At 39.5% G+C, this 144179-nt stretch overlaps 2 protein-coding genes and 2 pseudogenes across 2 annotated transcripts; 1 reads left to right on the top strand and 3 right to left on the bottom strand.

Moving 5' to 3' along the window:
- Positions 1 to 13006: 13006 nt before the first annotated feature.
- Positions 13007 to 13394, bottom strand: LOC128869203 (uncharacterized). The gene is made up of 2 exons (XM_054111723.1): positions 13294 to 13394; positions 13007 to 13233 (listed from the first exon to the last, which is right to left on the bottom strand). The coding sequence occupies exons 1-2, from the start codon at positions 13388 to 13390 to the stop codon at positions 13007 to 13009; spliced, it is 324 nt and encodes a 107-aa protein (XP_053967698.1). The 5' UTR covers positions 13391 to 13394.
- Positions 13395 to 31969: 18575 nt separating this feature from the next.
- Positions 31970 to 35385, bottom strand: LOC128870306 (uncharacterized; annotated as a pseudogene).
- Positions 35386 to 51985: 16600 nt separating this feature from the next.
- LOC128870305 (uncharacterized) lies at positions 51986 to 130497 on the top strand. The gene is made up of 3 exons (XM_054112912.1): positions 51986 to 52322; positions 129112 to 129157; positions 129235 to 130497. The coding sequence occupies exons 1-3, from the start codon at positions 52312 to 52314 to the stop codon at positions 130495 to 130497; spliced, it is 1320 nt and encodes a 439-aa protein (XP_053968887.1). The 5' UTR covers positions 51986 to 52311.
- On the bottom strand, positions 101256 to 101355 carry LOC128870525 (U5 spliceosomal RNA; annotated as a pseudogene).
- Positions 130498 to 144179: the final 13682 nt, after the last annotated feature.

Here is a 144179-nt window from a genome sequence, read left to right as displayed (position 1 = left end):
ATGCTACGGCTGCTACTATGCCGGTCTCTTTCGATCAATTCAGCGATTTTATCGCAATTTTCGCCGACAGGCCTTCCGGACCGTGGCGCATCTTCGATCACCTCTGCACCAGAACGAAAACGTTGAAACCATCGTTGTGCGATGGAAATGGAAACTGTATCGGGTCCATAAACTGCACAAATTTTATTGGCAGCATGAGATGCATTTTTGCCTTTATCGTAGTAGTACTGTAAAATATGCCGTATTTTCTCTTTATTTTGCTCCATGTTTGCGACGCTATAACTCACGGACGACTAAAAGCAAACAACAATTAATCAAATACGTGTTAGCACGTGAAATGAGCTTTCCAAAAAACTCTAGCGTGAACCGATGCGACGAATACAACTAGAACTCCGCGCTTGCAAAGACAAGCTTGCAATACCGCAAGACTTTTTTGACAACCTTTATTAGCAGAAAAGGATAGGGAAAAACCGGCATTTTCTGTAAACAATGGGAAGTATGAGTTTTGTAGACTTCCGTTTGGCTTGAAAAATGCCCCAGGAATTTTTCAAAGGGCGATATACGATATTTCAGAGACGAAATCGGGACTTTATGAAGGAAATATGCGGGTTTCAATGGAAAAATCTAAGATTCTGAGAAGGAGAAGTTGAATTTTTAGGTTTTATTGTTTTGAAAGAAGGCATCAAAACATGCCCCGATAAGGTCAATGATATAATACATTATCAAACTCATAGCACTCTTCGCGGTTTGCGATCGTATTTAGGATTATCAGAATACTATAGAAAATTTTTTAAAGATTATACTTCTATAGTAAAACCCCTCACGAAGTATTTAAGAGGAGAAAATGGCCACATAGGGGCTAATCAACCAAAAAATGTAAAAATTAAATTGGATAACGATGCATTGTTATCTTTTGAGGAAGTAAAAAAGATTTTGTCCTCAGAGAACGTGCTTCTCCTGTATCCTGATCATAATCAACCTTTTGATCTGACAACAGATGCATCAGCACATGCTATTGGGGCAGGGTTTCGCAGGGAGGTAGACCAATTATCATTATTTCGAGAACGTTATCATCTGGGGAAGAGAATTATACAACAAATGAAATAGAACTTTTAACAATTGTGGGCTCTTCAAAAACTTCGAAATTATTCGTTTTTCATTTGGTATCACGCATTTGAATATTCTTAGGGATCACCAACCCTATGCCTTAGCTGTTTCGGATAAGAATCCAAATGCAGAGATAAAGCGTTGGAGAGTATTTGTTAAAGAATTTTCACCGTAAGGTTTTTATGCTGTAGAACATATATAAAGATTCTTCGACGTATAGTGGAGGGTCTTTATCGGAAGTAATATAATTCCAGCAGTCTAAACCCAGTTGAACTCATTCCAGAATCAGAGAGAATACCTCAGCAAAAGTTGCGAAATCAATGATAACAAATCAAATCACATTTAAAACATTGCAGGATATTATGGCGTTGGTTGAGGAATGCATTAATCCTGACGTTGTTAACGCTATTCATTGCGATTTACCGACTCGAGGCAAAATTAAAAATAAAATTTTAAGGAAGTTCCCATCAGTAAAATTTCGTTATACTGCGAAAAGGGTAGATGACATTTTTAACGAGGACCACCAGAATGAAATACTTACGATGGAGCCCACTAGAGGCAGCCACTCTCTTCGGGAAAACTTAAAACAAGTCTTAAATGATTACTATTTTCCAAACATGCAGACAAAGTTAAAAGAAATTACATTTACATTTAATTACAAGTCGAAAGCAGGGAGAGTGGTCCCACTACTGAAACCTGGGAACCCCTCCAACCAAGGGGAATCTTATCGTCCGATAACTCTCCTTTCCCCAGTAGTGAAGACACTTGAAGCCCTCATACTCCACTCTTCACGAAACACCTGGCCCCAGCCCCGCATCAGCACGGCTTCCGACGAGTGCATAGCACCACCACTGCACTCACTGCCATAAACGCCCAAATAAACCGCGGGCTTAACCAAAACCGCCCCTGCGAGAGGACTGTCCTAGTAGCGTTGAACCTGAAGAAGACTTTCGACACAGTCAGCCATTCCACGCTACTAGATGATATTTATCAGTCGACACTCCCGCCAGGGCTGAAGAGGTGGTCGGCAAACTATTTGAGCGGTCGTCATTCGTCAGTGATTTTTCGAGATCAAACATCAAAACAGAGGAAGATAAAGCAAGGTGTACCGCAGGGTCGTGTCCTTTCACCCTTGCTGTTCAACTTCTACATCTCGAAGCTCCCCCAACCACCAGCGGGAGTTTCCCTGGTCTCATACGCTGACGACTGTACGATAATGGCGTCGGGCAATGACATCGATGACCTGTATTCCAAAGTGAACAATTACCTCACCAACCTTTCTCGCTTTTTCACTAAATCCAAGGCGATCCTCTTTACCACCTAGACAAAAGAGGTCAAACTGTCCCTTAAGGTAAATGTCGACGACACACTAATTTCGACGGTAAACAACCCCAAAATCTTGGCTGTAACCTTTGACAGTTTGCTCTCCTTCTCAGCGCACACAACCGCAATTGCCACTAAAGTCCAAAACCGCTACAAGGTCCTCAAATCGCTTGCGGGCAGCACTTGGGGCAAAGACAAAGAACTGTTGCTAAGGACATTTATGGCAATTGGTCGGCCGGTTCTAAACTATGCAGCGCCTGTCTGGTTGCCTGGGACTAGTTACACCCAGTGGACAAAGCTTCAGACATGCCAAAATACTGCCATTCGGACAGCGACCGGTTGCCTCCTGATGTCACCGGTTCAACACCTACACAACGAGGTACAAATGCTTCCAGTAATGGAGCATAACAAACTGCTCAGCAAGCAGTTCCTGCTGCAGACACCTGCTTGAGCCTGAGCCGCCACCCAGGCACGTCAGGAGACATCTCTTAGATTACGCTGACGAAATTCAGGACAAAATTGATCGAAATCTACTGGACCTGAGAGTATTTAGACAGTCAATAAACGACATTCACCGGGAGACAGTCACCACCTTCTTAAGCTCCTGTCCTGTGAATGCCGTAATCGGAGTCCAACCACCACCTACAGTAGATGAAGAGCTCCAGCTTCCTCGTGAGACACATGTAACACTGGCACAGTTACGTTCTCGATATTGTAGCAAGTTAAACTCCTACCTATCCAGAATCGACCCCGACATACCAAACATATGTCCGGCATGTGAAGGCACCCCGCACGACACAAACCACCTTTTCACATGCCCCCTAAAACCGACTCATCTAACACCCCTCTCCCTCTGGACCCATCCCGTCGAAACAGCATGTTTCCTGGGCCTACCCCTAGATGAGCTAGACGAAGATGACAGGTGATATACCCGACACTGGCGGGGCTACTATTAATGTTAACAAACAAACAAAACCTCTGTACTCTCTCACCATGGAGAAATGATGAATGTGGATATTATCTATTCCACTGATAGACATAATTTTATAGCTTGTGTAGACAAATTCTCAAAATTTGCCATTGTTATTCCAATTAAATCCAGGCTCATTGTCGACGTCAAACAGGTTTTACTACTTAATTGTTTTAAAAATCCGAAAAATATTAAATTCAATAATGAAAAATCGCTTAATTCCCAGAGGGTAAGGTCCCTTCTTAAGGACCATTTTGACACAGAAATTTTTACAACACTCTTACGAAAATTGTTAGATGCACTGAAATAGAATATGCTATAAATGACACTGACGAAGTAATCCTTGTTGCCACTTCGAAATATAATAGATATATTCACTCTTTAACCGGATGGAAATCGATCGAGTTAATTTCTTTCATGCCCACCATCTTAGAACAGAAATTAAAGCAAAATTAATAAAATCAAGAAAAAAGACATAATATGGATAAAATGACGCAAATTTTCAATCCAGGGAAAAAGTCTATTTGAAGACTCACAAAAGAATAGGAAATAAGTTTTCTAAAGTATTTATAGAAAAAACGGTACAAAGGATATAAGCTCCGACGTTCTAATAGACAATAGGAAGACTCATAAATGCCACCTGAATACAAATTTTTGTTTAGTTTTTTCTTTTCTTTACAGATTTTTAATATTACCGTTAAGTCAGGGATTGGATAGCAAAATAACTGATTTTTCAAAATCCAATTATAGGTATATCAACAACAGACGGAAAAGTTGTAATTTGGAAAAGTCATGACTATATGACGCACTGTACGAACTTATCGATTTCATGCAACGGACACGGAAAACATACTTCACATGTTCCCTCTATCTCATATGAAAAATATTCTCCAAGCGGACATTGACCAGATTATCAGACTAATGGGTACTCTCCAAATTCATTGTTCAAGTTATTTCTGGCAACACTATGCGTGTCATCTGTCATTACTCATCTACTGTTTCTAATTTTTTTTATTCTTCCTGTTTCTGTGACCGCATTAATATCGACTTGTAAATTTCCAAATTAAATTAATCAAATATATCAACTGCAATCTCAATAGGTTATGGGCCCAGTTACCCAAAATAATTCTGCTGATATAATTTCAATTGCGCGTACTGAGTAAAACCGACGAAAAGGCGATTCCAAAAGAAGATTCCAAAAGAAGAAATTATCCAACAGACACGTGGATCGACTATTGATACTGCATCTAAGATGGCTGTGAATTTAGTATCTAGCTCATCCAGAATTGAGCTTTTGTCCAAGGAGAACTTTGACACTTGGAGTATGCAGGTGGAGGCGTTGCTGATTAAAAATGACTTGTGGGAGTATGTCAGTGGTACGTGTGCTATGCCAACAGAGTGTGATGTTGCCGCTAAAGCCTTGTGGTTGAAAAACGATAAAAAGGCTAAGGCAGATTTAGTTCTTTCAATTCAACCATCAGAATTGAAGCAAGTTCGTGGCTGCGACTCTTCGCGGGACGTGTGGCTCAAATTAGAGTCAATTTATGCATCAAAAGGACCGGCGCGCAAAGCAACTCTTTTGAAACAGCTAATGCTACACAAATTAGATGAGGGCGGTAATGTTAAAGAGCATATTGCTACGTTCTTCGATGCAGTTGACAAGTTGGAAAGCATGTGTGTACCAATAAATGGCGATTTATTATCAATTATGCTGCTGTATAGTTTGCCATCGTCGTACGAAAACTTTCGTTGTGCTATTGAGTCAAGAGACGAACTACCCAAGGCTGATATATTGAAGGTAAAAATTATTGAAGAGAGCGAGGCACGTAAACAAGCTTCGGGAAGTGCGGTTATTGCAATGGCCGCTGGGGAGCGTATGCATGCTCATAAGAAATTTACAAAGTGTAAAGATAAGTTCACTCCTAAGCACAACTTTAAATGTTTTAAGTGTGGTGTCTTTGGGCACAAGGCAAGTGCTTGTAAAGCACGAAAAGGTGATAGTGCGAATCGCGGAAAACAACAAGATCAAGAAGTAAACGAATCGTATGCAGCTTGTTATACTGCTGCTGAGCACACTTGGAGAAGTGAGCATAGTTTCAGGTCGAAACATAATTGGATTCTTGACAGTGGATGTACGGCGCATTTATGTGGCGATATTTCAAATTTTTCGTCTATTGACAAATCAACAAAGGTTAAACTGAATCTCGCTAGTCAAGCTTGTGCAGAAGTCAAAGGCAAGGGTAAAGTTAAGCTGGCAGTTGCTGGTTGTGGTGGCGAACAACTCATTGAGTTCAACAATACATTATTTGTGCCGGACTTGCGCACAAACTTGATATCTGTTGCAAAGATCACCAACAAAGGGCATACAGTAACATTTGTCAAGAATGGAGCATATGTTAGTGATGAGAATGGAAAAACAATTTTAGTCGCTGATCGTAAAGGTGATTTGTTCTTTGTACGTGAAGGCAACGAATGCGCGATTGCTGAAGTCAGATGCTCTGAGTTATTTAAATGGCATTGTCGTCTAGGTCATCTTAACTCCAAAGACTTAGTAAGATTAGTTAGTCAGGGGGCACTTCCTAAAATGGATGTTAGCGAGAGTAGAGAACTTTCAAACTGTGAAACTTGTTTGAAGAGCAAAATGACGGCTTTATCGTTTGATAAAAGCCGTGAGCATTGCAAAGAATTGCTAAAGATCGTGCACTCCGACGTCGTTGGCCCTTTGAGGGAAGAATCAATTGGCCGTGCCAGGTACTTCGTCACGTTTATAGATGACAGTTCACGTTGGTGTGAAGTTTATTTCTTACGGCAAAAATCAGACGTTTTCACCGCTTTCAAACTTTATCAAACTTGTATCGAGAGGCAGACAGGACAGAAAATAAAGTGTCTACAATCAGACAATGGTCGTGAGTACTGCAATAACATTTTTGATCAGTATCTTTCAGATAACGGTATTTTGAGGAGACTAAGTATTCCCAATACTCCTGAGCAGAATGGGCTCGCCGAAAGGATGAATCGGACATTATTGGACATGTCTAGGTGTCTTTTATCACAATCTGGCTTAGGGAAGTCATTTTGGGCGGAAGCTGTTGCAACCTCTGCATACATTCGCAACAGGTGCCCATCGAGTAGTATAAATTGGAAAACACCCTACGAAAAGTTAAATGGCGACCAACCACTGCTTAATCACATGAAAGTATTTGGATCAAAAGTAATGGTGCTCGATAAGAATCCAGGTAAAAATAAACTTGCTCCTAGAGCCATAGAAGGTATATTTGTAGGATACCCACGAGACAGAAAGGGTTATCGTATATGGGTCCCCAATACTCATCAAATAATCTATGCTCGAGATGTTAAATTTTTAGAGATGAATCTACCACGGTCACCACATACGGTGGTTGTTGATGAGTTGTTGTTGTCTGACAAAGAAGAAAACGTCGATAATGATGAGCGAGGGATCGTTGAATTTTCTCCTCCGAAGATGCAGGGAGATAATTCAGCAAATACTGAAGGTGATTTTGTGAAAAATGTTGCCCCTGTGAATGATATTAAACAGGTTTGGAAATAGGGCACCTGGAAGACCACGACTCCTCCGCGGGTATAGAGGGCGTCCGCGAAAGTTATTCCATTCTCGAAATTTAGAAGAAGCCTCACAAGATTCCGATCCTCCAGATGTTCAGGCTGACGAACTTAGTGATGACGTATTTACTGGAATAGCCGAAATTGAAACTCGAAGTGCTTTGAAAGGTCCCGATCGTGATGAATGGAAAGATGCTATTGAGAGTGAAGTTATTAGTATTCTTAAAAATGACACCTTTAAGATCGTGAAGACCGGCGATAACAAAAACATTATTGGCTGTCGATTTGTGCTTACTAACAAGTATGGAAACGAAGGAAAAATTGAGCGGCGTAAAGCACGACTTGTAGCTAAGGGTTATAGTCAAAAATACCGTGTGAATTACAATGAGACGTTTGCTCCTGTTGCGAGGTTGGAGACAGTCCGACTGATGTTGGCATTGGCCATTCATTTTAACTTTAAAATTTGGCAATTTGATGTCGTTACAGCTTATCTCAATGGCCCTTTAGATGAAGACGTATTCATGAAGGTTCCAGACATGTTACCTGAGATACTGAAGCGTATTGTGTCAAAACGGAGCGATAATTGTCCTATTAGTATATGTGCTGGAAATATGCTCACAAATTTACATAATGGTGGTAACGCGTGTAAGCTTAATAAGGCTTTATATGGCCTCAAGCAATCTGGTCGCCAGTGGTATATTAAACTTCGAACAAAGCTATCTGAAATGGGATTGGAGCCATTGAAAAATGAACCCTGTTTGTTTTCTGGTATAATCTGTGATGAGTTTTGCTTGTTATTGGTGTACGTCGACGATTTATTAGTTTCAGCGAAAAGTTTGAAATGCATTGAATACGTAAAGGAGCAGCTCTTGCAGGAATTTGAGATCAAAGATATGGGTCAAGCGAAATATTGTTTGGGACTTGAAATAAGTCAATCTGCAGATTATATCACTTTGCGACAAACAGGTTATGTAATGAATTTGTTGAAGCAATATGGTATGGAAGATTGCAATCCTGTAATGACGCCATCCGAAGTGAATGTTAAGTTTCCAGATTCGAAAAAGCTGTCTGAAGTAAATCATTATAGAGAATTAATTGGAAGTTTGATGTATTTGTCAGTGGCAATGAGACCTGACATAGCTAATACTGTATTGCGTTTAGCACAGTATGTAACTAACCCATCTATATGCCACTGGTTGGCTGCGAAGAGAGTTCTGAGATATCTTGCTGGCTCGGCACATAGGGGATTAGTGTTTCGTAAGACGAATGACCCACTGATTGGCTACGCGGATGCTGATTGGGGAGGTTGTACCGTAGATCGTCGTTCATATACGGGCTACGTATTTTTAATTAGCGGCGCTGCGATTACCTGGAAGTCGCAAAAGCAGCGCATGGTCGCACTATCATCAACGGAAGCGGAGTATATTAGCTTGGCAGAAGCAGCGAAAGAAGCAATCTATTTACGAAGTATGTTAACTTTTTGTTTGTTAAATTTTTGTTGATAATAAAGGAGCTCAATGTTTGGCTGGTGATCCTGTTTTTCATGCTCGCACGAAGCACATCGACATTAAACATCATTTCATTCGTGAAACAGTCGCCGCTGGCCATTTGAAGCTACAACACATATCAACGCAAAATATGGTTCCAGATGTTATGACAAAATCACTCTCAAAAGTTAATCACGAAAGATGTCGTACTGGACTTGGTTTAACTACTTAGATGATCCGCATATTGAGAGGGCGTTCAAGTTATTTCTGGCAACACTATGCGTGTCATCTGTCATTACTCATCTACTGTTTCTAATTTTTTTTATTCTTCCTGTTTCTGTGACCGCATTAATATCGACTTGTAAATTTCCAAATTAAATTAATCAAATATATCAACTGCAATCTCAATATTCATCATGCCCGAAGTATAAACGTAATAGGCATGGCACTCAAGTACATTGCCGGAACCTCAGACTTTGACGACTTTAATGAGGTAAAATACAGGGAGAGGACGCTTATTGAATCTAATGAACGAAAATTCTCTATCAACACACAAACACAATTATCATATAAATAAACCAAGTTACTGAGACAGTGAACCGAATTTTAAAAACCACCAAAGAAAGTGCATTAGATGCAGGGAACTTATTTGGATTAGTGTTAGCTAAGAAGAGAGCAGTAATAACGGACTTTGACATTATCATTAACTTATAGTTTTAGGAAAAATAAATATTGTTAACCCAGTCCTTCTTGATTCGAATGAAATTTCAAAAATATTGATCATTAAGTACAGCGTTAACGTTAGCATAAGCTATTTTAATACGTAATTCTAAGGTAAAAATTTTACAAAATGAAGATTTGATTTACTATATCATTACGTTTCCAAAAATTAAGGAAATTTGCAGTTTAGTTAGGATAATTACAGTGGCACATAACGAAACGACAATATTTTTGGAAATAAACGTACATAGTTGCAGACTGTCTATTTCTCATCTTCTTAAATGATCAAACTGTCGAAGTTTGAGAGGCAAACGATTCTTCGGTTACTATAAGTGGTACTTTTCTAACAACCTTCTAAAAAGAAGTCCGCACAAATGCCTTTTTTACGTAAAGTCAATCTTAAAAATCTTGGGTATATCGAAAAATTGCATGAGGCAATTCCAACACAGTCGACTCAATCAATAGTGACATTGCACTATAGGCCAAATGACTACTTTTTCTGTGCAAAATTAATTACAGCTAGGAAATCATGATATTCAAACCAAAACTAGTCAGCGATTCACAAGTAAGAATAAATCTTAAAAAAAAGGAATTTAACCCATTAACGACAATAAATTAAAATGAACCCTTTTGCAACAATTCATGTTAAAGTGACAATTCATTTTTTTTTTTATTATGGAAAACATTTTTAATTATTTAAATCTGATTCATTCTCTAAATTCAAATTAAATATGTCACCTTCACTTCCATTAAGTTTCCGGCACATATCACAATCCATAAAACTTTCCAAAGTATAAACAATTTTACTTATTTAAGCAAAATCAGCAATTTTATTTAAAGCGAAATTATACCAATGTAATTTAGCAAAAAAGAAAAACTGAATTGTGAAAAATTTAAATAAACTAAAAGTCAGTCTGTTTCTCGATCTCGACTTTTTCGGTTTTAATTGTTGTATCGACTTTTTTTAAAATAACTAAACGCAAATTAGTTATAAAATTCGCGCTTAGAAGACATATTTACGTACATATATGGGTGCATAAGAAGTGTGTTCAAAAAGTATGGCGATTTTTTTTTTTTCAAAAATTATTTATTTATTAATTAGCATCTATTTTGTCCCCTTCAAAGTAATCCCCATGAGATATATGCACTTGTGCCAACGTTTTTTCCAATCTTCGAAGCATTTAAAAACATATTTTTTTTATCTCGTTCAACTCCTCCTTCGATGCCGTCTTTATCTCGTCAATCGTCCTTTCATGATCCTCTTCAGTTTCGGAAATAAGAAAAAGTCACAGGGGACCAGATCTGGGGAATAGGGGGGCTGTGCACAGGCAAGGATGTGTGAGCAGGGGCGTTTTCGTGATGCGAGAGCCAATTTTAGTTCTTCCACAAATCCGGGCGTTTCTGGCGGATTGTTTCGCGCAAATTGCGCATAACTTGCGGGTTATATTCCTTATTGACCGTTTTACCCTGTGGCAAGAACTCATGATGAACATCACCCCTGCAACCAAAGAAAACGGTAAGCAAAACTTTTACAGCCTCCATTGAGATGATTGAGCTTTGGTTTCCACATCTAAACCATAAACCCACGATTCGTCACCAGTTATGACCCTCTGGAGCAAATTTGGGTCGTCGCGGACAGAGTCCAACATCTCATTAGGAATGTTCATGCGATGCTGCTTTTGGTCGAAATTGACCAGTTTTGGCACGAATTTTGCGGCGACCCGTCTCATGCTCAAATCATTGAAACAAATCGAATGGAATCTCTAACGGTGATTCGACGATTGGCCAATACCATTTTCTTCACTTCATCAATTTTTTCGTCTGTTGTTGAAGTGCTCTTGCGTCCGGCACGCTTTTCGTCGTTCACATTTTCTCGGCCTTCTGAGAACATTTTGTACCACCGATAGACGTTGCTTTGATCCAAAGTAGCTTCTCCGTATGACACAGTCAACATTCGGAATGCATACGCGCACTTAATTTCGTTTTTCACACAAAATTTGATACAGGTTCTTTGCTCCATCTTTTTGAATAGGTAAAAATCGAAGACGAGCCGAAACACGTGCAAGCAAAGCAGCTGTCAACAATTAACTGAATTTTCAAAATGGCCGAACTCGTCGACATGAGAGAGAGACATGAGTACCAACATATCGCCACAAAAAAATCGAAATTCGAATATGCGTAACCTGCGAAAATTCAAAGTTCGCAATACTTTTTGAACACATCTCATACATATGATACATATTAGTGGTACTCATGTAATGTTGCAAACATATGGCATTTATTGCAAACTTCGCAAGGTGGCAAAGTCGCAAATCAGCTGTTCATTTTTACATGCAATTAGGTTTGCGATATAATGGCAACTTTGCTAGACTATTTTCAGTGGCATTCGTGGCAATTAGTCGCAAATAATTATCAGCTGTTAAGCATAAACGCGCGATTCGCTATTTGTAAGTAGAGTAATATTATTTTGTTAATATTTAAAAATCAATTGGTTTATTTATATATTTATAGAAAAAACGATTACGCATTAATGGCACTTTTCGGTGGAGTGAACAGCAAACCAGAGATTTACTTACGATTGTCTTTGACAATGTGAAGGCTAATCCGGAACAATTTGAGGTAATGCTCTTACATTTTCCATTACTAGCTTGTTTACATTTTACAAACTTATTTTAGAAACCAACTGCTCAAAAATTTTATGATCGCATTGAGCAAAATTCGCCAAATTTATGCACAATTAAATGGGATAATATGCGCACTAAAATGAGACACCTTAAAACAAGTTTTTTGGACGCGGTCAAGTGGAAAAGCCAAACGGGCGCAGGATTGCTTGAGAATGTAGAAGAATACATCAAAAAGACTTGTCTATTTTATGATGACCTACACGCAATTTTTGCACGGCGCATCAATATCCAGCCATCAGCAATCTATCAGTCTTCAAAACCAGTGTTGTCCTTGGAGAATAATGAAGAGGAAGTGTTATTAGAAATTGATTCCGAAACATCTACGAGTTTGCCTGAAAGTCCATTAATGAGTCCATCTGTTTTAATTTCTCCAACATTTCCTGAGGATCTAGTCAGTCCGCCTTGTTCATTGGCATCAGATATTCGCACACAAAACAATACAACGACAACAAAAAGAAATTTGAAGAGAGTTCGAGCCCATTTGCTCTATTATTTGAAATTCAAAAGAAAAAGGTGGACTTAGAAACACAAAAACTGGAATTTGAAAGAGAAAAAGAGGAAAATAAATTTAAATTGCAGAAAATACTACTGGAGAAAGAAGAGAGAGCCGAGATGGAAAAATTAAGATTGGAACACGAAAGATTGAAAAATGTTAATAATTAATAAGCTGCCAAAATGTGTTTGTAATATAAATAAATTAGCACAGCTCAAACTAAAAAGTTTAAAAGCAATTAAAATAATACGAATTTATTTATTGATTGTTTGCATATTCTAACATTTCACAAATTGTTCGTCGCACTGCCTCTCCCTCATTAGTTCGTGCACTAGGTAATGTCTCATTAATATCGTGCTCCGATTCCTCAAGTTGGTAATCGAAATGATCATCTTGTTGAAGTATAAGATTGTGTAACAATGCGCAACAGAGAATCCACTTGTTCACTTTTTTCATGCCATTTGCATCTTTAATTTGAATTCTTAAACTGCCAAACCTTTCCTTCAGCATACCGAAACAGTGTTCAATTCGTATTCTATAACAACTGAATGTTTTGTTAAAAAAAGTCCTTCGACTCGGTGTCAGTTCTCTGGAATTTTCCCTAAATGGCGTTATAACTGTACGAAACAGTTTATAGGCGCTGTCACCTGCAATCCAATCCATTTAAAATAACATCGAACGTTTTCCAAGTCACACGTGTAATCTTCTTGAATCTGCTTTCATCAAGTTCCCATAAAACTTCCTTTAAAAATACCTTACATTTAGGCACGCTATTTTGGATAAATGGTACACTGTATCTGCATTCTACACCTAGGGCCAACACAATTGAAAGTTCCTCCAATATTTCATCTTCTTTGTTTTTTTTCTCTTCTACCAAAAAAATAAAAGTTAGTCATATGAAATAAAATATAATCTAGTTTAAATTCATACCTTCGTCCTCACAAAAGAATTCCAGAATCATCAAATCATTTAGCGCTGTTACTTCTAATAATTTTAGAAGTTTTTGCTTTTCACTTGTTCTCGGCATTTTAATTTTTACTTTTGGCAAATAAAAAACAGTTAACTTATAAAAGTATTGCCAGTGGAACGCTCATTAAACAGTAGTGGCAACTTTGCAACTTTGCGATTATTACTTAGATGCCACATTAAATGAGTACCACTATTATGTCTATACATATATACAGGGTGAAGAATATGAAGTGTTACCAACTTCACACTGCTCATATCTGAGAACATTTTGTGCCACCGATAAACGTTGTTTTGATCCAAAGTAGCTTCTCCGTATGACACAGTCAACATTCGGAATGCATACGCGCACTTAATATCGTTTTTCACACAAAATTTGATACAGGTTCTTTGCTCCATCTTTTTGAATAGGTAAAAATCGAAGACAAGCCGAAACACGTGCAAGCAAAGCAGCTGTCAACAATTAACTGAATATTCAAAATGGCCGAACTCGTCGACATGAGAGAGAGACATGAGTACCAACATATCGCCACAAAAAAATCGAAATTCGAATATGCGTAACCTGCGAAAATTCAAAGTTCGCAATACTTTTTGAACACACCACTTACATATGATACATATTATGTCTATACATATATACAGGTAGAAGGATATGAAGTGTTACCAACTTCACACTGCTCATATCTTTAAAACAGCTCATGACATCAACGTCAAAATTGTTCTAATGACAGTTCAATATATTGTTTATAAGCCATAAAAAGCATTTGCGTCTCAGTTTTGTTGAATTTTTAACACACTTTTATTAGCTCGGGTTGTATGTATGTATGTAACGGAATCTTTGAGCTTAATTTTCACTGGCTTCTAAAAATCTGATCGACTTGAAATTTTGCACACCTATCAAGGACCGATGGCAATGCAATAATTTGATAAAAGTTTCCCATTATCCTTATTAGGATTGCCAGGATTAATATTTTCTTTTTTTACTGTGGGCAAAAAGTAAGGTGAATTTGGTTGTAAAATGAAAAATCTTTATTTATTCTTGTAAATCAGATTCTCAGGCTCCCTCCACGAAATAAGTTCTTCATCCCGATTACTTCTTTATCACGGCCGATAGCTGCATAGCTTTATACTCACAGTCGATAAGAAAGGAATTTAATATAACACGAATATATCGCATCATTTATTCACTGACTGCAATGATAAGAATAATTTTCATTCATAATAAAAAATAGTTAAAAAAAAAAAACTAAAAAATTCGCTTATTTGCTAATCGAACTAAAAAGTAGAAAATAAAAAATAGTTTAAAAAAACTAAAAAACACGCTTTTATTGCTAATCGAAATAAAAAGTAGATAATAAATTTTAATGACAAAGGGACCTATAATGAAGTAATAGCAAATCGAACGATCAGTCATAGTCAACTACCTCAGAACAGAATTATAACAAAAATTAAGATACAAATAGAGTAATTCAAATTAGAGTTAAAAGCGTGGGATGCATTTTGCTTCACTTTCATAACCTTCTGTACATAGGTAGTTGCCAATAGAATGATTGTAATATTTACTATATCAAGCATCCCACGCTTTTAACTCCAATTTGAATTACTCTATTTGTATCTTAATTTTTGTTATAAATCTGTTCTGAGGTAGTTGACTATGACTGATCGTTCGATTTGCTATTACTTCATTATAGGTCCCTTTGTCATTACAATTTATTTTCTACTTTTTAGTTCGATTAGCAATAAAAGCGTGTTTTTTAGTTTTTTTAAACTATTTTTTATTATTTCTGTGATGAAATTCAAACGCAATAGTGTGATTGTGTTATATTTGACTGGAAAATCACAACCAGCCATTTGGCCTCTGGAGACGGTCCAGCATGCTTGACTGAGCTTTGTGTGTGTTAGTGCAGTCGGGTGTCGTCGTGTCACACATAATTGTTGTCGGCTTTTGAATGATGAAAATCAAAAATTTTAGATATTAGCGTCAATCAGCCGACACGCACACATATAAAGTTCTTGTCAAACAATGCTTGACCGTCGCCAGAGGCCAATTGTTCGTGAGCTCAGTCACTTCAAAGTGAATAAAATGTTTGGGTATCTATATACATATATAAAAATTCCGCCGTTTTTCGCGTTGTGATGAACTTTACGGAGAATGGCTCAACCGATTTTAACCAAACTTTGCCACATTGAAGAGACACATGTGTGGAGAAGGTTTGTGTTTTGAAATTTTAAGAATCGGATGCCAGAGTCTCGAGAAATAGGCCAAAACGTGGACTCGGGTAACCCTAGGATGTGTTTGTACAATATGGGTAGCAAATGGAAGCTGTTGATGATTTCTATAGTAAAGGGTATTTTTCATACCGTTCCGTGACTAGGGTCTCGAGATATAATCCAAAACGTGGACCCGGGTAACCCTAGGATGTGTTTGTACAATATGGGTAGCAAATGGGAGCTGCTGATGATTCTATAGTATAGAGTATTTTTGATGCCGCTCCGTGACTAGGGTCTCGAGATATGGGCCAAAACGTGGACCCGGGTAACCTTTGGTTGTGTATGTACAATATGGGTATCAAATGAAAGCTGTTGATAAGTGCTTTAATACGGGGTCCTTTTCATACCTATTGATGAGCGAGTTTTGGAAGAGGACTCTCTTTCTGATCATCGTCCTATCCAATTCCGACTGGGAATTGACACAATATCAATACCTTCCGGTAGGAATCCTCGAAATGTGGACTGGGACAGGTATGGTGAGCTTGTAACAGAGCGATTACCAAACCTGAAAAAACTCAAATCAGCAGAAATTAGAAGGTACTTTAATCAATTGCTTTGAGGAACTGTGCCCACTCAGGCAAAGCAGACAGGGGAAAGCGGTACCTTGGTGGAACCCTGAACTGTCGAAGCTTCGTGTACGGTCCAGGAAACTTCTTAATAAGGCCTTGTAGACCAAAACAGAAGAGGACTGGGCCAATCATCGACTTACACAGAGAGAATTTAAGAAAACAGTAGGGAGGCCAAACTTGAATCCTATAGAAATTTCTGCAGTAACGCCGAAGAAATGAGGGAAACAGTGAGACTAGACCGCTCAGTAAGGCTGGATTCCATTTGAAAACCTGATGGTTCATACACCATTTCCAAATCGGAATGCTCTACTCGAAACCCATTTTCCGGGTAGTAGAACTCTCTCTGAAGTTGAGAGTCGCATGAACAATAACGGTGGAACCTCTAGGTAAAGCTGGTATATTGCTAGTCGGATAGTGACAAGGGAATCGATAAGGTTTTCCTTGTCTTCCTTTGAGAACTTTAAGTCCCCTGGACCTGGCGGAATATATCCAGCAATGCTTAAAAAAGGAGCATACAGGCTGATTGAGGCCCTGAAAAGGATCTTCAAAGCCTGTATCGCATTTGGTTATATACCATCCCAATGGCGACGCGTAAGAGTAGTATTTATTCCAAAACCAGGAAAAGATGACTATTCCCTAGCAAAAAGTTTTAGACCAATCAGTTTGACGTCGTTCATGTTGAAAAGTCTGCAACGAGTGGGGGAGAAACATATTCGAGTGGGCGTATTGCCGAGAAGTCCACTTAGTAGAAATCATCACGCTTACCAGAGTGGAAAATCATGTGAATCAGCCTTACACGATCTTGTTAGTAAGATTGAAGCCGGGCTGGAAGCTGACGAATACACAATGGGCGTGTTCGTGGACATTGAGGGGGCTTTTGATAATGCCACTTTCGGCTCGATATGTTCTTCTGCCGAACGACACGGAGTTAATCAAGCCATTATAAAATGGATATATTCCATGCTCTCTGAGAGGCTGTTAACCACTGGTGGGAGTGGTGACGAACAAATCACAGTCAGGGTCAAACAAGGATGTCCCCAAAGGGGTGTTCTTTCTCCGCTGCTATGGTGCTTCGTCGTAGATTCGATGATTGGTGCATGAGACAAGGTCTTTCCGTTAATCCGAACAAAACAACCATAGTCTTGTTTACGAGAAAACGGAAATTGGATGGACTCAGTCTTCCAACACTGAAAGGTGTGACACTTGGTCTTTCCAACGAAGTTAAATATCTAGGACTAACCTTGGATAAGAAGCTGACTTGGGAGACACACGTTTCACTGAAGGTGAATCGTGCATTGAAGATTTTTCAGCAATGCCGTAGAGCCTTTGGCAAAACCTGGGGTCCTATGGATGTACACAGCACTTATCAGACCAATCATCAGTTACGCTTCTGTGGTCTGGTGGCGACGGTGCATGGTTAAGTCCACAATCCGGGAACTATACAGGCTGCAAAGAAGTGTATGTTTATGCATCACGGGTGCTATGAGTACAACCTCTGGTGATGCCCTAAATGCTTTGCTTGATTTGCTCCCCCTGGATCTTAAGATACAACAGGAAGCAATAAAAGCAATGTGTAGACTCCACAAGTATGGTTTCTGGCACGAAGATGGAACTTCGGGACACAGAGAAATCTTTAAGGTACTGCCGGAGCAGTATCCACTGTTTTTGGCACCTAAAGATGACCTGATACCCACAGTTTCATTTGAAAGGAAATTTGATGTCAGATTTGCGTGAGCAATGGAGCAATCCAAAACGCATGCAGGGAGGTTTGACGGATATTTTCTTTACCGATGGGTCCAAGAATGAAAAAGGGTCTGGAGCCGGATGGTACTTAAACGATAGTAATAAGTATCACTATGCTATGGGGGGATTGGCAACTGTTTTCCAAACAGAAGTTTTTGCCATCCTAAAAGTAGCCGAATGGATAATCGAGAAGAGATGGAGCGGGAAACAGATTGGAGTCTTCAGTGACAGTCAGGCTGCATTGAAGGCCCTGAAGAATGCGAAGCAAACCTCGAAGATTGTTCAAGAATGTAAGAAGAAGCTTAATTCTGTCGCAAGACAAAACAGGCTTGTACTTATATGGGTTCCGGGACACTCCGGTGTTCAAGGAAACGAAATTGTCGACGAATTGGCCAACCGTGGATCAGCGGAGCCCCCACAGGGGCCAGAGCCAATAATCGGAATCAGTCCCGCAGGAATCAAGAATTGGATCAGCGATTATGTATGCAATCTACATAAAGAGCGATGGTCCGGTCTGGAACGCTGCAGAACTGGAAAGTATTTTGTGACAAGTCCGAACAGAAAACTGTCAAACTTTCTACTAAAACTTAGAAGGAAAGACATTCGGTTGATGGTCGGCATCATTACGAGACACAACCCATGGGGTCAGCATATGACCACCATTGGAATCATCGAGGACCCAGTATGCCTGTCATGCTTGGAGGAGGCGGATAGCACCGAGCACTTTCTCTGTGAGTGTCCTGCCTTTGTTAGAGCACGGCTACGAGTATTGGGTTCCGACGTCATGAGAATGAGTAATATTCGTTCTCTAAAACTGGAGGATATTTACAGATTTGCCAAAGAATCTGGAAAATTCTCACAGGACTAACTATCTCTATCTCTGTCTCTATTCTTTCCTATGGTGAAAGTTATGGTGTTTTGATTAGGTACCACTTCAAATGACCGTTTTTGCTGTGCAAACGGGATAAGAAGCTGTTGTTTTGTAATTAGAAATACTTCAAAACAATGGTGCCTGGATGTTATTTTCTTTTAATAAAAAGCACCGTTACAGGCACGCGTCAAAGTCAATCGACGTAATTTTTCGTATAAATTTGTTTGCGGGTCCAGCTGTGTTTGGGGAACTTTTAGTCCGCGTTTCTCGAATGTGTTGAAAATAATTCATTAGTGTAAAATGGAAAATAAAGAGGTGTGTATGTTAGCATAATACAGTATTCAAATCTAGACGCTAACCCAACAAACAAACACAATCGCTGACGTTTTAGCGCGTGCAGCATTGTGCCGAGCATCAAATATCATACTATTGGTCGCGCATTCGCAAAACCTGCGGACGATACGTCTGGCCATAAGACACCCTTACGCAAAGCCAACGTATTGCACCTAAAAGTGCAATTCCCACATTCTGAAATATCCGATCACGTTGAAGTAAACAACATCACCTGTGAGAATGGACAACGAAAGAAAGTGGTCTCGTTAAAGTAAACAACTCCGCCTGTGGGAGCGACAAAAGCAGCAGAGTATCGAACGGCAGCGGCTACATTTAGATATAATGTAAGTAGGGTAGAAATAATTATAAACTTTGGTTTTGTAAATCTTCTTCTTAATTGGCGCGATAACCGCTTACGCGATTTTGGCCGAGCTTAACAAAGCGCGCCAGTCGTTTCTTTCTCGTGCTAACCGGCGCCAATTGGACACACCAAGTGAAGCCAAGTCCTTCTCCACCTGGTCATTCCAACGCAGAGGAGGCCGCCCTCTTCCTCTGCTACCACCAGCTGGTACCGCATCGAATACTTTCAAAGCCGGAGCGTTTGTATCCATTCGGACGACATGACCCAGCCAACGAAACCGCTGGATCTTTATTCGCTGCGCTATGTCTATGTCGTCGTAAAGCTCATACAGCTCATCGTTCCATCGCCTGCGATATTCGCCGTTGCCAACGAGCAAAGGTCCAAAAATCTTACGCAGAATCTTTCTCTCGAACACTCCAAGCGTCGCTTCATCGGATGTTGTCATCGTCCAAGCTTCTGCGCCATACGTTAGGACGGGCATGATGAGAGTCTTGTAGAGTGTTAGTTTTGTTCGTCGAGAGAGGACTTTACTGCTCAGTTGCCTACTTAGTCCAAAGTAGCACTTGTTGGCAAGAGAGATTCTACGTTGGATTTCAAGGCTGACATTGTTATCCGTGTTAATGCTGGTTCCTAAATAAACGAAGTCTTTTACAACCTCGAAATTATAACTGTCAACAGTGACGTGGGTGCCGATACGCGAATGCGCCGACTGTTTGTTTGAAGACAGGAGGTACTTCGTTTTGTCCTCGTTCACCACCAGACCCATTCGCTTTGCCTCTTTATCCAGTTTGGAGAAGGCAGAACTAACAGCGCGGTTGTTAAGGCCGGTGATATCAATATCATCGGCATACGCCAACAATTGTACGCTCTTATAAAATATTGTGCCTGAGCGATTAAGTTCTTCGGCTCGTACGATGCTCTCCAACATCAGGTTAAAGAAGTCACACGACAGCGAGTCACCCTGTCTGAAACCTCGTATGGTATCAAACGGCTCGGAGAGGTCCTTCCCAATTCTGACGGACCTGCTGGTGTTGAGCAACGTCATCTTACATAGCCGTATTAGTTTTGCGGGGATACCAAATTCAGACATAGCGGCATACAGGTAACTCCTTTCCGTACTGTCGAATGCAGCTTTGAAGTCGACGAAAAGATGGTGTGTGTCGATTCTCCTTTCATGGGTCTTTTCCAAGATTTGGCGTATTGTGAATATTTGGTCGATGGTAGACTTTCCAGGTCTGAGGCCACACTGATAAGGTCCAATCAGTTGGTTGACGGTGGGCTTCAGCCTTTCACACAATACGCTCGCTAGAACCTTATAGGCGATATTTAGAAGACTAATCCCGCGGTAATTGGCACAAATTGCAGGATCGCCCTTCTTATGGATTGGGCAGAGCACACTTAAATTCCAATCGGCAGGAATGCTTTCATCCGACCATATTTTGCATAGGAGCTGATGCATGCACCTTACTAGCTCCTCGCCGCCATGTTTGAATAGCTCAGCCGGCAGTACGTCGGCGCCCGCGGCTTTGTTGTTCTTTAGCCGTGATATTGCTATTCTCACCTCGTCATGGTCGGGTAACGGAACGATAATTCCGTCGTCAACGATTGGGGTATCGGGATCTTCACATTCTCTCTGACATGCGCAGTTGTCACTGTTTAACAGGTTCGAGAAGTGTTCCCTCCATAATTTAAGATTGCTCTGTACGTCAGTCACCAGATCGCCGTCTTTGTTCTTACAGGAAAACGCGCCGGTCTTAAAACCTTCTGTAAGCCGCCGAACTTTCTGGTAGAACTTTCGGGCTTTGTTCCTATTGGCCAGCATCTCAAGCTCCTCGCACTCACGTATTTCGGCCTCTCGTTTCTTCTGTCGGATAATACGTCTCTCTTCCTTTTTCAGCTCTCTGTAGCGATCCCACATGGCTCGCGTTGCACCCGATCGCAGCGTGGCTCTATAGGCGGCATCTTTTCTTTCGGCGGCAGCATGACATTCCTCGTCGTACCAATTGTTTTTTCGGGCTCGCCGGAGTCCGATTTCTTCTTCGGCGGCGGTACGTAGAGAACGAGAAATGTTGCTCCATTGCTCGCGCATGCCGGTGTGTTGGGCAGTGTTCTCCGAGAGCAGGAGCGAGAGTCGAGTGGCGAATCTTCTGGCTGTCTGTTGTGATTGCAGCTTTTCGATGTCGAACATTCTTTGCGTAGGTAGATGTACGTTTTTTGCTGCACAGAGACGTGTGCGCAGCTTGGCTGCAACAAGGTAATGATCCGAGTCGATGTTGGCTCCTCGGATCGTACGTACATCTAATACACTAGAAGCGTGCCTTCCATCTATCACAACATGATCGATCTGGTTTCGCGTTTTTCGATCAGGAGACAGCCAGGTAGCTTGGTGTATCTTTTTATGCTGGAATCTGGTGATGCAGACTACCATGTCTCGGGCCCCGGCGAAGTCGATCAGCCTCTGTCTGTTACCGGATGTTTCGTTGTGCAGGCTGAATTTTCCGACTGTGGGACCAAAAATTCCCTCCTTGCCCACCCTGGCGTTGAAGTCGCCAAGCACGATTTTTATGTCGTGGCGGGGGCAGCGCTCATAGGAACGTTCCAAGGGCTCATAGAAAGAATCCCTGGTCGCATCGTCCTTCTCTTCCGTCGGGGCGTGGGCGCAAATTAGCGAGATGTTAAAAAATCGCGCTTTGATGCGGATTATTGCGAGACGCTCGTCCACCGGAGTGAACGACAGTACTTGGCGACAAAGTCTCTCTCCCACAACAAATCCGACACCGAATTTGCGCTCCTTTACATGGCAGCTGTAGTAGACGTCGCAAGGTCCTATGTTTTTCTTACCTTGCCCCGTCCATCACATCTCTTGGATGGCAGTAATGTCAGCCTTTACACTCACGAGGACATCAACCAGCCGGGCAGAGGCACCTTCGCCATTAAGGGACCGGACATTCCAGGTGCATGCCCTCAAATCGTATTCCTTATTTCGTTTGCAGGGGTCGTCATCAGTGTTGGAAGTTCTCATCCGAGGCTTTGTTGCGGTTTTCATTGGGGGGGCTTTTTAAGTGGCGGGTCCCGAACCCAGCGCACAACCAGCTATGCTGGGATGCTTCGCCTTCTCACGTTAGCTCACTCCAGAACGGGTGTTCGGAAGCTAACCAGAGGATACGTGGGCTAATCCCGGACGTTGTGAGCTGCTTGGACCATATGTAGAAGAATCGTCCTGGCCACTCCCAAGTGAATGGCGATCAGTAACTTTCCCCACTTGCGTGGACTTCTACACATGGAACCATCCTAGTTTTGTTAATAGCGACTCAATAAAGGTGCATAGCTCCCCAAAGCTCCCCGTGGCTTTGATGGCCGCAGAAGAGAGCGGCAAAACGGGCTCTGGGGCAAAAAAGTTGTCCGCACAGCCCATCTTAGCTAAGGAGTCAGAGATCTCGTTACCCACGATTCCTACGTGTCCCGGGACCCATGTTAGAATCAGGCTTATTATGTCTGCCGACATAGTTCAGCCTGGATTTACAGGACTCGACTACCCCTGATGTGGTTGGGGGGGCTGTCTAAGGCCATAAGCGCAGCTTGGCTGTCGCTGCAGACACATATAGATCTTCCTCTCCATCGGTTTCCCACAACAAAGTTCATCGCTTCTTGAACCGCATGCAACTCCGCTTGAAACACAGATCATGCATTCCAAGAACAAAGTGCAGTTTTGTCCTGCTGGATTCCACGTAGACCCCAGAGCCGGAGCCATGCTCGGTCCTGACGCCATCCGGGAAAATGAGAAAACAGTGGTTGCCGAGCTCATTTTCTGAGTTTGACCACAACTGAGCCTCTGGCAGCACTATACTGTACCTCTTTTCAAGTACGTATCTCTTTTCTTAATGGAATGGAGAGAATCGTTGGATCGAAGTCCATGCCTTTTCTGTTTTCCAATGCCGGACAGGGACCGTACCAGTTTCCATTGTATTTCAACCTGCAAATGGCCTTGAAGGCCTCTCCTTTGATGAAAGCATCAAGTGGTGGTAAACCACTATGTGAGGCTCTTTTCGGTTCCCGAATAAGCCTCTTCTAGTTCTTCTAAACATCACGGTATCGCTCCAAGTCCTCAGCAAGGTTAGTCTTCAGGGCCCGGTTTAGAAGCTTTCTCGACTCACGCCTCAACATCTGGAGCTCTCGATTCCACCAAGGAACCGGAGTCCCGTTAGGGAGAGGTCGAATTAGACAGGCTGACTCAAAACAATCAGTTAGGGCAGCGTTGAGTTTCTCAACAGCCGCCTCAATGTCCTGTTCTTTTCGAAGTCTTGGTAGCGTCATGTCAAGGTCCCGCAACGCCCCCCTATACTTCTGCCAGTCTGTTTTTCTATGGTTTCTAGAGGGCAATGCCATTTGTGCCTCTTCGCTACACTGAAACTCAATGTACCTGTGGTCTGAGCCGGAAACTTCGGCAAAGACTCTCCAGTTCTTGATTGACCACCCAAGTTTTGAGTTTGTTGGATCTCACCGATCAATCACCTCCTGCCTTCTAGCTTTTACAAACGTTTGCTGTGAACCCTTGTTATGTATGTCTAGGCAAGAGGTCGCGATAAATTCGAATAGTCGAGAGCCCCGTCCATTGCACTTGCTGCTGCCCCAAATTGTATGCCGGGCATTAGCATCGCAACATAGGATAAGGCCAAGACTGCGCCGCTCACAGAACCTCACGAAACCTCGTAAGGAAAATAAGCAGATGCAATCACAAACTTCGACCATCCGCGTTTACCTCTGTAACACACCTCAGCCGCTACAAGGTCTTGGCAACAGAATTGCTCAAGACCCATCACAGTGAGATGGGATGATACTATAAAACCGGTCCTACGTCTACTCGAACTCCTGTCATATAAAACGTGGCCCCTTTCAACGCGCTTAGGCTACAGAGACGGTTCCTAAAGACCCAGGGCCCTTGCACTGTTGTTATGAGTTCTTATTAGCTTACATAACCTTGAAGTGGTTCAAGTTATCTTCCACATTGACTTTCTGCAAACCTTATTTGACCTCTGTTCAATGATGGAATGTTATTTAATGAGTTATTTACAATTTATTTCAAATTGCGATGTTTTGCGTTGTAAGAGTAATTCCACTTTTCTTTAGACATCCTCGGTGTAAAAAAACGATATGTTTGAAATATGGCGAAAAGAACGTTCAAAAAAATGATGCCGTTTTTAATCATTGGAAAAATGAAGGATTTCTGATGAAATGAAGAAGGACTTAATGCAAAAAATACATATCTTCATTGTAAAATTTACGCAAAAATGGAAAACATGCCACAGAATGATAAACGTATTGAAGGATCAAAATCATGTGTGGCTAAATTCGGAGTTAAAGTTGGTGATAAATAGCATTCCCAAAAAAGCAACTAATACCATTGTTGGTCGTCCGTGTATGCCAATAAGCGAACAATCAGAGTTTGGCAAAAGAAAAGAAACCGCAGACCTTTCAACTGACAAAGCTGATACTAATCTTCTTGTTCGTGCAGTAGCAACATCGACTCGCAAGAAAGGGGATACCGAAATTATTTTTGACCCTAATTGTTGGCAAAGTTTTAAACATAATAACTGGAATTAAATCAAACTAGGCTTGCCCCATCTGTGCTGCTACACCTAAGGACTTTATGAATACATATAACTATAAAAATAAAATATTTCGTGCAAAAGAGGGAAACTTAAAATTTGGACTTAGTGCCCTTCATTGCTGGATAGGATTTTTCTCATTATTTTTACATTTAGGCTATAAATGTAAATTGAAGAAGTGGCAGATAAGTTAACTGTTCTAAAAATAAAAAGTGACATACAAATGCGTAAAATCCTATCCAGCAATGACCGAGGATGTCTAAAGAAAAGTGGAATTACTCTTACAACGCAAAACATCGCAATTTGAAATAAATTGTAAATAACTCATTAAATAACATTCCATCATTGAACAGAGGTCAAATAAGGTTTGCAGAAAGTCAATGTGGAAGATAACTTGAACCACTTCAAGGTTATGTAAGCTAATAAGAACTCATAACAACAGTGCAAGGGCCCTGGGTCTTTAGGAACCGTCTCTGTAGCCTAAGCGGGTTGAAAGGGGCCACGTTATTATATGACAGGAGTTCGAGTAGACCTAGGACCGGTTTTATAGTATCATCCCATCTCACTGTGATGGGTCTTGAGCAATTCTGTTGCCAAGACCTTGTAGGGGCTGAGGTGTGTTACAGAGGTAGACGCGGATGGTCGAAGTTTGTGATTGCATCTGCTTATTTTCCTTACGAGGTTTCGAGAGGTTCTGTGAGCGGCGCAGTCTTGGCCTTATCCTATGTTGCGATGCTAATTCCCGCCATACAATTTGGGGCAGCAGCAAGTGCAATGGACGGGGCTCTCGACTATTCGAATTTATCGCGACCTCTTGCCTAGACATACATAACAAGGGTTCACAGCAAACGTTTGTAAAAGCTAGAAGGCAGGAGGTGATTGATCGGTGAGATCAAACAAGCTCAAAACTTGGGTGGTCAATCAAGAACTGGAGAGTCTTTGCCGAAGTTTCCGGCTCAGACCACAGGTACATTGAGTTTCAGTGTAGCGAAGAGGCACAAATGGCATTGCCCTCTAGAAACCATAGAAAAACAGACTGGTAGAAGTATAGGGGGGCGTTGCGGGACCTTGACATCACGCTACCAAGACTTCGAAAAGAACAGGACATTGAGGCGGCTGTTGAGAAACTCAACGCTGCCCTAACTGATTGTTTTGAGTCAGCCTGTCTAATTCGACCTCTCCCTAACGGGACTCCGGTTCCTTGGTGGAATCGAGAGCTCCAGATGTTGAGGCGTGAGTCGAGAAAGCTTCTAAACCGGGCCCTGAAGACTAACCTTGCTGAGGACTTGGAGCGATACCGTGATGTTTAGAAGAACTAGAAGAGGCTAATTCGGGAACCGAAAAGAGCCTCACATAGGAAATTCTTCAGCAGTATTGAATCTTTGAGTGACACGGTGAAATTTGTTAGGATCCTGAAAAGGGACCGAACTGCAAAGCTGGGGTCACTTAGAAAATTAATGGCTCCTTCACGAAGAAGCAAAGTGAGAATGCTTGCTGATGGAATCTCACTTTCCTGGTAATCAGATAAGCATCAGCCGGCAACAGCCGGCAACAGCCCTAATTGATAGAGGCGGTTGTCAGCGCTACTACACCTTCTCGGCATGATTGGTACGTTGCCAGATCTGTGGTGAATGAGGCCGCCATTCGATTTGCCATCAAATCTTTTGGCGGCTACAAGTCGCCCGGACCAGATGGCATATATCCTGCCAAGATAAAGGAAGGCGCAGAGTCCGAGAGAGAAGATCTTCTCTGCATGACAGGCACTGGCTTACATACCATGCTCTTAGAAGATGGTGAGGGTCACCTTCGTCCCAAAGGTTGGAAGAGACGACTACACCAGCCCTTAAAGCTTTTGGCCCATCAGCCTGACTTCTTAAGGCGCATACGTCAGAAGTCGCTGAGGTGAGCCTCTGTCTCAATTTTAGCATGCCTATCAAAGTGGATACTCCTGCTAGTCGGCACTGCGAAACCTTGTTGCTAGGGGGGAGCTGGCCATCGACAGGAGGGACTACGCTATTTTGACAGTATGTATAGCTCTGCTAGTAGGCACGGCGTAGACCGGGTGCTAGTGAATTGGATTCGTTCGATGCTGGCCCAAAGAATCGTCTCGGTACGACCAGAGGAAGATGTGCTGGTGTCATCCTGGGTTAATAGAAATTTCCCCCAAGGCGGTGTGCTGTCTCCATTGCTTTGGTGCATGGTAATCGATCCTTTACTCACCACTTTAAACGATTCGGGAGTCTACGCACAAGCATATGCGGACGATGTTGCCTGTTTGTAACAGGCTCTTCGCTTATGAACATCTGCAGGAAAGTGCAGAAAACTCTGGATCTGATTGACACTTGGTACTGTGCGAATGGGCTATCGGCAAATCCCACCAATACTGGTATTCTCCTCTTCACCAGAAGAAGGAAGCTTGATGGACTAGTTCTGCCTAAGCTAAAAAGAGTCACAAGGTAATTACCCAAGGGTAGTTATCTCGATAGTAAGCTCCTATGGAAATCTCACGTTGAAACAAAGACATCAAAAGCACTGACAGCTTTCTGGCAGTACAAAGGTGTCTTTGGGAAAACGTGAGGTCTTTCTCCTAGCAAGGTCCTATGGATCGACACGGCTATGATAAGACCTATTATCACCTATGCATCAGTGGTCTGGATGAGCATACTCTCTCTCGTGGGAGTCAGGAGGACCTTATCGAGACTACAACGCACTGTGGCCATCTGTTGCACAGGAGCTTTTCCGACTACGTCACGCCCGGCATTAGATACTCTGATTGGTTTACCACCACTTGATGCTTTCATCAAAGGAGAGGCCTTCAAGGCCATTTGCAGGTTGAAATACAATGGAAACTGGTACGGCCCCTCTCCGGCATTGGAAAACAGAGAAGGTATGGACTTCGATCCAACGATTCTCTCCATTCCATTAAGAAAAGAGATACGTACTTGAAAAGAGGTACAGTATAGTGCTGCCAGAGGCTCAGTTGTGGTCAAACTCAGAAAATGAGCTCGGCAACCACTGTTTTCTCATTTTCCCGGATGGCGTCAGGACCGAGCATGGCTCCGGCTCTGGGGTCTACGTGGAATCCAGCAGGACAAAACTGCACTTTGTTCTTGGAATGCATGCATCTGTGTTTCAAGCGGAGTTGTATGCGGTTCAAGAAGCGATGAACTTTGTTGTGGGAAACCGATGGAGAGGAAGATCTATATGTGTCTGCAGCGACAGCCAAGCTGCGCTTATGGCCTTAGACAGCCCCCCAACCACATCAGGGGTAGTCGAGTCCTGTAAATCCAGGCTGAACTATGTCGGCAGACATAATAAGCCTGATTCTAACATGGGTCCCGGGACACGTAGGAATCGTGGGGAACGAGATCTCTGACTCCTTAGCTAAGATGGGCTGTGCGGACAACTTTTTTGCCCCAGAGCCCGTTTTGCCGCTCTCTTCTGCGGCCATCAAAGCCACGGGGAGCTTTGGGGAACTATGCACCTTTATTGAGTTGCTATTAACAAAAGTAAAGTTTATAATTATTTCTACCCTACTTACATTATATCTAAATGTAGCCGCTGCCATTCGATACTCTGCTGCTTTTGTCGTTCCCACAGGCGGAGTTTTTTACTTTAACGAGACCACTTTCTTTCGTTGTCCATTCTCACAGGTGATGTTGTTTACTTCAACGTGATCGGATATTTCAGAATGTGGGAATTGCACTTTTAGGTGCAATACGTTGGCTTTGCGTAAGCTTATCTTATGGCCAGACGTATCGTCCGCAGTTTTTGCGAATGCGAGATCAATAGTATGATATTTGATGCTCGGCACAATGCTGCACGCGCTGCAACGTCAGCGATTGTGTTTGTTTGTTGGGTTAGCGTCTAGATTTGAATACTGTATTATGCTAACATACACACCTCTTTATTTTCCATTTTACACTAATGAATTATTTTCAACACATTCGAGAAACGCGGACTAAAAGTTCCCCAAACACTGCTGGACTCGCAAACAAATTTATACGAAAAATTACGTAGATTGACTTTGACGCGTGCCTGTAACGGTGCTTTTTATTAAGTGAAAATAACATCCAGGCACCATTGTTTTGAAGTATTTCTAATTAAAAAACAACAGCAACAAAAATAAAACGGCAATTTCATTCTTATCACTTTTGCACAACAAAAACGGTCATTTGACTAAACGTGCATTGCTGGCGATAGTAATCACTATTATTGCAATTACCGGCGAATGCTACAACAACAACGTTATGGCAAACTGCACCAACAACGTCAGCGCGAACTACATATTAGTTTTAATGAGCACATATTTTGCTTAAAACCAAATACTAACTCTATATGCCACAAAAAAGTAGATAATTGTATATGATACTTACCATACATGTACGTATGTACATATTTGTATATATCTATAGATGTTAATAAAATCCACTCCAAATATTTCGTGAACAGTCATTTTTTGTTACGCAAGTACCCGCATCTCCATATACAGGGTGAACGATATGAAGTGTTACCTATTCAAAACACCATAGCTTTTTTCTGTGAAATTAGTTTTTATTGATTTCAAAGACAAAATTGCTCAAAAATGATTACAATTTTAACATATATTAACTTTAGCTCGATATGACCACCTTTTGCCTTGACTATAGCCTTCAAACGGTCAAAAAATGAGTTGCATGCTGCACGAATGTGATCTTGAGGTACGTATTTTGGCCCATTCTCGTGTAATCCCTTTTTTCAGCGGATCCATACTGGCATATTTTTTAGTCCTCACCTTGCTTTCCAAAATGGACTAGATGGAATAGTCCATCGGATTTGCGTCTGGCGAATTCGAAGGCCATTGTGTGGACGAAATGAAGTGTGGAACATGATATTTTTACCATTCTTGGTTCACACGAGCTTTATGAGACGGTACCTAGTCCTGTTGGAACGTCCATGGTCTATGACCGAAATGTTTGCGTGTCCACGGCACTAAAGCAGCTTTTAAAGCTGCATTCACTTTGGCACCAGGCTCGATAAAAACGATTGAGAGCGTCCATCAGTGGTCACTGCGGCCCAAACCATTACTTGCGATGGGAAATTGCTTCGTGTGGCCATACGTTGGTTCAAATTCTCGTATGAGCGTTCGGTCAAGTAAACACAATCGTTTTAACTGTTTATGAACTACTCAATTAGGAAATTTTTTTCATCAGAAAACACAATGTTAGGAAATTCGCCACGTTCGTGCAAGCGCAGCAACTCCTTTGCTCTTTCGTACCGAACTTTTTTTTCCTGGGGTGAAAGATCGTGTGCTTTTTGGAACTTGTAAGCCTTTACCTTGAGCTCATTTTTCAATATGCGTCGAATGCTGTCTTGCGATATTTTCAGTTCTTTGGCCATTTTTCTTCCACTTCGACCTGGATTTCGTTCAAGTCGAGCTTCACTTTCCGTACCATTTCTGCCGTTGTTGCGGTTTTTTTTGGTCCACCTCCATAGCGTTTTGCATTGCTACCAGTATCATTGTAACGTTTTATAGTGCACACAAACATTTTATTCACGTTGAGGTGACTGAGCTCACGAACAATGGCTGGTTGTGATTTTCCAGTCAAATATAACGCAATCACACTATTACGTTTGAATTTCATCACAGAAATAAAAATTCAACAAAACTGTGACACAAATGCTTTTGATGGCTTATAAACAATATATTGAAGTGTCATTAAAACAATTTTGACGTTGATGTCATGAGCTGTTTTACAGATATGAGCAGTGTGAAGTTGGTAACACTTCATATTCTTCACCCTGTATATATGTATAGACATAATAGTGGTACTCATTTAATGTGGCATCTATGTAATAATCGCAAAGTTGCAAAGTTGCCACTACTGTTTAATGAGCGTTCCACTGTCAATACTTTTATAAGTTAACTGTTTTTTATTTGCCAAAAGTAAAAATTAAAATGCCGAGAACAAGTGAAAAGCAAAAACTTCTAAAATTATTAGAAGTAACAGCGCTAAATGATTTGATGATTCTGGAATTCTTTTGTGAGGACGAAGGTATGAATTTAAACTAGATTATATTTTATTTCATATGACTAACTTTTATTTTTTTGGTAGAAGAGAAAAAAAACAAAGAAGATGAAATATTGGAGGAACTTTCAATTGTGTTGGCCCTAGGTGTAGAATGCAGATACAGTGTACCATTTATCCAAAATAGCGTGCCTAAATGTAAGGTATTTTTAAAGGAAGTTTTATGGGAACTTGATGAAAGCAGATTCAAGAAGATTACACGTGTGACTTGGAAAACGTTCGATGTTATTTTAAATGGATTGGATTGCAGGTGACAGCGCCTATAAACTGTCTCGGACAGTTATAACGCCATTTAGGGAAAATTCCAGAGAACTGACACCGAGTCGAAGGTTTTTTTTTAACAAAACATTCAGTTGTTATAGAATACGAATTGAACACTGTTTCGGTATGCTGAAGGAAAGGTTTGGCAGTTTAAGAATTCAAATTAAAGATGCAAATGGCATGAAAAAAGTGAACAAGTGGATTCTCTGTTGCGCATTGTTACACAATCTTATACTTCAACAAGATGATCATTTCGATTACCAACTTGAGGAATCGGAGCACGATATTAATGAGACATTACCTAGTGCACGAACTAATGAGGGAGAGGCAGTGCGGCGAACAATTTGTGAAATGTTAGAATATGCAAACAATCAACAAGGCGGAGACATTGCCTAGTGCACGAACTAATGAGGGAGAGGCAGTGCGACGAACAATTTGTGAAATGTTAGAATATGCAAACAATCAATAAATAAATTCGTATTATTTTAATTGCTTTTAAACTTTTTAGTTTGAGCTGTGCTAATTTATTTATATTACAAACACATTTTGGCAGCTTGTTAATTATTTACATTTTTCAATCTTTCGTGTTCCAATCTTAATTTTTCCATCTCGGCTCTCTCTTCTTTCTCCAGTAGTACTTTCTGCAATTTAAATTTATTTTCCTCTTTTTCTCTTTCAAATTCCAGTTTTTGTGTTTCTAAGTCCACCTTTTTCTTTTAAATTTCAAATAATAGAGCAAATGGGCTCGAGCTCTCTTCAAATTTCTTTTTGTTGTCGTTGTATTGTTTTGTGTGCGAATATCTGATGCCAATGAACAAGGCGGACTGACTTGATCCTCAGGAAATGTTGGAGAAATTAAAACAGATGGACTCACTAATGGACTTTCAGGCAAAGTCGTAGATGTTTCGCAATCAATTTCTAATAACACTTCCTCTTCATTATTCTCCAAGGACAACACTGGCTCTGAAGACTGATAGATTGCTGATGGCTGGATATTGATGCGCCGTGAAAAAATTGCATGTAGGTCATCATAAAATAGACAAGTCTTTTTGATGTATTCTTCTACATTCTCAAGCAATCCTGCGCCCGTTTGGCTTTTCCACTTGACCGCGTCCAAAAAACTTGTTTTAAGGTGTCTCATTTTAGTGCGCATATTATCCCATTTGATTGTGCATAAATTTGGCGAATTTTGCTCAATGCGATCATAAAATTTTTGAGCAGTTGGTTTCTAAAATAAGTTTGTAAAATGTAAACAAGCTAGTAATGGAAAATGTAAGAGCATTACCTCAAATTGTTCCGGATTAGCCTTCACATTGTCAAAGACAATCGTAAGTAAATCTCTGGTTTGCTGTTCACTCCACCGAAAAGTGCCATTAATGCGTAATCGTTTTTTCTATAAATATATAAATAAACCAATTGATTTTTAAATATTAACAAAATAATATTACTCTACTTACAAATAGCGAATCGCGCGTTTATGCTTAACAGCTGATAATTATTTGCGACTAATTGCCACGAATGCCACTGAAAATAGTCTAGCAAAGTTGCCATTATATCGCAAACCTAATTGCATGTAAAAATGAACAGCTGATTTGCGACTTTGCCACCTTGCGAAGTTTGCAATAAATGCCATATGTTTGCAACATTACATGAGTACCACTAATATGTATCATATGTATGAGATGTGTTCAAAAAGTATTGCGAACTTTGAATTTTCGCAGGTTACGCATATTCGAATTTCGATTTTTTTGTGGCGATATGTTGGTACTCATGTCTCTCTCTCATGTCGACGAGTTCGGCCATTTTGAATATTCAGTTAACTGTTGACAGCTGCTTTGCTTGCACGTGTTTCGGCTCGTCTTCGATTTTTACCTATTCAAAAAGATGGAGCAAAGAACCTGTATCAAATTTTGTGTGAAAAACGAAATTAAGTGCGCTTATGCATTCCGAATGTTGACTGTGTCATACGGAGAAGCTACTTTGGATCAAAGCAACGTTTATCGGTGGTACAAAATGTTCTCAGAAGGCCGAGAAAATGTGAACGACGAAAAGCGTGCCGGACGCAAGAGCACTTCAACAACAGACGAAAAAATTGATGAAGTGAAGAAAATGGTATTGGCCAATCGTCGAATCACCGTTAGAGATTCCATTCGATTTGTTTCAATGATTTGAGCATGAGACGGGTCGCCGCAAAATTCGTGCCAAAACTGGTCAATTTCGACCAAAAGCAGCATCGCATGAACATTCCTAATGAGATGTTGGACTCTGTCCGCGACGACCCAAATTTGCTCCAGAGGGTCATAACTGGTGACGAATCGTGGGTTTATGGTTTAGATGTGGAAACCAAAGCTCAATCATCTCAATGGAGGCTGTAAAAGTTTTGCTTACCGTTTTCTTTGGTTGCAGGGGTGATGTTCATCATGAGTTCTTGCCACAGGGTAAAACGGTCAATAAGGAATATAACCCGCAAGTTATGCGCAATTTGCGCGAAACAATCCGCCAGAAACGCCCGGATTTGTGGAAGAACTAAAATTGGCTCTCGCATCACGAAAACGCCCCTGCTTACACATCGTTGCCTGTGCACAGCCACCCTATTCCCCAGATGTGGTCCCCTGTGACTTTTTCTTATTTCCGAAACTGAAGAGGATCATGAAAGGACGATTGACGAGATAAAGACGGCATCGAAGGAGGAGCTGAACGAGATAAAAAAAATATGTTTTTAAATGCTTCGAAGATTGGAAAAAACGTTGGCACAAGTGCATATATCTCATGGGGATTACTTTGAAGGGGACAAAATAGATGCTAATTAATAAATAAATTATTTTTGAAAAAAAAAAAATGGCGATACTTTTTGAACACACCTCTTATGCACCCATATATGTACGTAAATATGTCTTCTAAGCGCGAATTTTATAACTAATTTGCGTTTAGTTATTTTAAAAAAAGTCGATACAACAATTAAAACCGAACAAGTCGAGATCGAGAAACAAACTGACTTTTAGTTTATTTAAATTTTTCACAATTCAGTTTTTCTTACTTGCTAAATTACATTGGTATAATTTCGCTTTAAATAAAATTGCTGATTTTGCTTAAATAACTAAAATTGTTTATACTTTGGAAAGTTTTATGGATTGTGATATGTGCCGGAAACTGATATCGGGTTACTGCTTTTGCCGATTTTATTTAAAAATTCCTCGAATTTATCAGGTGCATTGGCTTTGAGGTCAATGTAACTCGCGTGCAGAGGCATACACTAACATTCCAAAAAATAGCCGCTTTTCCTTATAACAAGGTTACATCTTACACATGTTGTACTACTGAAAATTTTGATTTCATTCTGTTTTGTTCTCTCATAGTAGATAAATACTTAATTTATATTATATATACCTTCATGTAAGGGCTAATCCAATTAACAAAAAAATAATATAAAATAAGTATGATAGCTGTGAACCTAGAAACTTACTTTGAAACAAAAGTTTTGCTTTTTAATTGGACAGGCCCGTGCGCAGAAAATTTCCGAGGGGGTGGTTTCAAGTACAGAAATTTTATATGTTTATATTTATGTAATAAATCAACTTTTCGAGGTATCTACTGAAAAAAACTCTTTCAAAATTATTTGCGGATCGATTTTAACATCGCGATGTACATTGAGTGAGGCTAAGCCGTTTAGGCGATCTTCAGACATTGTTGATCTCAAATACGTTTTCAGTCGTCGCAAAGTTGAGAAGGATCGTTCATTCGTCGCTGTTGTCACAGGCAAAACTGCCATCACGCGAAGCATCTGGTTAACATTTGGAAACGCATCTTCATTACAAATATCGAGTGCTTCAAGTGAGTTTTTTATTTCCTTTCCGGCAATGAGCTTCCGCGAAAGTTGTACTTCGTTCACCCAGATTTCACGGGAATCGTCGCGCAAAATTGAACAATATGGTTGGGATAGTTGAGCGCAGGACTCTTCCTCGAAAATTTGCATTTTGTTGGGAAAAAGGCAAGCGAAATTTGATAAAATATTGCGGTGATTTAAGAATCGAGATGGCAATTGTACCAGAAACGATAAATAGAGCATAAATTATTATGTAATGCTTCTGTGATTAAGTACTATGAGATTTATAAAGAAATTTATAAAATGTCACAGTTCCTACTTAAGTAGCAACACTTGCTTTGTGAGTTGTCGTCGGCAAAATTAGAAATAGATTTAATTCGGCGACAATGTCGAAATGCAATTTTGCCACTTGAAGTTGTGCGGTCGTCAAAAAAATCGGCTACAAGCTTTCAATTCGGTTTTTTATGTGTGCGAAAGCGAGAGAAAATGCCGCATTGCTGTTCAGTTATAAGTAATAAGGCAAATTTAAACCGCTTTGCACTTACAAGTGAGTGCACGAACGTAAATGACAATTTGAATACATACACCCACCAAAAAATTCGATCCGCATCTAAGGCTGTAAAGAGTATCAGTACTTTTTGAGCAGGCAGAAATCAAAACTTGTATTGTCCTAAATATAAACGTAATAAATATCAATATTTATTTATTTATTCTTTCATCAATTAAAGTACAACTCAAATAAATTACTAATATTAAAGCTTAAATATATTATATGGAAACAATACGGTCACATTTCAAAAAGTGTACATATCTCCAGATTAAGATTTGACTTGAAAGTCTCTTGTGACTTAGAGAATATGTATACCAAAATTTTTACAAAATGGGTTAGACTGCCTTATACAACGTGTAAGTGTTCATTACGACACAAATTGGTCTTGTAATTAGGTAAATGTAACATATTGTAGAGTCTAAAGTTACGAGTAGGACAATTAAAAAGTAATAGCTCCAGAAAGAAGTGGCATTTGATATGATTTGCGATTATGTCCCTTATAAGCATTACCGATGAAAATTTTCTTCGTATTTCTAATGTTGGCATTGGTCAACTACTTTTATATGCAGGCATACTATGATACAAGGCCAACGAAGGGAATGAATTGCAAATCTAGTGAAACGTATCTGAACCTTCTCAATTCTTAAAGATGTACCCATATAGAATGGATCCTAGTTTTGGAGGTTGGTTGGTTGGTTTAAGTGGTGATTCTTCCAGAATCCAACTAGCGCTTCAGCACCATTTTGTTGCCACATCCCCGTTTACCAGTTATTTACAGCATGACTATATCGAGTCTGGAACCTTATCAGGTTGTTGACATCTAAGCCAGACAGCTGTTCAAGACTCTCGAACAGCGGTTTGCCCAGGGTTAACATTCTGCCCTTCCATAGGGCAGGGCATTCGCAGAGGAAATGGAAGATTGTTTCCTTTTTCTCCGGTTGTTTACAACTGTGACAGTATGTGTTGTGAGGGATGCCCATTTTGACTGCCTGTTCTCCCACAGGCCAAAAGCCAGTTATGAATGCCGTTAGTCGGCAGGCGTCCCGTCGTTTCATGTTTATCAATATTGACGATTGCCTAAGGTTGTAGATGGGCCATAACGATCTGCTAATTTTGCATTTCGTCTGGTCTCTCCATCTACAATCCCCGATTTGGAGGTATTTTAGGGAAATTGCACTCTTGACTGCACTTAATGGTGTGAATACCGATTCTGCAGGAGCGTTATTCATGGCAGATCCCCTTCTTACCAGTTCATCTGCTTTTTCATTACCTTCAATGATCCGATATCCCGGGTCCCAGAATAAGGTAACTTTATGGTTTACGCTCAAGGTAGTAAAGCTAATCCTGCTTTGGTCCACCAAATTAGAGGTTGCTGTAGCCGAATTCAGTGCCTGGATTGCAGCTAGGCTATCCGAAAGAATTACGAGATTGCCCTTGAAAGAGGGATCTCCGATTAGTAGCCTACAGGTTTCCCCAATTGCCAGTACTTCCTCCTGAAAGACACTGCAAGCACTAGGAAGACGCACAGATCTTTCAAGTTTAAGTACACTGAAGAGCAAAACTGTAACAAAATGTAATACTTTCTATTTCAACACATTTTTTTTAGACATGTTTTAACAAATCAAATATTTTTTTTGCATAACTTTATTGGCATGTATGTACTCTCTCTCTCAAACCGGTTTGGTGTCAATGCAACAACAACAACACTAGTAGCAAGCAATAATGCAAATAAAGACAAATGTTACAGTTTTGCACTCAACCCGTTTTTTATTTTTTACAATAAATAAAATAAATATTAATAAGATGTCCAATATCCTTTGGATTTTTTCAGCTCGTGGATACGATTGGGCATACTTCGTGTATACCTCAAGACAAAGTCAGTCGGAATAGCATCCCATACATCGCGTGTTCGCTCCCACAGCTCATTAACTCCACTGGGCGGACTTGAATATTCGGCAAGCTTCGATTTTACATGACTCCATAAATTTTCGATTGGGTTCATGTCCGGTGATTGTGGAGGCCACTTCAAGTTACGAAATTTTTGGCGTTGCATCCAATTTCGTACAACATGTGCGGTGTGCTTAGGGTCATTGTCTTGCTGAAAAATTACTTTTTCAGCAGCAAGACCCATACTTTCCACTACACCCGGCAGATTTTGTTGCAATATGGCCAGGTATTCCTCTTTCCGCATTATACCGTCTATTCGTACTAAAGGACCCACACCATTTTTGGAAATGCAGCCCCACACCATAATGGAGCCACCACCATGTTTTACTGTCTGCTTGATGTGATGTGGCTGGACTGCATTTGGGTCTTTAACCCAATACCAGGCCCGACTATCTGACTGAAATCGATTGATTTTGGTTTCATCAGACCAAATAACCTGCAATCGTTTTGAAATTTTATGAAAAAAGGTCTTTTATAATCCATTTATAAAGACGTACCTGATCCCAATCTTCAACTGTCCAGCTTTGGTGAGCCGCAACAAAATCCCGCCTCAACCGCACATGTCTTTTTGTCAGCATTGGCTTGGTTTTCTTCTCCGCTGCCTTTAGCCCCAGTTTTGACAGGCTGCGCCTGGCTGTCCACTGACTGGCATCAATATCCAGCATCTTTAGTGCTTCTTTGGGAGTGACCGCCTTGCTGCTTGTTACCAAATTTGCCAGATGGCGGGCATCGCGGTCGCTTATCTTCCTTGGCCGGCCTCCTTTGTTACTGGGAACAGCGTCTGGTACATTTTTCCGCAGCCTTTGCACAGCCATGTGGCTCACTTCGAATTTTTTAGCTATTTTTCTTATAGACTCGCCCTTCTTCAGCAAATCAATTATTTGGCGTTGTACTTCCCGATTTAACATTTTGTCTTATTCACGGTCACGTTTATAATAATTAAAAATCCACCAAATATATAATTACGAGAAAAATAACGGAAAATTTGAAAATTAAGAGTGAGTGCAAAACTGTAACATTTGTCTTTATTTGCATTATTGCTTGCTATTAGTGTTGTTGTTGTTGCATTGACACCAAACCGGTTTGAGAGAGAGAGTACATACATGCCAATAAAGTTATGCAAAAAAAATATTTGATTTGTTAAAACATGTCTAAAAAAAATGTGTTGAAATAGAAAGTATTACATTTTGTTACAGTTTTGCTCTTCAGTGTATATGATAATATATACCAGCTCCAACACCACAATTCATTTTACTGCCATCTGTATAGACTGTAGTGTCGAAGTTGTTTAGTTAGAAGCCCTTATTCCATTCTTTCCTGGATGGATAGAGAGTGGCAAAATTCCTACTGAATGCTACCGTCGGTACGATGTAGTCAGTCCTCTTCGAGGTATACTGGGTTTGTCGCAGTAATAGACTGAGTTTTTTCCTTCCAGAGACCTGCTTCATTTAACCTAAATGCACTCATTGTTGCCATTTTCTTGATATGTAGATCTACCAGAATAACGTATGTCAGTGTGTTCAGGGCTTCCCTAGGACCTGGTCTGATTGCACCGTTCTTTACCCGTTCTTCAATGTTTAATTTCCAGCTAAGTTTGGAGTCCAGAGTTACCCCTAAGTACTTTTCACTGCTTGAAAGTGAGAGGGTTTGCCCGTTAATATTTGGTAGAGTAAAAATTGGTACCTTATATCTGGTGGTAAAAAGCATGAGTTATGTTTTACGCGCACATTAAGCCACAGCCTGTAGCCCAAGAGTTAAGCTCGCCTAGAGCCCTTTGAATGATCCCACTGATCATATTGGGACACAGTCCTGATCCCATTAACACCACATCATCAGCGCACGCGACCACCTTTACCCCACCTCCATTAATTTTTATTAAGATTTTACTAATAACACATAACCAGAGAAGTGGAGATAATACTCCCCCCTGTGGAGTGCCCCTGTGGACTCTTTTAGTTATGTTGATATTACCCATATTAGCTCAAATGATCCTGGTTTCTAGTATAGAGATGATCCAATTGCTGATACAATTTTCCAGAAAAGCTGCCATGGGTTACTGGTTGCTTACTCGAGACCCCTCTATTGTTCGGATTACCTCGTGAAACGCTGTCTCCGTCGTTTTGCCTTTAAGGTAAGCATGTCCTGCAATTGATATACTAGAGCTCTCCAGCGAGCTTCTAATGTGTATGTCCAAAAGCCGTTCAAATGTTTTTAAAAGGAAGGACGACAGACTAATTGGCTTAAAGTCCTTCGCTGATTCATGTACCCTTCTGCCTACCTTTGGTATGAAGACGCCTCTAACAGGTTTCCAGCTATTTGGAATATAACATAGGTTTAGACACGCTTTGAAAATTTCCATTAGCCATGGTAAAATATTATCAAGAGTTTCCTGTAACATCTTGGAAAAAATCCCGTCAGGGCCTGGAGATTTAAAAGGTGAAAATGACTTGATTGCACATGCAACCTTTTCTTTTGTGACTATTACATCGGCAAGATGCTGTGGGTCATAGCGGCTCCGCCGGATTGTCCCAACATCGCTATCGTGAGCACTACATCCCGTAAAATGAGTGTTTAAGAGAAGTTCTAGAGACTCTTCTGCCGTAGATGTCCAAGTGCCATCTGGCCTCTTGACCCAAGAAGCCATTGAATGATCTTTGGACAAGATTCGGCTGAGCCTCGCAGAATCTCTTGTACATTCGATCGAAGAACAAAATTCTCTCCAGCTTTCCTTCTTGGCGGCCCTAGTAGCCTTTTGTACTGTCTCTAACTTTCTCTGTACAGTTGCCAATTACCCGTTGAGCAGCTGAGATTAAGATTTGGAGGTTATTCGAGGTTTCATCTAATAAGAGAAAAATACAAATTGATGGAAAATGTTAAATCTGCATGCTAGCAAAGCCATCGTTGATTGCCTCGACACGATGATTTGCCTATCCTTTTCTATTCAAACTTCTCAGTTTACAAAAAAAAAAATTATATATTTAAAATAATTTGTATTTGGGGAAACATATAATTTTTGTTAGCAAGGGAAAAGTTAAAAGTTAGTAAACACTCGGATATTTTTGGTTTTTCAGATGTGGAGTCAGGGTATATATCAAAAGGGTTTAGATGTTTTAAATGCAATCAGATAGGACACCGTGCAAAGCAAAAAATCAGGATGAAGCAAAGAATGAGATTAAAATACCGAATGATCAGTTGTACATGGGGCCCGAGAACTAAGCTATGACTTTTAGAAAAACAGTCACTCGGGTTTTCAAAAAAGTGATGATCAATAATATATCTTTCCCTGCGATATTTGGTCAGTATGATTCGATATCATACATTTGAGGAGCTAAGTAATGTTGAGTTGTCTAGGGAGAATAGAAAGTTCACAGGTATTGGGGAAGGAAAAATAATAACAATAGTTAGTTTTACTAGAGATATTGATATACTGAGGGACCACCTAGAAGTTATGCTGGGGTCGAAAATATAAAAAAGTAGAGCCCAGAATCCGGGCCGAATGCCATGCCAGTATAGCCGAACACAGGCTCAGTGTTTAGTCTAAATATATTGTATTATCTAAAATAGTTATGTATAAACTTCTATAGATCTTCAGCACAAGAGTTACAGTATCGCGTAATTGCACTACAATAGTGTCCTTTTGTCAGAACTATTATAAAGTCTCAGTACATTGTGTACACTGGGCGAATTGAATCAGGTTTGTGGGTTCTCATTGCCTCAGTTATGCTTACGCACACCAGTCGTAGCAATTTACTTAATTTACTTCTCGCAGTTCTTTGTCTATTTTTGGATCACCATGCTAAGGAAGCATACATATGTGACTATTTGTTTTAAAGGATATGACTACTAAGCCATTCTGGGAGATACACCCCATGTTGTGACAGTGATTGAATTGCAAGCTTCGCTAAATTTTTGGTATACTTGGTATATTTTTTATGAAAAGCTTTTCATGGCAGAGATATACTCGGAGGTTTGCGTTGCCTGCCGAGGGGCGACCGCTATTAGAAACAACTTTTTCATTTAGGTGTTTCATGCACGGAGATTCGAACATACGCACTTTAGAATGGTAGTCACACACCAACCATTCGGCTGCGGCGGCCGCATACGTACATACAAATATACATTAAAGCAAACACCGAGAATGACAAAAAGAATAAAAAATAACTGAAATGTGTGATACGCAAATCTTAGCTGTATAGCTACGCAACAATAGCCATGGCAACAGATCGCAACTCGTCTGATGTTCGTGGCCAGCTAATAGGTATTTAATTATTTATGTATTTTGAATTTTGAATTAAGTATTAATACTTGCACAAGCTCGATAAGTTTTCAAGTTGCGTGAGATAGCGTTTCACTTCGAAGAACAATAAACACATAGTGGACACAAAATCGCGAAGGGATTGCTCTAGACTCACCTGAATTATAAAGGAAATGGTGCACCTGTAAAGATGAGAAGCAAATAAATTGTTATAGTTTACTTAGAGTTAATTAAAATTGGTGCTATGGTCAAAAGAAAATTTATAGTCATTTTCTCGACTAAATTATTAAGAACATCAAACAGTTATATGAATTCTCACACAAAATCATAAATAATTAATTTTTATTATTTTATAACGCAATCTGACGTTTCCTTGCTCAGCTTGTAAAACAATAGACAAGTTATATGTTTTATATGAAAGAACTTATTGTGAAACTATGAGCACAAGCACAATATTCAAAATATAATCCCATTGGAGTATTATGTCAAAGAAGTTTGTGGACTTATATATGCATAAGCCCCACGATGGAAATATTGTGGTACCGCTACATTGCCCTCACTGAATTTGATAGAATCGCTGTGTGTTTGATTTTTTATTCCAAAGATTTTTAATAGTTAAAACTTTACCAAATTTCAACGGTGGCGATAATTGACAATTTATTGGAGCGAAGTAGTGCGAACTGGTACTGTATCCTAAGCAGCTAATTCTGCAATAAACTGATTTACTGTAGGGTAGGACCTACACACCCACATACATATACATATGTTCATCAGAGAATAAATATACCACTTTGGATTTTAATGAAATCAAATAGGTTTTAATTAATTTTTGTATGAAGGATGAAAATCACACAAACCGCTTTACAATAGATTTCTAAATGTGTTATAAATATATAAGTCAAAAATAATACATATATGACTCCACCTGGTATGTAAAATAAGGCTAAATAACTTGCATATACACCCAACTCTGTTTTTACACGGTTTACACGTTCTCTAGATATGCGTGCAAAAAAAAATCATGAAAAAAAATACATGCGACTTATGGTAAATTTGGGGATATGGTTTACAACTTTAAAATGTTAATCATGTAAAATGGAAAAAAACTCTAGATATTTCCCAAAAAAAAGTGCAAAAGAAATATTAATGAAATCCATGTTACTTAAGTATTTATAAAACAAAAATAATTCATTTTTATTACAAAAAAATTAAAATTAGTGTACACCGAATATTCAATCCATAATCCAAATCATATAAAAATCCAATTTTAAATTAAGAAAAAAACATAAAGTTTTGGAACTGTTCATCCCTTTTTGATAAGAAACGTTCACGTTTATTACGGACTGGACCAAAAATCCTATTATCAGTAGATACCATACGTTAGATATGGGGTGGACATATCTGCCGAGTTTTCTTTAAATTATTAACGGTTCTGTTGGTTTTTATCGTTGCAAGCATTGGTGCATGTAAAGATCGAATAAAGATTTCTTCACTGAAAATTATTTTTTTATTCAGCAAAGAAATGAATCAAAAACAAATTTTGCGCCACCGTGTACAAGACTTGCTATTTAGCTAGACGCGCCCTAAAGATTACATTGAAATTTTAATGTACAGTTGAACTTGGTTAGGAAATTCCTACTGAATGCTACCGTCGGTACGATGTAGTCAGTCCTCTTCGAGATATACTGGGTTTGTCGCAGTAATAGACTGAGTTTTTTCCTTCCAGAGACCTGCTTCATTTAACCTAAATGCACTCATTGTTGCCATTTTCTTGATATGTAGATCTACCAGAATAACGTATGTCAGTGTGTTCAGGGCTTCCCTAGGACCTGGTCTGATTGCACCGACTGTTATTGCACAGGTTGATCTTTGTATTCTGCCAAGTAATTTGATGTTGTATTCTCTCTCTAGAGCTTTCCAGCAAACCACCGAGCCATACGATTTCTGCTTTCTTTACCCGTTCTTCAATGTTTAATTTCCAGCTAAGTTTGGAGTCCAGAGTTACCCCTAAGTACTTTTCACTGCTTGAAAGTGAGAGGGTTTGCCCGTTAATATTTGGTAGAGTAAAAATTGGTACCTTATATCTGGTGGTAAAAAGCATGAGTTATGTTTTACGCGCACATTAAGCCACAGCCTGTAGCCCAAGAGTTAAGCTCGCCTAGAGCCCTTTGAATGATCCCACTGATCATATTGGGACACAGTCCTGATCCCATTAACACCACATCATCAGCGCACGCGACCACCTTTACCCCACCTCCATTAATTTTTATTAAGATTTTACTAATAACACATAACCAGAGAAGTGGAGATAATACTCCCCCCTGTGGAGTGCCCCTGTGGACTCTTTTAGTTATGTTGATATTACCCATATTAGCTCAAATGATCCTGGTTTCTAGTATAGAGATGATCCAATTGCTGATACAATTTTCCAGAAAAGCTGCCATGGGTTACTGGTTGCTTACTCGAGACCCCTCTATTGTTCGGATTACCTCGAGAAACGCTGTCTCCGTCGTTTTGCCTTTAAGGTAAGCATGTCCTGCAATTGATATACTAGAGCTCTCCAGCGAGCTTCTAATGTGTATGTCCAAAAGCCGTTCAAATGTTTTTAAAAGGAAGGACGACAGACTAATTGGCTTAAAGTCCTTCGCTGATTCATGTACCCTTCTGCCTACCTTTGGTATGAAGACGCCTCTAACAGGTTTCCAGCTATTTGGAATATAACATAGGTTTAGACACGCTTTGAAAATTTCCATTAGCCATGGTAAAATATTATCAAGAGTTTCCTGTAACATCTTGGAAAAAATCCCGTCAGGGCCTGGAGATTTAAAAGGTGAAAATGACTTGATTGCACATGCAACCTTTTCTTTTGTGACTATTACATCGGCAAGATGCTGTGGGTCATAGCGGCTCCGCCGGATTGTCCCAACATCGCTATCGTGAGCACTACATCCCGTAAAATGAGTGTTTAAGAGAAGTTCTAGAGACTCTTCTGCCGTAGATGTCCAAGTGCCATCTGGCCTCTTGACCCAAGAAGCCATTGAATGATCTTTGGACAAGATTCGGCTGAGCCTCGCAGAATCTCTTGTACATTCGATCGAAGAACAAAATTCTCTCCAGCTTTCCTTCTTGGCGGCCCTAGTAGCCTTTTGTACTGTCTCTAACTTTCTCTGTACAGTTGCCAATTACCCGTTGAGCAGCTGAGATTAAGATTTGGAGGTTATTCGAGGTTTCATCTAATAAGAGAAAAATACAAATTGATGGAAAATGTTAAATCTGCATGCTAGCAAAGCCATCGTTGATTGCCTCGACACGATGATTTGCCTATCCTTTTCTATTCAAACTTCTCAGTTTACAAAAAAAAAAATTATATATTTAAAATAATTTGTATTTGGGGAAACATATAATTTTTGTTAGCAAGGGAAAAGTTAAAAGTTAGTAAACACTCGGATATTTTTGGTTTTTCAGATGTGGAGTCAGAGTACATATCAAAAGGGTTTAGATGTTTTAAATGCAATCAGATAGGACACCGTGCAAAGCAAAAAATCAGGATGAAGCAAAGAATGAGATTAAAATACCGAATGATCAGTTGTACATGGGGCCCGAGAACTAAGCTATGACTTTTAGAAAAACAGTCACTCGGGTTTTCAAAAAAGTGATGATCAATAATATATCTTTCCCTGCGATATTTGGTCAGTATGATTCGATATCATACATTTGAGGAGCTAAGTAATATTGAGTTGTCTAGGGAGAATAGAAAGTTCACAGGTATTGGGGAAGGAAAAATAATAACAATAGTTAGTTTTACTAGAGATATTGATATACTGAGGGACAACCTAGAAGTTATGCTGGGGTCGAAAATATAAAAAAGTAGAGCCCAGAATCCGGGCCGAATGCCATGCCAGTATAGCCGAACACAGGCTCAGTGTTTAGTCTAAATATACAATATTATCTAAAATAGTTATGTATAAACTTCTATAGATCTTCAGCAAAAGAGTTACAGTATCGCGTAATTGCACTACAATAGTGTCCTTTTGTCAGAACTATTATAAAGTCTCAGTACATTGTGTACACTGGGCGAATTGAATCAGGTTTGTGGGTTCTCATTGCCTCAATTATGCTAATGCACACCAGTCGTAGCAATTTACTTAATTTGAATTTGAATTGAATTTGAAGAGGTCGAGCCAAGGAGCACCAGAAGATTTGGTGGCTCCTAAAACACTCAGGCTAAAAAGCCCATAGTATTTAAAGCTCTGGAAAGGGGGTAGATAGTCAAGGAGGGAGGGAGAAAAGTATTAGAGAAAGAGATAGGAAAGAATAGAGACAGAGATAGAGATAGTTAGTCCTGTGAGAATTTTCCAGATTCTTTGGCGAATCTGTAAATATCCTCCAGTTTTAGAGAACGAATATTACTCATTCCCATGACATCGGAACCCAATACCCGCAGTCGCGCTCTAGCAAAGGCAGGACACTCACAGAGAAAGTGCTCAGTGCTATCCGCCTCCTCCAAGCAGGACAGGCATACCGGGTCCTCGATGATTCCAATGGTGGTCATATGCTGACCCCATGGGTTGTGTCCTGTAATGATGCCGACCATCAACCGAATGTCTTTCCTTCTAAGTTTTAGTAGAAAGTTTGACAGTTTTCTGTTCGGACTTGTCACAAAATACTTTGCAGTTCTGCAACGTTCTAGACCGGACCATCGCTCTTTATGTAGATTGCCTACATAATCGTTGATCCAATTCTTGATTCCTGCGGGACTGATTCCGATTATTGGCTCTGGCCCCTGTGGGGGCACCGCTGATCCACGGTTGGCCAATTCGTCGACAATTTCGCTTCCTTGAACACCGGAGTGTCCCGGAACCCATATAAGTACAAGCCTGTTCTGTCTTGCGACAGAATTAAGCTTCTTCTCACATTCTTGAGCAATCTTCGAGGTTTGCTTCGCGTTCTCCAGGGCCTTCAATGCAGCCTGACTGTCACTGAAGACTCCAATCTGTTTCCCGCTCCATCTCCTCTCGATTATCCATTCGGCTACTTTTAGGATGGCAAAAACTTCTGTTTGAAAAACAGTTGCCATTCCCCCCATAGCATAGTGATACTTATTACTATCGTTTAAGTACCATCCGGCTCCAGACCCTATTTCAGTCTTGGACCCATCGGTAAAGAAAATACCCGTCAAACCTCCCTGCATGCATTCTGGATTGCTCCATTGCTCACGCAATGGAAATCTGACATCAAATTTCCTTCCGAACGAAACTGTGGGTATCAGGTCATCTTTAGGTGCCAAAAACAGTGGATACTGCTCCGACAGCAACTTAAAGATTTCTCTGTGTCCCGAAGTTCCATCTTCGTGCCAGAAACCATATTTATGGAGTCTACACATTGCTTTTATTGCTTCCTGTTGTATCTTAAGATCCAGGGGGAGCAAATTAAGCGTAGCATTTAGGGCATCACCAGAGGTTGTACTCATGGCACCCGTGATGCATAAACATACACTTCTTTGCAGCCTGTATAGTTCCCGGATTGTGGACTTAACCATGCTCCGTCGCCACCAGACCACAGAAGCGTAAGTGATGATTGGTCTGATAAGTGCCTTGCATATCCATAGGACCACAGCAGGTTTCAGACCCCAAGTTTTCCCAAAGGCTCTACGGCATTGCTGAAAAATCTTCAATGCACGATTCACCTTCAGTGAAACGTGTGTCTCCCAAGTCAGCTTCTTATCCAAGATTACTCCTAGATATTTAACTTCGTTGGAAAGACCAAGTGTCACACCTTTCAGTGTTGGAAGACTGAGTCCATCCAATTTCCGTCTTTCGTAAACAAGACTATGGTTGTTTTGTTCGGATTAACGGAAAGACCTTGTCTCATGCACCAATCATCGATTTTGTCAAGGATCCTCTGCACTTTCGTGCAAAGCCTCCTTAAGGATTTATCCGATGTTAGCGCACAGACGTCGTCCGCATATGCTTGGAGGTGAAGAATGAGTTCCTGCATCTCCACTAATAGAGAGTCTACGACGAAGCACCATAGCAGCGGAGAAAGAACACCCCTTTGGGGACATCCTTGCTTGGCCCTGACTGTGATTTGTTCGTCACCGCTCCCACCAATGGTTAACAGCCTCTCAGAGAGCATGGAATATATCCATTTTATAATGGCTTGATTAACTCCGTGTCGTTCGGCAGAAGAACATATCGAGCCGAAAGTGGCATTATCAAAAGCCCCCTCAATGTCCACGAACACGCCCATTGTGTATTCGTCAGCTTCCAGCCCGGCTTCAATCTTACTAACAAGATCGTGTAAGGCTGATTCACATGATTTTCCACTCTGGTAAGCGTGATGATTTCTACTAAGTGGACTTCTCGGCAATACCCCCACTCGAATATGTTTCTCCACCACTCGTTGCAGACTTTTCAACATGAACGATGTCAAACTGATTGGTCTAAAACTTTTTGCTAGGGAATAGTCATCTTTTCCTGGTTTTGGAATAAATACTACTCTTACGCGTCGCCATTGGGATGGTATATAACCAAATGCAAGACAGGCTGTGAAGATCCTTTTCAGGGCCTCAATCAGCCTGTCTCCTCCTTTTTTAAGCATTACTGGATATATTCCGTCAGGTCCAGGGGACTTAAAGTTCTCAAAGGAAGATAAGGAAAACCTTATCGATTCCCTTGTCACTATCCGACTAGCAATAAACCAGCTGTACCTAGAGGTTCCACCGTTGCCACCGTCATTGTTCATGCCACTCTCAGCTTCAGAGAGAGTTCTACTACCCGGAAAATGGGTTTCGAGTAGAGCATTAAACGTTTCCGATTTGGAAATGGTGTATGAACCATCAGGTTTTCGAATGGAATCCAGCCTTACTGAGCGGTCTAAGTGAAGGACCTTACAAAGTCTCGCTGTTTTCCTCATTTCTTCGACGTTACTGCAGAAATTTCTATAGGATTCAAGTTTGGCTTGCCGTACTTTTTTCTTATATTCTCTCTGTGTAAGTCGATGATTGGCCCAGTCCTCTTCTGTTTTGGTCTTCAAGGCCTTATTAAGAAGTTTCCTGGACCGTACACGTAGCTTCGACATTTCAGGGTTCCACCAAGGAACCGCTTTTCCCTGTCTGCTTTGCCTGAGTGGACACAGTTCCTCAAAGCAATTGATTAAAGTACCTTCTAATTTCTTAGTAGCATCTTCAATCATTTCTGCTGATTTGAGTTTTTTCAGGTTTGGTAATCGCTCTGTTACAAGCTCACCATACCTGTCCCAGTCCACATTTCTAGGATTCCTACCGGAAGGTATTGATGTTGTGTCAATTCCCAGTCGAAATTCGATAAGACGATGATCAGAAAGAGAGTCCTCTTCCAAAACTCGCCATCGGTTGATTTGATTTCCAACTGACCTATTGGTAAGTGTTAAATCAATCACCTCTTGTCTCCTTCTGGTCACAAAAGTTGGTTTGTTACCACTGTTTTGGATGACCAAATCGGATGGCAGGATAAAATCCAGTAACTTGAGACCTCTGGGGTTGCATTTGCTGGTTCCCCACACAATGTTCTGTGAATTTGCGTCACAGCCCACTATTAGCCATAGATTATTGGATTCTGCGTACTTGACCACTTCTCTTAGCTCCCTCGAAGGAGGTGGCTGTAAAGAGTCGTAGGGTAGGTAGGCCGAAACTATGATAGCTTCGACACTGTTCCCACTTTTCAAGTACTTTATTTTTGCAGCAACGATATCTCCAGAGCATAGCTCTTTTAACATCGTGTGTTCGATCAACCTCGGCATGATAATACATGCTCGCGGTCTCACATTCCCTTCACAATGAAGTATTTGTCCCCACGACATAGCACTTAGACCACAGATATGCTTGTGACATACCCATGGTTCTTGTATAAGTATTATGTGTGGGTTTGTTTGCAGTTTTGCATGCCTACGGCACAAGAGAGCCGTAGACGCTTTGCTATGCTGCAGATTTATCTGTGTAATTATTACTTCAGTCATGAGACTGAGTATATTTACGCTTTGTCCTCCACCTTGTCCAGGACGCGGAACTGGATCCGCCCCAGATGTAGGTGAGGACGGCACCCGTACTTCGACTTAAGCACCTTGAGGGACCCAAGATCGATACCCAGTACCAGGTGGGAACCCGCCTCCGAAGTGGTAGCGGATTTCTGCCTGGTGCACGAGTATACTCTCCAGAGAGTCGTGTCAAGATCCTTATTCTGAACACGGATGCGTTTGAGGAGTTCTGCTGAATTACAGGAAGGACCCGGAATCCAGACACTCGCTCGTACCAGCCTTTCTTTGCTATTCTCAACAAGAATAAACTTGCTGTTTTCGCAGGCTGGAATCTTTGCTATAGCTTTTTCTAGCCATTCTCGGGAAAAAGCATTGGAACAGTGCACCTTTACGATGCCGTCCACCACGCTTTTCCCCTCGAACGTCGGCGCGTCTTTCGACTCACCGATAGCTTTCCAAAGATAGCTGTCGAGATAGTCTTGTTGCCCTTTGGACAGTAGACCATCTTGTTTGTCGGTATGTATCTCCACCGTCATTGCCTTTGCTGCCATTCTCGCGAATGATTCGCCAGACGTTGACGGAAGAGTGTCATTCGACATTTGAGGTCCCTTAGCCTCTGCCTTGTCAGGCAAAGGTTTGTCTGCCTTGGATTGGGTCGAGGGTGCAGGCATTTCCGAATTCCGTCTCTCGACTTTCCTCTTCTTTGCCTTTCTCCTCTTCCCGGTCGTTGGCACAGACCCCGTTTCGTTTCCGGAAGAGCGCAGCGCTACAGAGGAATCCTCTGTTCTGCCACGCTTTCCCGTTTCCGTTACAGGTGTCGAAGTTGACGGAGCTTGAGTCCTTGCCTTAGCTATTGCTTCGGCTTGCCTCGCCTTCTGTCTCCTTCGTTTGATCTGCCTTGCGGTTAGACCAACACCTGCGTTCGAATCTCCAATAACTTCGGTCTTTTTACCGGTACTTACCTGATTCGCACCAGGTTTAACCGTTGTCAAAGACTTACTCGGTACCAGAGATCCGTCTGAGTCTACTGAGAGATTGTCCGCCATCTCCACATCCTCCACAACTTGTTCAGTTGCTTCAGATCGTTTCGACGGCGGTGTATCACTCACACTCACTCGGCTCTCCATTGGCATAGCCAATGTGCCATGTTTCACCACTAGTAGTGCGCTTCCTCCGGAACCCTGGGTGTCAGTTCCGGTCATAGGGGAATGTGGGGTTCGGGCCTGCACATCCGATGCCCGAGCCGTCGATTGCTCGACGGGAGGATTTCCCAGAAGTGGGTTACCTCGTGCAGAGAGATCCTTGTTGAGCCTCCACATTGTAGGAAAATGCATTTTATACCTCCTGCCAGGTTGTCGGTACGGTACTCTCCACATAGTACTTGGGTGGCCACCAATTCCGCCGTTCCGCGGTTGAGTGGATACCCAATTCCTATATGGAGCTGCCCTCTTAGTTCGTGGTAAGTTAATCTCCATAGAATGGGGTTAACTCGCCACCTAAGCCTCATCCCCGCGGCAAGGAGACCGACATGATTAATTTACTTCTCGCAGTTCTTTGTCTATTTTTGGATCACCATGCTAAGGAAGCATACATATGTGACTATTTGTTTTAAAGGATATGACTACTAAGCCATTCTGGGAGATACACCCCATGTTGTGACAGTGATTGAATTGCAAGCTTCGCTAAATTTTTGGTATATTTATTGATCCTATTCTTTTAACGAATAATGCGAATGAATATGCATATATATATAGCACCTCCTCCTATTCTTGGTGTGCGTATTGATGTTTAGGCCGACTCCTAAGGGCAGATATTTTTTATGAAAAGCTTTTCATGGCAGAGATATACTCGGAGGTTTGCGTTGCCTGCCAAGGGGCGACCTCTATTAGAAACAACTTTTTCATTTAGGTGTTTCATGCGCGGAGATTCGAATCTACGCACTTTAGAATGGTAGTCACACACCCACCATTCGGCTGCGGCGGCCGCATACGTACATACAAATATACATTAAAGCAAACACCGAGAATGACAAAAAGAATAAAAAATAACTTAAATGTGTGATACGCAAATCTTAGCTGTATAGCTACGCAACAATAGCCATGGCAACAGATCGCAACTCGTCTGATGTTCGTGGCCAGCTAATAGGTATTTAATTATGTATTTTGAATTTTGAATTAAGTATTAATACTTGCACAAGCTCGATAAGTTTTCAAGTTGCGTGAGATAGCGTTTCACTTCGAAGAACAATAAACACATAGTGGACACAAAATCGCGAAGGGATTGCTCTAGACTCACCTGAATTATAAAGGAAATGGTGCACCTGTAAAGATGAGAAGCAAATAAATTGTTATAGTTTACTTAGAGTTAATTAAAATTGGTGCTATGGTCAAAAGAAAATTTATAGTCATTTTCTCGACTTAATTATTAAGAAAATCAAACAGTTATATGAATTCTCACACAAAATCATAAATAATTAATTTTTATTATTTTATAACGCAATCTGACGTTTCCTTGCTCAGCTTGTAAAACAATAGACAAGTTATATGTTTTATATGAAAGAACTTATTGTGAAACTATGAGCACAAGCACAATATTCAAAATATAATCCCATTGGAGTATTATGTCAAAGAAGTTTGTGGACTTATATATGCATAAGCCCCACGATGGAAATATTGTGGTACCGCTACATTGCCCTCACTGAATTTGATAGAATCGCTGTGTGTTTGATTTTTTATTCCAAAGATTTTTAATAGTTAAAACTTTACCAAATTTCAACGGTGGCGATAATTGACAATTTATTGGAGCGAAGTAGTGCGAACTGGTACTGTATCCTAAGCAGCTAATTCTGCAATAAACTGATTTACTGTAGGGTAGGAACTACATACCCACATACATATACATATGTTCATCAGAGAATATATATACCACTTTGGATTTTAATGAAATCAAATAGGTTTTAATTAATTTTTATATGAAGGATGAAAATCACACAAACCGCTTTACAATAGATTTCTAAATGTGTTATAAATATATAAGTCAAAAATAATACATACATGACTCCACCTGGTATGTAAAATAACGCTAAATAGCTTGCATATACACCCAACTCTGTTTTTACACGGTTTACACGTTCTCTAGATATGCGTGCAAAAAAAATTCATGTAAAAAAATACATGCGACTTATGGTAAATTTAGGGATATGGTTCACAACTTTAAAATGTGAATCATGTAAAACGGAACAAAACTCTAGATATTTCCCAAAAAAAAGTGTAAAAGAAATATTAATGAAATCCATGTTACTTAAGTATTTATAAAACAAAAATAATTCATTTTTATTACAAAAAAATTAAAATTAGTGTACACCGAATATTCAATCCATAATCCAAATCATATAAAAATCCAATTTTAAATTAAGAAAAAACATAAAGTTTTGGAACTGTTCATCCCTTTTTGATAAGAAACGTTCACGTTTATTACGGACTGGACCAAACATCCTATTATCAGTAGATACCATACGTTAGATATGGGGTGGACATATCTGCCGAGTTTTCTTTAAATTATTAACGGTTCTGTTGGTTTTTATCGTTGCAAGCATTGGAGCATGTAATGATCGAATAAAGATTTCTTCACTGAAAATTATTTTTTTATTCAGCAAAAAAATGAATCAAAAACAAATTTTGCGCCACCGTGTACAAGACTTGCTATTTAGCTAGACGCGCCCTAAAGATTACATTGAAATTTTAATGTACAGTTGAACTTGGTTAGGAACATTTATTGCTCTTACACGAAAAATGTTTGCTTAATAAGACATCTTTTTAGGAATTATGTTTTGTTTAGAAAAAAAATTTTTTTTTTTTGAGACTCACGCAAGAGAAAATATTTTTTAGTGAAACATGTTATTTTACAATCGTGTAAAAAAAAACAGTGTAAAAATAGAGTTTGAAACTCATACATTTGTATATGAACTAGTGCCGGTTGTTTGAAATTTTATAAGTTGCGTGCAGTGTTGCCGCGCCGGCGCACTATGGAAAATTGATGGCATTTGCAGATCAAAAATATGTAAAATTTTTTGTTTTATAAGTTATAAACTTGGAGTTTTGCATGGAAATGGTGCCAAAGATATAAGCCAAATGTAGGATTGAAATACATAAAAAGTATACTTTTTGATTGAGTGGAAAAGGAAATTTTACTATCGGTATTAAACAACTGTTTTGTATAAAGTATTATACAAATATATTTTTTTAGAGAGTTTTTTTTTCCAAAAACAGGTCACAACTTATTGGGTATGGAAATAAGTTTTCGTCCTTTCTTAGCCAAATTTACGAATTATTTAAACAATTAAATAATACATGATATTATGTGAAGTATGTGCCATTGGAAGCTACAACTTTACTCCAATTTTCAGGCAGCATACGGATTCCTCTGACGAAAAATTCGAGTTCTTTTGACTTGATCCATTCATTGAGCCAGTTTGCAATGCTCTCGTAAGAAGTGAACCGCTCTCCAATAAGGTTTGACTACATTGATCGCAACAGATGGTAATCCGAAGTTACAATGTCTGGATAATACTACGGGTGGGGTAAGATTTCTCAATTCAGTCCCTCTAAAACGCGGCCGCCGTAGCCGAATGGGTTGGTGCGCGACTTCTTCTTCTTCTTAATTGGCGCGATAACCGCTTACGCGATTTTGGCCGAGTATAACAAAGCGCGCCAGTCGTTTCTTTCTCGTGCTAACCGGCGCCAGTTGGGCACACCAAGTGAAGCCAAGTCCTTCTCCACCTGATCTTTCCAACGCAGAGGAGGCCTTCTCTTCCTCTGCTACCACCAGCTGGTACCGCATCGAATACTTTCAAAGCCGGAACGTTTGTATCCATTCGGACGACATGACCCAGCCAACGTAGCCGCTGGATCTTTATTCGCTGCGCTATGTCTATGTCGTCGTAAAGCTTATAGAGCTCATTGTTCCATCGTCTGCGATATTCGCCGTTGCCAACGTGCAAAGGTCAAAAAATCTTACGCAGAATCTTTCTCTCGAACACTCCAAGCGTCGCTTCATCGGATGTTGTCATCGTCCAAGCTTCTGCGCCATACGTTAGGACGGGCATGATGAGAGTCTTGTAGAGTGTTAGTTTTGTTCGTCGAGAGAGGACTTTACTGCTCAGTTGCCTACTTAGTCCAAAGTAGCACTTGTTGGCAAGAGAGATTCTACGTTGGATTTCCAGGCTGACATTGTTATCGGTGTTAATGCTGGTTCCTAAATACACGAAGTCTTTTACAATCTCGAAATTATAACTGTCAACAGTGACGTGGGTGCCGATACGCGAGTGCGCCGACTGTTTGTTTGAAGACAGGAGGTACTTCGTTTTGTCCTCGTTCACCACCAAACCCATTCGCTTTGCCTCTTTATCCAGTTTGGAGAAGGCAGAACTAACAGCGCGGTTGTTAAGGCCTATGATGTCAATATCATCGGCATACGCCATCAATTGTACGCTCTTATAAAATATTGTGCCTGAGCGAATAACTTCTGCGGCTCGTAGGATCCTTTCCAACATCAGGTTAAAGAAGTCACACCACAACGAATCCCCTTGTCTGAAACCTCGTTTGGTATGAAACGGCTCGGAGAGGTCCTTCCCAATTCTGACGGCGCTGCTGGTGTTGACCAACGTCATCTTGCATAGCCGTACTAGTTTTGCGGGGATACCAAATTCTGACATCGCGGCATACAGGTAACTCCTTTCCGTACTGTCGAATGCAGCTTTGAAGTCGACGAAAAGATGGTGTGTGTCGATTCTCCTTTCATGGGTCTTTTCCAAGATTTGGCGTATTGTGAATATTTGGTCGATGGTAGACTTTCCAGGTCTGAGGCCACACTGATAAGGTCCAATCAGTTGGTTGACGGTGGGCTTCAGCCTTTCACACAATACGCTCGCTAGAACCTTATAGGCGATATTTAGAAGACTAATCCCGCGGTAATTGGCACAAATTGCAGGATCGCCCTTCTTATGGATTGGGCAGAGCACACTTAAATTCCAATCGGCAGGCATGCTTTCATCCGACCATATTTTGCATAGGAGCTGATGCATGCACCTTACTAGCTCCTCGCCGCCATGTTTGAATAGCTCAGCCGGCAGTACGTCGGCGCCCGCGGCTTTGTTGTTCTTTAGCCGTGATATTGCTATTCTCACCTCGTCATGGTCGGGTAACGGAACGATAATTCCGTCGTCAACGATTGGGGTATCGGGATCTTCACATTCTCTCTGACATGCGCAGTTGTCACTGTTTAACAGGTTCGAGAAGTGTTCCCTCCATAATTTAAGATTGCTCTGTACGTCAGTCACCAGATCGCCGTCTTTGTTCTTACAGGAAAACGCGCCGGTCTTAAAACCTTCTGTAAGCCGCCGAACTTTCTGGTAGAACTTTCGGGCGTTGTTCCTATTGGCCAGCATCTCAAGCTCCTCGCACTCACGTATTTCGGCCTCTCGTTTCTTCTGTCGGATAATACGTCTCTCTTCCTTTTTCAGCTCTCTGTAGCGATCCCACATGGCTCGCGTTGCGCCCGATCGCAGCGTGGCTCTATAGGCGGCATCTTTTCTTTCGGCGGCAGCATGACACTCCTCGTCGTACCAATTGTTTTTTCGGGCTCGCCGGAATCCGATTTCTTCTTCGGCGGCGGTACGTAGGGAACGAGAAATGTTGCTCCATTGCTCGCGCATGCCGGTGTGTTGGGTAGTGCTCTCCGAGAGCAGGAGTGAGAGTCGAGTGGCGAATCTTCTGGCTGTCTGTTGTGATTGCAGCTTTTCGATGTCGAACATTTTTTGCGTAGGTAGATGTACGTTTTTTGCTGCACAGAGGCGTGTGCGCAGTTTGGCTGCAACAAGGTAATGATCCGAGTCGATGTTAGGTCCTCGGATCGTACGTACATCTAATACACTAGAAGCGTGTCTTCCATCTATCACAACATGATCGATCTGGTTTCGCGTTTTTCGATCAGGAGAGATCCAGGTAGCTTGGTGTATCTTTTTATGCTGGAATCTGGTGCTGCAGACTACCATGTTTCGGGCCCCGGCGAAGTCGATCAGCCTCTGTCCGTTACCGGATGTCTCGTTGTGCAGGCTGAATTTCCCGACTGGGGGACCAACCTTGGCGTTGAAGTCGCCAAACACGACTTTTATGCCGTGGCGGGGGCAGCGCTCATAGGAACGTTCTAAGCGCTCATAGAAGGAATCTTTGGTCGCATCGTCCTTCTCTTCCGTCAAGGCGTGGGCGCAAATTAACGAGATGTTAAAAAATCGCGTTTTGATGCGGATTATTGCGAGACGCTCGTCCGCCGGAGTGAACGACAGTACTTGGCGACGAAGTCTCTCTCCCACAACAAATCCGACACCGAATTTGCGCTCCTTTACATGGCAGCTGTAGTAGACGTCGCAAGGTTCTATGGTTTTCTTTCCTTGCGCCGTCCATCGCATCTCTTGGATGGCAGTGATGTCAGCCTTTACTCTCACGAGGACATCAACCAGCCGGGCAGAGGCACCTTTCCCATTAAGGGAACGGACATTCCAGGTGGATGCCTTCAATTCATAGTTCTTATTTCGTTTGCAAGAGTCGTCATCAGTAAAGGTAGTTCTCATCCGAGGCTTTGTTGATGTTTTCATTAGGGGGGCTTTTTAAGTGGCGGGTCCCAAACCCAGCGCACAACCAGCTATCCTGGAAAGCTTCTCCTTCTCACGTTAGCTCACTCCCGAACGGGTGTTCGGAAGCTACCCAGAGAATACGTGGGCTAATCTCGGACGTTGTGAGCTGCTTGAACCATATGCAGAAGAATCGTCCTTGCCACTCCCAAGTGAATGACGATCAGTAACTTTCCCCACTTGCGTGGACGACATAGACATAGCGCATCGAATATAGATCCAGCGGCTACGCTAGCTGGGTCATGTCGTCCGAATGGTTAGACACGCACCGGCTCTGAAAGTATTCGATGTGGTACCAGCTGGTGGTAGTAGAGGAAGAGAAAGGCCTCCTCTGCGTTGGAAAGATCAGGTGGTGAGGGACTTGGTGTGTCCAATTAGCGCCGGTTAGCACGAGAAAGAAACGACTGGCGTGCTTTGTTAAACTCGGCCAAAATCGCGTAAGCGGTTATCGCGCCAATTAAGAAGTAGCAGAAGTCATGCACCAACCTCTTCGGCTACGGCGGCCCGGATAGGAGTGGCATAAATCTGCAGGACACTTTATTACAAGATTAAGACACATACTACAAATAGTAAGTAGCCATCGAAAATCCCCAGAGATTAATAAATCTCTACAACAAATTAAGGATCCATTATCAAGTATTAAATTATATTTGAATAATTAATTGTTGTTGTTTGCCGGTAGTGGGCTTTGGATGTACTAGGATAGCACATGCCGAATTTCAGGACTAACATTCACCGGTCGTTTTCGTCTAGCTCATCTAACTTGCTCTTTCGACAGGTTGGTTCCAGAGGAGTTTTAGATGAGTGGGTTTGATGGGACAAAGAGGTTAGTATCGTGCGAGGTGCCTTCATATGCTGGACATATTTTTAGTATACCGGGGTAAATTCTGGATAAGAAGGAGTTTAACTTGCTACGGTATCCAGAACGTAATTTTTGCCCAGGTTACGCGGCAGTGTCTCCCGATGAATGTCATTAATTGTATGACTAAACACTGTCCATTCCAATAGTTGTCGGTTTGTACGCGTACGGGTTTTATTTTTCACCTCACTAACTTGTCCCAACAGCTCGAATTTTTTCATCAATTTCTGTATTGCGGTCCGACAAGGTGCTTCACGATGACCCAAAAATGTTCGAGTTTTACGAACTGTCTCTGCCAAATTGTCACCATTTTTATAGTGAATTTTAAAATTTCAATGCGGTGTTTAAGCGCACATTTTTATTAATGGCGTAATTTCTACTTGTCAAATATCAAAAAATGACAGCTTCAAAAGTTACATCTACCGAAATAGCGGGCTATTCAAAATAACACCTGATATTGGAAAACACTTTATAAGGACTTGTAAATTCTGTACTATTGCGCCTTACAAACGCTAATATTGCATACAAAGTAAGATGCATACAAAGTAAAAAGGAGAAAAACTTTTGGCGAAAGTAATGTGGTAGAATTTCGAAATATTTAAAAATAGTTGATTACTAGTACACCAAAAACAATATCAGCGACCTTATTTTGTAGCATTTGTGAATCGGATAAATTTAAATATTACAATACAACAGAATTTAAAGTCTTCAGCTTATAGTAAAAACTTAGCATATGAAAAACCGTTTTTTGTGTCATTAGCAGATGATTTTTTCAAGATTCATAATGTATTAACAAAAAGTTGTCTTACTCTAATGTTGCTGGTAACTTCTGTTGTTTATTCTTATTGCTGATGTCTTCTTTCTCTTTTTCTTCTTTGGTGTCTTCGTTCCTATTTGTTGTTGAATCCTTTTTCGCAGGATATTTTTTGTATTACTAGTCCTGTTTGCAGCATCTGATTTGTTTATTTATCCTGTATGCAGAAGCTTTTAATTTTTAGTCCTGCTTGCAGGGTCTGTTTTGTTTATTTATTGCACTTCGCGATTAAACGTTAAAACGTATGTAACTAACTATATTTTAGTTATATCGCGATCCTACCGAGCGGTCAGAAACAGGTTTTTACCTGATTGTTTATAAAAAAATCCCTTGGGTTTTAGTTTGGTTGAGCTCATAACTGATAACTAAACTTTATTTCTTTAAACTTTCTTATTTATACTTAACTAGCTGACCCGGCGAACTTTGTTCCGCCCTAGAGGCAATAAAAAAGCAGATTTTTGATTTTATTAAGTAAATTTTTTTATTAATCAAGTATTTCAATGAAGCTTTAATAGATTGCACCCTTCAGTTAAGCACCTTGTGATACACGGCATTTTTTGTTTTATTATCAGGTGCAAGAACAAACAACGCAGATGGTTTTCCGACCCGTGGATTGCCACATATAATTGACCATGTGAAAAATATTGATTTTCTAGATTCAGACCACAAACTTTCAAGGATTGGCCTTGTGATTTGTTAATGGTCATGGCGAATGCAAGGCGGATCGGAAATTGAAGTATTTTAACTCAAACGAAAGATCGGTTGGGATCATTGGGGTCCTCGGAATGAGAATTTCTTCACCTTCGAATTTTCCTTTGAGTATCGTCGCGTAAATCGCATTGTTCATCAATTTATTTACCACCAAACGCGTACCGTTGCAAAGTTTTGGTGGGCTTATGTTTCGAAGCATGATTATTAGGAGCCAACTTTAAGGGTGCGTGCATGTCAGAGATGCGATAAGCGATAAGAGCGTCGATAAGAGCAGCGACAAAAGCATAGCGTCGAGCTTTAGTTTTGTGTGGTGTATAAAACAGAGCTGCGATAAGAGCGTTAGTTGCATTTGCAATTTAAGTTTTGAAAAGAGAAGAGTTATAATATTTATAATAATGAGTGATTCAGAGGAAGAAAATATGTTGTTGTTGACGCCTACTGCTGCATATTATCATCTACATAATACTGTAAGGGAAAAACGTCAGTTTTCGGCGCATCCTATAAACCAAGCGAGACTAGAACTCGGAGAATTTCACCATCTCTATAATAGTTTGAGACAGGATCCAAAAAAGTTTTTCGAATATATGAGAATGACAAGCGATACATTCGATTATATTCTGTCTCAAATTTCGGATCGACTGCAGCATAATTGGCAAAACTGACATAACAGACCAATCTTGAAAGAGGAGCGATTGATGCTTACAATAAGATACATATGTACGTACGAATAATTTTATTGGAGAAAAATTAACATTTTCATTGGTAAATAACAAAAAAAGGAGAAATATTTTAAACATTTAGAATATTGTGAATCTAAATCGGATATTCATTGTTTTGTGCATTGTCATCACATCTAGCCGTGCTGTTTTCAGTGTTACATTCAATATAAATAGGTATTGATTTATTAACCAGTTCATGTGTCTGCTGCAATACTTTGCCACAATTTATCCAAAATGAACCTGTTGTGGTGATTTGGATCTTTTTGATCCCAAATTGCAGGTTTTAAAAATACTGCACTTATAAAATCTTCTGTGTCCATCATCGATAACAGCTCAGAAATTACTAGCCTACAATTTCTACGCTCTTATCGATGATTGCGAGCGAAGAGTGAGTTAGCGCGCTGCTCCGACATGCACACTTCTATTAAAATACATGCATTAATTTTCTACGCTTCGCTCTTATCGACGCTCTTATCGCTTATCGCATCTCTGACATGCACGCACCCTAAGGCGTAAATTGTGCGGTGGTAAGCCAGGCACATCCAAGGAGTTTAAAAATTCCATTGGATAGTGGCTTCATCTTCATTTCTTATACAGTCAATGGATTTGAATGAATGCATTGTTACAATGATATCATTTTACATTAAGCAGCTTAGGTCATCTACATCTTTATTCTTAGTCGCTAAAATTGCTCGTCCACTCAACCGTTCATTATTTTTGTAGTTATTAATGATGTTTGGGAATACTTTATTGATAAGTTCGTCTTTCGATGAGACAAAGTTACAGAAATTCTGAGGAAATGAACTCAATCCGCTCGATTCGTCGACAGGTACTTGACCATTTCCGATAGTCAGTAATTGCTCAGAGAAATCTTCAGTAGATGTATCATTAAGCAATGCAACTGTCATGTTTGTTGTCAGCTGAAGTTTCTTTACAAAGCGCCATAGATTCGATGATTTGAGGCAAGCGTTTATTTCGTCAGCAGCCGTTGATCTTGGAATTATTGGCGGTGTTTGGCGGAAGTCGCCAGACAGTAAAATCATTGCGCCTCCAAAAAAGTCAATAATGGCAATTTCACTCTTCCACTAAGGCACCACAATCCGGGCGTTTCTCCGCAAAACTTCAATGCGCCACAATACTCGCAAACAACGTTCATTGGCCCAATGCAAATGCTAGGATGCAAGCAGTAATCAGTGTTGCAATCATATCGAAACGCTGCTGTTAATCTCTGTTATGCGTTCGCCGATTTCGCATTGCCAACCGAGCCGTTTCACGGGCTGCCTCGCTTTTCTCTTGTGATTGAGAAGTACGAAGTCGAGCCATACTAACGCGGCGCTCTTCACGGGCAATTCTTTGTGCTTCTTCAGTCGTTTCATTCGCAATGTTTCCTATCCTTCTTGCATTACGGCTTTGTCGGTAAAGATTCGATCGTCTTGCTCGCGGCATTGATAATGATGATTCAAAGAGAATACAAATTACTGTGATTACGAGTATATATTTCTGACAAAATTTATATTATCAAATTTTCTACTTAACCATAGACAAAATTACGTTTAGCTGTCATGCGTTTTGTTATTCCATATCATGCGTTTTTGTTATACCACATTTTTATAGTGACTTCACGAATCTTTTTAATAATTGCTTAATAGTTTGTTGATTACTCGACAATATTTAATTTAATTATTTCAATTTACAATTCTTGGAAAAATGATTCACTGGTCTCTTTTATAATTAACTAGCTGACCCGGCGAACTTTGTTCCTCCCTAGAGGCAATAAAAAAAAAAAAATTTGACTTTATTGAGTTAATTTTTTTATTAATCAAGTATTTCAATGAAGCTTTAATAGATTGCACTCTTCAGTTAAGCACCTTGTGATACACGACATTTTTTGTTTTATTATCAGGTGCAAGAACAAACAACGCATATGGTTTTCCGACCCGTGAACATGCCACATACATATAATTGACCATGTGAGAAATATTGATTTTCTAGATTCAGACCACAAACGTTCAAGGATTGGCCTTGTGATTTGTTAATGGTCATGGCGATTGCAAGACGAATCGGAAACTGAAGTATTTTAAACTCAAACGGAAGATCGGTTGGGATCATCGGGATCCATAGAATGAGAACTTCTTCACCTTCGAATTTTCCTTTGAGTATCGTCGCGTAAATCACATTGTTCATCAATTGGTGGGCTTATGTTTCGAAGCATGATTACTACGAAGCCGTGAAATATACTCGTTGACCATTCTCCAGATGAACCGCCAAAAGCTCAACAGTAGAATGATGTTAGTGAATAGGGAACGCGAATATACGCCAAATCGCTTCATTGCAGTTCACATAACGACCAACTTGATGGCGCGCAATTTCAGCGTTGGTATTGGAGGATTGGATGCCAAAAACCGCCATATCGCTGCCTTTCGTGACATATTTACAAATGAATTTTATAGACTTTACTGAATTGCAATACTCAACGTTGCAATGTGTCGTGAACGCTTTGAAAATAATCACTCTTCCACTAAGGCAGCACAATACGGGCGTTTCTCCGCAAAACTTCAATGCGCCACAATACTCGCAAACAACGTTCATTGGCCCAATGCAAATGCTAGGATGCAAGCAGTAATCAGTGTTGCAATCATATCGAAACGCTGCTCGATTCAAATCAGCACTAGATAATTCTCTTCTTGCGCGTCGAAAATGATCTACTTGTTGATCTCTGTTATGCGTTCGCCGATTTCGTATTGCCAACCGAGCCGTTTCACGGGCTGCCTCGCTTTGCTCTTGTGATTGAGAAGTACGAAGTCGAGCCATACTAACGCGGCGCTCTTCACGGGCAATTCATTGTGCTTCTTCAGTCGTTTCATTCGCAATGTTTCCTATCCTTCTTGCATTACGGCTTTGTCGGTAAAGATTCGATCGTCTTGCTCGCGGCATTGATAATGATGATTCAAAGAGAATACAAATTACTGTGATTACGAGTATATATTTCTGACAAAATTTATATTATCAAGTTTTCTACTTAACCATAGACAAAACTACGTTTAGCTGTCATTTGGGTTTTATTATTCCATATCAGATGCGTTTTTGTTATACCACATTTTATAGTGACTTCACGGAAACGTGTTCGAATGGGATAAAAAGTACCCTATGTCCGTCTCCTGATTCTAAGCTACCTCTCCACCAATTTTCAGCCAAATCGGTTCAGCCGTTCTCGAGTTATAAATAGTGTAACTAACATGACTTCCTTTTATATAATAGGACTATGAATAAGTTCGTGCGGTTTTTTTTCGAAATTTGAAACTTTATTGACGTAAAATGGTTACAAATTTAATATTCAAAATATTGTCCATCGCTTACTACTACTTTTTCCCATCTTTCTGGCAATTCACGGATTCCCTTTGTGAAAAATTCGGTCGGTTTTGCCGCAATCCACGAATCGATCCATTTTTTGACTTCATCGTAATTACGGAAGTGCTGGTCAGCCAGGCCATGTTGCATCGATCGGAAGAGATAGTAATCGGATGGCGCAAGGTCTGGACTATACAGCGGGTGGGGTAGGACATCCCATTTGAGCGTTTCTAAGTATGTTTTGACCACTTGTGCAACATGTGGCCGAGCATTGTCATGTTGCAAAATAACTTTGTCGTGTCTATCGGCGTATTGCGGCCGTTTTTCTCGCAGTGCTCGGCTCAAACGCATCAATTGTCGTCGGTAGACATCCCCCGTAATCGTTTCATTCGGTTTCAGTAGCTCATAATACACAACACCCAGCTGGTCCCACCAGATACACAGCATAACCTTCAGGCCATGAATATTCTGCGCCGACGTCGATGTTGAAGCATGGCCAGGGTATCCATACGTTGCCCGACGTTTTGGATTGTCGTAATGGACCCACTTTTCATCGCCAGTCACAATTCGATGCAAAAAACCCTTTCTTTTGTGCCGTTGAAGCAGTTGTTCGCATGCCATAAAACGGCGTTCAACGTCTCTTGGCTTCAATTCATACGGCACCCAATGGCCTACCTTTCGGATCATTCCCATGGCTTTTAAACGTTTGGAAATGGTTGATTGATCAACTCCCAAAGTTTTTGCAACCTCTTCTTGCGTTTGAGCCGGATCTTGATCGAGCAATTCCTCCAATTCGGTATCCATGAACTTTGGCGGCGCACCCTCGCGTTCTTCGTCTTCCAAGCCAAAATCACCACTTTTAAAGCGTGCAAACCACTTCTGGCACGTTCGCTCAGATAGAGCATGCTCACCATAAACTTCCACCAAGATACGATGACTTTCGGCTGCTTTTTTCTTCATATTAAAATAATGAAGAAGAACTCCCCGCAAAAACACATTATTTGGCACGAAATTCGACATTTTCAAGTGTGGTAAAAATATTGTTGTTTACGCTTCAAATAAAAAACTTATACTGACGTTTGTGCCTTACGACAGTAGCTCTCCAATGAATGTTTGGAAATGTGGATCGATGGAATAATAATCAAGTTACGCCATCTGTTGTAAAACCGCACGAACTTATAAATATACCTATTATATATAGATTGAAATTGCCTATAAAGCAGCAAAGTTTAAATAAAGGAAGTGTGAAAAATACTTATATATGTATGTTTGTTCAAATTCTTATGATCTATATGACCAATAAGCAGTGATGTGACCGCTAGAAGGACCCACCCACCCATTCGGCTACGGCGGCCGCCTACGCTGCATTGCCCTGATGAAAAATAATTTTTTCTTTTGCAAACTGGGCCTTTTCTCAAGAATGTTGTTCTTCAGCTGGTCTAAGAGCATACAATTATATTCAGAATTTATTGTTTTACCAGTTTGCGAGAAATCCACACCCAAAATTCCTTTCACATCCTAAAGAAACTGACGCAACCATCTTCTTGGTCGTGTTCTGGCCACGAACTCGTTTCGAAGCCGAAGAACCAAGTTCACACGACTCTTTAGCCTCTTATTTTGATTTAAGATCATGGTGATAGACAAAAGTCTCATCCATAGTGATGACTCGACGCACAAAATCGACTTTATCCTATCAAAAACGCTCTAAATGTTGCTGAGAAAGTCGAATTCGGATGTGTTTTTCCCATTGTTAGCGAATGTGGCATCCAGCTTTCTGAAACCCAATACTTCAGTCAAAATATTGCTAACACTCCCCAATAAAATGGCTAGGGCTGCTAATAAATCTCTTTCAGTCACTTGACGATTTTCCCGTACCCTTTCCAGTATTTTTTCCTGTGTTGTTGCTGTTTTTGGACGTCCTCGACGTGGATCGTCTTCAAGGCTTGTATGACCCAGTTTAAATTCAGTAACCCATCTTTCCACTGTACTAATTGATGGCGAAAAGTCCTTGTATATTTCCAACATTCGTTCACACATTTCCTTCGAAAAGTCAAAATTTAATCACTGCACAATACTTGATTTTTGCTATTGTAGAAAATACTGTGACACGTCGATACTAAATGGCTTATAAACAAAGAATGAATTGACAGAGTGAAATGAAACTTCACATTCGTTCATACGAAGAGTGTACGAACATAACACAAAAAAAAAAAAAAATTAGGCTAGTGACAACGCCCTCTCTTATCGAAAAGCAAAACTTATTGAACAGCCTAGTATTTTTATAAGACTCCTCTATCCTCCTCCTTGTAGCAGTTTTTGTTACTGTTACTCTCTCTCTCTTTCATTAAGGAGGGAGCTGGATAGTCACAGTCGTATGCATTGTATACTCTGTGTAAATTATACTCTGTTTCGTTGCTAACAGTGGAGTGGGGAGCTAAGCAAAAACGCATTTCAGTGATTGCATTACATATGTGTGGTAAAATTGCAAGTGAGATTTACGAATTGCTGAAGAAAACTTAATGTTTTGAGAATGTTTATGTACCGCACGATCAATCGTTTTCCCTAAGCGTCTGAAGTGACAGACATAAAAGAAAGCGGTCGTCCTCGCGTGGTTCGAACCACTACGACCATAAAAGCCGTTCGAGAAAGAATTCGCAGAATCCCTTTAGAAAGCAGAAAATCATGTCCAGGGAAATGAATGTATCGACCAGATCCATGTTAAGACAATTAGAGATGATCTCCACATGAAAGCCTTCCGTTGCTCAACTGGTCATCTTTTGACAACGCATTTGAAGAAAATTAAACTCGACAGATGCAAACACTGAAGAAACGGTAATGAAAATATTCTTGACACAAATGAGAAATTTTTTACTGTTTAGCTATGCTAAAACTTCTAAAGACGCAAAAAATGTTGTTCCAAGGGTTCGACGTGTAAAGCATCCTGCCTCCGTAATGGTTGATGGGGAGTGTTTTGTAAAGTCCTTACATCTATTCAGTTCTGTGAAAAATGGGTTAAGACCGTTGCAAAAGTGTGCCAGAAGGATGTCTTAGAAGGCGTGGTGAAGCAGTTGAGCAGTACTCTCTTCAATGGGGAAAGTTGGATCTTTCAGCAAGATTCCGTTCCAGCCCGTAAGGCAAAACCACCCAGCAATGGGTAAAAACAATATTCCTGGTTTCATCGATGCAGAAAATTGGCCGTCTGGAAGTCCAGATCTGAATTCATTAGACTACAATTTATGGGCAGAATTGGAGAACTTGGCATGTCGAAGATCTCACGGAAATTTGGAGAGTCTCAAATAACCTGTGGTTCGAGCAGCGACGTCAATATCCATGGAAACCGTGCGTCCTAAAATAGCTGAATGGCCTAATCGTTTAAAAGCTTGTGTAAAAGTAAATGGTGACCATTTCGAATGAAAATTTAGAATCATTTGTTTAACATATACATCTGGTGCTTTCCATTTCAATTCAACCGGGCTATTCGGGTCAGGTTCTTCGATTTCGATGTAACTCAAATATGTTGCTCTCTGGTCAAAATAATGAGACACGTATTTTTTTGTTCGCCCGAAAAATTTTTTTTTTAAGATTTATTTTTAAATGCTCATAACTTAGTCAAAACTGAACAGATTTTAATAATTTTGGGTTCAAAATGATCGCCATTACTTACACGAGCGATTTCATGTAGAAACAATTGCAAAAACGTAGTTGAAAAATTTTTATTTTGCAAAAACAAGAAAGATTCAAAACTTTTTCGAAATTCAATATTTCAAAAAGTTTATTTTGTTTTTTTTAACTTTTTCCAAATCAAGAGAACACCTCGAACTTCAATTGAGCTGAATGCCCAGTAGCTAAAATGAGTTCTTTTTGAGTAATGAATTTTTCAGTAAAAAACCCGTTTCGCACTTTTTGTTTTTTGCAAAATAAAAAATCTCCAACTACGTGTTTACAATTGTTTCTACATAAAGTCGCTCGTGCAAGTAATCACGATCATTTTGAACCCGGAATCATTCAAATCGGTTTATTTTTGACTAAGTTATGAGCAATTAAAAAAAATAGATTATATAGATTCTTTCCATTTCAATTCAAAAGGGCTATTCGGGACATGTTCTTCGATTCCGATGTTACTCAAATATGTTGCTCTCTGTTCAAAGTAATGAGACACGTATTTTTTTGTTCGTCCCAAAAAATTTTTTTTCAAGATTTATCGGCAATTTTGTTTTTCGGCTCAAAATCGATTTTTTTTAATTATATAATACATTTTTTTTAAATGCTCATAACTTAGTCAAAAATGAACCCATTTTAATGATTCTGGGTTCAAAATGATCGTCATTACTTGATGGAACGAATCAACGAACCCATCTAACCTGTGGCATAAATACAAGGATAATATGTCAGAAGATATTTTACATCAAATTCGTGTCAGTTCCAGAAATTCGGATCTTGAGATAAATGAGGAGATATATAATCGGGCTTTACTCTTGATCGAAGACATGTGTTACCTTATGTGCGGTGGTTTATTAGTCAGGTTAGGAATGCCTGCGCCAAATCGTGAAGTGAATGACGCATTTAATCGAAAGTTGGAACGGGAACGTGAATATGATCACCAGGAATTAGATTTAGTAGTTCAAACGAATGTACCACTGTTGAATCGCCAAAAGTTTATGATATATTAATGAAGGCAATTGATTATGGAAATGGTGGTTTATATATCCTTGATGCCCCTGGTGGAACTGGTAAGACATTCTTCATGCCAGTAATTTTAGCCACTGTTCGTGCGAGATCCAACATTGCGCTTGCAGTTGCTTCTTCTGGAATAGCATTATTAGAAGGATGCCGTACGGCTCATTCAGCATTAAAATTGCCGTTGAATCTTCAAAAAATTGAAGAACCAACAGGTAATATTTCAAAAAACTCAGCAATGGCCAAAGCATCGAAAATCATCCTCTGGGACGAATGCACAATTGCGCATAAACGTGCATTAGAAGCATTGAAAGATATACGCAATGACTCGAGATGTTTTGGAGGCGCAATGATTTTACTGTCTGGCGACTTCCGCCAAACACTGCCAGTAATTCCAAGATAAAATCACCGAATCTATGGCGCTATGCTAAGAAGCATCAGCTGACAATAAACATGACAGTTGCATTACTTAATGACACATTTACTGAAGATTTCTCTGAGCAATTACTGACTATCGGTAATGGTCGAGTACCTGTCGACGAATCGAGCGGATTGATTTCATTTCCTCAGAACTTCTGTAACTTTGTCTCATCGAAAGACGAACTTATCAATAAAGTATTCCCAAACATCATTAATAACTACAAAAATAATGAATGGTTGAGTGAACGAGCAATTTTTCTACAGATGTAGATGACTACATAATTCAAATTGATTGAAAATTGGAAAAATGCATTCATTCAAATCCATTGACTGTGTAACAAATGAAGATGAAGCCACCAACTATCCAATTGAATTTTTAAACTCTTTGTATGTGCCTGGCTTACCACCGCACAATTTACGCCTAAAAGTTGGCTCCGTAGTAATCATGCTTCGAAACATAAGCCTACCAAAACTTTGCACCGGTACCCGTTTGGTGGTAAATAAATTGATGAACAATGTGATTTACGCGACGATACTGAATGTTTTTGCATTTAACTTCCGAAAGTCAATTACCATACGCTTTTTCTTTTTACCGTCTTCATTTACTCCTTTTTTATCGACAACCCATATGGGGTTATTGTAAGGCGATCGAGATGGGTGTGTAATGCCATCTCGTAATAAGCTTGATACATCTTCATTTACAAATTCCGAAGCTGCCATTGGATATGGATATGATTTTGAATAAACCGGCTCGTTATCCACTGTCCTTATTGTAGCAATTGTATGTGCTTCGTTTGCATTGGCAAACATATCCGCGTGTTTCTCCCAAATCTCCGAAATCCTTTCATTACTTCCCTTATGTGTTATAACATTAATTACGTCAGGGCAGAGAAAATATTGTAAATTTTCCTTTTCCTTGCCGTATAGGAGCATACCTTTTTGTATATCAAGTATGGAATTAATTTCTTTGAGTAAATCAAAACCGATAATCCCATCAAACGTCTGCAGTGATGGAAGGATAAAATTATAGGCATTTTTACCGAAAATATTTATTGTGCATTTTTGTTTAATTTCATCGCAACCATGGATGGATTTGACCTTGAAAGAGTTTCCGACATTTTTAACTCCTTTCAGTCCATTCATTTTTTTAACATAACTTTTCGACGCACCGGTGTCAATTAGAAACTTTAATGTTTTCCCCCCCAGTGTCCTACTAATGTAGGGCGAGAGGGACTTTGTCCTCTTGTTGAAGCTCACTATATTCACAATGGCCATCACAATAGTTGTCAACTTGACTAATGTTATTTATCCTTTGCATTTTGCCTATCGCTCCCGCGTTGCCTTTTGGTGGTTTCTCTTTGCTGAAACTGTTGATTATTGTTGGCTATAGGCCTTTGGTTAGAGTCTGGCTGACGAATTCTGTGAGAGTCCTGCTCGGCTCTCCAGTTTGGGTTATGATTTGTGCTCTGTCTAAAGTGAGAGAGAGTTGGATCGATATCCATAGGGACTACCCTCTGTGAAGGCTGTCGATTAACCTGCCTATAGTGAGGAGAATGGTGCGGAGCAATTGTCCTTCCGCCGTTTTGTCCATTCTGGGCAATTATATTTTTGCTGGAGAAAGAATTTGCAAAAGAATATCTGGCACGATTCGCCTCTAATTCTTGAGCCAATGCTAAGGCACTAGGCATGTCCTTGGGCTGCGAGGAAAACATAATGCCACTCATTGGCCTTCGCAACTGTTAGATATGTTGAGCAATCAAACGTTTATTCAAGACTGAAAGTTAAAAAGGAGTACAATAGTTCATATTCTTCATCTTATGCAATAGTACTTATTCATTCTATGAGTACAATAGTTCATTCTTTGTTCCCATTAGGAAATATTTCAACTTTGATAAATCATTACAAACTAATATTTCAACACTCTTTCTCAAGTTAAATATTTCTTACATTAATTTTTAAGACCAAGCATAAGTGTAAACTTTACATGTTTTTGTTTTTGCAAATTTTTCGTAAAAATATCAGATACATTTTCATTTGTAGAAACATACTCTAACTTAATTTTATTTTGTTCAATAACTTCTCGAATGTAGTGATATTTTATTTCAATGTGTTTGGTGCGTTTGTGAAATACAGGATTCTTCGAAATTTGAATTGCGCCCATGTTGTCACCTTTCACCAAAATAGGATCTTCGTGGTTGTAACCAACTTCAGTTAATAACCGCCGAATGTATACAGCTTCCTTTGCTGCAGTACTTAAAGCTATATATTCCGCTTCCGTACTACTTAAAGCAACTACATCTTGCTTTTTACTTTGCCATGAAAAAGCGCTGCCAGCCAAAAAGAATGAATAACCGGTATATGACTTTCTATCTACACTATTGCTGGCCCAATCAGCATCTGCGTATCCTTCTACCGGCTTACCATTTTTGCAATAAATTAACTTTAAATCAATTGTTTTTGACAAATACTTCAAAATATGTTTTGCACCCGCCTCATGTTCAGAGTGTGGATTTTGGTTTCTTTGCGCTAGTACACATACTGCATGCATTATGTCCGGCCGTGTTGAAATCGCCAAATACATTAAAGAACCGATCAACGATTGATAGTTTGTTGCATTCACCTTTGCACATTTTTCATCTTTACAGCTTGCTTGGAAACCTGGATCCAAAGGAGTGCTTACCGGACGACATGAGGTTATACCATAAACGTTTAGTAGTTCGCTGATATATTTTTTCTGACACACGGAAATCGCACCAGTTTTACCCTCACGTTCGATTTCAAAACCAAGAAAATAATTTATTGGACCACCGTCATGTAATTCAAATTTTGAATGTAAGGCCTGCTTAATGCTTGCGATTTCTTGTTCACTCGGGCAAGCCAAAATCAGATCATCTACATATACTGCTATGTAGCTATATACGCTTTTATATTTTTTGACATACAGACACGGTTCGCTTTTACACGCATTAAAACCTAAACTTTTTAATGCTACGTCAAGTGTGCTATTCCAGTGTCGACCAGATTGTTTTAAGCCATAAATAGCTTTGTTCAGCTTTAAAACCTTATTCTGATTTTTGGAATCTACAAATCCCTCTGGCTGCCTTATATAAATGTCTTCACTTATTTTACTATTAAGATACGCGTTAGAAATGTCGATTTGATATAAATGTAACTCTTTCTCAACTGCAATAGCAAGCAACATGCGAATTGTTTCGTATCTTATTACTGGCGAAAAAGTTTCCCAATAATTTAAACCTAGCTCCTGATTGCAGCCTTTTGCCACTAGCCTGGACTTGAACTTTGAAATATTACCACTTGGGTCTCGTTTTATGCGAAAAACCCACTTTGACCCAATCGCTTTTTGGCCTTTGGGCAAATCTACTGTTGACCAAGTATTATTTGCTAAAAGTGCTTCATACTCTTCTTTCATAGATTCCTCCCACTCAAAAGAGGATTCGCTTGCTAAGGCTTCTTTGACTGAACGCGGCGTTTCTATATCTTCACCATATTGTAAGTAGTTTAACGTTTGATATTCTTTCCTAGGACGACCTGCCTCTCCAGTACGAATAATTTTTGGTCTACCAGGACCGCGACGTATTTCACCCTCCTCATTTCGAGAGCTGCCTGCTGTTTGCGTTTCATGTTCCACATCGGAACTTTCTTCACTTGACTCCGCCTGACTTGAGTCTTCTTCGGTGCAACTTTCGAATTCATCAACTTGTTCTTCGTTAGGACGGTCTATTTGCATTACAATTGTAGCAATATCGTTATCATCATTTACGTTTTGATTTTTATTTTCAGGTATAGCGGAACTAAATTCGTATTCTACAAACTTTACATCACGCTTTACACAAACCTGACGCGTTTCCCTATCGTACAAACGATAAGCTTTTGCAATTTCTGAGTATCCGACAAACACATACTCTTTGCCTTTTGATTAGCGAGATGAACATATTTTTGTCACAACACATATGTGTGGTCGCACCACTATCGACACACCAATCATGTTTGCTTTTTTCATCACCCACTGTTGCAGCATACACAGCATAAGAAAGTTCATTAGTTTTTAAACTTTGCTTATCTTCTATTTCGTTTTGATGTTTTGGTTTTCTTTTACACTGAGCAATCATGTGCCCGCGCATGCCACATTTAAAGCATTTCCCCTTAAACTCACTTGACTTTATTATTGTCTTTGCACTTTCGTTTGATCTGCTATTGCTATGAGTATGCGCCGCTTCTTTTACACGCGCATAAACTGTTTGCGCTGTAACCTGTTGATTTGTTTGTTGTTCTCTTCTAGCACCCTCTTCTAAAAGCTTTACTTTTAAAGTATTGAAAGTCGGCAGCTCGTCACGAGTCTCGATTGCTACAACAAAGTTTTCATACTCAACCGGCAAACTCGACAAAAGTATTATTACTTTGAGCTCTTCGTTCAATTCGATGTTTACTTCGGCTAATTTATCTACCACTTCGACAAACGAAGTTAGATAAGTTGACATACTCTGACACACAGACATATTGCAACTGAGTAACTTCTTATACAACGAAACTTTTTGCAATGGCCCGCTCGGCATGTGAACATCTCGAAGCTTCTTCCACGCTTCTGCTGACGTTTTACATGATTTTATGTTGCTTAGCTGCGTTGGTTTGACACACAAAATTATACTTGCCAACGCTTTTTGATCATCTTGATCCCATTTCACTTCGTTTTCTTGGCTACGCTTCACAGTTTCGTTTACAATGCCCCATTGATCCATATTAATAAGTATGCTACGCATTTGCATACTCCACACATCGTAGTTCGTTTCTCCAAGCTTTTCAATTTGGAAATTAGAATTCATTTTCGCAACTTTTCTTTCCCTTTTCCCTATTAAGCTTTATACGCGACTGCTGCGTTAAACAAATACTTTGCGCATTAGAGAATGACAAAAATTAAACTTTACACGTGGCCTGGGCCCATAACCTATGTTAGATATGTTGAGCAATCAAACGTTTATTCAAGACTGAAAGTTAAAAAGGAGTACAATAGTTCATATTCTTCATCTTATGCAATAGTACTTATTCATTCTATGAGTACAATAGTTCATTCTTTGTTCCCATTAGGAAATATTTCAACTTTGATAAATCATTACAAACTAATATTTCAACAGCAACCCGGATACAAAAACCCTTAGGGCATCCTGCCTATATTTTTGACATAAGGATGTTATTAAACTGTCGTTCCCTACATTTAACATAATAACTTTATTTATTATGAGGGTCAACTTTTTCTCGACCTCATCATAGAACTCGGGAATTAACAATCTTCCTTGTCGAAGGGTTGACATTTCCTGTTCCACCAAATAGACCGGTCGTTTGTCCGCGTAAGTAAAATCTAGACGCGCGATAATTGCCTTAAAACTGTGTTAAACGATGACAAAACTTGATCGGCCGAACCGACAATTTTGTTCCTTATTATTGTTACCGCCTGATAATGTCTAGAGCTATTCTCATAGTTTTCAAATAATTTAAGGGCAGCAAATGTGGCTTGCCTCCAACTAACATAACGCGACAATTCCCTATTGCATTCGGGCAAGGATTTTATAATGTCGAGTGACTCCTCGCATCGAATGGATGGGTCTATAGTCACTGCTTGATACTCCTCAACCGATACTGGAGTTTCTAAAATCCTTAGTCTTTCAGTCAGTTTATTTATTGTCCGTTCGAATGTTGCCCTAGTTCGTTCTCTAGCTGCGGTGACCGCAGCAGTTACCATAATCCGTAACTGTTCTTCATTCATTTTAATGTTTGTGGATGAGTACAAAATACAACAATATCAATAGTTACTTTAAACTTAAAATTAGTGAAAAATTCGTTAATGTTTGTTCCTTTTTTTATTATTATTATTATCAAATTCTTTTCTTAAAAATTTTCTTCTTTTTCCCTTTACCTCTTGTAAGGTCTAATAGAGAAGTTTAAATTCATTTGCACATTTTCCTGTGGCCGGTAACTATGATTTGTTTCCCTTTTTAACACACTTTTATTAGGTCGGGTTGTATGTATGTATGTATGTATGTATGTATGTGACGGAATCTTTGAACTTAATTTTCACTGGCTTCTAAAAATCTGATCGACTTGAAATTTTGCACACCTATCAAGGACCGATGACAATGCAATAATTTGATAAAAGTTTTCCATTATCCTTATTAGGATTGCCAGGATTAATATTTTCTTTTTTTTACTGTGGGCAAAAAGTAAGGTGAATTTGGTTGTAAAATGAAAAGTCTTTATTTATTCTTGTAAATCAGTTTCTCAGGCTCCCTCCACGAAATAAGTTCTTCATCCCGATTACTTCTTTATCACGGCCGATAACTGCATAGCTTTAGACTCACAGTCGATAAGAAAGGAATTAAATATAACACGAATATATCGCATCATTTATTCACTGACTGCAATGATAAGAATAATTTTCATTCATAATAAAAAAAAATAGTTTAAAGAAACTAAAAAACACGCTTTTTTGCTAATCGAACTAAAAAGTAGAAAATAAAAAATAGTTTAAAAAAACTAAAAAACACGCTTTTATTGCTAATCGAAATAAAAAGTAGATAATAAATTTTAATGACAAAGATACCTATAATGAGGTAATAGCAAATCGAACGATCAGTCATAGTCAATTACCTCAGAACAGAATTATAACAAAAATTAAGATACAAATAGAGTAATTCAAATTAGAGTTAAAAGCGTGGGATGCATTTTGCTTCACTTTCATAACCTTCTGTACATAGGTAGTTGCCAATAGAATGATTGTAATATTTACTATATCAAGCATCCCACGCTTTTAACTCTAATTTGAATTACTCTATTTGTATCTTAATTTTTGTTATAATTCTGTTCTGCGGTAGTTGACTATGACTGATCGTTCGATTTGCTATTACTTCATTATAGGTCTCTTTGTCATTAAAATTTATTATCTACTTTTTAGTTCGATTAGCAATAAAAGCGTGTTTTTTAGTTTTTTTAAACTATTGTTTATTTGTTTTACAATATCACAATATCAATAGTTACTTAAAACTCTAAAATTCTCTTAATTCTATTATTGATCACTGAGTACTTACATCGACAGGTGGTTCATCATATTCATCGGCTGGTTTGTTTTAACGTTGGTTGAAGTTTCTTTCACTCTGGTGGCAGTTGTTTTAACGTTGGTTGAAATTGTTTCTTTCACGTTGGTTGAAGTTTATTTCACTTTGGTTGGAGTTGTTTTAACGTTGGGCGCCAATTATAGTTTGTTGGTATGGAGCACTATGTGCTCATTGAAAACCAACTATTGCTGTGGTTATGGAGCACTATGTGCTCATTGAAAACACCAAGTTATTTTTTAAGCGCTATGCGCTGCTGGTTTATTAAAGAGGTAATTACAACTAAAGACTTAAAAATAGTTTCACCTACTTATATTCTTGGCACAATTCGGCGACGGTGTAGCTGTTGGTGTAGCTCGCACTGACATTGTTGCTGTGGACGTTTCCGCTGGCATTGTTGGTTCAGGTTGCGCTTACGTTGTTGTTGTAGCACTCGCGCTGGCATTCTTGGTTCAGGTTGCGCTTGTAGCATCCGCAGGTAAGCTTAGATTCAAGAGGCGTGCGAATACACTGACGCGAACAGTTCACGCGTTTGCATTTTGGCAGAATTCCTAAGCTATCGTCTGCTCTGCAGCAAAGGGTTTCATGTGTCACGGTGGTGAGCGTTTTCATGTGTTAACTGGTAACCTTGGATTCATGAGGCGAGGGAATACGCTGGTGTGAGCAGTTCACGCGCTTGCATTTTGGCCGAATTCCTAAGCTATCGTCTGCTCTGCAGCAAAGGGTTTCATGTGTCACGGTGGTGAGGGTTTTCATGTGTTAAGTTATATCACCAATAATACAATAATTATGCGTTATGCTATAGTAAATGTTACAATTTTAAAAATTTAGTACCATGCTTATGAAAATAAACTAATTTGAATATTAAATATTCAATATTCCTGGATATCCTGCAAAACTCCGAAGAAATAAAACTTGATAGGTAATGTAATTTTGCATTAATTTTAGTTATAGTTTAACAAGCATATGTAGTAGTTTCTTCATTATGCCTAAATCTAACGAATGCATTGAATCCAAGGGAAATTGTGAAACCATACCGATATTTGCAGATTCTAACAAAACCTTCACGTTGCGTTTATTTTGAACTATAATGACGTGTATAGTATAATGACGTCTACTAGCTTGTTCAATAAGTTTTGCGGTTCGATAAAGAAAATACAATTTTCTTGTTTGAAATATATTTTATTGTTCCATATAGTCTCACTGAACATCAATACATTTGTCCCAATGAGACTCCAAGTTATTAATTCTATTCCTGACGTGAGAATCTGGAAGGGCTGCAAAATCCACTTCCACAGCTGTTGTGACCTCATCATTTGATGAAAAACCCTTTCCACGCATGAATTTTTTTCAGGTCTGGAAACAGATGGAAGTTTCTATGGGCCAAATTTGGTGAATGAACAATTCAAACTTTAACTCATGAATTTTACCGATTGTCAAAATGCTCTTGTGACACGGTGCATTGTCCTGATGAAAAATAATTTTTTCTTTTGCAAACTGAGCCTTTTCTCAAGAATGTTTTCCTTCAGCTGGTCTAAAAGGATACAATTATATTCAGAATTTATTGTTTTACCAGTTTGCAAGAAATCCACACCCAAAATTCCTTTCAAATCCCACAGAAACTGACGCAAACATCTTCTTGGTCGTGTTCTGGCCACGAACTCGTTTCGAAGCCGAAGAACCAAGTTCACACGACTCTTTAGCCTCTTATTTTGATTTAAGATCATGGTGATAGACAAAAGTCTCATCCATAGTGATGACTCGACGCATAAAATCGACTTTATCCTATCAAAAACGCTCTAAATGTTGCTGAGAAAGTCGAATTCGGATGTGTTTTTCCCATTGTTAGCGAATGTGGCATCCAGCTTTCTGAAACCCAATACTTCAGTCAAAATATTGCTAACACTCCCCAATAAAATGGCTAGGGCTGCTAATAAATCTCTTTCAGTCACTTGACGATTTTCCCGTACCCTTTCCAGTATTTTTTCCTGTGTTGTTGCTGTTTTTGGACGTCCTCGACGTGGATCGTCTTCAAGGCTTGTATGACCCAGTTTAAATTCAGTAACCCATCTTTCCACTGTACTAATTGATGGCGAAAAGTCCTTGTATATTTCCAACATTCGTTCACACATTTCCTTCGAAAAGTTAAAATTTAATCACTGCACATTACTTGATTTTTGCTATTGTAGAAAATACTGTGACACGTCGATACTAAATGGCTTATAAACAAAGAATGAATTGACAGAGTGAAATGAAACTTCACATTCGTTCATACGAAGAGTGTACGAACATAACACAAAAAAAAAAAAAAAATTAGGCTAGTGACAACGCCCTCTCTTATCGAAAAGCAAAACTTATTGAACAGCCTAGTATTTTTATAAGACTCCTCTATCCTCCTCCTTGTAGCAGTTTTTATTACTGTTACTCTCTCTCTCTTTCATTAAGGAGGGAGCTGGATAGTCACAGTCGTATGCATTGTATACTCAGTGTAAATTATACTCTGTTTCGTTGCTAACAGTGGAGTGGGGAGCTAAGCAAAAACGCATTGCAGTGATTGCATTACATAAGTGTGGTAAAAGTGCAAGTGAGATTTACGAATTGCTGAAAAAAACTTAATGTTTCGAGAATGTTTGTGTACCGCACGATCAATCGTTTTCCCTAAACGTCTGAAATGACAGACATAAAAGGAAGCGGTCGTCCTCGCGTGGTTCGAACCAGTGCGGCCATAAAAGCCGTTCGAGAAAGAATTCGCAGAATCCCTTTAGAAAGCAGAAAATCATGTCCAGGGAAATGAATGTATCGACCAGATCCATGTTAAGGCAATTAGGGATGATCTCCACATGAAAGCCTTCCGTCGCACAACTGGTCATCTTTCGACAACGCGCTTGAAGAAAATTAAGTTCGACAGATGCAAACACTGAAGAAACGGTAATGAAATTATTCTTGACACAAATGAGAAAGTTTTTACTGTTCAAGAACTTTTTAATAAGCAAAGCGATAAAATCTATGCTAAATCTTCTAAAGACGCAAAAAATGTTGTTCCAAGGGTTCGGCGTGTAAAGCATCCAGCCTTCGTAATGGTTGGTGGGGAGTGTTTTGTAAAGTCCTTACATCTATTCAGTTCTGTGAAAAATGGGTTAAGACCGTTGCAAAAGTGTGCCAGAAGGATGTCTTAGAAGGCGTGGTGAAGCAGTTGAGCAGTACTCTCTTCAATGGGGAAAGTTGGATCTTTCAGCAAGATTCCGTTCCAGCCCGTAAGGCAAAACCACCCAGCAATGGGTAAAAACAATATTCCTGGTTTCATCGATGCAGAAAATTGGCCGTCTGGAAGTCCAGATCTGAATTCATTAGACTACAATTTGTGGGCAGAATTGGAGAACTTGGCATGCCGAAGATCTCACGGAAATTTGGAGAGCCTCAAACAACCTGTGGCTCGAGCAGCGACGTCAATATCCATGGAAACCGTGCGTGCTAAAATAGCTGAATGGCCTAATCGTTTAAAAGCTTGTGTAAAAGTAAATGGTGACCATTTCGAATGAAAATTTAGAATCATATGTTTAACATATATGTACATTATCAAATAAAACTAAGTTCATTAAAGAAAATATTATAAATTGCAAAATATTATAAATTGCAAGAACTTATGGAGGGATTGAGTGCATAAACTTTATCTACATCCTTTAGATATTGAACATTTTTTAACTTAAAGAAACTGGATTCCGAAATAAAATAATTCGCCTCCTGCCATTGTTATAATATCTACTGTTTGGGGGACTACTGATATCTACTGACTGGAGGACTTACGCCTCAGAAACGTGTACAAATCGTACAATTCGCACTTGTTACGTTAAAGCGTAACAACTCAAAAAGAAAAGGAAAAGAGTAACCACTCAAAAATTTGTTATTTTAGCGCAACTACTCAACAAATAAGAATGAAACAACCGTTATATTGTTTTTAATGATATTTTCGTGCAATTACATATTTTTTTCCTTGTAATACCTATATTATTAATATTTACGGAAACAGTTTTTCGTCTCTACTGAAAATGTTCAGATTTTGAGTTGTTACGCTTTAACGTAACAAGTGCGAATTGTATTACAAAAATCGACGCTCTGTGAAAAGTGCTCATCGCGCGCTAAGGCCAACGTATGGTGTTCAGCGATGAGGCCCATTTTTGGCTTAATGGCTACGTCTATAAGCAAAATTGGCATATTTGGGCTGAAGAGCAATTCAAAGCTATTCAAAAACAGCCATTACATTCATTGAAAACAACCGTTTGGTGCGGCCTATTGGCTGGAGGAATCATCGGCCCATATTTCTTCAAAGACGAGGTTGGTGCCAACTGTGAATGGCGAACGTTATCGCGCCATCATATTGATCGCCTATCGCCGAAATTATTTTGGATAATTATAATTATTATAGAGTTACTCCATCTCGGTAGGGTTCGCAACTACCGGAGATAACATGTGTCCCGGATATCGGTATCAAGGGACAATGCTCTGTTGTTTTGATTATTATTACAAGTTTTCAGTATAACAGCTTTTTGTATTTGTGCGTGTGTTTTTTCGTTTATATTTCTGTGGTCATAAGCAATAATCGCCTAAGTCGTTAACTTTGCTGCCGAGATAAATAGCTTTTTATATTCAGAAGCGTTTCTGAGAAATGTAGAAAGGAGCTTTAAAAATCTGTAAATACATAATTACTGATCATTTCAAGTACAATGCTCAGTTAAACAATTATAATGAAACTTGCCTTTGTTTAGGAGATATTTAATAAAAAGAAATAAAAATGTTTATTGCAAACATGTCATATGATATAAGAATGACTATGCTGACTAAGGCTTTTATTGTAAAATAATTGATTGCTGTTTGTGTGGCACACATTGAGTTAAGGAACTTTTGCATATATAAATTTACCAAGATAAGGAGTTAGTCCATTTCACTAATACGAGTTTATTTAAAAAAAGGGAATTTTACAAGTTCATTATTTTAAACTAAATGACATTTTCCGAAAAATTTATTTTTGTAATATTTATATGTAATATTTATTTAAAAGTATAAGTGTAATATATCAGTCGAAGCTATTCGGTTTCTGATTCACCTTCTGCTAAATCTGGATGTACATCAGTTGAGTTATCTGTTAACAAACTTTTATAAAAAGGATGAAAGCATGGATTAACATATGGTAGTAAATCAAGGAGATCCTTTTTCTTTTTTGAGCTGATCTTAATGTCTTGTGTTAGCATAGATATGTCGCTTATTGCTATTGAATTTACACCACGTTTTAACAAGTTCAATGTTTTAAAAGGAGCATGTTCGTCTAAAGAGGTTTTATAAAGAATTTTTGCAAAATTGCTCTTTGTAAATCTTAGCCATCTAATATATTTCCAAACGAATTTTTCTCCATCTAGATTATTGGTTCTCCACATTAGCTTCGTTTTTAAGAAAAGCTGGACATCAAAAAAATCTTCTAAGTTAATTTCAATTACGTTGAACGGATTTCTGGAACGTACACTTCTTATAAAATTGTACCAGTCACATGGATGATGCATTTGTGCCTCAGTTCTTTTCTTTTTTCTTTCTCTCACAGCGTTATCCACATCGCATTCCATGTGCGTGTGCCCAGGTTCTAAAAGTTTGTGATCAATAATTTCTAAAGAGGGGTTAATTTCAAGAGCCAATGTGAACATGGCACACACGAATGAATTCTTATTTTGTCCCATACAGGAATCACTGTAAAAGATTGCGTGATTAACTTGTGGAAGATTGTTTATATGTTTGAATAAGCATGATGCGATTTGATTGCCGACACGGGCAGAAAGTGCCTCATGCCACATAAAGCATGTGGGGTGCCAGTTGTACAGTCGTGTACGGTTAAATTATAGGTCCAAAGCTGCCTTTTGTAGAAACTTATTGAGTTTCTTAAGTATGGGGTAGGCAAGCATTACTACAAATCAAAAGTATACACTTTAACTTTGGGACTCATATGCAAAATCTGCTTAACTCTGATGGGCTAAGAGTTCCTTTTCTAAATCACGTAGTAGAATATCATCGGATTCTTGTTTAGCAATAGCAATTTTAGATCTAAATTTTTCGCACGTAGAACAGGTATCAAGCATTGGCTTCTTAAATTTTATATTCATGGCTGTAAAACATTTTTTAATTAAATAATTATAAGAAGCGTAAAAGGCTTCTTACACTATATGTTTTGTCATATGTATATGTCTATTTAGAAAACTGCAGATACAAAATAGAAACGATTCTATTTTCGCCTGACACATAACTACATTAACCTATTCCTTAATTTGTTGGCAACATTTTTTGGAATTATTTATTTATTGTAAGAAAAAAGCAAATAAATTGAACTACTTAAAGCATTGGAAGTCATACGACAATACGTGAATGTAGAAAGAATGACAAGTCATATGTACAAACCATATCGTGTAGAAAGGCCTTAAAGATGCAACTTACTTTTAAAAATACCACTGTATGAGGAAACACTAACTACGTTGGCTTTGTATTTATCGCAAAACAAAGTATACATTTGGGCCAGGGATAATTCCGCATGTAAGTATTGGCAACTTCTATCTCTCCTGGTATAGTGACTTTCGTATTTTGAAAAGCTGTTTATGTGGTCCCTTACAAGTTAAACTTTATCATCCGTAAGTCTATTTTTTCCTCCACCTGATCCACGCTTATCAACAAGGTCACTGTTTGGATAGTGTAATTTCTTCTTCAAAACAGTTTTGACGAAACTGGCACTCTCATCAAAACACTGCAGGAAGCATTTTTGGCATACCTGCACTCTTTGGCCTTCAAACTCAACATAATAAGCAGCCTGAAATTTTCGCTCACGTGACCTTCCACGGTGTTTTTGCATATATTGAGTTTTTTTGTCGTTGATTTCAATTAAGGAACCAATGAACAAAATTCTCTGATTGTACGTACCCAACGACCAATATTTAATATATTAAAAATGCTTTTCTGAAATGAAACGTATGCCTTTCCCAAGTTCCGTCTGGTGCATGGTTCTTTCCTCCAATAAGCTCTTTGGGATGTAGTCGGGGCCTCGTTGAGCAGTTCATCATCTAAATTGCTACTATTTCCATTATTAGCAGAAGTTGAGTCTTCATAGTCGGAATCTAGGACTGAGTCATCACTGTCAAAACGGAGATTTTCCTGTAAATTTGATTTATCTGCCTCATTCTCACTGCATAGTGGAGTATTAGAAACATTTGTTAGTAAATCAGCCCCACTGCCCTCTAAAAACGACAATTGACTGCTTTCATCATAACCTATTAACTGCAAAAACTTAAGCAACTTAGCAAAGCTATTTGTTTGTTCAATCTTACCTGTTACATTTACTTCGTTTTCCATATTATTAATTTTAAATATGTTTATTAATTGCTTTATTATATTTTTTTGGTTCAAAAAATATTCAATTTAACCGAAACTTTTTTTTTCTGACCTCTTATAACCTCTGCATTAATCACAGGAAATTGCTTAACTCAAATGATTTTAAAATGGCGCTTTAGGAATACCAATCTAACTGCACTTTGAAAAAAGAATAAGAGCATAGGTCATTCGCATTTGTCGCGTATGAAGATATAGCTCTCTTAAAAACTCACAACAAAAATGCATTAACAACTTTTGAAGAGATAGTGCATGCTTATATATATTTTCAATTTGTAATAAACACTCACCAAACACTCACCTTCACGTTGGCTCTTATGTCAGCTCTCTTGTGTATAACAAATTTAAAAAAAAATTTAGATGCAAAAACAACTTAAGTTATTATAGGCCATTTAAATATAACAGTATTGTAATTGACCATCTTCTTAAGTATACCTAGACTCATATAGTAAATGCAATAGCGCTTCGTTCCGAGTTAGGCTAATATGTTTTTATTAATATTTACACTAAAAAAAATAGTTAGAGTGATAGGCACTTCGCGTAAATATACAGTTTTATTAGTTGAATATGCTAGTATACATAATTCATTTCTTTCTTAAGTCGACTTAGGCGATTATTGCTTACGACCAGAGATTTATTGATTTTAGGTTTTGTATGAAAGTGTTGTGTAATATTCCTGTTGCTGAAATAATAATTGGTACTATTTTCACTTCATTTTGTTTCCATATGTTTTTGATTTCTTGCGCAAGCTCTATGTATTTTTCAATTTTTTCTGTATATTTGCTGTGTATATTAACGTCATTAGGGACACTTATTTCAATTAACTGTGTGGTTTTTTCTTTCTTATCTATTATTGTTATATCTGGTCTATTGCATATTATTGTCTTATCAGTGTATATGGTTCTGTCTCAGTATAGTTTAAAGTCTTCGTTTTCTAGTATGATTTCAGGTGTATATTCATAATATGGTGCTGTGTCATTGGTTAAGTTGAGAAATGTGGCTATTTCCTTGTGGATGATTTTGGCTACTGTATTGTGTCTTTGTGTGTATTTTGTTCCAGCGAGCAATGGGCATCCTGCTGTTATGTGGTCTATAGTTTCTGTGTATATGTTACGTTTACGGCATCTGTCGGATGTGATGGTTGAATCTTTTATTATGTATTTTCTGTAGTTTTTTGTGGCTATGATTTGGTCCTGTATTCCAATGATGAATCCTTCTGTTTCTGGTTGTAGATCTCCTTTTCTTAGCCACGTATATGTGCTTTGCTGATCTAAGTTGACATTGTTAACTATATGTGGATGTTTTCCGTGAATTTGTTTTTGTTTCCATGCTGCTAGGGTTTCTTCTATTGTATGTTTTGGTAGAATAAGTCTTTGGTTGTGGAGGTTAAGGGGCGTTAGTTCTTTGTCTGCTAGTACTATTGCTTTATGAAGGGATGTGTCTTGGTTGTAGAAGTATGTTCTTAAGTTATTTATTTGGTTGTTGTGCAGCTGATGGATATCAATAAGACCCCTTCCTCCATTTTTTCTGGGTATTGTTATACGCTCTTTACATGAATGTATGTGATGTTTATTATGTTTTGTTAATTTCGTTCTTGTGGCTATCTTTAGATTTCCGATATCTGTATTACTCCACTTGATTACTCCAAAAGAATATGTTAACAACGGTATCGCATATGTATTCATGGCTTTAAAAAGGTTTTTCGAGCTCAAGTAGCTTTTCATAATCTTATTTATACGCGCTAGATACGCAGCGTTTAATTCTTTTTTTGTTGTTGTATGGTCTATTTTTATATTTTGTTTAAAACCTAGGTATTTATAAAACTCATTTTCTTCCTTGTTTAGGAGAGTTTCATTATTTAGTGTTTCTATTGTGTTTCTGTTCGTCCATTGTCCGCGTTCTATATGTTGGGTTTTGCTTTTCTCTATTCCAAATTCCATTTTTATGTCTATAGTAAATTTCTCAGTTATTTTTATTAATCTTTGTAGTTCTTGTTGATTTTTCGCATATAACTTTATATCGTCCATGTATAATAGGTGATTTATTTTGTGAATATTTTGTTTTTGACTTTTTATATCAAATCCATTTTTTGTTTTATTGAGTATGTTCAGATTCAGACATATGCAAAACCATAGCGCACTTAGAGCATCTCCTTGAAATATTCCGGTTTTTATTTCAATTGCATCTGTTGTTATATATATGGATGGGGTTTGTAAAAGTATTTTTGTTGTCCAGTTTTCCATATTTATTTTAAGGAATTGTATATATTTTGGGTGTATTTTATATATTTTTAGAACTTGTAACAGCCAGCTATGTGGTATTTTGTCGAACGCTTTTTTGTAGTCAATATAACATGTATGTAGATTTCGTTGTTCTTTAATGACTTGTTGTGTGATTGTTTGGTCTATTATTATTTGTTCTTTACAGCCTTGACTTTGTTTTCTACATCATTTTTGTTCATTTGTTAAAATGTTATTGTTTATTAGGTGCGTGTATATTTTTTGGGACATTAATGATGTGATAATTTTGTAAAGAGTGGGTAAGCATGTGATTGGTCTGTAATTTGCTGGATTATTGGTTTGATCATTCTATGGTTTAATAAATATTATTCCTTGAGTAAGAAAAGCTGCTAGAGTGTTTGATTGGTTTATTGTATCGTTTATTAATTTTAGTGGTCTAAAGTGTGTCGATGTTATTGTTTTGTACCAATAGTTGTGGATGTGGTCTATTCCGGGATATTTCCAATTGTGAGTGTTTTTGATAGTTGTTGTAAGTTCTGGTAGGGTTAATGTGATGGTTTCTTGTGTTGGGATAGTACCGTGTGTTTCTTGTTCCTGTTTTATCCATGTGTTATTGTTATTATGTTCTTCATATTTTGACCATATATCTTGCAGATACATATTTTTGTCGAAGGACATAGCTGTTTATGTAAGCTTGAAGGTCTTTAGAAACAAGTGGAGTAAATAAAAAGATTGGGGATTGGTGCATGTATCTGGAGACTAGATCTGCCGATTAATTTCCCAGAATGCCTTTGTGACTTGGTATGTAGACGATACGTATTATGTTTTAATTTTTTTTAAGTAATCCCGTATTTGAGAGAGAATTTGACTACTACCGTAAATGTTGGACAGCTCTTATACCACCGAAAAGTTATCAGTAAATATGACAAATTTACCTTTCAATTTCGACGCAAAGTTCACTGCTTTAAGGATGGCGGTTGCTTCGGATGAAAAAATTGAGCTATAACTTGGTAACAAGCCTCCTTTTATTAGGGCACCATTGTTGTGCACTACAGCGAAAGTTGTGCTATCGCCGGATTTAGACCCATCTATAAAAATGTGAGTTCTACTAGCGAACTCTTCTCTGTTGACTAGTTCGCCGAAGAGTTGTTTAAATAATTCGGAGCTAGTGTTATTTTTATAGAACTTGTGGAGGTCAGAGTTTATTGAGGTGGGGGAGAAGGGCCAGGGGGCCTGTAGACAGAATTTAAGCGATTTTTTGGGATTTGAATTCCCAGGTTGTACAGTGATAAAATGCACTCTCGTATAGGAAGACTAAACTTCGTTTTGTTTGGAGGCAATTTTATTTATTTCCTCGAAAGCTATAATAAAGAGTAGCACTGAGAGGGGAGAGTCTTGGGGTATACCGTTTTCAAGGCAGTGCATTGAGGAAGGTACACCATTAATTTTGATTTGAAATGTACGATTCGTTAAGAACGACTTTACCAACTGGTAAATTTTTGGCCAATATGCCACGCTACAAATTGTTCAAGAGCAACATGGATTCCAATGTGGTCAAAGGTCTTTTCAAAATTTGTCAACAGTAATGTTACGTGGTTTGATGATGAAAGACCATATGCTATGTAGTGTTGCAGGGGAATTAGACCTTTCATGGTGCTGTGGTGTTTTTTAAAGGCAACTTGATTAAGACTCACAAACCTCTTTTTTGTTTTGAACCACCTAAGCCATTTTGCTATCATTTTTTCAAATGTTTTTCCTAAGCAAGAGAGAACTGATATGGGTCTGTAGCTACCGAGGTGATTTGTTGCCTTATTCGGTTTGGAAATTGGTATCACGTTGGCTGACAGCCATGTGTGAGGGTATTTACCAGTTTTAAACATGTCGTTGTAGAGTGATAGAAGAGTGCTTTTGCAGGAGCTGGGAAGGTTGCGTAGAAAGGGGTAAGATATCCTGTCTCCCTTCCCTTTTGCATGCTGGAGTGAAGTTTCTAGTTCAATATGCCTAAAATCAGTTTCCAATGTAAGGGCATCGCTTGTTAGCTGTCTCGGAAGGTACGACTGTTGCAGAATTATTCTTTTTTTATTAAGATATTCTGAACGGAAATTGAAGTCACTTTAATATTCTGACCAAGTTTTGGCGAACGTGTTGGCAATGTCTAGAAAATTGGTTATTAATCCGATTGAGAGTTCTATGGAACTGATAGGGATACCCGTGAGAGCTTTGATAGAGGACCACATTTTTTTTGGTGTTGAAGACGGGTTAATTTCTTTAGTGCAAGTTGCTATTGATGCTCTTTTGGCTTCTTTCAGACGTTGTTTAAAGAGGGCGTTAGGCTTCTTACAGGCAATTAGAATACGGTTGGAAGGCAAAGATTTGTAGGTTTGCCAAAGCGATTGTTTACTGGTTCGAAGACTGTTAAGGTCTTGGTTCCACCAGTCAGAATATTTTTTTAACTGGGAAGTATTGCTCTGAGGTATAGCTTCATTAGCTGCTGATGTAAAAGCTTTAGTAATTTTTGCTGCGAATTGATGAACGTTGGTGGAAGTATAATCAGAGACATTTTTTTCACACAAAAGTTGATATCGATTCAAGTCTGCGACATCCGTTTTAAATTTGGGAGATTTATTAAGGTTAGTCTTGATGTATTTCGCAGGTTTGGTTGGTGTGGTTAGTCTTGTATGTATTTCGCAGAGAATAGGATAGTGATCACTGCCATATAATCTTTTAGAGTATATCAATTACACCTGGGGCTTAACTGTGCCTCCACTAGTGTAAGATCAATGTGCGTGGCCGCAAGGGCATCTCCCACAAGTAGGTGACGGGTACGACGACCACACGGACCCTGGTCAAGATGTCCCTCGTTTCAGCGACTTCAAATTAATTTATTTTCACGTCAAATATTGTATTTAAAGAAGTGTTGTAATAAATGTTTGTATATAATGTTAGTTTATTTAGTATGAATGTGTAAGCTGCTGTTATATATAGAAAACATAAATGCGTATCTTTGCATAAGTCACAACTATGTTTTGTATTTTGTTGCGCAGGGTGCCTATAGCTAGCCTACAGCGTTAACATTCTCTTTTTCTACCTACAAACGAATTTTACTCAACTCCTGTTTAATTCAACCAGTTGAGTATATTTGTATAAAGTATTAGATTAACTAAAACGCACGACCCAAAATGTGAAGTCATTTTACATAGTTTATCTTGGAATCTTCTTTTTAAATAAAATCAGAGAACATTAAAGTTGCTTTGAATTTAAAGTTTGGTGCCTTTTGTCCGCACAAGCAGGACATATTAATTTGTATATCACCAATAATACAGTAATTATGCGTTATGCTAGAGTCAATGTGTCAATTTTAAAATTTTAATATAGTACCATACTTATGAAAATAAAGTAATTTGAATATTAAATATTCAATATTCCTGGATATCCTGCAAAACTCCGAAGAAATAAAACTTGATAGGTAATGTTATTATTTATTTATTTATTATTATTGAAAAAGGATAATATAATTATGCCTTAACAATCTAGAAAAAGCGTTAGCAACTAAGGCCATCAGCTTCTTAAAATTAATTTATTTCTACTATGTGTACAAATAAGACTTATATATATATATATCACACTTCAAAATAAATGTTTAGTTTAGTTATAAATCTTATAAATTCTTTTATGTTGGTGTGTGTTACATTTGAGAGCAATTCCCTTATATTGGGGTTGGCCATAGATTGGCGTATTGTTTTAAGCGCTAGGCATCCTTCGATTACATGTGGTATTGTTAAGTTCGCATAGTAGCAAAAATAGCAGAGTGGTGGTTGGACGTTTTGGAAGAGATGTTGTTGGGTTAGCCTGGTGTGTCCTAGACGGAAGCGGGTGTAAATAAACTGTTGCCCTCTTGTTATATTTGTTGGTAGTGTTGTTGGCTGACGAGTTGGGTTTATCTCTTTGTAGTAATGAGTATATTCAGACCATTGGGTAATTTCATTTCTTAGGCAGTTTTTGTAAGCCAGTTTTTTAATGTCCTTTTTGTTGATGGTATTGATGAGTTTAACTGGGGATTTCGTGGCTAATTTGGCAGCAGAGTCGGCAAGTGTATTGCCTTGTATTCCGATGTGGCCTGGAACCCATAATAGCTTGATTTTTTCGGTGTATTCAATAAGAATGTCTCTTATCTGTGATGTTGTTGGGTCGGCAAAATTAGCATTTAAGATTGCTTGGATTGCTCCTAAGGAGTCGCTGCATATAAGGTATCGGTGTTTATGTTTTGCGGCATATCGGCAGGCAAAGAGGATTGCTGTTGCTTCTGCTGAAAAGACTGATGAGTACCATGGTAGTACTGCAGATAGAATTGTTGAGGTATCGTCCACTACGCTACACCCAATGATATTACTGTTTTTGGATCCGTCTGTATATAGGGCTCTCCAGTTTACATGTGAGTTGCGTATATTTAGAAAGGATTGTAAATATACTGATATAGGTGTAGTTTCTTTTTTGTATTTCGTTAGGTCGAGCATGATAGAGTTTTTTTCCAGAGTCCAAGGAGGTGCACGAAGTGGGAGTGTTGGTAATGGAGTAATTGATATATCTTCCTCTTTTACCAATTCTATAAGTTTCTGCAGGGTAGAAGTTCTCCTCGTATTACATTTTCTTTTTAATCTTTTTTTCAAAATAGCTTGAACTGGGGATCCTTCGTTATATGCCAACTTAAAAATCATCCCTGTATTGATGTAAACTATCCGACCCTTTAGTGTTGGGAGTCCAGCTTCTGTTAATATATTTATGATGGGGGTGGTACGAAATGCTACAATGGCCAGTCTTGCTGCTTTATGGTAGATTGATGATAATTTTGATAAATTTCTTTTTGAAGTTAGGGAAAATATTGGAAGGTCGTAATCTATTTTAGCTAATATTGTCGCTTTTATAAGTGTGTTGGAATTGCTCTCCAATTTTATATTGCTTAAAGATTTTATAACATTCAATCTGCTTTGAAGTGAGTTGTGCAGATATGTGATGTGATCATTCCAGGTGTACTTATTATTAAACACTAAGCCTAGTATTTTAAGACTATTAACATTAGTAATATTGTTATTATTTATACATATGTTTATGTCTTGACAATTTTGTTTGTAGCAAATGTGTAGATGTTTAGATTTATTACCAGATATAATTGTTCCGCTGGCATTACACCAATTAGAAATTTTTTGGAGTAAAGTGTTTGTTTGGAATAAGAAATTATCGATATTCCGAACAGTAGTAAACACGTAAAGGTCATCCGCGTAAATAACGTAGTTGAAAAACTTGTGTTCTTTTATAAGACAGCTTAGTCGGTCGAATGCTATGAGAAATAGGACTACAGAAAGGGGTGACCCCTGGGGGATGCCATTTTCGATTGGCCACTGCTCAGATATCTTATTGCCGACTTTGACACAAATTTTTCGATTTTGTAAGTAGTGGCGTATATAGTTAATAATTTTTGGGCCGACTTTCCAGTTTATTAGCTGTTCTATTATCGTATGTAAGCCAACACGATCGAAGGCCTTTTCCATATCTAACGAAAGTATTGAAAAATGATTCTTGCAGGAGATGGAGTTAGATATCTGTTCGTCGAGAGCTAGTAAAGCATCTATTGTGCCACATCCTGGTTTGAAGGCGGTTTGATGGTTTGAAAATAGTTTTTTTGTTGTTGCAAACCACTTTAGTCTTCGTGCTATCATTTTCTCCATGACTTTTGATAAACAAGGTATAAGTGATATGGGGCGGTATCCCTCAATGGTATTTTTTGGCTTGTTAGGCTTAGAGATTGGAATAATTAAACTGATTTTCCGTTGTTGAGGGATTATGCTCGTTGTGAAAATTATATTGTAAAGGCTGCATAGTTTAGCTTTTCCTATAAGCGGTAAGTTTTTGATGAGAGGGTAAGAGATGTTATCTAAGCCTGGGGTTTTGCCTTTATATAGCCAATGTTGACGGGGTTGGTATAAAGATTTTTTTTGTAGACAAATTCGTTGGAGAAAGTTCGGTTTTTAGAAAGTTCTGACCACGTTTTGACGAAGAAACGTCCGATTTCTTCATTAGGGGATGCGGAGGAGTTTTCGGATGTTTGTATGACATGTATTCTGTTCGAAGGGAAGTTACCGTGTAGGATATTAACCTTCTTCCAAAGAGTACTTGATGGGGTTTGGTGATTTATATCTCTGGTAAATTCTACGAAGCGTTCCCTTTTCGAAATTTTGGCTTCTCTTTTGAATTTGGCATTTGCCTTTTTGTATTCTAAAATATTTTCTTTTGTGGGGTTGCGCTTTGCAGTTTTCCAGAGATAAACTTTTTCGCGTCTGAGAGAGGATAAATTTTCATTCCACCAGTAAGTAACCCGACTGTGATGGTTTGGTGTACGAGTGGGAATTGATGCGTTCGCGCAAAGTTTAATTTTCCTTGTTAGGATTGCTGTTGATTGGTTGCTGTTGTTTCTGTTTAGTGTAAGATTGTCAAAGTGATAATCTATGAGGGTCTGGTAGGAGGTCCAATCTGCTAGCTCTAAGTTGTAACGTTTGGTATTATCTGTGTGTGGCAGAGTGTTGTGATTAAATAAGCTCAGTGAAATTGGGTAGTGGTCGCTGCCGTAAGGCTCATCAAAGATTTTCCATGCAGCAGCGATGTTGAGGGGAGGATTGCAGATGCTAAGGTCTATGTGGGTGTGTGTGGATCTTGTTGAAAAATGTGTTGGGGATTTGTCGATAAGTAAAATCAAATTACTGTTTTGAATGAAGTTAGTGATTATTCTGCCTTTTTTGTTAAAGTTCGGGGAGCCCCAAAGCGGACTCCAGGCGTTTAAATCGCCCAAAAGCAAGAATGGGGTATTTGAGTTTGGAAAGAGATGCTGTAAATCAATTTCTGTGAGGCTATCTGTAGGCGATATGTAAGTACTAATTACTGTGAAATGGATATTAGATTTAATTTTAACTGAGATCGATAAAATATTGATGTTCGTGTTTATTACAGTGTGTTCTAGTGTGTTATTTATAAGCAGAGCAACTCCTCTTTTTGCTACAGAGTTTGGTTCTATATCATTGTTTGTGTAGATAGAGAAATTTTTCGGTATTCTGTTTGATGGTGGGTTTGAGTGAAGGTGGGTTTCTTGCAGAGCGATTATATCGTATTTATTTTCTTTTATGAGTAAAGTGAGCTCATTATAATTATTCAGATAACCATTGCAGAATCTTAAGTACCATGATAAGCAAACTGAGTGAAGTTTAGAATCTCTACTAGCGAAAAACTGGTTTTCGGTAGTAAGAGTTCTTTTTATTGTTCCATGTCGGCAGGTGAATTAGAGCCATAGAGATTGGGAGTTAGAGAGGAATATGAGTAATTGTTGGGAAGCGTTATGTTATCAGTATTGTGTAGTTGTGGCGTGCTATTAATTATTTGAGACAATAATGTTTGTACATTTCGAATAGTGAGATTGTTGCTGTCTGATAAAGAGAGGTTCATAGAGTTGCTATTTATTGTTGTACTTCAGTCAAGATATTGCTAACACTCTCCAATAAAATGGCAAGGGCTGCTAATAAATCTCTTTCAGTCACTTGATGATTTCCCCGTACCGTTTCCTGTATTTTTTCCTGTGTTGTTGCTGTTTTTGGACGTCCTCGAAGTTTAAATTCAGTAACCCATCTTTCTACTGTACTAGTTGATGGCGAAAAGTCCTTGTATACTTTCAACATTCGTTCATAAATTTCCTTCGAAAAGTAAAAATTCAATCGCTGCACAATACTTGATTTTTTCTATTGTAGAAAATACTGTGACACGTCGATACTAAATGGCTTATAAACAAAAAATGAATTAACAGAGTTCACATACTTTTATATGAAGAGTGTACCAACATAACAAAGAAAAAAATTAGGCTAGTGACAACGCCCTCTCTTATCGAACCGGACAATTTATTGAACAGCCTAGTATTTTCATAAGACTCATGTAGCCTCCTCATTGTCGCATTTTTGGTTACTGTTTCTCTCTCTTTCTTTTATAAAGGAGCGAGCTGGATAGCCACAGGTGAAACACCGTATTTCATTAGGGCCCACCTTCTGTCGATTCTCTCTTTAAAATATTATTTTTCCTCACAAAATTGCACATAACTAACTTCATTAAAGAAAATATTATAACTTGCAAAAGAACTTATGGAGGGACTAAGTGCTTAATCTTTAGATATTGAACATTTTTTCACTGACTGGAGGACTTACGCCTCAGAAACGTGTACAAATCGTACAATTGTATTACAAAAATCGACGCTCTGTCAAAAGTGCTCATCGCGCGCTTAGGCCAACGTATGGTGTTCAGCGATGAGGCCCATTTCTGGCTTAATGGCTACGTCTATAAGCAAAATTGGCATATTTGGGCTGAAGAGCAGTTCAGAGCTATTCAAAAACAGCCATTACATTCATTTAAAAAAACAACCGCTTGGTGCGGCCTATTGGCTGGAAGAATCATCGGCCCATATTTCTTCATAGACGAGGTTGGTGCTAACTGTGAATGGCGAACGTTATTCCGCCATCATAACCAATGTTTTGATGCCGGAAATTGAAGCTCATGCTCTCCACAACATTTGGCTCCAACAAAACGGCGCTACTTGCCATACAGCCCGATTTACTGCGTCGTCGTCTCGTCTCAGACCAGTGGATTGACCACCAAGATCGTATGATATCACATATTTGGACTTTTATTTGTGGAGGTATGTAAAGTCTAACTGCTTTGTGGTTGAACCAGCTTCGATTGAGGCATTGCCAACATTACTAAAATTATTAACGAGATACCGACCGAAGCGCTCCAGCGAGTCATTCAAAATTGGTGTTTACGAATGACCGGATTACAGCGTAGTTGCGGCCATCATTAGAAAGGGACTATCTTAAAAACTAAATACCATGAATTATTCTACACCAAACAAATAATAAAAATTGCCCAATCAGTTTGAATTTTCGTTGGCTTATTTCAATTTAAAGCCTGATACGTCTAAATTACTCTCTACTATCTGAAAAGCTATTATTCACTACAAAAGGATGATGCTTTTTGCGTTATCTAATGTTTGAAGGCCGGCGCCCTTCATTGCAACAAGCTACTCTATTACTATTACTGCTGGTTGGTTGGTTGGTGACACAGTCCAAACCCAATTAGTACAAAAAATGCCATTTTGATACGCCACTTGTAGAACCATTGCTTTTTATTAGTCGAACCATCTTGATTTGATTATAAATCTGCCAATGTCGTCTATTTTCTTTTCTACAATTTCTTTGAAGTTGGCCATTGAGAATTCCCCCAGCGTTCTATGCCGTAGAGCAGCCAGACTTGGCACTCACATAGATAGTTAAAAACTGTTTCTCTAGATTTTTCTCGATTACAACTTCTACATTTATTGTTGTACGGCTACCCCATCTTCCTCGCATGGCCTCCAAAAGGCCAGTGGCCGGTTATTGTTGACGTAGTTCTGAAAATATCTGCTTTCTTAACAATTCCACAACAGACGGGATTTATTGAAATTGGGCCCCGTTTGCTTAGTTATTTTGCAGGTATCCGAGTTAGTCCATTTGTCAAGGGTTTGCTACTGGAATAGCGCGAAGATTTGCCTTTTGCACACTCCTTGGGACAGCCTATTTCTACTGCTTCGGATTCGTTACAGGATGCCCCCTTGCCAGTTTATCAGATTTCTCATTTCCTTCTATGTTCCTATGGCCATGTATCCAGATGAGAATCATGCCTGTCGTGCACGCTAATGCATTCAGTTCCTCTATGGATTGTCCGGCGATTTTTGAATCGGTTATAGGTGACTTTAAAGCTAAGATGGTTGCTTGAGTATCTGAAAAATTACATACTTCCGGTGGTTGTTGCGGATGGTTATTAATTATCCTGAAAGCTTCACTTACCCTGAGAACTTCTGTTTGAAAAATACTACTCCAGTTCCCCAGATGGAAGGACTTGGAAGTTTGGAGGTCAGTGTAAAGTGCAGTTGCATTCTCTTTGACCTCTGAATTCAAATCCCATTCCTTTCGGAACTTTACTGCAAACTCTGTTCTGAAGTCTAGAGTAGCGGTAGTAAAATCTGATGGTCTGCTAATAAGCCTTTGACTGTTTAAGATAACACAATGATCAAACGTCCTAGCATTCCAAAAACCACCTTCTTTTATCCTGAAGGTGGTATTCGTTGCTGTGAGTCGTAGTTGTAAGTTTATTGGTAACAGGTAGAGCGTCTGCTGGGCACGATCTCATAGTTCCATTTATACCAACCCTATTGATTAATGGGCGTCTGAACTGAGGAATGCTGCTTTTGGTTGTAAACAACATTAATTACGTTTTACTTGGGTTAACATTTAGGCTGGCGAGAAGTGGCCAGACCTCCTTCTAGTGTTTCGCTAAAAGTAGAAGTAAATAAACTTGTTGCTAGAATCACGAAGTCACCAGCGTACGCGGCTATCTTCACTCTCCCTCTGTCGAGTCGTAGTAAAATCTTGTTTAGAGCTAGGGCCCATAGAAGTGGAGATAGGACTCCACCCTGTGAAGTACCTCTGCTTATAGATTGTGTAACCGATGCGTCTCCGTTTCATGGTAGATTTATTCTGTCCTGAAGCATACATCGGATCCAGTTACTCACACAGTCGTTGATTCCGATAGTTACTAACGAATCTATATGGTTTTAGCTGATATGTTGTTAAAGGCCCCTTCTGTGTCTAGAAAAGCTGCCATGGAAAAGTGTTTCTGATGTAATGACTTGTCAATGTGCCCAATAACTTCATGAGGAGCTGTTTCCGTAGATTTCCCTTTCATGTAGGCATGGTGCGCTTCTCCATTTTCTACAGAGCTAATATGTATATCAAAGTCTCTTTCTAGCGTTTTAAGGAGGAACGAGGTAAGACTAATCGGTCGAAAATCCTTCGCTACTTCATGTTATTTCTTACCCCCCTTGGGTATGAAGACTACCTTAGCTCTTCTTCAGCTCTCTGGGATGTAAGTTAAGCCATGACATGCCTTAAAGAAGACTAAGAGCCAGATGTGTATGTGCTCCAAGAGCTTTTGAGCCTAATTGGCATAATGCCATCTGAAACTGCTGATTTATAAGGCTTGAGACTGTTAATTGAAAAGGCAATCTTTTCTTTACTTACTATTTCATGTTCTGGAGGTTTTGGAACATTCCAGTTTCTTGGCATGTCATAGGAATTACCCACAGGAAAGTGGCATTTAACTAATGCTTCTAGTGATTTGTGTGCAGAGCCCACTATCCAACCTCGCTTGTAATGAAGGTGGGACTGGAGTTTTCGTTAGACATTATCTTGCTCAGCCTGCGGATTCTCTTGAGTTTTCTATTGATGTGCAATAGGATTGCCAAGATTCAGCTTTAGTTTTCGTAAGTGCTTGCTTGAATTATTTCTGTTCCTCATGGTACGGCTGACGTTCGGCGGTCAGATAACTTTCGTAAAAAGTTGGCCTTAATTTATCTCTGAGCTTTTTAAATTCTCCGTTCCACCATGGTGCAGATTTGTTTTTGATGTTGTTGTTGTAGCAGTAACTTTGCCCTGTCAGTGTAGTGTAATCACCGGTCGTCTTCGTCTAGCTCATCTAAGGGTAAGCCCAGGAAACTGGCTGTTTCGAAAGGGTGGGTCCAGAGGGAGAGGGGTGTTAGATGAGTTGATGGGGCATGTGAAGAGGTGGGTAGTGTCGTGCGGGGTGCCTTACATGCCGGACATATCTTTAGTATGTCGGGGTCAATCCTGGATAAGTAGGAGTTTAACTTGCTACAGTATCCAGAACATAGTAGTGCCAAGGTTACGCGGGACTCTCAGGGAAGTTGGAGCTCTTCGTCTGCGATGAGTGGTGGTTGGACTCCGCTAACGCCATTCGGGAGATTCAAGAAGTGGTAAGGATCTCCCGATGAATGCCGTTGATTGTCTGTCTGTACACTGTCCGATCCAGCAGCTGTCGGTCTGTTTTGTCCTGGATCTCGTCCACGTAATTGAGGAAGTGCCTCCTGACATGCCTGGGAGGTTGCTCAGGCTCACGCAGGTGTTTGCTTGGCTGAGACCTGCGGTAACACCCTAGCAGGAACCACTTGCTGAGCAGTTTGTTGTGCTCCTTTACAGGTAGCATATTGGCCTCGTCGTGTAGGTGTTGTATCGGGGACATCATAAGACATCCTGTCGCGGTCCTTATGCTAGTGTTTTGGCAGATCTGTAACTTCGTCCACTGCGTATCCAGGCAACCAGACACGCGCAGCATAATTTAGAACCAGTCGGCCTATTGCCTTGAAAGTCGACAGCAACATCTCTTTGTCTTTGCCCCAAGTGCTGCCGCCAAGCGACTTGAGGACCTTGTTGAGTTTTTGGACTTAAGTGGCAATAGCGGTAGCGTGCGCAGAGAAGGAGAGCAAACTGTCAAAGGTAACTCCCAATATTTTGGAGTTGTTTACCGTCGGTATTGGTGTGTCATCGACTTTCACCTTAAGTTGCAGCTTGACCTCCTTGGTCCAGCTGGTGAAGAGGGTCGCCGTGGATTCAGTGGAGAAAGTTGTAAGTTCTTCGCAGTGAAGAAGCGAGAAAGGCTGGTGAGGTAGTCGTTTACCTTGGAGCACAGGCCATCAATGACATTGCCCAACGCCATTATCGTGCAGTTGTCGGCGTAGGAGACCACGGAGACTCCCTCTGGTGGCTGGGGGAGTTTCGAGATGTAGATGTTAAAAACCAAGGGTGAAAGGACACCACCATGCGGAACTCTTTGCTTTATTTTTCTCTGTTTGGATGTTTGCTCTCGAAATGTCACCGGAGAGTGACGACTACTCATGTAGTTTGCGGCCCACCTCTTCAGCACTGGCGTGTAGCGTGGCGTGGCTGACTGGTAGGTAGGTAGGTAAAATGGCAAGAGTGCCACAGCCACACTTCAAGTAGCACTTACGTGCCATTTTGATACCATAATGTGGACCATTACTTGTGCAAAGAAAAATTCTTGGGAAGATAGCACCTTCTGCAGCTATCCAGTGGAGGAGAGAAAAGGGATCTAGGCTGGAAAATTGCTTCAAGTCAGAGAAAGTGTGCCACAGTTTCTTTCTCTGCAGGATCCCCACAGCTTCTGCAATAGGGGTTGTACGGAGTTCGAAGCTTCTCCGCATGAGTACCAATCACCCAGTGACCCGTGAACACCGCAATGAGTTTGGAAATTGAATGGGGGGGGGGGGATTCCCATCACCTTAAGCGTTCTGTTTCTATCACAGTGTTTTCGAAATAGCACACGATGAGACAGACCTCCATCTGTCTTGCGCTTTTCTTAGAAAGAAATTGTGTAGTTTCCCTTTAACAACGGACAAAGGGACACCGATGTCTGAGAGGGGGACAGCTGAAACCGGTTCTGTCGACCCCTTCCTGGCAAGCTTGTCGGCAATTTCATTTCCCTCTATATTCCTGTGCCTAGGAACCCAGATAAGGGAGATGTCTCCTGCTCGATCGAGATGTTTGAGTTCCTCCTTACAGGAGTTCACTAGAAGAGAGCTGCAATACGGCGACGACAGTGCCTTGATCGCAGCTTGGCGTTCGGAAAAAATATTAATGTCTCCCTCCTAACAGCGATCTTGAAGCATTTTGCATACCTGCAGGATCGCGAAGACCTCTGCTTGAAAAACGCTTCTCGTTTCCAGCAGATTAAAGGAGACCGTAATGCTGGCTGATTTAGAGAAAACCCCTGCTCCCACTCCAGATTCCTTTTTGGATCCGTCAGTGTAAGCAGTCTTGCCTGCTCGGAAAGATAGCCCTAGCACAACCCTAAAAACACAGCTTGCGGATGGAGAGATCGATGCGAATAACAGCTCCAAGATCCTTCAACCTTACAGCACTCTGAGCAGCAATGGATTTAACCTGCAGATGCGCAGGAAGTATGTGCAGAATAACGTTGAGCGCAGCAGTGGGACTTGTTCTACAAGCACCAGTGATACCCACACATGCAGTTCTCTCCACTCTCTCTAGTTTAGTGGTGTTGTATCCCTTCCAAAGAGCTACCCACCAAACTAGGCATCAATATGTTAAAATTGGAAGAACCGCTACGTTGTATTGTACATCCAAAGTACGACACGTGGCTTGAGACCCCATTTTTTGCCAAACATAGATTTACAGGCGTAGAAGGCAATACTGGCCTTCTTAACTCGATTTGCTATGTGCAGCTTCCAGTGGAGCTTGGGGTCAAGTATTTCACCAAGATACTTGACTTCTGATGCAAGTATTGTATAATATACTTTTTGTTTAGTCTTGGAAGCTTAGGAGGCGGAAGCTTGTGTTTCCTGGTGAATAGCATCGACTCGGTTTTGTCAGAGTTGGCCCTGAGACCGCAACTGGCGGCCCAACTACTGAGTGGAGCCAGTGCACCTTCCAAATTTCAGCCATTACTGATGGGAAGGGTCCTGAGACCATTAGGACTAAGTCATCGGCATATGTTACCACCTTTACTCCTCCCCTGTTTAAGCGAGTTAAAGCTTCATAGCATAAAAGCTTCATAGCTACTAGCCAAAGGACAGGCGAGAGGACGCCGCCCGGTTGTGTACCTCTATGAACGAGCCTAGTGATTCTAGCCCCTCCTGCCACAGGATGTATTTCCCTACCGCCAAGCAGGGACGAGATCCAGAAGTAGATAAATCTTTCTACCCCCAGCCTATTTAGAGCAGTGACAATTGACCCAGCCGTAATACTATTAAATGCGCCCGCTATGTCTATAAAGGCCGCTAAAGTTAATTGTTTTCCCTCTAGAGATTTCTCAACAGTCCCTACTACCTCATGTAAGGCTGTCTCGGTGGACTTCCCTTTCAGGTAAGCGTGTTGGGCTGGAGAAAGTCTAGTTTCCAAGTGCTCTCGAATGTGATGTTCTCTTTCGAACACCTTGAGAATAAAGGAGGTAAGGCTTATGAGTCTGAAGTCCTTGGCCAAGACGTGGCCCCTCCTTCCTACTTAAGGAATGGTCTTCTTGGTGGTCTTCTTGGTTTTCTTCCAGCTTGCAGGGACGTGGTTTAGCGAGATACACACCAAAAAGATCTTATGAAGAACGGGAACCAACAACGGACGGACAGGACTGACTGTGTCGAAAGTCTTTTATAGATTCAACGCTACTAGGATAGTCCGCTCGGAGGGGCAGTGGTGGATGAGTCCGCGGTTTACCTGCGTGTTAATGACGGTGAGTGCCGTGGTGGTGCTTTGCACTCTTCGGAAGCCATGCCGGTGCTAGGCTGGGGTCAGGTGTTTCTCATTTTAGACTCATTAGAGTGCTCCTCTCCTCGGAAATCTTTAGTAAAAGGTGAAAGATTTATTAGACGCCAAAAGCCGAAAAGAAGCCAGAGTTTTGTTTTTGATTACACTGATTGGTGTGGATTTCTTGAAAGCATTATTCAGGGCTCTCCAACACATTAACTCTCATATCCAAATCAGCGGTGGAGTATATCCCCTCTTCGGGTTTTCTACCCCCTAGTTTCCGATTGGATATTCTAATGAATTTATCGCAATTCGTTCTTTTCGGTTTTTTAAATATGGAGGGAGTATAAGTCCTGTCGTGGGGATTGAATACTATAAAACAGTGATCAGACACCGATACTATATTTGGTACCATCCAATCTTCTACAGAAACACTACTGCTCTCTTTCAACAGTGTAAGGTCTAGAACTTCCTCCCATCTTTGAAATCTATCTGTACTTGCGAAGATGAACGTCAGTTTGTTACCTCTATTACATATTACTACGCTTAGTATTTAGAATAAAGTTAGGAAGTGACTCACCTCTATCGCTCGTTGCGCTGCTGTTCCATAAGGTATGTCTGGCATTCGCGTTACACCCGATCAAACAGATTTGCTGTTGGTACTACTTAAAAGTGGCTTTCAGTTTTCCCGGCGGTGCTTCGTTGTCGTTAGGCATGTAGGCTGAGACCAAAATTACGTTCTGGAACTTGGGTTGCCGTAGCCGAATGGCTTGGAGCGTGACTACCAATCGGAATCCAGAGAGAACGTAGGTTCGAATCTCGGTGAAAGATCAAAATTAAGAAAAAGTTTTTTCGAATAGCGGTCGCCCCTCGGCAGGCAATGGCAAACCTCAAAGTGTACTTCTGCCATGAAAAAGTTCCTCATAAAAAATATCTGCCGTTCGAAGTCGGCTTGAAATTGTAGGTCCCTCCATTTGTGGAACACCATCAGACGCACGTCACAAATAGGAGGAGGAGCTCGACCAAATACCCAAAGAGGGAGTACGGGCCAATTATATCCAGTTCCTTTATTTAAACTACCGTCATGTCTGGTGCGCTGCAATTGGAACATAGAAAAGCGTATATACCTTTCTTGATAAGAATGCGTGCCCTATGATTACGTGCCTCTTTTCGGTAGAAAAGATTGAATGCGCTGCTGTTAAGCCACATGACTTTACTGTGTTTGACCCATGGCTCTTGGATGAGGCTAATATGAATATCTTGCCCACTGAGAAGGATATCTAGATTGCTGGTGGCTGTTTTTGAATGATTGAGATTTATCTGAACGAATCTCAACATCCTCAATGTTACCGTATATGTATTTACCTCCATAAGTATCTGACTCGAAGTCAACCTCTTCTGTGTTGGGTCGCCTCTGAAGGATTTCATTTTGGCCATTCGAATGCCAAAGCAAATTTTGTTGTCTGCCTTGGACAATTCCTCCAATCATTCTTCACTGATGGCCAAAAGGAGAGGACGGTAGGTTTTATTGGCTTCTTCTACTTCAATCAGCTGCGATCTTGCCTGGTTCGTTCATCGGCGGTAACCAAATGCGAGGTGTGGATCTTCTCGGGATCTCACCCGCCGCAATCAGCCTGAGCTTGAAGCCCTATACCGTGTCACTTAGCTTAGCGACACTGTCAGAGAGGAAATCCAGAGAAAACTAGTCTGCGCATTTGATTACCTTATAACCCCTAAAGGTTTCCGAAGTGAAGTACGTAGTTCATTACGAGTCGAGACATTCCTACATCGATCTCCACCCAATTATGCTGAACTGACTGCGGTGTTTTGGTGTCACCTTGTTGCTAATCCCCCTTTTTAGGCTTCTTGGGCAATACCGCTTTCATTATGAGAGCGGTTTCTTATTGGGCTTGACTAACGATGGGGGTAGCAGGCGTGGGTGTACGTTCCTGGAACTTCTTGTACTCCTCTACAACCGCCTCGTACCTTTGCTTATCGACTTGGTTGCGCTCATGCACTTTGCCGGCTGCTGCATTCTTGGCTATTCGTTGTTAAACATTTTTTTTCGACACGTTTCGCAGCATCCCACGCACGTACCAACCGCTACTAAACCAGCTGACGGTTGGTTTCGTCATCCATTGGATGGCGTCTGCCTTCAGTATTAAAATCAGTCGGCACGAAATGATGAGGTCAATGACCCCTGGCTCCCGTACTATTATATATTTATGTATATGAGAATGTATATTAAGTCGACACGAATGTTAGAAAATGACAAATATGTATGTGGTAATGCTTATTACATAATATGGTATAATGACGAAAATCAAGCTGCAATGAGGGAAAAGTATTAAAATATTATAAATTAAACTATAATACTGAACTATGATATTAAACTATACAATTAATCTATAATTAAACTATATCCTGCAAATCAGATGCTGCTCCGAACATCCTCCCCTCAGGGCTTCCAACAAATTCCTTAGTGGGGATGAGGCAGACTTTATTAACAGCTCGACGTGTAATGTCTGTGGATGTAAGCAGAACAGGTACCCGTGCAACACCGTCCTCTCCAGTAATGTCTTCGATGGCGCGCGCAAGAGGCCACTTAACAGGCGCTGAGTTTTTATATTTAATGTATACGATATCGTTGATTTGCACATTGGGGTGAGGGGTGCGCATTTTTTTTCTTTGTTGAAGAAGAGTGAGGTATTCTTCGCTTCATCGTCCAAAATAGCTGTTGGCAATAAATGACACGCTGTCAGTGACCGAGACGATTTTAGTTTAGAAGCGTGATGTTAGGTTCAGGAACAGCTGTAAGCAGACCGCCAATAAGAAAATGGCCTGGAGTTAAAACATCAACATCTTCTGGATTTTCTAAAAGAGGTAAAATAGGTCGAGAGTTAATTACAGCACAGATTTGACATACCATTGTACGCAGCTCATCGGATCCAAGAATTGTAGAGCCAAGAGTGCGGTACAGGGGTTGTTTAGCCATTTTTACTTCGGCTTCCCACAACCCGCCAAAATGTGGTGAACGAGGTGGTATGATTGGAATCTCAGTGTCCTTTGCCTTGCTCTGAAGAAAGGCGACCCTACTATATGCGCCAACTACCGGGGGATCAGTCTTATCGCCACCTCATGTAAGGTTCTATCGAGCGTATTGTGTGGCAGACTAAAACCATATGCAAGCTCACTGATTAGACTTTATCTATGTGGTTTTAGACCTGGAACGGGGATAAGGCATGACACAACGTCAAAGTTGAGTATTCCCGCAAAACTGATTCGACTTTGCAAAATGATATTGAGCAACACGTCCAGCTCTATCAAGGTAAGAAAATACGCTCCGCACCTTTCAATACCGCGCGAGGTTTCAGACAAGGCAACCCACTATCGTGAGACCTTTTCAACTTTCTTATAGAAGGGGATTGCGGAGAGCCTGTGTTCTTCGAAATGGAACTATTTTCGTCAAAAGTGTGCTGCTCCTTGCAAATGCTGATTACATTGACATCATAGGGAACTGCAAGCGATATGTTACCGCAGCATTTTACGCTATCGAAAGAAGGTTAAAGATAGTGGGTCTGGCGGTTAATGAGGGCAGGGCAAAGTACATACTGTTCACTAGGATATATACACGGCGTTTTGGATCCAGCATTTCAGCGGACAACTGTACCTACGAAATCGTCAAGGAATTTATATAGCTTGGCATTGCCGTTACAAAAACAAACAATATACGCCTGGAGATAAACCGACGAATCACTTTTGCTAATAGGTCTAACTATGGTCTCAGTAAGCAAATGCAAAGCAGAGACCTCTCTCGACGGACAAAACTAACACTCTACAAGACTCATCTTGCCCGCACTACTCTATGGCATTGACACATGGGTTGTGTCGCAGACTGATGCAGCAGCTCTTGCGGTATTCGAGAGAAGGATACTTCGGAAAATCTTCGGTTCTCTTCGAGTTTGCGATAACCGAATGAACCACTAGCTGAATGAGCTCTACGACGAGGTGGACATAGTGAAGAGCATCAATATTCCGCGTTTGCGATAGCTGGGCCACGTCGAGCGTATGGATGCATAAGCTCCAGCAAGGAAGGTGTTCTAATGGCAAGTTAGAGGACAACAACGTAGGGGAAGACCATGCCTCCGACGGAAGGACCAAGTTGCGGTAACCCTATCATCGCTTGTCGTAACAAATTGGAGAAGGTGCGCGCAAAACAGAGACGCCTTAATCCGGTCACGGGTTGTGATCCTTAATCTGGCTATATAAGTAAGTAAGTAATGTAGGGCATGCGCAGTAGTTTTCCTACCTCTGATAGGACAGAATTGCATTCGAATTGCCGCAAGTGAGGATTGTGTGTCTTCATGGCAATTCTTTTTATAAAAATGCATGATTCTGACTGATGTTAATTCGGAAGGATGATCGGAAGCCGCGCTTCGAAGCGCCAGGATGTATGTTTTCGAATGTAAGATGCGATGATTTTAACGATCTTGCAATGGTGATAAACTTATGTACGTATCCAAAAATGCGTTGCATCATGATGAAGGACTTAACGGAAAGCGATATGTCGATTTGAATATTCATGGATACCAGAACTCTTTGACGAATTTCCGGGAGTTAGTTTTGGGGCACGCTGACCTTGGGCCAATTACACTCTTCCTCATGCAGGAACGGGGGTCCATGCTTCCACAAGTTTGATTGTGGGAGTTCTTGGAAAGCGGCTCTTCTGGATAAGATGTCAGCAGGATTTAAGGAGGTGGGGACGTAACACCACTGCATACCTTCTGTAAGCTGCTGTACGGCACATACTCGGTTGGCGACGAACATGTCAAATTTAGACGGCTTTTCTTGTAACCAGGATAGTACCTAATCTGACCAGCCATAACAAGGACTCCCGAAAAGCGTCTATTTAGTTATTTCAGCCATTCATTGTGCGAGTAAGGAGGTGGCACAAAGCTCCAGTTTAGGTACGGTTAGTGTCTCCAAAGGGGCGACACGAGCCTTGGAACAAAGGAAATGCACTTGAGCGTTGTCATCTCTGACTGGACGCGCATAAACACAAACACCGAATGCTTGGAGACTGGCATCACAAAATGCATGTAGTTCATGACGGGACCCAGGCTGCAATATGTAACGCGGGAATGATAAGTACTGTACATCTATGAAGTCGTTGCAAAAGGCCAATCTGTGTCCAGTGAGAGCGATAGGCTGTCATCACATTCGACCTTGTCTCTCCACATTCGCTGTAAGAGAATTTTCGCCGTAGTCAGGGTATGGCCGATCAAGCCTAACGGGTCGTAACAGCGAGCTATTGTAGATAAAGCAGACCGCTTAGAAAATCTGGTACCTTCCAACGTTTTGATAATATTGCTACCGTCATCAAATTTAAGGAAGGTTTCCTTATTCACATCAGAAATGTGATGAATAACGTCTGAGTTGTTGGAATGCTATTTCCGGAGATGAAATTTTCCACGGGCAAGGAGACTGGTGGTTTGGTGCATCATCTCTCGTTCTTCTTCAACTGAGCCTCCTCCGGAGGTCAGGTTATCTACGTAGAAGGCGCGTTTAACAAATTAGTATCTCCGTTAATGAAAAACCCGAGGTTGTGGCAGCAGAACCATCAAAATCGACATTAAGCTTTATTTTGAAGCTATCTTCCTTAACAACACAGTGATGTGGTAAGAAATATTTGCATTCATGGACCTCCGCACCAGGGAGCAGCGACATGTGATTCAGTTCAACGTACTCCTTTATAAATGCCGTGTACTTTAGCTTTAAATCGGCATTGAGAGTTAACTTCCGCTCAAGGCTCTCAAATTGGCGCCTTGCTTGTGTAGATTCTGTGCCATTTTGCTGGAAATGCGCCTTGCAGTCGAGCTCCTCCTTTGTCGTTTTAGTGATTGGCTCAATGTGATCTACTTCCCAGAAGCGACGTACCAAATCGTCTTGTTGGGTATCAGCGTCGATGTCTCTCGAAGACAAATGACGAAAGCTTAAAAGTCGCCAAACCAAGAAGAGTTTTTTGAAGAACTGGAAATCCGGGCGCCAACCGTATCTTTCCAATAAAAAGAAGCTCGAAATATAGTCCTGCTCCGATGAGCAAGTGAATACACTGTAGTATGTTGAAATCGGGATCACTTAGTTGCATGTTCGAAGGGATGCTCACTGAAAAGTCAGGTTGAAGTCAATGATTGTTTGCACAACGACAGAAGTGATGTGTGTTGAAAAGTCTGAAGCCCGCGACATCAGAACAACAGTTGACCGAATAGCCTTCAATTGACAGGTTGGCATCCCCGATGCCCGAAACTGCCACAGAATATTTGGTCCTACGAAGTTTTCATTGGTTAGCGAAATAAGTTGTGATACAGTGGAGCTGGGAACCCGAGCCCAAAAGCGGCCGAAATGGCACGGAGGTATCAGCACGATTTTTTACAAAAATTACTGCAAAGGATAGAAGCACAGCATCAGATGGAGATCTCAAAGTGAGGGCATGAGCAGGGACAGATGATGTTGCAGCTATGGTGTTTGATTGCAATGTGGCTGGTTGCGTGACTGCGTCTGGCATAGAAGTTGAAGCGGAGGATGTGCGGTCAAAATGCAAAAGCGTGTGGTGTTTCAGGTGGTAAGCTCTTTAAGATCCAGATTTGCAATCTCTCATGTGCTGACCACCCTTTAGACAATTAAGGGAAAGCGAATGCTTCTTTGCTTCTTTTTGGCGAAGGTTTGGAGAAAGATTGGAAAATCGCTGACAGTGGTAAATTCTATAATCAGGGTACCGGCAAAACGTGCAACCACCTACTGAGGTATTTGAAACGACAAATGATTTTCTTTTATTTGTACCAACAGTTTTCCCGTCTCTGTCAACCTGATCCGTTTGGGTTTGTCTGGCATGCTCCACATTTTCGATGGTACGACACCGCTTTTCCAAACATGCAGCTAATTCATCTCACCATGGAAGCTCGTTGGTAGAGGAATTTTCTTCCCACTTGGATTGAGTAGCCTTGCCCAACTTATGGATTAGTAGCTCAACTATGAAGCAGTCAGCATCCTGTGACCCAGGCAACTGCAGCGCGCATATGTGTGATGTAACTCTGTCCGTCAACTCCCGCACTTAGCTTGTTATCAAAACGTTTTTTAAGTAAATCTGATGCATTTTTATAATTAGCTTTGTTTATCTCCAGAGATTGGATATTGTCTAAAGTAGCACCACTCAAGCAGGAAGGCAGGTGTTGCAGCTTATCGCTTTGCGTTAGGTTGCCATCGTTGTACACATAAATAACGGGGTTGAACACTCGGTGTAGGCGCCATTAAATTTAGCAAAAGCAAGCGAGAACGATTTCCATTCACGATGATCGACTGTGAGTTACCAGTGTTCACTCTAAATATTGAGCAGTGCTGACCTGTGTTACGTCTCCCAATCTCTCGTTGAAGGTTTGCCTTAAGTTTCACTAACGAAGCATCGAATTTGCAGGGTCGGTCCCTGACAATACACCCGCATTTCAATTTCTCCAAACTGGTGTGAGCGACAGTGAATGCTGATTTTAAATCACCCAATGATTCGACAATTGCCGCCGAACTGTACTCATCCATGCCTTGTAGCATTTAGTTGTGCATTTCTGCTGTTGTATGCTCAAGTCGACTAAAGACTGACATAGTTTTCAGCTTTAAGAACGAAATGCGATTTGAAGACGGTTACACACTTGTTGGTGCAGTATTTGGTGAATCATTTCTATAAAGGTACCATTACCTGGACTAAGCGACATGCCGAACGTTTTGCCTGAAGAAATTAACTGACCGATTATATCAATAACGCACAAATATATAGGCATGGTTCTATGTACACGAAAACCGTTGAAAAAGTGATCAAATAGAAAACGGTGCAAGTTAATTTTTAGCCGTAAATATAGTTTTCGGTTTTAACTGCTTTATTTTACAAGTCCCGTAAAAAATTACCAACGGGTTTATTCACAAGGTAGATATTAGGCACCACTACACGACAATAAGGAACTACCGTAACAAATATTTTCGAAGCCTTAACCAATATTTTTATGTTTAATAATTTTTTTTTATTTTTTTTTTTACACAAGTAAACCACACAACTATCAAGTCGGGGTTACCAAAATATGTTCGGATACCAAGCTTTTTTGACAGCTATTATTTTTAAAATTAATTTAAACACTTTTGTTTTCATAAACTTTATAATTTATTTCACAATTTACAATTTACGTGGTCGTGTGTTTGAAATTTACAATTTCATTGGTCCCAGCTGATGTCGCAAATCAAGTATCGAAAAATTTACTTAGCACAATTTATACATATATAGCCTGGCAACCTTAGAACGTCGAGCAAGTGAACATTTAAGCGAATAATTCAACATTTTAAAATTACTGTGTCTAAAGTGAAAATTTCACAAAGTTTGTGCTAATTCGAATGGTGAAAGAATCCTCATTCGGTAGTGTGTGAAGTTTGGTGAAAATATCGAATAGACAAGCATTTCTTGCTGTTTTAATCATTTGGCGCTTGAAGTGAAGCAGATACAACAACAACAAAATTAATAAAATCAACAAAGAAGAAAACAGCTGAGTCACAAAACGCAGTTACTTTCTGAACTCAGCCAGCTTAATAAGCTCGGCCTAAAAATATGCAAAAGTTTTGTGAACTCCTGCACATTATAGTTAATTAGAGTGGCCGGATAAAGGTACCAAACTAAAATATTAGAAACTAATACCAAACTAAAAAATCGCGCGTGGAACCGACCATTACTGCTTTCGATTTATATCAGCTTTAGTGGATTATCAATAATTCAATTCTACAATTTTGTACGAAAATACATAAATTTTATTGGAAAGCGCGAAATTTTAACTTATACATAACCCGCACATTGTAATTGTAAACAACACCATCTGTTCTGCTGAGTCAAAATACTGGGAAAAGGGAGTGCTGCCATATTGCTCAACCGGTAAGATTATTTACTTTTATTAATCGCAGTTGCTCTAGCGACCACTAGGTGGCGCTGAGAACACCGCCTCCTGGAGGAGGCCAAAGAAATGACTATTATCTGATTCTACAAAAGATGAAAGAATTAGAGAATATATGCGCAACCCTCAGAGAGGAAAATGAGTATCTTAAGCATGAGCTAAATAGCATTAAAACTAAAAATACAAGAGCTAGTGAAAAAGTAGAGAGATCAATTCAGTACCACACCGATGAATATGAACTCGAAAATGAGACCAACTGGCTGCTCAACAAATCCAGAAGACTCCAGAAGAAGCGAAGAATGGAAACGTCCCCAGAGATCATTTTAGATACTTCAAAAACAAAAAAAAAGGTTCACATGAGCTGCGCCCGCCACCAATTATTCTTACACAAACCGGTATAACCCACCAATATATTCAAAAAATTATTAAAGAAACTATTCAAAAAGACTTTTCTGAAGCTAATTGCTAAAGATAACTACAAAATTAATCTATTCGATAGCTTAGACTACAGAGAGCTAACAAAGAAGCTAACGACACTGAAGCTAGCCTGGCGCTCGTATGAAAGTAAGCAAACAAGGCAAATAAGAGTAATTGTGAAAGATCTCCATCACATTTGCGAGCCAGAAGAAATTGTTGCGAATCTGGTGAATCAAGGTATTAAGGCAACGAATGCTTTTAGAAAATTCAAGTGGAAGACAAAAGAGCCTCTGAATATGTTTATAATATGCCTTGACTCCAACGAAGATATAAAGAAAATATATGAAATCAAACAGATCCTTAATTGTATTATTAAAATAGAACAATTAAAACCATCGAAACTCATCCCACAGTGCAGATCATGCCAAGGATATATGCATACAAAACACTACTGCTGCAAGCCTCCTAAGTGTGTCAAATGCGCTGGCGATCACGAAACAATTAAATGCACTAAACAAGATAACGAGTTACCAAAATGTTGTAACTGTGGCCAAAATCACCCAGCAAGTTATAGAGGTTGTCAAGTGGCCAAAGATTTACAAAAACTACGCAATAAAAACATTGCTGGTCGCAAATCACTAACCGCCGCTAATCCGATTTTAAAAAAACAACTCTCAAGAGTCGAAAGCGGCAAAACTTTTGCTGAAGTACTTTCCGAGAATAAACCTGCACCAATATAGGAAGATATCTTGGCTCAAATTCTGATGAAATTGGATGAACAAATATCTTTTAATCAACTTTTGTTAGTCGAATTACCAATCTAGAGAAAACAGCAAATGTATGACATGAAGAGCATGAAAAATGTGAAAATAATGGCTTGGAATGCAAATGGTATTATACAGCACCAAAATGAGTTAGAACTACTGCTGCACAAGGAAAAAATTGATATTTGCCTTATATCCGAAACACACCTAACTAAGCAAATGTATATTACATTTCAAGGTTACAATATGTACTGCTCAAATCATCCCCTAGAAAATGCAAGAGGTGGCAGCGCCATTATTATAAAGAAATCCATACATCACTTCGAGGATGAAAAAATAAGATTAACAGAGTTCCAAGCAGTAGCAGTTTTTATAAAACTATCTGAAGCTGATTTAACAGTAATAGCGCTATACAGTCCACCTAGACATAACCTAAAGTCAGAAGACTATAAAAACTTTTTGAAAACTACAATAGGAGATACATAATTCGTGGAGATTTCAACGCGAAACATGTACGCTGGGGTTCTCGCCTAACAACAACTAAAGGTCGTGAACTATGGAAAGCGGCAAAACAACTTGGCTGCCAAATTATCTCAACCGGAAGTCCAACCTACTGGCCTTCAGACCCTAACAAAATCCCCGATGTTATAGATTTCTTTGTAGTCAAACAAATACCAAACCATATCATCCAAGTAGAAGACGGCGTACACCTGAACTCAGACCATTCACCTATTTTTATGTATCTTAATGGCAAATCAAAATTTAACGAACGAAGTCCCGTACTCTCAAATAAAATGATCGACTGGAATTTTTTCGATACGTGTATGGAAAATACCGACACAATTACGAACGAAGAAGATATTGAAGACGAAACAATAAAACTTACAACACATATTCAGAAAGCAGCTTGGATAAGCACGCCAGCAAGTAAACAAACACGAGATAACCATCAACAAAGATATCCACAAGAAATATTAGAAATATTAAGAGAAAAAAGAAAAGTAAGAAAAAAGTGGCAATCAACAAGGGTGCCCTCCAAGAAAACTGAACTAAACAGATTAACAAAATTGCTCAGAGAAAAAATACAGGAGCATAAAAACAATATCATAACAAACGCTCTGAAAAACTTATCAGCAGAAAAAACAGGTGATTTCTCGCTTTGGAAAGCGATGACGTGTGTCAAACGACCAATTCAACATAATCCGCCAATAAAACAGCAAAATGGTATTCACATTTGGGCTAAAAGCGATGCAGAAAAAGCTGACGTATTTGCCAACCACCTGCAGAAAATCTTTCAACCGCACTGAAAAACAATAAATTTCACTCCGCCATCAACTGTACAAGAGTTCGTTAAAATAAAGCATTTCAGTATAGATGAAGTTGCTACCGAATTTCCAATTTAAAATTAAGGAAGAGTCCAGGGTTCGACTTAATAACCGCCGAAGTTTTGAGAAATATATCAACTAAGGCGCTAATAGTAATGATACCTAAACCAGGCAAAAATCCGAATGAAGTGCCATCTTACCGGCCAATCGCTCTGCTTCCAGTAATGGGTAAACTATTCGAAAGCTGTTCTCCAAACGCTTAAAATCTATAATTGCATGTAGAAACATCATACCCTCACATCAGTTTGGCTTCCGGGAAAAACACTCTACCGTCGAACAAATACACAGGATAACACATACAATAGAAGACGCGCTAGAGAGTAATAAAGTCTGCTCAGCAATATTCCTTGACGTTGCCCAGGCATTTGATAAAGTATGGCACGAAGGACTACTTTGTAAATTAAAAGCCGTTCTTCCGTTGCAGTTCACTGACATTTTGGAATCGTATATAACAAGTAGGTACTTTAGAGTAAAGTAACAGCAGGCGTATTCGGAAATAAAACAAATATTGGCCGGAGTACCACAAGGCAGCATACTCGGCCCAGTACTGTACCTACTCTATACCGCAGATCTGCCAGTACCGAAAATGTGCAAAGTAGCTACATTCGCTGACGATACATGCATCTTAGCTGTTGGATCAACTGAAAACGAATCCATCCAGGAACTGCAGAAGTCCATTGACGAAGTAGTCACATGGACTGGAAATTGGAACATAAAGCTAAACGAAACCAAATCAGTTCACGTGGATTTTACTAATAAAAAAATTATCTACAAACCAGTTCATATTTTGTCAGCAATAGTGCCAAATGCTAATAGTGCAAAGTATCTAGGCATGGCTTTAGATGTAAAGCTCAAGTGGAAAGAGCACGTGAAAATCAAAGCTGCTGAGGTGAATCTAAAGACGCAAAAACTCCGATGGCTAATTGGCAGAAACTCTGAGCTATCAACTCAAAATAAACTCCTCATTTACAACCAAGTGCTAAAGCCGGTGTGGACCTATGGTCTTCAATTATGGGGATGTACTGCAAAGACCAACATAGACATTATACAGCGTCTCCAAAATAGAGTAATCAGGAAATCGTTAAAGAACCCTGGTACGTGCGTAATGAAGATCTGCACAAGGATTTAAATTTAAAAACCGTCTCAGACACAGCCAATCTCTGTGCAGTTAAGCATGCTGAAGAATTAAAAAAACACATTAACGCAGAAGCTTCCGTACTAAGCGATGAAGCAACTGAAAAAGAAGATTAAAAAGAAAGAAACCTCAAGACTTAGTTGTCAATATTGTTTAAGCTACTTCAAATTGTGAAATGAAAATTACTTATTAGTTTTATACTAGGTATAATCTTTATGGAATGTAAATAAAAAATTTATAACATTTCAATTAATTAAAAAAAAAAAAAAATTAATATATATATGGTATAATATTATATATGTATATGAGAATGTAAGTCGATACGAATGTTAGAAAATGACAAATATGTAGTAATGTATATTACATAATATAATGCAAGCACAAATACAAGAATCAAGATACCTAGAAGTAATGAGTGAAAAATATTATAAATTCAACTATGTATAATACTACACTATGATATTAAACTATACAATTAATGTCTAATTAATCAATAATGAACCTGTTTTCCTGTAAGAACAAAGACGGCCAACTGGTGACTGACGTACAGAGCAATCTTAAATTATGGAGGGAACACTTCTCGAACCTATTAAACAGTGACAGCTGCGCATGTCACCGAGAAAGTGAAGATCCCGATACCCCAATCGTTGATCATGACGAGGTGAGAATAGCGATAACGCGGCTAAAGAACAACAAAGCCGCGGGCGCCGACGGACTGCTGGCTGAGCTATTCAAACATGGCGGCGAGGAGCTGGTAAGGTGCATGCATCAGCTCCTATGCAAAATATGGTCGGATGAAAGCATGCCTGCCGATTGGAATTTAAGTGTGCTCTGCCCAATCCATAAGAAGGGCGATCCTGCAATTTGTGCCAATTACCGCGGGATTAGTCTTCTAAATATCGCCTATAAGGTTCTAGCGAGCGTATTGTGTGAAAGGCTGAAGCCCACCGTCAACCAACTGATTGGACCTTATCAGTGTGGCTTCAGACCTGGAAAGTCTACCATCGACCAAATATTCACAATACGCCAAATCTTGGAAAAGACCCATGAAAGGAGAATCGACACACACCATCTTTTCGTCGACTTCAAAGCTGAATTCGACAGTACGGAAAGGAGTTACCTGTATGCCGCGATGTCAGAATTTGGTATCCCCGCAAAACTAATACGGCTATGTAAGATGACGTTGCTCTACACCAGCAGCGCCGTCAGAATTGGGAAGGACCTCTCCGAGCCGTTTGATATCAAACGAGGTTTCAGACAGGGTGACTCGCTGTCGTGTGACTTCTTTAACCTGATGTTGGAGAGCATCGTACGAGCCGTAGAACTTAATCGCTCAGGCACAATTTTTTATAAGAGCGTACAATTGCTGGCGTATGCCGATGATATTGACATCATCGGCCTTAACAACCGCGCTGTCAGTTCTGCCTTCTCCAAACTGGATAAAGAGGCAAAGCGAATGGGTCTGGTGGTGAACGAGGACAAAACGAAGTACCTCCTGTCTTCAAACAAACAGTCGGCGCACTCACGTATCGGCACCCACGTCACTGTAGACAGCTATAATTTCGAGGTTGTAAAAGAATTCGTCTATTTAGAAACCAGCTTTAACTCCGATAACAATGTCAGCCTTGAAATCCAACCTAGAATCTCTTTTGCCAACAAGTGCTACTTTGGACTAAGTAGGCAATTGAGCAGTAAAGTCCTCTCTCGACGAACAAAACTAACACTCTACAAGACTCTCATCATGCCCGTCCTAACGTATGGCGCAGAAGCTTGGACGATGACAACATCCGATGAAGCGACGCTTGGAGTGTTCGAGAGAAAGATTCTGCGTAAGATTTTTGGACCTTTGCACGTTGGCAAAGGCGAACATCGCAGACGATGGAGCGATGAGCTGTATGAGCTTTACGACGACATAGACATAGCGCAGCGAATAAAGATCCAGCGGCTACGTTGGCTGGGTCATGTCGTCCGAATGGATACAAACTTTGAATGGATAGAAACTTTGAAAGTATTCGATGCGGTACCAGCTGGTGGTAGCAGAGGAAGAGGGCGGCCTCCTCTGCGTTGGAAAGATCAGGTGGAGAAGGACTTGGCTTCGCTTGGTGTGTCCAATTGGCGCCGGTTAGCACGAGAAAGAAACGACTGGTGCGCTTTGTTAAACTCGGCCAAAATCGCGTAAGCGGTTATAGCGCCAATTAAGAAGAAGAAGAAGAAGAACCTGCAAATCAGGTGCTGCTCGCAACAATGTTCTTTCGAGAGAAATTTGGAGTCAATATTCAACAGTGTCTATCGCGATTTGTGAATTGCTTATTGTCAGATTCTTATGCCCAACTTTCTTGCTAGAGTAAACTTCTTCTTGAATTAGTTTTAAAGGTGACACACAGATGGCGCTATTTATCACTTTATCGCGTTGGCAATACTGAATATATATTCATGACAAAGCCTCATCCCTAGGCTTTGTTTATCAGTATCTGTCATTTCGCTGAAGTATAAACAACGCAGTGTTTTCGTGCTCCGAGTATGTCAACTTTCGTGCCGTCGAAACGCAATTTGCGGGAAGCTTTGCTTTTCTGCTTCAATTTGAAAAAAAAATACAGCCCAAGCCCGTGAATTGCTGCAGGAAGCCTACCCAGACCATACTCCGTCGATTTCAACATGTGAGTACTGGTTTCGACGATTCAAAAGTGGTGATTTTCACACCGAAGACAAGGAGCGTCTTGTCCAGCCCAAAAAGTTCGAGGACGCGGAATTGGGGGAATTGGTAAACGAGGACTCGTGCCAAACCCAAGAAGAGCTTGCTGAATCATTGGGCGTTGATAAATCAACCGTTTGCAAGCGTCTAAAAGCGATGGGAATGATCCAAAAGCAAGGGCATTGGGTCCCGTACGAGTTGAAGCTGCGCGACGTCGAACGGCGATTTTTTACGGGCGAATTGCTGATCGAGCGACAAAATCGAAAGGGTTTTTTGCATCGGGTGGTGACTGGCGACGAAAAATGGATCCACTACGATAACCCAAAACGCAAAAAATCATGGGGTTTGCCCGGCCACGCATCAACGTCGACGGCCCAGCAGAATATTCACGGCAAGAAAATCATGCTCTGCATTAGGTGGGATCAGGTCGGCGTCGTATATTTTGAGCTGCTCCAACCGGGCGAAACAATCACGGGGGATCCTTACCGACTGCAATTGATGCGTTTAAGTCGGGCATTGAAAGAAAAACGGCCGGAAACGGTAAAAAGGCACGACAAGGTTATTTTGCAACATGACAACGCTCGGTCGCATGTTGCTCAACCTGTCAAAAAATACCTTGGAACGCTTGGCTGGGAAGTGTTACCCCACCCGCCGTATAGTCCAGACATAGCTCCCTCCGATTATCATTTGTTCCGGCATATGCGTCTCGATTTGGCGGACCAGCGGTTCTCCTCGTACGAGGCTACCAAAATATGGGTTGAGTCATGGATAGCCAAGCAGCGGCCAGAATTTTGGAGAAACGGCATCCGGAAATTGCCCGAAAGATGGGCGAAAGTTGTAGCTAGCGATGGCCAATACTTCGAATAAAATATTTTGTACCGTTTTTTCACAATAAAGCCCCAAATCTTCGAAAAAAACCTTTAAAACTAATTCAACCTCCCATATATATACGATTGAGTAGTAAAATCCTCTCTCGACGAAAAAAACTAACACTCTAATGCTGAAAACAGTGAACGACGTAAATGCAGTCCCCTGTCAGCTGTTACGATCAAACTAATGAGAGCCCCAAATGAAAAACTCCTTCCTTCCATATCGTAGTGTCGTAAATTTTATCTCAGGATGTTTGAAAATTCCCGTAGAACCATGTGAGCTAATTGCTCTCTCATCACACAGTGATGCCAAACAATACATTTCGAAATCATTTACAAAATAAACTTGGAAACATTTTAATTTTGTTAAAATAACTTAAAAACAATGTTGAATAATGTTAATTATAGATAAATTAACTATTTGCATATGTTGGTTTTTGGCTTTGGTTTATTAAAGAATGAAAAATTGTAACTGATAAGGCGGATGTGTGAAAAAGTGTGTAAGCAAAAATATCCATGACAACATTGTGTAGATACAACCAAACACATACACACACAAACCGATGTATTGTATAAATATGTAAATAAAAGAACGCAGTTGTTCTCGGGGATGAGTTTTTGTGAACGGTAAGGGACTGCGGTAAGGGATTCCGTGCGGTCTTCACTGTTTTCAGCATAACTCTACAGGAGTACCGCAAGGCGTAAAGAGCAGCATGCTTTGCCGTTTAAGGGCGGTCTCACAGCGTGCGTGAGCACAAGCGGAATGCCAACAACAACCACAACCAACTCATCATCAACAACGACATCAATTCTGTACACTAGTACAGCAACAACAGCCGTATCAAACAAACCATTGCTTGCCATCTCCCCACCTTCTTATGTACAACCTCCAGAGAACGTTAAATATAGAGAATTCTCACGAGCTACGAATAGTGTGAATTGTCAAAAATGAAGTGAAACCGCGAACACTATTTCACCTCGCTTAACTCGACAGCGGGGAAGTTCTTAACAGGGCTGATTACAGTGAATTATGTACAAGTACATTGGCTCTGCTCAGTTTTTGGTTTCTGTATGAAATTAAATTGACGAATGCCGACGGCATTTTGCAAGGCATTTGCTTGTGCATTTTTATGTTCCCTTGGTAAACGAAAATTTATTCAATTTGTATTTTCAAACAAAGGTGATGAAGAAAAAATGATTGAATTTATTATATGCGCCAAATCAAATAAAAGTATTTTGATTTAATTTAAAAAAATACTTTATAAAACGACCTCTCACATTTTGGTAGGTGCGTTTTAGTAAATTTAAAACTAAACAAATTTGATGAAAATTTTTACTAATTTTTTGAGTCGAAATTAATTCATAGCATACAAGTGTTTTGGTATATCGACATATGTATTTACATTTGAACATGCATTTATTTGTTCCTTTGGCAAACCAAATCTTTTTCAATTTACATTTTATTACAGGGAATAATAATATATGTACATACATTTGTATGTATGCATTTTCTAGATAGTATAAAACTTTAAAATAAATAAAGGAAAACTTCAAAGAAACGTATTTGCATATATGGGACAACTAAGTTCAATTGCATCTTTATTAAATATGTTGCACGCATATGTGTGCACTGAAGCAACATGACCTGCCTCACGAGCATCGCCTTATATTTCATGTAAATAACCTAATGATCAAATTCCTGCCTCACAAATGCTAAAACAAATTTCTTTTGAATACTCATGTACATATTTGTATGTGCGTATGTACACTTGGTGCCCATATCCCTTCAAACAAATCAAAAAATTCTGTATACAAAACGCTTCATTACCAGGCACACAGGAAGATGGCATATGCAAATATAAATATTGAATTCAAGCAAAACAATGCTTATTAATATACACATATGCATGTACATACAACCGCACACAAAGGGCATTCGCTTTATTCCTCAAAATGCGTATGTCGTTCAAAGCTAAAATTCTATGCCTAGCGACTACAAGAACAAAATGCAGTCATAGACGCAGGCGTAGCGGCCATCATTCTAGTTGCCATAGCGCTGAACAGTCGCGGCGGCGCCGAACAGTTTCAAGTATTGTACTGTGCAACAAAAACTCATCTTCAAAAAATTCATTGATAAATTCGAGCTCATAGTTCTAAGAGCAAGAACTTTCATTCATAAAACGAGCCGCCCATATGCCAATTTTCTCGACAATTCGAAAATAGTCAATATTTGAATATTTCGCGTAGAATTATTTGCCAATATTTGATAAATCTTCAATTTTTGTCAAGTCGAGTGCCCGCGGCATCGTACATTTGTATGCAAAAATATATGTATGTAAATATGTCTTTCTAAATGCTCGACAGCCGCAGCTGCTGTGCGTCAAGTGCGCGCATGAGCATACAGTAAGTTGCAGAAGAAAACAAGTAGCTTAAAAAAAAGGTCTGATTCGGACATTTTAATACTAAGATAAAATTTGGAAACAATTATTTTATGTTAACTGATAGTAGGCAAATAGTTAATTAGTAGATTACTTTACGTATGTAGTTTTTCAATTGATAAAAAGTGCACAAAACATATGCATATATCTGCAGTTAGAAACTTACTCTGAAATCAGAGCATTTGAAGATGCCTGTAAACATGTCAAGGTTACTGTACATACAATGCTGTGCCTATGAATGTGCGCTGCGCCTTTGAATGCGCGCTGGATTTCTTGCGAAGTTTTACCGTTTTATCTTGAGCTGTGGCTGGTGAGCACACATACACACAGCATATACATATGCGCAAATGTATATAAATTCACAAATTTACATTTGCATATGCCATCTTCCTGTGCGCCTGGTAATGAAGCGTTTCTATACAGGATTTTGATTCAGTTGAAGGGAATTCAACAAAGTTTTACAGACACCAGACAGACAGACATAACATATGTACATAATTTGGATGATTTGGAGAAATTCAAATATATAGGTCATATTAAAAAGCTACCTAGCATTCTTTGCTTCTAATCACCAACAAATTCTTATCGACTGCTGCTAAATTAACATAATTCAGCCCCTTACTGTTAATTTTTGTTGAAAAATGTGTCTGTGGTGAAATTGTCTTCGCGAGACGAGTACCCCTCGAAAATGAACACTTTCCAGTCATTAAGACTTCTCTATTCATTAACGTTCTCTGCAACCTCACGCTTTGAATGAGCAAATGAAGACACTGCAGCCTCTCATAAAGAGATCACGAAACTCACCCATAAAGTCCTCAACTTTGTCAACCACCAATAAAAAACAAACAACAACAACGACTTTCAGCCAAAGCAAATTACCAAAGTACTGGCTACGCGGCGATACAAAGTCCACAAAAAAATTTGCATCTCTTGCTATTGTTGACGAAAATGAAAACAACGAAACAAATGCACAAGCGAACAGTGGGCAGAGCACTGTTACTAATGCTCAAAATTTAAATAGCGAAAAAAATAATAATAAACCACCACCTGTATATGTGCAAGGTGTGGAATGCATCAAGACCATAAAAAATGCTTAAAGTGCAATAGCAAATAGCAATTTTGTCCTAAAAATCCTAAGAAATAATGAAGTACGAGTTCAAGCAAATGACTTAGGGACGTACACTCAAATACATCAAATGCTAAAACAAAAAGGGACAAAACTGCATATTTTCAAACCAAAAAATGAGAGGGGGTTCAAAGTAGTATTACGCAACATGCATCCTTCTGTGGACCAAGAAGAAATAAGGAGTGAAATAAGAGAAAAAGGTCATAAATATATTTAATATAACACAAAGAACAACAAAAAACCATTACCACTATTTTTTATTGAACTGGAAACAAATACTAATAACAAAGACATTTACAACATAGACAAACTAATGCTCTGCATCGTATCGTTTGAGGCGCCACATCATAAAAGGATAATTGCACAATGCACGAAATGCTAGAAGTATGGACATACAAAAAATTATTGCACAAGAAACTCAGTATGAGTAAAATGTGCAGGAAAACATTTAACAACCGAATGCAACAATCCAACCATTCAAGTGAAATGCGCACTATGTGGAGATAATCATACGCAAAAAGCACGTCATAACAAACCAAAACACAAACATCACAAAATCAACAGTTATACCAGGTATAAGTTATGCTGATGTACAGGTAATAGAACCAAACTAACTATCAAACCTCAAAACAACAAAGGTATTGATTAACTCAATGACATAATTACAATGTTAATGAATAGCTCAGATGGACGAAAGTATGATAATAACACAAAAACTCTTATCTGGAATGCAAATGGACTAACTCGGCAATATTTAGAGCTGAAGCGGTTTTTAATTGACAGAAAAATTGATATTGCGTTAGTAGCAGAAACGCATTTCACAGACAAAAGTCATGTAACATTTCCTGGATATAAATTATATGCAACTAATCATCCCGACGGAAAAGCTCATGGAGGAACAGCCATTATCATCAAAACAAACATAAAGCATACTGAAAGACTACCCTATGTGTCACCTCACATCCAAGCAACGTCTATACAAATTGTTGACAACAGTGGACCCATATCAATATCCTCAATCTACTGTCCACCACGACCCTTGATAAAGACGGATCAATATGATGATTACTTTAAGACATTAGACAACAGATTCATTGCTGGAGGAGATTTAAACGCAAAGAACACTGACTGGGATTTAAGGTTGACTAATAAAAAAGGTATATATATTTAATTAACGCAATCCATAAAAAAATTGCAGGTTTATAAGTGCGGGTGAACCAACTTACTGGTCTACGGACGTTAAAAAAATTCCAGATTTAATCCACTTCTGTATAACAAAAAATATTAACCATAACCAGCTGAAGCTTAAACCAAGTTATGAGCTATCTTCTGACCACTCGCCGATATTACTTAACAACACATCAAAGATTGATCGTATAGAGACAACACCCCAAATATTTACAACGAGGACTGACTGGGATGAGTATCGAAAACACATCTCCCAACGACCCATTTTAAGTACACCTTTGAAAACACAACTTGACATTGAGCGTAGCATCATACATTAGTGACATAGTTCTTGACGCAGGATTCAGATTCACACCGCAGCAAAAACATAGCGTACAAAATATTTCAAATGACATTTCTATTAAGAAGAAAATCAAAGAAAAAATAAAATTGAGAAAAAGATGGCAAACAACCAGATCTCCTGCCGACAAACAGAGGTAAACTTAGCCACAAAAAATTTGAAGGCTTGTTTTTGTGACATACAAAATAAGGAAATTGAAAAATATCTAAAAAATTTAACTCCTACACATGGCACATATTATTCCTTGTAGAAATGTACAAAAAAACTTAAAAACCAGATGAAGCATCAACCCCCCACTAAGAAAAGATGGCAACACATGGTATTTTACAAATGATGAAAGAGTAGCGACATTGGGAAATTATTTTGAAAATGTCCTATCGAACGATGAATATAAACAAATTGACACGATTAGTAATGTTAATACTGATATCATCACAAAAATAAGAAAAATAAGCACACAAGAAGTGATATTGTGCATCAAAACTCGAATTAAACATAAAAAAGCACCCGGATATGATATGCTGACAGGCAAAGCACTTACGAAGCTACCAATTGAGGCTTACATATTCCTTAGAAACGTGGTTAATGCAATGTTTCGCTTACAATACTTCCCAAAAGTATGGAAAGTCGCAGAAATCATTGCGCTACCAAAACCGGGTAAAAACCCAACAGCTTTAACTCCATATCGACCTATGATATAAACCTACTTCCGACTATATCTAAAATTGCAGAAAAACTTTTACATGACAGAATTACCCCAATACTTGACACGAAAAAAATCATTCCAGATCATCAATTCGGTTTTCGAAAAAAAAAACATTCAACTATCCAACAAATTCTCGTACATCGAGTTACACAAAAAATAATTTCAGACATGGAAAATAAACGATACTGCGTTGCTGAATTTTTGGACGTCGCAAAAGCTTTTGACAAAGTTTGGCACAAAGGCCTCTTGCATAAAATTAGGGCAATAAAACTAAAATCTGTACAAGTAATATTTACGACAAGAACAGAGGTTGCTGCTATGCCGATTAAGCTCAACAATAAAAATATACTAATTGAAACATCTGCAAAATATCTTTGAATCGCATCTGGACTCAAAATTAGCTTGGAAAGATCACATCAAAAAAAAAATTAAACAAATAAAGGAAGAATTTCGACAATTGCATTTAGCTAGTAGGTAGAAACTCGAAGTTCAGTATTTCCAACAAACTTTTAGTGTACAAGGCGGTCATTAAACCAATCTGGATGTACGGACTTCAAGTGTGGCGAACTGCAAAAAGAACTCACATAAACAAAGTACAGCGATAACAAATCAAAAATCTTACGTATAATAGCAATGTCCGACAGGTACACAAAAAATGATGTCATCCATACAACGTCCAATATACCCTTAATCGACGAAGAAATAAAAGCGATATCAACAAGATATTTTAACGAAATAAGCCAGCACAAAAACAAAGAAGTCAATACACTCTTACAACTTGAAAGAAAACTTTACGTGAAGAGAAATCGACCAATTGACCTATTAAATTAAATAGGAATTCTTGTATGCTATAATAACTGTTCTGTGTAAAATGTAATTGCTGTCCTAAAATGTAATCGCTGTATTTGTCTTGGCACTGGCCATGATAAAATATATTTAATAATTTTCCTAACTAATTGTTAAAAAATGTACTAGATGTCAGTATGACAGATGTATAATTAATGTAGGAAATAAAAAAAAAAATTATAGATGTAGAGATTATTGTTGCATGCACCATACCGTCATTGAAGTATACGATTGCGGGTACCATTTCACTCTTTACCGGGACTTCAATGATAAGGCTTTTCGCCACGAGAGGTCAAATCTTGGGGTTATGAGGTGCTCGCGTTTAATATCTTTCGTGATATAAAAGTCAATCAAATCAAGTCGCCTCGACATATCAGTTGGTTATCCAGAGCTTAAAAAGTTACTTTTGCTTTCTATTATTACGTCATAAAATTTTTTTCCGTTTGTGTTCGCTTTCTTATGGTACGAATTCTGTCAATCAGCAATCAGCTGTTTGTAAGGAAAAGAAAATGATTGCGTGAGTACCCGGATCCTTTATATGTCAGATGAGAAGTTTACTGAAAATTCTCGACTTCCAAAATAAATTACTAAGAGTTTACTGAGTTTTGCTAAATTGATGTTTTTGGAATACATACATGTACATGCAAACTGAGAAATGGATTTCCTATAGTTCAAGTTTTTTTCTTTATTAAAAAAAGTAATTGCCTAGGCTAAATGATTTAAAATCACTCTTCAAGGCACACCGGCGAAACAAAATGTTGTTAATAAGTTTTTCTTCAATTTTTAAATATCCTTTATGTTATAACCTTTCTGTGGTTGGTTTGTAGTGTGTAGTTTGTTTATATTAAAAATTAAAAATAAATAAATATCATAGAACAATATGTATATTTACTTAGTTCTTTAATATAAATTATTGCAATATATATTTCCTCCAATTTTTTAACGAGTATACACTTTTGTTCTATTAATAATCTTTTCAAGAGACGTGTTTTTATGCACACTTAGAAATTGAATTTTTCAACGGAAATATTAGAGAACATGTGGGCTGAGAATTGCTTCTGTCGTTGAAACCTACATATAAACTGAACTGTCCTATGTTACGACCGCTTCAGCTGCTAGCCAAATAAGCAACAACGTCGGCTCTTTGGAAAAATCCAATCGAAAACCTGAATCTCCATTTAAAACTACCGTCGCGGCATTACACAGCAATCATAAAACAGTAATGGTAAACAGAAGAGAGGTTAATGCAAAGAATTGCTGGTCTGGTTGCTGAAAAGGCAACCTTGAAACTAACAAACCAGCTATTTAGATAAATCGAAGAATCGTCCTGGTCACTCCCGAGTGAATGGCGATCAGGGACTTCTACATATGGCACCACCCTCCATTTGTTTGCAAGTATCGTAGGCCATTGAAGAACAAGCTATATGAGCCTTACGATGACATGACATAGCGCAGCGTATAAAGATCCAGCGGCTGCGTTGGCTAGGTCACGTCATCATGCAGTGGGTGCTCCTTGGTTTATCCGTAGCTCCGATCTCGAGCGCGACCTAAATATTGACTCGATCGCAGATACAATAAAAAAGCAGCAAAAGCCCACGATACAAGATTAAAAAACCACGTCAATACGGACACCTCGTAATTGGAGAAGAAGATTAAAACGCAAAAAGCCCGAAGACTAAATATAATCTCACCTTAAGTGTTGTATGTACTTTATACTATAAATTCAGAAAAAATTGCTCATTAGTTAATAATATTTTTCTTTGCAAATGCGACTTAAAATAAATAAAATTTAAAAAAATTAAAAAAATGTTTAAATGTCGTCCGAATGGTGATATTGCTCTGGCTCTGGAAATAGTATGCGATACCAGCTGGGAATAACAGAGGAAGAGGAAGGCCTCCTCAGTGTTGGAAAGGTCAGGTAGAGAAGGACTTGTCTTCACTTGGTGTGTCCAACTTACGTCGGTTAGCACGAGAAAAAAACGAAGGGCACATTTTGTATTATTTGCATCATTACTAAATGATGTACTATCACATAAAAGTCTTACAAATAAGAGCACATTTATCAAAAATTAAGAGGCTTGAAATTTTTATGAAAATTATTATAAAAAGTATGAAACTTTAAGTTATATGGTCTCTGTTGTATTGTGGTAGGAACTCTATTTTTATAAAAAATAAAAAAATAAAATAAATAGTCAAAACTTTATAATATGTCGCGTTGGTATTTATTGTGAAGACATTATTGGTATATACCTATGAAATAAGACTTTCAGCTATTAGTCCATAGATGACGCTTGGAGTATTTTTATACCTTCCCAAATATCTTGTTTTTTTGTCTGTCATCTGTCAACAATATTCAGTTCATTGTTTGTTACGTTTCATACAACAATGCATTTTCGTCGCTCTTAAAAATATCGAATTTGGTGCCTTCAAACTACGATTTGCCGACATCGTGAAACCACTTGTGAGAAGAAAGTCTGTTTTGCATCGGGTGATGAAAAATGGGTGTATTTCTCCAATCCCAACTCCAATCCCAAGCGTAAGCGATCCTTTGGTCCGCCCGGCCACAAGCCAAAAACAACGGCCAAACCAAATCGCTTCGGCCGCAAGGCAATGCTGTGTGTTTTCTGGGATCAGCGTGGTATGATTTTGTACGAGCTATTAAAACCAGGTGAAACAGTTGACGGTGCACGCTACCAACGACAATTGGTCGATTTTAACAGCGCTATACACCGAAAACGCCGAGAATATGCCGATCGGCGTCACAAAGTAATTTTTCTTGATGACAATGCACCGCCACATCGAACAAGAGCGACCCGGGAATTGGTGGAGACGTACGATTGGGAACCGCTGGTGCATGCGGCTTACTCACCAGGCTTGGCGCCTTCCGATTACACTGGCACACAAAAAAAAAAAAATTTGTCTGTACACCGGGTGCCACCTATCTACGGCCATGTTTTTCGACCCGCTGAATACGAATTTCAAGTCAGTTTGGGCCTTCTGACTGCTTCAATTACGAGTCAATTGCAAAAAACCCCAAAAATTTGCGAAAATTCGAATAAAATAGCAAAAATCTTTTAAACACAATTAAATAAATTTTATTGTATTGTTTATTAAAAAAATACAAGATTAAAATCCGAAGGCCCTAGTAGCCAGTGTGATAATTTAGTTAGGGTTATATTGTATATATCCCCTATAAATAATAATAATAAATAATAAAATCTGAAAATGCAAAAAAATTGTAAAATCTATGAAAATGACGTATAAAAAGAATTAGAAGAACGATTTTCCTAACTTTCAAACTGTTGTCCGGTGGTATCGAACTCTTTTATTTTCAAATGATCTACGGAGAGGATTTCTCTTTCGTTTGTTATTATCTTTTGGTATATCTCTTTTGAGTGTCCAGCAATAGTCTGCCATCATATTGATATTCAAATTTCCTTGATACCTAGTCTCCATTTCACTTATGTCTTGATGAAAGCGTTCTCCCTGTTCTTCACTGTACTCCCCAAGATTCTCAGGAAAGTAGTCGATGTGAGAATCTAGGACGTGTAATTTTAGATTCATTAAGCATCCTAAGTTTTTGTAATTTGTCAATAATTCTTCGACTATTGTCCTGTAATTTTCACTTTTATTATTTCCTAAAAAGTTATGACACATATTTTTAAACTTACCCAAGCTGCTCTCTCCGTAGCATTCATTTTACCTATAAAACTAGCATCCTGAAATAGAGTTCTAATTTGGGGTCCATTAAAAATTCCCTGTTTTAGTTTGGCATCACTTATCGCCGGAAACTGTTCCCTCAAATACTGAAAACAATCACCGTCCCTGTCCAGAGCTTTGACATATTGTTTCATGAGACCTAATTTGATGTGAAGTGGCGGTAGCAGATAGCTTCAAGGGTGAATTAATGGTGTTCGTATTACATTTAGAGTACCGACATTTAATTGCACTCTCGTAGGCCATTATTTTTTCACATAGTGATTCTTTCTGTCTCTGCTATCCCACAAACATAGATAGCAAGGATATTTTGTGAATCCTGATTGTTGGCCTAAAAGAAGTGATGCGATTTTGAGATCCCCGCAAATTTGCCATTGGTGTTCTGAATACTTTATTTTGTCCAATACAATTTCCAAATTTTCATAGGTCTCCTTAAGCTTTGTCGAATGGGCTATTGCCATTGGCGCTAATATGTTTCCAATGTGAAGCAAGACAGCTTTGAGACTTCTAGTTGATGAATCTATAAAGAGTCTCCACTCATCGTCTTTATAGATATTAGGTTTCAATTCATCAACCAAGCTTTTAACATTGGAACAGTATACCACCGAGTTCTCATCGTCCTTTGTGAAAAACTTCCGGAACTCCTCTTCTCTGTTCCGATAAAAATAAGTACGATCGAAATTAGTATGTAACGGATCAAAATACATAAAAAATTATGCTTTCCTTAGATTTCAAAATTTTTTTTTTGCCAAAACATCGAATTTTCGCTATTTTTTGGATTTGTTTGCAATTTACTCGAAATTGAAGACTGGACGGTCCAAACTGACTTGAAATTTGTATTCAGCGGGTCGAAAAACATGCCCGTAGATAGGTGGCGCCCGGTGTACAGACAATTTTTTTTTTTTGTGTGCCGGTGTTATCATTTGTTTGCATCGATGGGCCACGCACTTTCCGAGCAGCGCTTCAATTCTCACGAGAAGCCAAAAAAATGGCTCGATGATTGGTTTGCGGCCAAATACGGCCAATTTTTTTTGCGCGGCATTCATAAATTGCCTGAGAGATGGGGAAAAGGTGTCGCTAGCGATGGCTATTATTTTGAAGATTAAATGTGTAACCATTTTTTGTTAATAAACGTTTGAAATTGAAAAAAAGTCTCATTTCATAGGTATATACATATATTATTGTATTACATACATAACTTTATTCGAAATTTACTTACTTTTGCTCTTCTGCCAAGATTTTCTAATGTCTAATTATGAAAAGGGGTGTTTCAGGTTTCACAAATTTTATTTTCTTTATTTTTGCAGCCAGTCATGTGATAATGTCCTCTCTCCACGGAGTGTGACTGAATATGTAAGAGTAATAGTTTCTGTTCTTTTCCTTTTTTATGAAAATGATGATGTTCTTCTTATTCTCTTCATATTCATCAGGCGTTATTAGGATGTTTACTACTAACACATTCGATGAGCTGTATCCAAATAAAGGATGCTGTGAATTATCCGCTTGTGATGTCAGATGTGCGCATGCACTTTGTGATCCGTGATAGTCTAATGGATACAAAAATCCATGCAGCAATAAATTGGCAATATTTCAATAATGACGAGGTTGCGGTAGATAATGTAAACAATGAAGTCCAAAGCAAAACTATAATCTACAGTTTTGAAATGATATTGAGGGAATCAGTAATGCTACTTGAAAATAAAAATTTGACAATTACTATGAACATCAAGCCAGTGGTACGAAAGATTGCTATGATAGCGCAAGCAATTTCGTCGTCTTCGGCAGAATCGCAAAAAGTCTCACAATATGCTACTCATCTATTTCAGGCGGACGGTGTAAAATATTTAAATCGCGAAATTCTCCTTAAACAAAACATGAATATGCTGCACGACTTTAAGGCAACACAGGATACCGCTGCATCCACTATGACAGCTTCAATATTTCAGAATAATTTTGATAGTTGCCAGTCTTGCCAAATGCGTGAAAAGGCGAAACGCAAAAGCCTGGAATCAATAAAAAATCAAATCTTAATGCGTTTGCAATTGTCTCGTTTGCCCAATATAACTAAACCCATCGCTGTGCCCCATATTATTATTGATAAGTTTTACAAAAACTTTAATGGCGTTCTAGTAGGGAATAGAAGAAGTGCCACTCTTCGTGATGTAGGATGGGATAAGTATTCCAACACGCATTTGAGTGCTCCGAGGCGAATTGAGAAAGATGTGCCCTTCTTACCACACCATACCGAGCATGCCGCGAATTTTTTAACACATCCACGCCAGTTTCCATATGGCCAGCAGCAATATTATCAACATTTAAATAATCAACCGAAATATAAAACATTCCACAGACCACAAAACCAACAATTACACAATTCCCGCGTAGCTATTGTAAAGGATAATAGGGATACATTGCTGGAATTAACTGATGTGGAATACCACCAACACGATGATGTACAGAACGATGAACATCAACAGTACAGAAAACAGCAACAAATTTTCAGCAAAATGCAGCAACAAGAACTGACTAATTACGCAAAAGGTCACCTGCTTAATACAGAAGAAAACGGAAGATTTTATGGAGCGTCGAACGATGACACCTACACTACACATTATGAACACGTAAAAGACTATGATGACGAATCTTACTCGCATGTGAATAGCATTTACATTTTTCCGACGACGAGTAAGTAAAAATAGTTTTAAGTTATTGTAACTAATGTCGCAGTGAGATACATATTATTGTTTCTTCTTATGGTGTGTTCGACTATCATACAACGAACATAATGTATGTAGTATTGCTGAGATAAAAAAAAAAACTAGTAGTACCCGTGGACGAAAATGTATCCAATATCATTTCTCACTATACTTGTAACTATATAATCATCATAATGATTGTCTTGACAAATGCCAAGTAACTCTGTATAGGAGAGAATGTGTTTGGGATGCCTGAGCTCAAAACGCATTATTTTTTAATTTTTACTGTGATAAAAAATGTTAATTTGTTGTTACCACAATATCAGATTTAAGTTTGTATAGGAGGGGCCCTGCCCCCTTTTTCAATACCTTATGCTTTTCCTCTTACGCATGAGGTCTACTAGCAAAGGGCGAGTAGTGCCGACAAGTAGAATAATTGAGCCATAAGTTAGCTCATGGAGCTCACCGGTTGTGCTAGTTAAAAAAAATATGGTAGCACACGGTTTTGTGTAGAATATAGAAGGCTGAATGAAGTCACGAAAAAGAACAGTTACCCATTTTCACGAGTATATGCTACTCTCGATAGAAAGCTGAATGAAGAAAAATGGTTTTCCACGCTTGATGTAAAAGATGATTACTGGCAAGTTAAAATTGAGGATTCCGATCTTAAGAAGACAGAATGTAGCATAAAAGATGGGTTGTGGCACTTCTCTGTGAATCCATTCGGACTATCAAATGCAGCAGCAAACTTTGAGCGCCTGATGGAGCATGTCCTGAGCTGGCTCAAAAGGAAAACATGTGTGGATGACATTATGGATAAAAAATGTAGCGACCTTTTGAAAAACATGGAAGAAGTTCGTCACCTACAGTTTCAAGCCGACTCCGAACGGCAGATATTTTTATGAGGAGCATTTTCATGGCAGAAATACACTCGCAGGTTTGCCATTGCCTGCCGAGGAGCGACCGTTATTAGAAAAACGTTTTTCTTAATTTTGCTTTCACCGAGATTCTAACCAACGATCTCTCTGTGAGTTCCGAATGGTAATCATGCGCCAACCCATTCGGCTACGGCGGCCGTCTAAATTCAGAACTGCACCGGAAAAATTCCGCAATGTGACAAGTGGATGTCATCTGGGTATCACCAAAACGCTGGAGAAGATCAATCAGTGGTTTTATGAGGTAAATTGCAGAGAATCAGTTGTCGGATGGATTCGAAATTGCGTGCAGTGTATGCAATCGAAACGTTCAAAAGGCAGAAATGTGGAAGACAATACTATAATACAACGCGGGTTCATTTTTTGACCGCGGAACCATGGATGTGGGGGCCGTTTCCTACTAGTGACTCCGGCAACAAATTCTTCTTCTTCCTCTTGATTGGCCCGACACCCGCTTAGGCTATTTTGGCCGAGTTTAATAAAGCGCGCCCATCGTCTCTTTCTCGTGGTAACCAGCGCCAGTTGGAAACATCAAGTGAAGCCAAGTCCTTCTCCACCTGATCTTTCCAACTTTCTAACCTAGAGGAGGTCTTCCTTTTCTTCTTCTACCACCTGCTGGTACCACATCGAATAGCCGATGGGTCTTTATTCGCTGCGATATATCGTTGCTAACGTGCATAGATCCAAAAATCTTTCTCAGAATCTTTCTCTAAACACTCCAAGGGACGCCTCATCTTATGTTGTTATTATCCAAGCTTCTGCCCCATACGAAAGGACAGGCATGATGAGAGCCTTGTACAGTGTTAGATTTGTTCCTCGGGAGAGGACTTTACTACTCAGTAGCCTACTTAGTCCGAAGAAGCATTTGCCGGCCAGAGAGATTCTACGTTGGATTTCAAGGCTGACATTGTTATCGGTGTTAATGCTGGTTCTTAAATATACGGAGTATTTTACAACCTCGAAACCATAACTGCCAACAGTGACAGAGGCATACCTTTATGCCAACAATTGTCCGCACTTATGAAAAATTGTGCCTGAGCGATTAAGTTCTGCTGCTCGCACGATCTTTTCCGGACTCAGGTTAAAAAAGTCATACGCCAAGATTCATCCTGTTTTAAACCTCGATTGGCATCAAACGCCTCGGAGAGGTTCTTCCTAACATCATTTTATATAACCGTAGTGATTTGCGGGGATACCAAATTTAGACAGCGTGGCTTACAGGCAACTCCTTCTCGTACTGTCGAATGCAGCTTTGAAGGCGGCAAAAAGATGGTGAGTATCGGTTCTCCTTCCGGGTCTTTTCCAAGATTTGGCGTTTTCGGAATATCTGGTGGATGGTGGATTTTCCAGCTCTTAAGACACACTGATGTGGTGCAATCAGTTTTTTGATGGTGAGGTTCAGCCTTTTACACACTACGCTCTATACAACTTTCTTCACAATATTTAGAAGACTAATCCCAAAAATATCGGTAATTGGTACATAGTGCAGTATCACCCTTCTTATGGAGTGTGCAGAGCACATTTTGATTCTAATCGGTGGGGATGCTTTCATCCGACCATATTTTGCAAAGGGGTTGATGCATGGACCTTACCAGCTCCTCGCCGTATGTTTGAATAGCTCAGCAGGTAGTCCGTCGGGCGTCTTTGTTGATCTTTAGCCGTGTTATCGCTATTCTCAACTCGTCATGGTCGGGTAACGAAACGACAATCCCGCCGTGAACGATTTGGGTATGGAAGTTTACATTTTCTGCAGTTGTCACTATATAGCAGATTTGGGAAGTGTTCCCTCCATAATTCAAGCACGTTCTAGATGTAAGTCATCAGATCGCCGTCTTTGTTCTTACATGCAAAAGCCCCGGTCTTGTAACCTTCAGTAAGTCGCCGAACTTTCTGGTGGAATTTTTCGGCGTTTTTCCTATTGGCCAGCATCTCAAACTCCTCTTACTCACGTATTTCGGCCTCTCGTTTCTTCATCCTGATAATACGTCTATCTTCCTTTTGCAACTGCCCGTTGCGATCTCACATGTCTCACGTTGCGCCCGATCGTAGCGTGGATCTATAGGCAGCATCCCTTCTTTCTGCGGCTGCATGAAATCCTCCGTCATACCAATTGTTTTGCCGGGCTCGCCGAGATCCGATTTTTTCTTCGGCGGCGGAACGTAAGGAACAATAAATTCTCCTTCAATGTTCCTGCATGCCGGGTTGTAGGGCCGTACTCTCAGAGAGCAGGAGTGAGGGTCGAGTGACAAATCTTCTGTCCGTCTGTTGCGATTGTCGGCTCATAGGAATGATCCAGGCGCTCATGGAAGGAATTTTTAGGAGTACCGTCCTTCTCTTCCATAGTGACCTGGGCGCAAATGAGCAAGGTGTTGAAAAATCTCGCTTTGATAAGGATTATTGCGAGACACTCTTCCACCAGGGCGAACGAAAGTACTTGGCGGCGAGGTCTCTCTCCCATTATAAATCCAACTCCTTTACATTGTAGCTGTAGTAGACGATGCAAGGTGCAATGCTCTTCTTGCCTTGCCCCGTCCATTTCATGACGCAATGATGTCAGCCCGTAGTTTCATGAGGACATCAAACAGCCGGGTAGAGGCACCTAAGGGACCGGACATTCCAGGTGCATGCCGTCAAATCATAGTCCTTAGTTCATTTGCAGGGCTCGTCATCAGTATAGGAGGTTCTCATCCGAGACTTTGCGTGGTTGTTAATGGGGTAGTTTTTTACGCCGTGGGTCCCACCTCCAGCGCACAACCAGATATCCTAGGATGTTTCACCTTCTCACATTAGCTTGCTCTCAAACGGATGTTCGGGACCACACGCAAGGGATACTTAGGCGAAGCCTAGAAGTTGTGAGCTGCTTAGAGCATATGTAGAAGAAACGTCGTGGCCACTCTTAAGTGAATGGTATTCACGGAATTTCCCCACTTGCGTGGACCCCTACACATGAAAGTATTGGCCAATCACCCGCAAGGATCGTCTTTGGAAGCCATTGATTGATTTATTGATTTAGCGTTCGGAAGAGATGCCGCTCCTGTAATGGGCGAATGTAGTCATTGGGAAACACTGCAGGGTGACATGGTTGAATAACTCTATAATACCCAGGTACTGACCGTAATGTGCACTCCGAAGGACTTAGCAAATATTCTGGGAAGGCAATGCAAAACTGGATAGAGGTAAGTTGTTCACCTGGATAGGTTAGCTTCGTTTGGTCTCTAATCGACAATCAGGCTTAAGTGGAGGGCAGTGTGGCAAATCACGAAAGTTCGAGAATCGACTGGCATCATAACCGACCGAATGAAATACTAAAACAAAAACATGAATACCAGATGGCAAAACAGAAGTTGCCGGAAAATACGAGTTAATACATCTAGAAATTACTATAGTTGTTTAGCATGTGTATATAAGTATAAGCAGAAGTACATTACCACAAGGAAATCAGTCAAAAATTCAACATGTGAACGAGTGAACAGACAAAGTCATATATTTATTTATTTATTTATTTAAGTCTATGAATTACAATCCTTACAGACTATGATATAAAAGTTGCTTAGACTAAACTACAGATATACATGTAATTAAAAACAACTATAATATAGAAATCAGGAGATTTAAAAATGCTACTCTTGAAAGCGAAAAATTGAGAACAACATCATTATGAACGGAATTCAAATCTCGTAAAGCACGAGCAATGGGAGCATTACTGGCATACTTAGTTTTAAAGTTTCCCCCATAAAAAGGGTAGAAGCTCCTAAGAGTTGGGGAACATTAAATCAAATCCTTTACAACAAGTAGGGACAATCAATTACTCCAGTAATAATATTATGAGTAAAAGATAGACACAGTATAGACCTACGAATTTCTAAGGACTTAAGTCAAAAAGCTTGAGACGAGCAGAATATGACGGCATGGGATCAATAAAATACAGAGACCGAAGGGCATATTTGAGAAATATTTTTTGCACACGTTCGATTCTATTGATAGCCTACTGACTACACGTCCTCAAAATAAACACAGCATATTCTAAATGAGATCTAACAAAAGATATATAGAGTAACTTAATAGTGTAGCGATCAGAGAACTTAGTTACTTAGAACGAGATACTGTACTTAGTGCACAAAATGTTAGATGTTTTCGAATAAGATATTTGAAAGCACTTAGATAAGTTCAGCGAAAGTCGTGAATTCTGGCACGACAAGTAAAGCCTATTCAAATCGGTTTGAAGTTTAGTGGCATCCTCTTGAGTCTTGATCGCTGAGAAGATCTTAAGGTCATCAGCATAAAGCAAAAATTTAGCATATGAGAAACAACTTTTGATGTCATTAATAAATAACACAAATAAAAGCGGTCCCAAGAAACTTCCTTGCGGAACACCAGAGGTGGCAGCAAAGGAAGTAGATGAAATACTATCAATTCTTACAACACAACGTCTATTGCTCAAATAAGAGTTTATCCATTGCAGAAATGCAGAATGAAAGCCAAAACAAGCTAAGTTTTTAACTAAGATTCTATGAGAAACTTTGTCGGAGGCTGTCGATGTATATACAATCGACCTGGAAGCCAACCGAGAAAGAATCAATGCAGTATTCACTAAAAACAGCCAGATTAGATACTGTAGATCTGTTAGCAATAAACCCATGCTGATTAGGGCAAATTAAAGATTTAACCGCAAAGATCAGCTTTGCATAGACCGCGTGCTCAAACATTTTGGAAATAGTTGACAGCTTTGAAATAGGCCTATAATTTCTAACGTCATTTTTATTGCCACTCTTAAAGAAGGGCGTAATGAAAGAGAGCTGCCATGCGTCAATGAAACACCCCGACGATAAAGATTTGTTGAAAATGATTTTCAGGGGAAAGACCAAGGCCGGAGGAGTTTTTAACAAAACTGCTGAAAGTCCATCAGCATCAGTTTGAGAGGATGAATTTAACTTAATTAAAGCTTTATTTATATCCTCATGAGAGAGGGAAAGACCTCCAAAGTTCTGGGCATAAACTAAGTTAGAAGAAACGTCGGACGGAGGATCGAGTTCTTCGTCAACACAATTGGATTTAAAAAATTCAGCAAATAAGTTTGCCGCTTCACTTGGGCTTCGCGCTTGACTATTATCGAAAAACATACGAGTGGGAACACTGGCACTACTCCTTCTAGATTTTATGTATTTCAGAAGATTTTGGGATTTGCTTTAATGTTTAACTCCATCTTGTTAATATAGCTATTATAGAGAGAACTATTTAAATCATTGAAATCCTTTAGCATTCGCTATCCCAATTAATGCCCAGTAATAAGTCATTGAAATTGGCAAAATCGCATAATGAATAATTGAATGATAACCTGGCATCAGACGGAATAGTAGCAAAACAGTAAAAGTCGAGTTTGAAAACTAAGGGTAAATGATGGTTATCTTTAGGAGTTATGGGATTCAAGCATTCATTAATCTTGTAGCTTATGTTGAGGTCCAAGATTCTATTCAGAGAATTAACAAAATTATTAATTTGAAATAAATTAAGACCAAGTATATTATCAATAAAATATAATTCATGACTTGTAGTAACATTATTTGGTGTGAGAATAGAGTTAGAGACTCTAGTACGCCAGTTTATCTTACTTAAGTTGAAATCACCTAATACACATAAATGTATTACTTAAGACTAGATATACAATGTTGTCAACATGCGCTTTATACAGCTTGTATGAACTTTCAGGATAAAAATACTAGGCAAGTAGATATAAAGAGCCTTGTGAATTGGGACAACTTATGCAGACGCGGATCTGATCCAACAGAGAGTCAGCGTTCATGAGGGGGCACAAAAAGTGACACTTGATAGCAATAAGAACGCCACCCCCGCGCAAGGACCCTGTTTTTGCAGCATCCCTGTCTTTGCGAAAAACGTTAAATAAGTTCGGGTCGAAAAATTCACTGTCGTGGAAACTTGTATTTAGCCAAGTCTCAACAAGAACGAAGATATCGTAATCTAACTGCGCACTAAGGGAATGTACATACTCAGCCTTTGTACGCATGCCGGATAAGTTCAGAGAATAGACCTTAAGACCACCACTAGGAAGATTCGAAGATGTTGTTATGCCGGTGTCGGTGACCCTTTTAATGCTGGTTAATGAAACATCCTTTTTAATCAGTTTGAAACAGGAAAGTAAATTTGTACTCAAGCCTGTATTCTTAGAGACGTAATCTTTAATAGCATCTTGAGATACGGAGGGAGAGAAGAAAGCTAGGTGTAACCATTTGTATTTGATCGCGACATCCAAATCATTACAAGTATTTGTTCCTATTACTCGTACTTGGTTTTTGCTCCGTTTCTTATGGACAGTGGTCCACTGTGCATTATCAACCGGAGCAGCAGGCTAATGCACAGCGCGAAGTGTTAGGTGCAGCAGCGACTGGCGCAGAAAATTTTACATGTCTTTTGCTCCGTTTATTATTGACCGTCGTCTTTCTTTTTCTTAATGGGCGCTTACGCGATTTTGGCCGTTTCTTTTTCGTGTTAACCGGCGCCAATTGGATACACTTAGTGAGTCCTTCTCCACCTCATCCTTCCAACGCAGAGGAGGCCTTCCTCTTCCTCTGCTACCACCAGCTGGTACCGCATCGAATACTTTCAAAGCCGGAACGCTTGTATCCATTCGGACGACATGACCCAGCCAACGTAGCCGCTGGATCTTTATTCGCTGCGCTATGTCTATGTCGTCGTAAAGCTCATACAGCTCATCGTTCCATCGTCTGCGATATTCGCCGTTGCCAACGTGCAAAGGTCCAAAAATCTTACGCAGAATCTTTCTCTCGAACACTCCAAGCGTCGCTTCATCGGATGTTGTCATCGTCCAAGCTTCGGCGCCTTACGTTAGGACGGGCATGATGAGAGTCTTGTAGAGTGTTAGTTTTGTTCGTCGAGAGAGGACTTTACTGCTCAGTTACCTACTTAGTCCAAAGTAGCACTTGTTGGCAAGAGAGATTCTACGTTGGATTTCAAGGCTGACATTGTTATCGGTGTTAATGCTGGTTCCTAAATAAACGAGGTCTTTTACAACCTCGAAATTATAACTGTCTACAGTGACGTGGGTGCCGATACGTGAGCCGACTGTTTGTTTGAAGACAGGAGGTACTTCGTTTTGTCCTCGTTCACCACCAAGCCCACCAAACCCACCGTCGTCCACAGTGCATTATTAACTGCAGCAGCAGGCGAAAAAACAGAGCATGAAGTGGACAAAAGAGCAGCATTAGAGACAGCATCGACTGGTGCCGAAACCTTAGCGTTTGTATGTGTAGACAGATTAGAGCGAATAGCAGCAGTCACATTAACTCCAACATCAGCATTAGCAGCAGTAGTAGGTGAGAGAGTAGCAGAGGAGACAACAACTGTTGGTGCCGAAATCTCAACGTGCGAATTTGAAACAGCACTTGACCAAGCATTAGGTGAGGATGGTAAATCATTAGTAGCGACGGGCGAATAAAGAGCAGCAGAACTTAGTGATAACGGTGGGCGGGTACATTTAGCAGCTTTTACTTCTTTAGCTGCAGCATTATCACTACCAAACTTCGCAAGAGCAACAGTAATGCATGAGCGTAGGTTATTAACCTCAGTTGTGCGTCGGGAAATCACATTATCTTTTTCCAGCAGATTTCGCTGCATAGAAAGAAGATCTGAGTGCAAATTCTCAGTTTTCTTCAAAAGTTTTTAATTGTCCTCACGAATATCAGTGATTACTTTATGCACACCAGCATTCTCAGATCGAAGAGAAACCAGTATGCTGTATAATGATTCTAATGTTATTTCTCACTTTTTGGTGGTTTCACTGTCACTATCACTTTGATTAAGAGAACCAATAGAATTTATATTTGATGAGTTCGATGAATTGGATTGAACATTTGAGTTAGTTCTGTTAGTTGATATGGCGTTCATGGGAGGTGGAGGGGGTGGACGGATTGATTTACGCCGCGCAGCAGCACAGACAATACAGAAGAAGCTCCTATCCGAGCTCATAAGAAACTTCAAATCAGCCGGTAGGATACCAGCACATTGCGAATGAAAAAGTTCATTTCACTTCGCGCACAGCACTTTCGGCTGAGCCCTTTCAACCTTTTGGCCACACGAACAAGGCTTTATTATGCCTATATAGTTTGTAACTAATTAAGTTAAGTTATATATTTGAATTTTTTATTTTTTTTTTGTTTTGTTAATTTTGCGTACTGCAAGAGTCACTGTCTCGGGTTATGCTAATTTTTTAACATTGAGAAAAAAAAGCAAAAGAATAATATCGAACTAAGAAATCAAAGCACGACACTAGCATATTCAAACCCGTCTGTTCAGCGCAACTCCTCACAATATATTTTTTTGATCTAAGAATGGCTAAAAAACATTGTTTCGAACTTTATAACGTCCACACAATGGCTTTCGAATTCACCAGACGCGAATCCGAGGGTGATTCTCTTTGGGCCATTTTGGGCCGAACTAAAAGATTCACGAGTCTCGAGGCGCTGAAACAAACCATTGTCCGCGAGTGGAACTAAATGTATGACCTTTTTAATTGGTTATACTTCGAGTGCCGCACCCTGCATAGTTGGCGCTTACACCCCTTTTGGGTATTTGGTCGCGCTCCTCCCTCTATTTGTGACGTGCGTCTTCTTGTTAGTCCACAAACGGAGGGTATACTCAAGTTAAAAACGTTGGCGCTACCCCGGACGAGACACAAAAAAAATCAAATATTTTCCAAAGGCAAAATCAGAAGATTATTGATATGTTTGTGATAAAGCGCAACTTATCGTTGCGTGAAGTTGAAACAATTTTAAAAACAGGTGGTGTTAATATAACCAAAGAAACGAATCGAAGACGTTTACGTGCAGAAGACTTCAAATTTCGGAGCACATTAAAAAACCGCTGCTCTTATTATCTCACATTGAAAAACGATGGGCATAGGCTAAGGCAAATTCAGAACGAAATTTGGGCGAATAGTTTCATAGTTGCTGCACTGTTGACAACTTCAACAAACCCTTAGGAGGATGGTTCCATATGTTGAGGTCCACAGTAGTGGGGAAAGTCACTGATTGCCATTCCCTTGGGAGTGGCTAGGGTCCAAGCAGCTCACAACTTCCGGGCTTCGTTTAAATATCCCCTGGGTAGTTTCCGAATACCTGTTCGTGAGCAAACTAATGTGAGAAGGCGAAGCAAGCCAGAATAGCTGGTTATACGCTGGGTTTGGGACCCACTACATAAAACTTCCCCCAATGACAACACTAACAAAGCCTCGGATGAGAACTTCCTATACTGATGACGACCCCTGCAAATGAACTAAGGACTATGATTTGAGGGCATGCACCTGGAATGTCCTGTATCTTAATGGGGAAAGTGCCTCTGCCCGGCTGTTTGATGTCCTCGTGAGAGTAACGGCTGACAGCACTGTCATTCAAGAGATACGATGGACGGGGCAAGGCACTGTCGTTTACTTACGATGCGGTCAAAGATTCCTTCTATGAGCGCCTGGAACGTTCCCATGAGCGCTGCCCCCACGACATAAAAATCGTGTTTGGCGACTTAAATACAAAGATTGAGCAGAAAAAAAGGATTGAAAATACTGGGGCAATAGTTAAGTAAAAACTTAAAAGAAAGCAAATATGGGCGGCCAAAAAGTTATCAAGGCAAATCCGGCTGTAACTTTCACAGAGATTAACACAAAGTATGACTCGAAGATGTGAAACCATATACACTGCACATTTTATTAAATAAATTACATATACATAATAAATATTATAAGCCCACGGGACGCAGTTTGTTAGAATCGAATTGGTCAAATAGTTTCTAAGTTAAGGCGGTCACCATTCTATTAGACAGAGTGTATTTTGATAAAAAATGAATGCATACACATACATACATACAAAGATATCTGAGTAAAATTATGCTCTTAATACAAACAAAACGATACTAAAAGTTTTTTCTTTTCGTTCTTCGCTCCTTGGCAGGTAATAGAAAACTTCGAGTGTATTTCTGCCTGAAGAAGCTTCTCATAAAAAATATATGGCGTTCGGAATCGGCTTAAAACTGTAGGTCCCTTCAGTTGTGGCACAACATCAAGACGCACTCTTCAAAATGAAGTTTCAGCTCGGCCAAACACCCAACAAAGGATATACCTACGCGCCTGTTATATAATACTATAAGCCTCGTTCCATATTAGGGACTTTAAATATGCTAATATACTCTGATTAGACTGTGCCCTTTTAAAGTCTTCTCCTCCATCGAAAATTGCGTGAATTTGTGATTCCGTTTTGTGCCCTAAACAAGATTTTGACCACTCCATTTGTGAAACAACATCAATCTCACACCGGAAATAGGAGGAGGAGCTCGAACAAACACCCAAAAAGAGCGTAAGCGCCAATTCTGTGTATATATATGATACAAAATACATTCTGATCATTTCATCCTATTATAATTCTGAATTAATTGAATTTTAAGCTAGTTGAGTTTAAATTTGATATAAAATCAAATAACAACTATAAATATTTAGCCAGTTCACAAGATACTCGATTGCCACATACCTTTTTCTCGTTGTTTGTTCATTTTCTGTAGTGACGTCACTCAATTGTCAAATTCGGTAAGAATAAAGTAGCGGTTTTCGAATGTCGTTTGTGTTTTTGCTTAATTTTTTTCTTTTTTCTTTTACATTTGTGCTCTTGAGATTTCGTCCCATTTTAGGGATTTACAAAATTCTTTGTAGGCAGATTTTTTCGATGGGGATTTTTGTTGGGTTCAAACATTTACATTGAAACTAAAATACATATATATGTATTTTTCTGGCAGATTTAAAAAAATTATCTAATGTCATACTTTTCGGGCAAAAATTTTATTTTCATTAATTTTTGGCGGAAGCTTTTTTTGTTATAGGACGCATCAGGAAATACATATTTTCGAAACAACGCGGAAGCTATTGTAAACATCTAAGCATTTCAACTAATGATGCATGTGTTGGATGCGTAATTTTTGTTATGAACGTCACAAAAAGAAAATGAAAATGGAATTGTTAGAGGCGTTTATGCGTTTTGATAACCACGTTAAAGTGTTTCCAGTTTGTTGCCTAAACTTTCAGCCCATCTATAAAATGATTACTCATTTTAATAGTAAAAACATGTACTCAACCGAAATCGAAGAAACAGACGAACAGGGGATTAAGAACTGTCCTTGTAAATATGATAGTAATAATAGGACTATGAATAAGTTCGTGCGGTTTTTTTTCGAAATTTGAAACTTTATTGACGTAAAATGGTTACAAATTTAATATTCAAAATATTGTCCATCGCTTACTACTACTTTTTCCCATCTTTCTGGCAATTCACGGATTCCCTTTGTGAAAAATTCGGTCGGTTTTGCCGCAATCCACGAATCGATCCATTTTTTGACTTCATCGTAATTACGGAAGTGCTGGTCAGCCAGGCCATGTTGCATCGATCGGAAGAGATAGTAATCGGATGGCGCAAGGTCTGGACTATACGGCGGGTGGGGTAGGACATCCCATTTGAGCGTTTCTAAGTATGTTTTGACCACTTGTGCAACATGTGGCCGAGCATTGTCATGTTGCAAAATAACTTTGTCGTGTCTATCGGCGTATTGCGGCCGTTTTTCTCGCAGTGCTCGGCTCAAACGCATCAATTGTCGTCGGTAGACATCCCCCGTAATCGTTTCATTCGGTTTCAGTAGCTCATAATACACAACACCCAGCTGGTCCCACCAGATACACAGCATAACCTTCAGGCCATGAATATTCTGCGCCGACGTCGATGTTGAAGCATGGCCAGGGTATCCATACGTTGCCCGACGTTTTGGATTGTCGTAATGGACCCACTTTTCATCGCCAGTCACAATTCGATGCAAAAAACCCTTTCTTTTGTGCCGTTGAAGCAGTTGTTCGCATGCCATAAAACGGCGTTCAACGTCTCTTGGCTTCAATTCATACGGCACCCAATGGCCTACCTTTCGGATCATTCCCATGGCTTTTAAACGTTTGGAAATGGTTGATTGATCAACTCCCAAAGTTTTTGCAACCTCTTCTTGCGTTTGAGCCGGATCTTGATCGAGCAATTCCTCCAATTCGGTATCCATGAACTTTGGCGGCGCACCCTCGCGTTCTTCGTCTTCCAAGCCAAAATCACCACTTTTAAAGCGTGCAAACCACTTCTGGCACGTTCGCTCAGATAGAGCATGCTCACCATAAACTTCCACCAAGATACGATGACTTTCGGCTGCTTTTTTCTTCATATTAAAATAATGAAGAAGAATTCCCCGCAAAAACACATTATTTGGCACGAAATTCGACATTTTCAAGTGTGGTAAAAATATTGTTGTTTACGCTTCAAATAAAAAACTTATACTGACGTTTGTGCCTTACGACAGTAGCTCTCCAATGAATGTTTGGAAATGTGGATCGATGGAATAATAATCAAGTTACGCCATCTGTTGTAAAACCGCACGAACTTATAAATAGACCTATTAGTAATATAAACAAATGTCTGATGAACGAACATATTTTTAATTAATTTCACTGTTTACTACACCTTCCCTAACAAAATGATGTCTTATGATATGATATGTTTGAAAATTATATTGCCGCAATGTCTGAATTTGGTATCCCCGCAAAACTAGTACGGCTATGCAAGATGACGTAGTTCAATACCAGCAGCGCTGTCAGAATTGGGAATGACCTCTTCGAGCGGTTTGTTACCAAACGAGGATTCAGACAAG

Source organism: Anastrepha ludens, chromosome X, assembly GCF_028408465.1.
Source record: "Anastrepha ludens isolate Willacy chromosome X, idAnaLude1.1, whole genome shotgun sequence".
Classification (NCBI taxonomy): domain Eukaryota; kingdom Metazoa; phylum Arthropoda; class Insecta; order Diptera; family Tephritidae; genus Anastrepha; species Anastrepha ludens.
Note: the sequence above shows the minus strand (reverse complement) of the source record. Positions and strands in the feature narration are given on the sequence as shown.

Excerpts from the sequence above, each read along its gene's own strand:
- LOC128869203 (XM_054111723.1), bottom strand. The coding sequence starts at position 13,390 with ATGCCGAGAACAAGTGAAAAGCAAAAACTTCTAAAATTATTAGAAGTA. Across the intron at positions 13,234-13,293 it reads ATTCTTTTGTGAGGACGAAG|AAGAGAAAAAAAACAAAGAA; the intron begins GTATGAATTTAA and ends TTTTTTTGGTAG.
- LOC128870305 (XM_054112912.1), top strand. Across the intron at positions 129,158-129,234 it reads CACGGAGTGTGACTGAATAT|GCGTTATTAGGATGTTTACT; the intron begins GTAAGAGTAATA and ends CATATTCATCAG.